Here is a 111,919-nt window from a genome sequence, read left to right as displayed (position 1 = left end):
TGGAAACTGGATAAAGAAAATGTGGTTTATTTATAAAATGGGAGTACTACTCAGCCATAAAGAATGAAAAAACTAGAGTTATTTATAGCTAAATGGATGCATATCAAGGCCACACTCTTAAGTGAAATGAATAGGACACACATGTGTAAATCCCAAATAGTTTCACTAGTGTGAGAAACTGACAGTGTTAACAAGGGTTAAAATGATTAAAACGAATCATTGATAATTTGAAATAGGAAAAAATGTCCAAAGAAGAAGGAGTGAAAGGAGGGGAAGGGGAAAGGAAAAGAGGGAAAGGAAAAACTATGAGAAAGGAAAAAAAATGGAAATGAAATCTATGTAAATAGGGAAGGGTGGAGGGTGTGAAGGGTGCAGAGGTAATGGGGAAAAAATAAGAACCAAGATACATCATGTACAGGTACAAACACCCAGTGATAAATGTAAATGAATTGTATACCTAAAATGTACCAATAAAAGAACATAAAAAAAAACTACTTACTTGCTTAAAGATATGGGTCTTTCTAGAACTCCAAGGATAAAGCCTCCTAAGAGAATCCTTTCTCCCTTAAATGAAAATATGAAGACGTTCTGAGGGTCAATAACTATAGTGATGAATATTTGAATACTATCAATAATTTCTACCTTCCTCCCTCTGACTGTGAGCACGAAAAGCACATTTGGCCATGAGGGATGGTCCAGCCATTCTACATGACAATGAGATGCAGCCTCATAGCCATTGAGAAGTCTCTATTGTTTTACCTCCACTGACATACAAGTCAAACAGCAGGGAAAAGAAAAGTCTCTTCTCCAAAGTTCATCAGAAAAAACTAAGAAATTCCATGGCTGAAGATCTCACAAGACCTGATCATGACTCTGGCCCTTAGCAGCATTCATGGTGAAAAAAAATCACATGGTCAGGTTATGTACAGGCTCATTTTTTAACTTTCTAAGGAATATCATGCCCTGTAGCCAGGCTACATGCACAGAGGTCTCATCTATCATCAGCAATCTCACCACAACAAACACTTTTTCAGCACTGCAGATATCTGAAAGGAAGGCAAGCCACACCCTGCTAAAATCTTATCCTTTGCTCTGCAAGAACACTGGGCTGTGCTCTGGCATCACCACTGGCACAAAGGCTTTCTCTTCACTCTGATACTGGAAGCAATTCGAGTGCAAAACTATCATCCTGAGACTCATTATCATCAACTACTGACCTGCAAAGAATTCTGTGCTTTCTCCTTGGCAGGGTGGCCCATCACAACACCACTGGACCAAAGAATAAGCCCTCCAAGGATGTAGAGAAGATCAACATTCATTTTACTTCACTATACACGAAGGAAATATTCAGCATCAGTGGATTGGCTCAGTTCTTCCTTCATTGCTCTCCTGGGCTCCAGAACCTAAAGCAAAGTCACAGCAACCCCACTACCCCACGACTCCACATCAGGGACCCCAATATCACTTAGTGAAGGCCATGGATATTCCCTGCCTATGCTGCAATGAAGGTCCATGGCTGTCCTTATACAGATCCTGGTGATGTTCAGGGCTCACCATGAGCTGTGGACTCCCTCACTGGAAAAGAAGCACAAGAGATTCTACCCTTTGTGGTCTCCTCCGTGTCTGCCTGTACAACTCCCATGTCATCCTATCATTCAGGTTCCATCACCACCACCACGCTCCTCCCTCCTTCTTGTCAACAAACTAGCCATGCAATGGTAATGGATGCCTTTGAGGAGATACCTCCCAATTCACTCCAATCCCCATCTCAGGGACCCACTCTGTCACAGTGACCTCATGCCCTGCTTACTCCCCTAGTGGGACAAGTATGAAATACACGTCATCTCTCCTGGAAGGGAACCAATAGCATCTGATGCTTCCTCATGACAGCAAGAAGGCACAGAGCACCACACTTGTCAATGAAGAGGGCAGAATCAGAGGTTCACCATCAATAGCCAACCTGTCACAGAAAAAAAGGCTATGATGCTGAGTGTGGCACAAACTCTGAACCACTCAGTAGTCAAGACCTTAGAGGGTGCATGTCTAGGAAACATGTGAATACCTCGTGCACACCCTCTTCACATCCATCTGAATACAGACCATCACTTGGTGCCCAATGAGGTACCGGCATGCTGATTCTCACCTGACACCTGCATGCAGTTCCAGCCATAGTCTGCTCATCTTCCCTTGAAGGAACCTGCAGAAAACATGGAGAAGACAAAGTCAGTGTTGAGTCAATGAACATTTCAATTCCCACAAAAACCACTGACTCACACTGGAAATGTACCTGGCTGCTGGGATAACTGCATGAAAACAATCCTGTCCCCACAGTCAAACCTCTCCTAAGTGGACCCCTGCAGACTCTCCTGTGCTACAGCTCCCCGGGCTGGGACACAGCAAGCACCCAAACCTAGACACCATGTCTTCTTCAGTGCTCACTCTTTTACCATCCATTTCACCTAAGCTGTGCCAAGTATCCCCTCCCAGAGAGTGGCATTGCTGTGGATTCCATCCTTCCTTACTTGAGCAACTTCAAATCAAGCAGTGGGCTACAAATGCCAAGCCACACCTTTGTCACTTACACATGTGGAAGTGGCAGGACCTCATTAGTGGCCTGGGCACAAGCCCACACTTACCTGGATGTCTGTATGCAACCACTTGATTATACTGTGCTGCTCACTGTGACATGACTGTCCCTGTGAAAATGACATCAGAGAATACTGATTTAGTCCATGCAAGTCTCCTTCCACCAGCACATGTGAGTATTGTGGAGGTCACTGTGTTAGACTGTGGCCCCTTTGCTTTAACACCTCAGTCTCAGGGGTGTTTTCTAGAAAAAATATGGTAAGAGAATTCTTTCTCACTTGAAAGGAAACCTGCAGAAGTTCTAAGGCTCAATATTCATAGTGGATGTTAGCAAGAATCCTGGCCTCCCCATCCACCTAGCCAACATGAAAACTACATTATGGGTCAGTTCCCCTACATGAAAATGGGATACTTACCAGCAGCCACTGGGAAGATTTCACCTTCACTGGCACACAGGTGAATCAGTGGGGAAAAGCAAAGTGTGCCCAAGTGCCCTCCCACAATGTACATCAGTAAAGAAGAAGGTGTTGCATGGCTGAGGGTAGCAGCATCTCCCAAGACCTTTTGGCAGGATACCTGGTGATGAAACATGTTAATACCAGGTTCGGCAGAGTCTCCTTTTGACCTGGATACAGACATCTGGCCTAGTGATCAGCTTGTACCCATGGTGGTATTTCCCTGGCCTTCCATAAGTGTACATCAACCAACTTCTTGATCACTCTGTATCTATGAAGGGAAAAGGAACAAGATCATGCCAAAAGGATACAGCATGTTCTGCAAGCATACAATGTGCTCGATTCATTGACAACCACCACTGGTGTGGGAGGCTTCCACTCCACCACATACCAGATTGAAACTGAGGGAAGAATATCATCCCAAGGCTCTGATCCTCATCAAGTGGGTGCCTGCAAGTTACCTGTGTTTCTTTCCCAGCAGTCTGGTACTGAAGCATGTCACTGCATATAGAAAACAAGCAATCCCAGGACACAGGGACCTTGAACAGTACTTTCCCTACCCTATACAAAAAGAAAACTCACACAGACTAGATTTCTGATTTGTTAGTCTTTTATACTTGAATTTATTCACACAAAATATGGTATCGGCTACACTCAGGGCCCCAACATGCTCCACTGAAGCCTAGGAAGATCCATTTCCTGTGCTGTGATGGAGGCCATACTTGCTGCTATCTGAATCCTGGTGAGGTTCCAGGGTCTGGCCTTTCCTGGCTGTGAGGTCTAGAAAACACACCCAAAAGAACCCATCCTGTACTTTATCCTATGCCCTTCTTTTTCTCCATCTGCATAATCTGCACATCATGGGATTACTCAGGTGTCCATCACCACTACAAGGACCCTCATTTATGCACACTGAAAGCCAGAGAAGAGAAAATGGACACTCCTGAGCAGACACTGGACAAACTGTTACAATCTGTATCTCAGGGAACTACTCTAGGATAATTATCTGAATCCTTGCTTTTTCTCTACAATGCCTAGGTTGTTGTTGTTGTTGTTCTTTTTTTTTTGAAGCAAAAAATTTATTAGTACATTTCAGGTAAACATAATGAGAGCATTCATCACAGGGAATTTGTACCTGTTCATGATGTATCTTTCTTCTTTTTTTCCCATTCTCCTCCCCTCCCTCTACCTCTCTCCTTCTCCTTTATTTACAAAAGCTTTGTTTCCATTTTTTCTTCTATTTTCTTTTCTTTCTTTCTTCTTTCCTCTCCCCCTGCCCTCCCTCTTTTGTTCCCCTTTACAATGGCCAGTTTAAAGGCACACTTTTGGCCTGGATTCAGTAGCACCTGATTCTACACCCTGATAGGAATGAGCCCCTTAACCTCACACTTGCCAAATAAAGGAGACTACCTCAGAGTTTCACTATCAACAATGAAAATCACATCTGAAAATAAGGTCTCTGATGTGTGAATGTGGAGTCAGCTCAGAACTCAACAGTCACAGTGACCTACCTGGCATAAGAATCCAGTACATGACAACATCTCATTGGGCTATTACCCTTATGCTAGCCACCTGGATATTGAAGATTGGATGGGTGCCAATGGGCTGTAATTTATACTTTTGTTTTTCCTTGGTTTGTTCAAGGTTTTTTCAACACACTCATTCAAGTGATCACTTCCATTAACTTGAAAGCACCTACAGAAAACTGTCATTTAGCTCTCATCTTGCTCTTCCATGTCACTGACTCTTTCTGCCCCTCACCCAGAAACAGAAAGGCATCCTTCAGCTATGTGTCAATATAGTCCTTAATTCTATGTAAATTGTATTCTCTGGCATGTCCAAATGTGTAATAGAGCCATCTGTAAATTTTTCAATGTTTACTGTTGTGTTATAACACCACCATGTCTACATCCAACCATGATGTGATGGATCCCTGAAATTGTACAGGTTCAATATTCATTTCTGTCTCATACAAAATGCAGTATTGCATTCACTAGATATTTTCATCATGTCTCTCATTTCATCCATTAGTACTTGTAACAAAACCTCAGTAACAAGTGTCAAGGACATCCTCATCACTCATCCCTGTATATGAAGATCTGGTTTCCTGTGATGTGGTGAATGCCCACATTAGCACTTATAGAGAGATCAGTCATGTTCTACTTTACAAACTTATTTTGCTTGCTGTGATGTATTCACCCATCTATGGACTCTTGTCATAGACTTATGATTTGGTATATGTCTCATTTGCACTTATACAACTCCAAATTCCCTATGTCACTTCATCATTTCAGCACTCACTTATGTTATCTAGATACTTGCAGGCTTCCATGGATAAAGCCTTGTAAGAGAGTGTTGTCTGTCTTCAGTGATACATGCAAACCTTCCAAGGACAATATTTCAGAGATGGACTCAGTGAAAATTACATAAATCTCTTCTCCACCAGTAGCAATACAAGCATATTACATCTATTACATTCCAGAAAAGATGCAATGACCTTTGATGTATCCTTGTAATAGTAAGGTGATAATATGTTTTGAAAACATGTATCACCAGAAGTGGGGAATATAATAAAACCTAACACAGTCATAAAATGAATTGCTGAAAATGAGATGTCACTAGTGAGTGACTATTTCATCCCAGACCAATACACTAGCCAAGACCTTAACATCTGAGCACCTAGTTAAGAACTTGCCAGGATTATAGAAGATCAAACAGCCTTCACTGGACTATGACCATTTTATCATTTACCTTGTTACTAGGGTGACTGCAACAACCATCTTTTCTGGATCACTGTGTTCTCTTGAAGGGCATCTGAAAAAAATACAAAGCCAGTTTGGCATAGATGGTGCTGTGTCAGAACATGAGCCCACTCCCTTTTTAATGTCCATTGCTAAAGGACAGCTAAACTCCTCAGGATACTTGGATTCACCAAATAAAAACAGTATTGTCAGAGAGCCCATATTTTGTCATCTCCACACCCTGGAAATTAACCTATGCTTACTGCAGTCCTAGAGTTCCATGATAATTTCAATTAACTAGTTCATAATCACTCCCTCAGCAGTCCTTGCTAAAACACCAATTTTCCCTATGGCATATAAAGGATAAACTCATATTTACTAGAACTGTGAAGGACAAACTTATTCCTTATAGGAGCAGTGACCACTAACTCTAGTAATAGTCAGGACACCCTCATCCCTTTCCTCTATAGATGAAGATCTGGTTTAGGGTACCTCACCACTTACTTCATAACCCTCTATGGACTTTACTCACTCCCATGGGTAGGATAATCACAGTGTCTTCAGAGGAACTTGAAAATCAAATCATGAAAAATGATTTTGGAACCTATGTCGTTCAAGGAAGACATTGACACATTCCCTTGGTCATGGCGTTCAACATGACAAATCATATTCTAATCACAATTACATGGCTAAAGCTGAACACTGAGGTAAAAGCCTAAGAAATACCATCTTGTTTGGAAGAAACACTAGCAAAATTCCCATGATCAATACTAGGGGATAGGAAATATGGTCAATGACCTGCATCCCTATACAATAACCTATCACAATCTCTAAATAAGTCCATAGTACAATCTCATATTTACAAAAAGCATTACTGACAAATCATATTTTGAACTGTGTTCTAAGCAGAGGTTACCACAGGAGTTCAAAAGCATCATTCATGATATAAATACCAAAAAATAAGAAATGCCTCTAATGATTTAAAGTCAACAAACCTGTATACTAGGATAAAACTTAATGGAATACCTGCCAAAAATCCAGGGTAACATTGTGTTAAATATCCCATCCACTTTACCAAGAAATCTGAAGGTTATCTGTTGGCATCTTGGTAGGGACAATTTCTTAATTACCAAGTTAGTCATAACATTTCATAAATTACCATTCTTAAGTTCAATCACTATAATTTAATAACTGTTGGAATCTTAGACAACACTTTGAGATGTGTGTTTAGGATGCATCATCTTTCACCTGAGGGGAGAAAAAAGGACAACTTTAAAATTTTGGTCACCTCCATCATCAGGGAAACCAACTGAAGTACTTAGATCTTTAGAACTTCAAGGTCAGAGATGTTGTTCTTCACACCATTTTCTCTTGGCTGGCTACCTGTAGAAAAAATTATGGTCAATACTGTAATGTGGATCAGTTGAATAACTTACATGGATCCCTGCATATGCCTCCACACCTCCTAGGATTAAATTCAGAGTTTATCAAAACTTTATATAATAAGCTACTTGTTACTAGCAGTGGTAAACAGAATCATTCCTTTACTAAATATGTACAGGAAACATGCTAAAATAAATGTAAGAACCCCACACTTACAATATCCCTCTTGATCATCATGGCCATGAGTTCAACAAACTGCCACTGTTGGTCATCATGAGAATTACCACCGTATCTGCATGGAAATGTAAAAACATGGGTGACAAGTATATGTGTGGTAAGACTTTTCTACTGGGACCCTTCAAATAACTTTCTTTATTGTCACTATTGCAAGATTTCATTTCTACCTGGACTCATCAACTCTACTTGTATTCTTGATTATTTTATGATGAACATCATTGTTCCAAACCTCATTATCTCATGACTGCTAATATTTAACTTGTTAACTACCATGATGCATAAATGCATAATAATAACCTGAGTACATGAAAGTCATTTGAAATTCCCAGGGTAAATTCTCTCTAAATGTAAGATAATGCAATAATATGGTTTCTAGAATATGAAATACTGCATTCCTTTTCTACATACTTACATTTTTTTAATCATATGATAAAAATTGTAGGGAAACAAACATCACTGACCCAGGTATTTGATGATCTAATGGTTGGTCTGGCACGTGCTGTACATGAAAATATTTACTCTAATACAGAAATATCTCCTGATAATGAACTTTTTAAGTTCACTGTTAACCCTTGACAGGAATCAAGACACAACCTACCAGGAACTGTTGAATAGCTTCTATTACATCCATGATCACAGGACTCTACCTGGATTCTTGTGGTTCTCCAAGGTCAAGGATAATGTCAGATAAGACAACATTTCTTCATGGAATATCTGCCTAGTTCCTATGATTACTATAGTTGGGACTATGTGATAAATACTTGGATATGTGCAACCTCCTTACAGAGTTATACATTCTCTCTGAAATACAGAAAAGAAACTGCATGGTTTCAAGTGTTCCTAAGGATGTTATTATTCCTCACCTGAATACTGGCAAAGAAATCATGATGGCAAGTGGTAAAGAAACCATAACCACTTGCCTCATGTGATCTGAAGATCAGGTGGTCTGTACTTTAGCTTTGGTCTACATCAAGCACTTGTTTGCACAACAGCAATGTCTGCCATTAAAGGCTGATGTTAGATTAACTGTGATCTCATGATAGAAATCTGCAAAGGCTTTAGAAAATACATCTTTAAGAATACTCGAGAAGGTAAAACCAGTAAGATTGCCAAGCTGTGCTGTGGTTTGGGCCTACATCAGAACCTACATGAAACCACCTACCTACATGGTGTGCTGACCAACAGTTGAAAGGGTTACTATAAGGTCTTGACAGAAATCTAAAAATCCCAGTGTTTGGTGCACATCTTACTGCATGTCTATACTTGCAAATAAAGAAAAATCCACGTTTACTGTTACAAATTTATTTTTTACCTATAAACATACTATTCTAGTCGGTGTTTCCAAGGAAACAGATTTACCACAGGATATACAAATTTATAGGACTGTCTTACAATATTCTCCCAAAAAGTCAAACCCAGAAAAGTGCAATAGATATTTCCACATAATATTCCACATGAGTCCAGCCAGAGGCCTACAGCCCTCAGCAATGTCTCATGCAAGTTCATATCAAGAATCTGTACCAAAAGGCCCAAGGGCCAGTGGTAGAAGCTCAAAAGTCTATGCTGGCAGGGTGAACAATCTGTGCCAGAACACTGAGGGATCTGCACTGGAACCAGGGAGTGACACTCAAGACAAAGGCAAAGACCAGCAACCCCCCACCCACTGAGGGAGCAACAGCAAGAAAAGCCACTGAGTTCCAGTTCCAACAAAGCTTCTCCTGGGAAATCAGCAGCCAGCATTCCTCCCCTCCTATCCTCCTTTTATGCAGTTCTGGCAACAATCCTTAGGGGGGTCACCCACATGCGGAATCACCCTCAGTTAAGCTGAGCATTCCCACTTAAGCTGGCCATTATTTCATCTGCACACATACCAAAAACAATTTCAGTAGAAGAATTTCAACAGTATCATTAACTACCTTGATGTCTGGAAACAAGATCTTTAATGAGAAATGTAACAGCAGCTCATCTCTGTGCACTTGGAAAGAGCTTGATGGGAGAGCAAAAGACTTGAGAACACAAGTTCCAGTGTCACAGTTCTAATTTCATGGTTTCTCAGTGTTAGTCAAGGGTGTTATCTATCCTTCCTTGTCACTTGCCTGGATACCTGGAAAGCTCCATTAATAAACATGTATGTACACAGTGATGTCTTGACCAGAACCTAAGTAGATCCATGTGATAAATACATTTAAGGACACGGTCTGTTCTATCAAGATACCAACAAATAACCTTGGTCCACTTTCATCATTAGGGAACTGTTAACACTCTTTGGATCCCATCAAAACTTCAGTACCAGCAACATTCTCAGAGTCATCATATTCTCTTCACATAACACCTTCAATGACTAAATGGTCAATACTGTGGAAAAAATAGTATATCTTACCAAGACACATATAGTTATTAGTAGGATTATTACTAAAGTCATTATATTTAAAGTCTAAATGCTAAGGAATAAAAAAACAGCATTATTTCCCAACTGACAATTTTTTTCCTACCTGACACACAAAAAGCATGATAACACAAATATCACCTTGATTGCCTAGGTATCTGAAAATCAAATGGTCCATATATTTTTAAAGCCCACATCATCACTCAAAAACCAGCAAAATCTCCATGAAAAATCACTGAGAAGCCTCACCAGCCCCAACCTCTGACTTTCCCCTCATCTTTATAAAATATGAACACTCTCATGTAGGGAACAGGAGAAGGGAACATTACCAGAACCTCTGCAGTAAGTCCTAGTCACCTGTGAGCCATGGCAGCACACAGCGAATTACAGGAAAAGGTAGACAAATGAGACTGAGAAGAAGCTGAGCTTTGGGTCTGATCAGTGCTGCTCTGGGTGGCAAAGACAAAAACCGTCTAGCTTCCAGCACCTTTTATTCAGTACAGGGGAAACAAATGTAACAAGTGAAAAATAGAGTTCAGTACTTCACATTGGGATAAACAAGGTGTAACAAAAAGCTGGGGGGCAGTGGAAATCTAAGAACAATGAGGAATTATGCAGATGAAGATTTGGTTCCTCCCTGGCATCTCTCACAGGTGTGGTCTTGTCCTGGAGATTGCAGCATCCGGGGGGATCACTGAGGTCTCAGTTGTGACCAGGGGCCAAAATGCAATTATGTCTGGAATGTCCTAGCTGGGCTGTAGGCAGGAGAACTAGGCCTACTCAAATGATTTTTTGCTAGTATTATGTAGCATTACTCCCAACACTCTCAGACAGTTATGATGCCCCTAACAATCCTTTGTCTCCTGTTTACAGGCAGCAAATGCTACAGTCAGTCCTTAGGACCTAATGAGATCTGATTAGTGCATGCCACTGCTACTCAGTGTTACGCGGCCCTGGAATTGACCATTATGGGGATATTTGCACTAAAGAAGTTAATAGATTCCTTTTGGGAGAACCAGTTATTAAGCATTTACCGGAATATGCTGGTGCACAAAGTAATAAATGAACAGGGAGAAGCACTATGAATACTGACAACTCAATCTGTTTCTCATGAACTTCTTGCAACTTTTGTAGATGAAAAAATATGTCAGTTTGCTCCACATATGCATTAAAATACACTATTTTTCTAAACTGTTATATATTTTATGAAAAGAGATGTTAGACACTTTTATTACAAATTTCTTAATATAACATTAATGCTGGTTAGGAACTTATAAATCTCGTCAAAAGTTTATAAATGTGCTTACAAAGATAGGTATTAAATAATTATTATATAATTGTTCAAAAATATTTACATAAGTATATATATATTACTAGACCTAGCATAGAAATCAGATACATAAATTTATAACATAGGTATAAATTTATAAAATCACTGATACAGGTTTGAACACATACACACACACACACACACCCCTTCATCCATTCATCCTAGTGATAGTCTTATTACTAGTGGGTCTCTAGGGCTCAGACTTACTAAAATGTTTCTGATTTAAATCCAAAGAGCTGAAAACTCATAAGTTGGGTTGGAGATGCTTACAAGCCAGAAAAATCATGTTCTAGAATACATTAAGAGTAATAGCAATGCACAGATCGTATGAGAAACCCATTCACCAGCTGAAAAGGCCTCTGAGATTGGACAGAGTGGAAACAAAAAGGCCAGTTCAAATCACAAAGCCAAATCTCACTAAAAGGTCTTTCTTTTGAAGACTGCATTTAACTGACCAGTAACCTAGCAAGTAGTAAATTTTTAGAATGCAGTTTAGCTGAAAAGCTGGTTTTATGAAGGAGTCAGTGGCCACTGGAAGTAATCAATATGCCTGTCCCCATGGGCCATGGCCTAAGTACATATGGATTTCAGACCCCTGCTTCTAGTTGCATACTGGTCATGCCTCCTGATTAGCTCTGACACACAAAGAGCTCTGAAATTATCTTTCCTGTTCTGACTATACAAAAACAGCTGAACAAACTAAAAATCAGCAACTTTAATTAGATCTGTAAGAGCACTGAGGTCACATCACAAACTGCCACAGCAAAAACCAGACAGACATGCAAATATAGAGAATCACAGTTTACCAGGACCAGAGACATATGGAGATAGAAACTGGTAGGAAAAAATAAACAGCAACTGATGAACTTCTGAAAGCTGACTTCAGACTAACTCCAGAGTTAAAATCCACTGTACCCAGTTTTAGGGAGCCTCCTATACTGGTGTGGGTTTGGCCTTCAGAAGACCCACCAGTGGTGAGTAAAATATGAGAGACAATCTTCTCTTCTGTGAACAGTGAAGAACAGAAGTAACCACTTTGAAATAAGCCCAGACAGTTCTACTTTCTCTAGTGAGATTGTGCTCAAGGGAAGCTACTTTGCTACAGCCTTATCTGATGAAGAGGAAGAGCAACTAGACATTGTTAGTCATTCTAGATTTTCTGTCTTGCATAAGAGGAAAAGAAAGTTGAGAAAAGTTGCTGATGGCTACAACTTGGGAACTCAAGTCCATTAAAAAACTGATATATAATTTTAAGGTGGAATGCTTCCCTTCCTCAAAATCTTATCCCTACACTGACAGAGCTCCTATATAAAAACAGTGGGTTACGAATGAGACACCTAAGAGAGACATTCTATTTAAGAAGAGGTTCTTAGGAGACTTGGAGACAGCATGGAAGTGGAAAACAATGGGAAATTAGAGAAAAATGGAATCTTTGGTGCACAGTTATAATAAACCTTAAACAGGAAACACCCAGGTCCTGGCCAGACTAATATCATCTTTATACTGATAGCCTGACTGACTCAGTGCCCAACAACAAAATTTTGGATATACTAAAGGCAGGAAGAACATGCGATCTGAAGAAACAGAATGAGCATCAGTACTGGATTCAGATATAACACAGATTTTGAAATTGTCAGATAAGCTTACAACAACTGTGATTGATATATTAAAGGTTTTATGGTATCCTAAGAATTTATTTGGTCTTTGATCCCATTCCTGGAAAAGAATTTCAAAATCCCTTGGAACTTCCTGAGTTATGGGCATGTTTGTGTTACTGGTGATCTTAATGAAATGACTCACAGTAGATGCCTAATTAGCTTCAGGATCAGGGCTGGTCACTAGAGAGACCAAACTCATGATTAGAAGGCTGGAATCGTGGGCCAGTCTGACCTCCATGAAGGAGAAAGCACTGAAGATTGAACTCAGTCACATGCCCAGTGGTTTACACAGTCATGCCTGTGTGATGACAGCCCATACGAAAACTCTGGACACTGAGTGGAGCATCCCAAATGATGAACACACTGCAGTGCACACACAATGCTACATCCAGATTCCATAGAAATGATACAAGAGCACTGAATCCCGGCCCTTCCAGAACTTTTCTTGTGTGTTTCCTTCATAATAAAACTGTATCTGTAAGAACAGCATTTTTGGGAAGCTGCACTTTTGAGCCTGGCGGTAGAACCACTGAGCTAAATCCCCAGCAGTACAGCATTTTTAATGTGTTCTGTGAATCATTGGAGTGAATTATCAAAATTGGAATGGTTGTTGGGACTTCAAAATTTATAGCTTGTCAGTCAAAAGCATAGGAAATATGGGGACTACACTTGCTGCTGGCATCTAAAGTAAGAGATAGTTTTATGGAGGGCTAAACAATTCAATTGTGAATTACAGGTGGTGCCAGATTCAAACAGCAATGAGTAGAATTGAATCAGAGCAAGAAGCAATGGAAAAAGTAGAAAACATTTAAGAACATATGTGGAACAGAAGAACTACAGTCAGTATGGTACAGAGAAACTTGTATATCATTGTTTATTGTGGCACAAATTCAAAATAGCCAAAATATGGAATCAGGCTAGATGAAAACAGATAAATGGCTGAAGAAAATATGATATGTACAAACAATGGAGTGTTATTCAGCCATAGAGGAAACAAAATTAAGTCATTTGTGGTAAATGGATGGAAATAAAGACCATCACAATAAGTGAAATAAGCCAGACTCAGAAAATAAGTACATGGATTTTTAAAAACTGGACGTGAAAGCAGGAGGGACACTACTTGACCAGAGAAAGGGAATAAAGAAGAGGAAGAAGTAGGTGTGAGGCAGGGTAATAGGGGGCTAGATATGATCAAAATATGTTATAGGCCTGTATGAAAATCCCGCAATGAAAACCAGCCTTTATAAAAACTACTATACCCTAAAATTAATACCTATAAGAAAGAACAGTTCGGTAACATAATCAAAAAGAAATAGAACCTCTAACAAACAATCAAAAGGGAACGGGAGATACAAGAAAACATTGTGGCAGAAATGAAGAATGCCTTGAAGGATGATCAGGTTAGAAAATGACTGGGGAAAAGATCAGTGAGCTGGATGATAAGTCAATCGAAACTCCCTAGGCTGAAAGACAAAGAGAAAACAAAAGAATTTAAAAAAACCCCAGAACATTCAAGAATTGTGGGACAATTACAAAAGGCATAACATGCCCATAATGGGAACTCTAGAAGAAGAGAGGAACATACAAAATAACTGAAGTAATAGTAGCTCAGAATTTTCTAAAATGAAGGACACACACCAAATCTCAGGTTCAAGAACCTTTACAACAATAAGCAAGGTAAATACAGAAAAAATTATAAGTACACGTATCAAATTCAATGGGTAAAAATCAAAAACAAAGAAAATCTTGTAAAAAGCAGGGAGATAAGACCTTACCTACGGAAAGGCAAAGGTAAGAATTACACCAGCGTTCTCAGAAATCATGTAAGCAAGAAGAGAATGCAGGAAAATATGTAAGGTGTTGAAACAAATAACCCATCCGTACAATGCTAAAATTCTTTGTATGCCAAACTTTATTTCTGACATAAAGAAAAATGTCTTTCTCAAATAACAACTGAAGAAATGTAATGCCAACAGATACTCTAGACAAGAAATGTTCCAATAAGTTCTTTAGAGATAGAAATCAAATATGACAAGAAAGAGACCAAGGAAGCAGAAAGAAGGAATTAAGGAAGGTAGAAGGAAGAAAGACAGGAGGGGGGTGGGAGAGGTGGGGAGAGGCGGACAGTAACAAGGGAAGGGAGAAAGAAAGGGCATTGGAGAGGAATAAAGAATGGTAAAATAGAACATTTTATTCTTAATCTATTAGACAACTGCTCAAAGTAATAGTAGCAACACTATATTGGGTGCATATAGTTTATGAATGAGTGGAATCGGTGACAGCAACAGTGGCACGGATGGTGAAACTTTTATAGCTTTCAATGATACAAACAGCCTGCTGCAGCACAAGTGCCATAGGTTTGCCGCCACTGGCATAGGGAGCAGTAACACGGGGGAATTGAGAATGCTCCGCTATAAGGTACCTATGTTAGCAGAGAAGCAGTATACTGTTATTTGAAACGAACAAGTGAGACTTGGTGGTCTTAGATAAGCTGTAAATATATATTGCAAACTCTATGCCAAGCACTAACATTTTTTTTAAATTTTTATTTATTTAATATTTCTTTTTGGTACTGGGGATTGAACTCTGGTCCTTGCACTTGCGCAGCAGGCGGCAAAGCCACTGAGCTAAATCCTTGCCCCACACAAACATTTTTAAAAGGTATAATTGACATGCTAAGTGAAGAGAGAAAATGTATTCATTAAAGAAACAAGGCAAGAAAAATGACAGAAGGACTGTTCTCTAGAATATATAAAGAACTGAAAAGAATCTGACCCCCCAGATTCAAAGACCCAATTCAAACATGGGCACCTGAAGGGAACAGACATTTCTCAAAGAAGTAAAAGCAGCAAACAAATATATGAAAAAATGTTCAACGTCACTCATCATTCAAGAGATGCAGATGAAAACAACACTGAGATTCCACCTCACACCACAAAGAATGGCTGCTATCAAGAAATCATCCAATCACAAACGCTGGCAGGGTTGTGGGGAGAAAGGAACCCTTCTCCACTGCTGGTGGGAGCGTAGACTGGTGCAGCCACTGTGGAAATCAGTATGGAGATACCTCAAAGAACTAGGGCTAGAGGTCCCATTTGACCCAGCTATTCCCCTGCTGGGTATCTTCCCCAAAGAATTAAAAGAATCATACCACAGTGATATATGTGACCCCATGTTCATAGCGGCACAGTTTGTAATAGCTAAAGCTTGGAGGCAGCCCAAGTGGCCATCAACTGGAACCTGGATAAAGAAAATGTGCGGGTTTTTAATAAAAGCCATAAAGAATGAAAAAGAATGAAAAACTAGAGTCATTTATAGCTAAATGGATGTATATCAAGGCCATGCTCTTAAGGGAAACAAATAGGACACACATGTGTAAATACCAAATACTTTGGCTAGTGTGAGAAACTGATAGTGTAAACAAGGGTTAAAGTGATTAAAATGGATAATGGATCATTTGAAATAGGAAAAAAGGTCCAATGACGAAGGGGTGAAGGGAGGGGAACGGGAAAGACAAAGAGGGAAAGGAAAAACTATGAGAAAAGGAAACATAAATGGAAATGATGTCTATGTAAATAGGGAAGGGTGGAGGGGGTGAAGGGCACACAGGTAACGGGGGAATAAAATAAGAACCAAGATACACCATGTACAGGTACAAACACCCAATGATAAATGGAAATGAATCGTATACCTGAAATGTACCAATAAAAGAACTTAATTACATTAACAAAGAAACAAAAGAAAAACGAGGGAAGATTTTTGAAGAAACGGAAAACTGTCATGACTCGAAAACACAAGCACGGTAGAGATTGGCTGAACTATATCAATGATTATTGTTAATCTGAATTACCTAAATATACCAATTTAAACGTAAAGACTGTCGGAGTATACTTTTGAAAAAAATTCAAGTATAGCTTTTCTAGTCTACATAAGCCCATTTGACTCAAGTGAAAGTGGAAGGATAGAGAAGGATGATATACCATGGCAACACAACCCAAGGAAATCTGAACTAGCAATATCAATTTCAGACAAAGCAGACTTCAAGAAAGAATCAGGGATAAAGAATTGTACTAGATAATGATAAATGGAGTCAGCTCTCCAAGAAAGCATAGTAAATCTTAACATATATGCACCTGAACAACTGATTCTCAAAATATGGGGGGGAAAAGACCATTAGAGCTACCAGAAGAAATAGACACATACCTTATTATAGTTGGAAACTTCAACACTCTTCAATCAGTAATTGATAGATGCAGCTGAAAGAAAAAATGGAAGCACACAGTTGAATGAAAGGCCACCATCAATTCATCGGATGTAACTGACATTTCATAAATACTTCATCCAACAAAGCAGAACACATTCTCTTGAAGCTCACAGGCAACATTTACTAAGACAGACCCCATTCTAGGCCACAGGACGGATGTTAACAAATCGTAGTTTGTTCTTGTACTACAATGAAATTAAGCTCGATATCAATAATAGAGACATAGCTAGAAAATTCCCAAAATATTTAGACTGTAACACACTTCCAAATAACATTTATCAGGAGCGTCTCAAGAAACTTTAAAATATTTTAAAGTAAATGATGAGAACACAAATTATCAAGCTATGTTGAAGGCAGCAAAACCAGCGCATAGAGGAAAATTGATAACATTGAAAGCATAGTGTTAGAAAAAAAGAAACAGTAATCTAAGCTTCCACTTCAGGAAGCTACACAAAGGAGAGCAATATAAAATGAATGCAAGGGCCAGGGATTGAGCTCAGTGGTTCCGCCACCTGCCTCACAAGTGCAAGGTCCCAAGGTTCGATCCCCGGTACCCAAATAAAGAAAGAAATAAAATGAATGCAAACAAAAGAAAAAAAAACAATAAAAATTAGTGCATAAATCAATACAACGGAAAAATAAAAAAAAAATTAAATATTGCTAAAAGCAGAATATGGTTCTTTGAAGATGAATGAAATCGATAAATCCTAACCAGGCTCATCAAGACAAAGAGAGAAAGAGGTCAATTACTAATATCACAAACAAGAGAGGACATCAATACTGAGCTCGTTGAAATGAAGAAGATAATTAACAGTATTCTGAACAACTCTATGCTGTCAGAGACCAGAGAAGCGAGGCCTAACTGGCCTCTCTGAGCACAAAGGAGAAAGGCTGCACTCAGGGTGACTCCATATTGCGGGTTCCAGGGCAAAGCTAGCACACCTAAGATTAAGTTGTTTACCAGAGTATGTACCAGTGGATATTGGAAAGCAGATGAGCCTTGTGCTACTTTGATTGCTGGTACCGGTGTTTAGGTGAATAAATGCAAGATGAGCCAGATGCTGGGGCTCCTAAGGGGCCAGAGCCCCCTGGCTGCCCAAAGTTAAACTGAGTCACGTCTCTTTGGCATTCATCCTTGCTTGCCCCCAGGTCAAGAAGAACAAAGTACCAGGTCTAGGTCCCAGTAGAAGGCTTGACTTGGCCAGTGGGGTGGGTCAGCTACACTATGTCACAAATTTCATCATTTAAATGAAATGGACCAAATCCCCGCAAGATACAATCTACAAAACATATAGGAGAAATAAAACGCCAGAAACTAGAAACAACCAAATGATATCAAAAAGTGAGCGGATGAACAAACATTCGTACATTCATACAATGGAACATCATGAAGCAATGAAAAAAGCAGTAACAGTGCTCAGGCATCCAGGCACAGGGAAGCCGGGACCAGCGCGGCCCGGAATTCACTGTCCCTGTCAGCGCAGCCGGGGTCCCAGAGAGGCCTTCGGGACAAGGAAGGAAGTGCCTGTTGCAGGACGCGGAAGGCCCCGGGCCACAGGAAGGCAGAGCGCCAGGGCGGCGAACAGCTCACTTGAGACCCGCCTGTGCCACTGCGGAGCTCAGCTCAGGCGCCCAGCGGAGCCCTCAGGGCAAGGATCCCAGCGGGGCGTCACTGTGGCCCCAGGAACAAACCATCAGGTAACCGGGATAGGGCAGGGTCCTCCTATGCAGAGGAGTCCCCAGTGCTTGATGGAGATGCTCTGCCCTCTGGGGAGCCTAGGTCCCCACCCTCGCTCTGAGCTGTGCCAGCCCAGCATTCTCTCAGTTTTCCTGGAAGCTAAACCTCTTCCAAACAAAAGTTAATCAAGAAATTTAAAGACCTGAATTGAACAAGCAAAACTTCAGGGTGTGATTTCTACGGTCACTAGGGAAGCACCAGAAACCAGATACATCACTCCTAACTGCAAGAGAAAAGGGAAAGTCAGGCATGGTGGTGCTTCCCACCAATCTCAGATCTCGGACACTGAGGCAGGAGCACCTCTGTGAGGTCGAGACCAATCTGGGCTACTGAGAAAAACCTACACACACTCTCTCTCTCTCTCTCTCTCTCTCTCTCTCTTTCTCTCTCTGAAAAAGAAAACAGTGAGGTGAATTACTTCTGAAGAAATAATGAAAAGCTTCAAGCCCACTTAGAGAAAGCAAGAGAGAGAGGAAGAGAGTATAAGGTGGTAGAAATAAGCACGAATATACGAACATATTCTCTTTATGCTGTGCATCCTCATAAAGTACTGGCAGAGCTGGGGCCCCTGGCAACCTCAGGGCCTGATCTCAGTGCAGGGCTTTGCTGCCCTCCAGTGGCCGATGGACATAAAGACCATCACAATAAGTGAAATAAGCCAGACTCAGAAAATAAGTACATGGATTTTTAAAAACTGGACGTGAAAGCAGGAGGGACACTACTTGACCAGAGAAAGGGAATAAAGAAGAGGAAGAAGTAGGTGTGAGGCAGGGTAATAGGGGGCTAGATATGATCAAAATATGTTATAGGCCTGTATGAAAATCCCGCAATGAAAACCAGCCTTTATAAAAACTACTATACCCTAAAATTAATACCTATAAGAAAGAACAGTTCGGTAACATAATCAAAAAGAAATAGAACCTCTAACAAACAATCAAAAGGGAACGGGAGATACAAGAAAACATTGTGGCAGAAATGAAGAATGCCTTGAAGGATGATCAGGTTAGAAAATGACTGGGGAAAAGATCAGTGAGCTGGATGATAAGTCAATCGAAACTCCCTAGGCTGAAAGACAAAGAGAAAACAAAAGAATTTAAAAAAACCCCAGAACATTCAAGAATTGTGGGACAATTACAAAAGGCATAACATGCCCATAATGGGAACTCTAGAAGAAGAGAGGAACATACAAAATAACTGAAGTAATAGTAGCTCAGAATTTTCTAAAATGAAGGACACACACCAAATCTCAGGTTCAAGAACCTTTACAACAATAAGCAAGGTAAATACAGAAAAAATTATAAGTACACGTATCAAATTCAATGGGTAAAAATCAAAAACAAAGAAAATCTTGTAAAAAGCAGGGAGATAAGACCTTACCTACGGAAAGGCAAAGGTAAGAATTACACCAGCGTTCTCAGAAATCATGTAAGCAAGAAGAGAATGCAGGAAAATATGTAAGGTGTTGAAACAAATAACCCATCCGTACAATGCTAAAATTCTTTGTATGCCAAACTTTATTTCTGACATAAAGAAAAATGTCTTTCTCAAATAACAACTGAAGAAATGTAATGCCAACAGATACTCTAGACAAGAAATGTTCCAATAAGTTCTTTAGAGATAGAAATCAAATATGACAAGAAAGAGACCAAGGAAGCAGAAAGAAGGAATTAAGGAAGGTAGAAGGAAGAAAGACAGGAGGGGGGTGGGAGAGGTGGGGAGAGGCGGACAGTAACAAGGGAAGGGAGAAAGAAAGGGCATTGGAGAGGAATAAAGAATGGTAAAATAGAACATTTTATTCTTAATCTATTAGACAACTGCTCAAAGTAATAGTAGCAACACTATATTGGGTGCATATAGTTTATGAATGAGTGGAATCGGTGACAGCAACAGTGGCACGGATGGTGAAACTTTTATAGCTTTCAATGATACAAACAGCCTGCTGCAGCACAAGTGCCATAGGTTTGCCGCCACTGGCATAGGGAGCAGTAACACGGGGGAATTGAGAATGCTCCGCTATAAGGTACCTATGTTAGCAGAGAAGCAGTATACTGTTATTTGAAACGAACAAGTGAGACTTGGTGGTCTTAGATAAGCTGTAAATATATATTGCAAACTCTATGCCAAGCACTAACATTTTTTTTAAATTTTTATTTATTTAATATTTCTTTTTGGTACTGGGGATTGAACTCTGGTCCTTGCACTTGCGCAGCAGGCGGCAAAGCCACTGAGCTAAATCCTTGCCCCACACAAACATTTTTAAAAGGTATAATTGACATGCTAAGTGAAGAGAGAAAATGTATTCATTAAAGAAACAAGGCAAGAAAAATGACAGAAGGACTGTTCTCTAGAATATATAAAGAACTGAAAAGAATCTGACCCCCCAGATTCAAAGACCCAATTCAAACATGGGCACCTGAAGGGAACAGACATTTCTCAAAGAAGTAAAAGCAGCAAACAAATATATGAAAAAATGTTCAACGTCACTCATCATTCAAGAGATGCAGATGAAAACAACACTGAGATTCCACCTCACACCACAAAGAATGGCTGCTATCAAGAAATCATCCAATCACAAACGCTGGCAGGGTTGTGGGGAGAAAGGAACCCTTCTCCACTGCTGGTGGGAGCGTAGACTGGTGCAGCCACTGTGGAAATCAGTATGGAGATACCTCAAAGAACTAGGGCTAGAGGTCCCATTTGACCCAGCTATTCCCCTGCTGGGTATCTTCCCCAAAGAATTAAAAGAATCATACCACAGTGATATATGTGACCCCATGTTCATAGCGGCACAGTTTGTAATAGCTAAAGCTTGGAGGCAGCCCAAGTGGCCATCAACTGGAACCTGGATAAAGAAAATGTGCGGGTTTTTAATAAAAGCCATAAAGAATGAAAAAGAATGAAAAACTAGAGTCATTTATAGCTAAATGGATGTATATCAAGGCCATGCTCTTAAGGGAAACAAATAGGACACACATGTGTAAATACCAAATACTTTGGCTAGTGTGAGAAACTGATAGTGTAAACAAGGGTTAAAGTGATTAAAATGGATAATGGATCATTTGAAATAGGAAAAAAGGTCCAATGACGAAGGGGTGAAGGGAGGGGAACGGGAAAGACAAAGAGGGAAAGGAAAAACTATGAGAAAAGGAAACATAAATGGAAATGATGTCTATGTAAATAGGGAAGGGTGGAGGGGGTGAAGGGCACACAGGTAACGGGGGAATAAAATAAGAACCAAGATACACCATGTACAGGTACAAACACCCAATGATAAATGGAAATGAATCGTATACCTGAAATGTACCAATAAAAGAACTTAATTACATTAACAAAGAAACAAAAGAAAAACGAGGGAAGATTTTTGAAGAAACGGAAAACTGTCATGACTCGAAAACACAAGCACGGTAGAGATTGGCTGAACTATATCAATGATTATTGTTAATCTGAATTACCTAAATATACCAATTTAAACGTAAAGACTGTCGGAGTATACTTTTGAAAAAAATTCAAGTATAGCTTTTCTAGTCTACATAAGCCCATTTGACTCAAGTGAAAGTGGAAGGATAGAGAAGGATGATATACCATGGCAACACAACCCAAGGAAATCTGAACTAGCAATATCAATTTCAGACAAAGCAGACTTCAAGAAAGAATCAGGGATAAAGAATTGTACTAGATAATGATAAATGGAGTCAGCTCTCCAAGAAAGCATAGTAAATCTTAACATATATGCACCTGAACAACTGATTCTCAAAATATGGGGGGGAAAAGACCATTAGAGCTACCAGAAGAAATAGACACATACCTTATTATAGTTGGAAACTTCAACACTCTTCAATCAGTAATTGATAGATGCAGCTGAAAGAAAAAATGGAAGCACACAGTTGAATGAAAGGCCACCATCAATTCATCGGATGTAACTGACATTTCATAAATACTTCATCCAACAAAGCAGAACACATTCTCTTGAAGCTCACAGGCAACATTTACTAAGACAGACCCCATTCTAGGCCACAGGACGGATGTTAACAAATCGTAGTTTGTTCTTGTACTACAATGAAATTAAGCTCGATATCAATAATAGAGACATAGCTAGAAAATTCCCAAAATATTTAGACTGTAACACACTTCCAAATAACATTTATCAGGAGCGTCTCAAGAAACTTTAAAATATTTTAAAGTAAATGATGAGAACACAAATTATCAAGCTATGTTGAAGGCAGCAAAACCAGCGCATAGAGGAAAATTGATAACATTGAAAGCATAGTGTTAGAAAAAAAGAAACAGTAATCTAAGCTTCCACTTCAGGAAGCTACACAAAGGAGAGCAATATAAAATGAATGCAAGGGCCAGGGATTGAGCTCAGTGGTTCCGCCACCTGCCTCACAAGTGCAAGGTCCCAAGGTTCGATCCCCGGTACCCAAATAAAGAAAGAAATAAAATGAATGCAAACAAAAGGAAAAAAAACAATAAAAATTAGTGCATAAATCAATACAACGGAAAAATAAAAAAAAAATTAAATATTGCTAAAAGCAGAATATGGTTCTTTGAAGATGAATGAAATCGATAAATCCTAACCAGGCTCATCAAGACAAAGAGAGAAAGAGGTCAATTACTAATATCACAAACAAGAGAGGACATCAATACTGAGCTCGTTGGAATGAAGAAGATAATTAACAGTATTCTGAACAACTCTATGCTGTCAGAGACCAGAGAAGCGAGGCCTAACTGGCCTCTCTGAGCACAAAGGAGAAAGGCTGCACTCAGGGTGACTCCATATTGCGGGTTCCAGGGCAAAGCTAGCACACCTAAGATTAAGTTGTTTACCAGAGTATGTACCAGTGGATATTGGAAAGCAGATGAACCTTGTGCTACTTTGATTGCTGGTACCGGTGTTTAGGTGAATAAATGCAAGATGAGCCAGATGCTGGGGCTCCTAAGGGGCCAGAGCCCCCTGGCTGCCCAAAGTTAAACTGAGTCACGTCTCTTTGGCATTCATCCTTGCTTGCCCCCAGGTCAAGAAGAACAAAGTACCAGGTCTAGGTCCCAGTAGAAGGCTTGACTTGGCCAGTGGGGTGGGTCAGCTACACTATGTCACAAATTTCATCATTTAAATGAAATGGACCAAATCCCCGCAAGATACAATCTACAAAACATATAGGAGAAATAAAACGCCAGAAACTAGAAACAACCAAATGATATCAAAAAGTGAGCGGATGAACAAACATTCGTACATTCATACAATGGAACATCATGAAGCAATGAAAAAAGCAGTAACAGTGCTCAGGCATCCAGGCACAGGGAAGCCGGGACCAGCGCGGCCCGGAATTCACTGTCCCTGTCAGCGCAGCCGGGGTCCCAGAGAGGCCTTCGGGACAAGGAAGGAAGTGCCTGTTGCAGGACGCGGAAGGCCCCGGGCCACAGGAAGGCAGAGCGCCAGGGCGGCGAACAGCTCACTTGAGACCCGCCTGTGCCACTGCGGAGCTCAGCTCAGGCGCCCAGCGGAGCCCTCAGGGCAAGGATCCCAGCGGGGCGTCACTGTGGCCCCAGGAACAAACCATCAGGTAACCGGGATAGGGCAGGGTCCTCCTATGCAGAGGAGTCCCCAGTGCTTGATGGAGATGCTCTGCCCTCTGGGGAGCCTAGGTCCCCACCCTCGCTCTGAGCTGTGCCAGCCCAGCATTCTCTCAGTTTTCCTGGAAGCTAAACCTCTTCCAAACAAAAGTTAATCAAGAAATTTAAAGACCTGAATTGAACAAGCAAAACTTCAGGGTGTGATTTCTACGGTCACTAGGGAAGCACCAGAAACCAGATACATCACTCCTAACTGCAAGAGAAAAGGGAAAGTCAGGCATGGTGGTGCTTCCCACCAATCTCAGATCTCGGACACTGAGGCAGGAGCACCTCTGTGAGGTCGAGACCAATCTGGGCTACTGAGAAAAACCTACACACTCACTCTCTCTCTCTCTCTCTCTCTCTCTCTCTCTCTCTCTCTCTCTCTCTCTCTTTCTCTCTCTGAAAAAGAAAACAGTGAGGTGAATTACTTCTGAAGAAATAATGAAAAGCTTCAAGCCCACTTAGAGAAAGCAAGAGAGAGAGGAAGAGAGTATAAGGTGGTAGAAATAAGCACGAATATACGAACATATTCTCTTTATGCTGTGCATCCTCATAAAGTACTGGCAGAGCTGGGGCCCCTGGCAACCTCAGGGCCTGATCTCAGTGCAGGGCTTTGCTGCCCTCCAGTGGCCGATGGACATAAAGACCATCACAATAAGTGAAATAAGCCAGACTCAGAAAATAAGTACATGGATTTTTAAAAACTGGACGTGAAAGCAGGAGGGACACTACTTGACCAGAGAAAGGGAATAAAGAAGAGGAAGAAGTAGGTGTGAGGCAGGGTAATAGGGGGCTAGATATGATCAAAATATGTTATAGGCCTGTATGAAAATCCCGCAATGAAAACCAGCCTTTATAAAAACTACTATACCCTAAAATTAATACCTATAAGAAAGAACAGTTCGGTAACATAATCAAAAAGAAATAGAACCTCTAACAAACAATCAAAAGGGAACGGGAGATACAAGAAAACATTGTGGCAGAAATGAAGAATGCCTTGAAGGATGATCAGGTTAGAAAATGACTGGGGAAAAGATCAGTGAGCTGGATGATAAGTCAATCGAAACTCCCTAGGCTGAAAGACAAAGAGAAAACAAAAGAATTTAAAAAAACCCCAGAACATTCAAGAATTGTGGGACAATTACAAAAGGCATAACATGCCCATAATGGGAACTCTAGAAGAAGAGAGGAACATACAAAATAACTGAAGTAATAGTAGCTCAGAATTTTCTAAAATGAAGGACACACACCAAATCTCAGGTTCAAGAACCTTTACAACAATAAGCAAGGTAAATACAGAAAAAATTATAAGTACACGTATCAAATTCAATGGGTAAAAATCAAAAACAAAGAAAATCTTGTAAAAAGCAGGGAGATAAGACCTTACCTACGGAAAGGCAAAGGTAAGAATTACACCAGCGTTCTCAGAAATCATGTAAGCAAGAAGAGAATGCAGGAAAATATGTAAGGTGTTGAAACAAATAACCCATCTGTACAATGCTAAAATTCTTTGTATGCCAAACTTTATTTCTGACATAAAGAAAAATGTCTTTCTCAAATAACAACTGAAGAAATGTAATGCCAACAGATATGCTAGACAAGAAATGTTCCAATAAGTTCTTTAGAGATAGAAATCAAATATGACAAGAAAGAGACCAAGGAAGCAGAAAGGAAAGAAGGAATTAAGGAAGGTAGAAGGAAGAAAGACAGGAGGGGGGTGGGAGAGGTGGGGAGAGGCGGACAGTAACAAGGGAAGGGAGAAAGAAAGGGCATTGGAGAGGAATAAAGAATGGTAAAATAGAACATTTTATTCTTAATCTATTAGACAACTGCTCAAAGTAATAGTAGCAACACTATATTGGGTGCATATAGTTTATGAATGAGTGGAATCGGTGACAGCAACAGTGGCACGGATGGTGAAACTTTTATAGCTTTCAATGATACAAACAGCCTGCTGCAGCACAAGTGCCATAGGTTTGCCGCCACTGGCATAGGGAGCAGTAACACGGGGGAATTGAGAATGCTCCGCTATAAGGTACCTATGTTAGCAGAGAAGCAGTATACTGTTATTTGAAACGAACAAGTGAGACTTGGTGGTCTTAGATAAGCTGTAAATATATATTGCAAACTCTATGCCAAGCACTAACATTTTTTTTAAATTTTTATTTATTTAATATTTCTTTTTGGTACTGGGGATTGAACTCTGGTCCTTGCACTTGCGCAGCAGGCGGCAAAGCCACTGAGCTAAATCCTTGCCCCACACAAACATTTTTAAAAGGTATAATTGACATGCTAAGTGAAGAGAGAAAATGTATTCATTAAAGAAACAAGGCAAGAAAAATGACAGAAGGACTGTTCTCTAGAATATATAAAGAACTGAAAAGAATCTGACCCCCCAGATTCAAAGACCCAATTCAAACATGGGCACCTGAAGGGAACAGACATTTCTCAAAGAAGTAAAAGCAGCAAACAAATATATGAAAAAATGTTCAACGTCACTCATCATTCAAGAGATGCAGATGAAAACAACACTGAGATTCCACCTCACACCACAAAGAATGGCTGCTATCAAGAAATCATCCAATCACAAACGCTGGCAGGGTTGTGGGGAGAAAGGAACCCTTCTCCACTGCTGGTGGGAGCGTAGACTGGTGCAGCCACTGTGGAAATCAGTATGGAGATACCTCAAAGAACTAGGGCTAGAGGTCCCATTTGACCCAGCTATTCCCCTGCTGGGTATCTTCCCCAAAGAATTAAAAGAATCATACCACAGTGATATATGTGACCCCATGTTCATAGCGGCACAGTTTGTAATAGCTAAAGCTTGGAGGCAGCCCAAGTGGCCATCAACTGGAACCTGGATAAAGAAAATGTGCGGGTTTTTAATAAAAGCCATAAAGAATGAAAAAGAATGAAAAACTAGAGTCATTTATAGCTAAATGGATGTATATCAAGGCCATGCTCTTAAGGGAAACAAATAGGACACACATGTGTAAATACCAAATACTTTGGCTAGTGTGAGAAACTGATAGTGTAAACAAGGGTTAAAGTGATTAAAATGGATAATGGATCATTTGAAATAGGAAAAAAGGTCCAATGACGAAGGGGTGAAGGGAGGGGAACGGGAAAGACAAAGAGGGAAAGGAAAAACTATGAGAAAAGGAAACATAAATGGAAATGATGTCTATGTAAATAGGGAAGGGTGGAGGGGGTGAAGGGCACACAGGTAACGGGGGAATAAAATAAGAACCAAGATACACCATGTACAGGTACAAACACCCAATGATAAATGGAAATGAATCGTATACCTGAAATGTACCAATAAAAGAACTTAATTACATTAACAAAGAAACAAAAGAAAAACGAGGGAAGATTTTTGAAGAAACGGAAAACTGTCATGACTTGAAAACACAAGCACGGTAGAGATTGGCTGAACTATATCAATGATTATTGTTAATCTGAATTACCTAAATATACCAATTTAAACGTAAAGACTGTCGGAGTATACTTTTGAAAAAAATTCAAGTATAGCTTTTCTAGTCTACATAAGCCCATTTGACTCAAGTGAAAGTGGAAGGATAGAGAAGGATGATATACCATGGCAACACAACCCAAGGAAATCTGAACTAGCAATATCAATTTCAGACAAAGCAGACTTCAAGAAAGAATCAGGGATAAAGAATTGTACTAGATAATGATAAATGGAGTCAGCTCTCCAAGAAAGCATAGTAAATCTTAACATATATGCACCTGAACAACTGATTCTCAAAATATGGGGGGGAAAAGACCATTAGAGCTACCAGAAGAAATAGACACATACCTTATTATAGTTGGAAACTTCAACACTCTTCAATCAGTAATTGATAGATGCAGCTGAAAGAAAAAATGGAAGCACACAGTTGAATGAAAGGCCACCATCAATTCATCGGATGTAACTGACATTTCATAAATACTTCATCCAACAAAGCAGAACACATTCTCTTGAAGCTCACAGGCAACATTTACTAAGACAGACCCCATTCTAGGCCACAGGACGGATGTTAACAAATCGTAGTTTGTTCTTGTACTACAATGAAATTAAGCTCGATATCAATAATAGAGACATAGCTAGAAAATTCCCAAAATATTTAGACTGTAACACACTTCCAAATAACATTTATCAGGAGCGTCTCAAGAAACTTTAAAATATTTTAAAGTAAATGATGAGAACACAAATTATCAAGCTATGTTGAAGGCAGCAAAACCAGCGCATAGAGGAAAATTGATAACATTGAAAGCATAGTGTTAGAAAAAAAGAAACAGTAATCTAAGCTTCCACTTCAGGAAGCTACACAAAGGAGAGCAATATAAAATGAATGCAAGGGCCAGGGATTGAGCTCAGTGGTTCCGCCACCTGCCTCACAAGTGCAAGGTCCCAAGGTTCGATCCCCGGTACCCAAATAAAGAAAGAAATAAAATGAATGCAAACAAAAGAAAAAAAAACAATAAAAATTAGTGCATAAATCAATACAACGGAAAAATAAAAAAAAAATTAAATATTGCTAAAAGCAGAATATGGTTCTTTGAAGATGAATGAAATCGATAAATCCTAACCAGGCTCATCAAGACAAAGAGAGAAAGAGGTCAATTACTAATATCACAAACAAGAGAGGACATCAATACTGAGCTCGTTGAAATGAAGAAGATAATTAACAGTATTCTGAACAACTCTATGCTGTCAGAGACCAGAGAAGCGAGGCCTAACTGGCCTCTCTGAGCACAAAGGAGAAAGGCTGCACTCAGGGTGACTCCATATTGCGGGTTCCAGGGCAAAGCTAGCACACCTAAGATTAAGTTGTTTACCAGAGTATGTACCAGTGGATATTGGAAAGCAGATGAGCCTTGTGCTACTTTGATTGCTTGCACCGGTGTTTAGGTGAATAAATGCAAGATGAGCCAGATGCTGGGGCTCCTAAGGGGCCAGAGCCCCCTGGCTGCCCAAAGTTAAACTGAGTCACGTCTCTTTGGCATTCATCCTTGCTTGCCCCCAGGTCAAGAAGAACAAAGTACCAGGTCTAGGTCCCAGTAGAAGGCTTGACTTGGCCAGTGGGGTGGGTCAGCTACACTATGTCACAAATTTCATCATTTAAATGAAATGGACCAAATCCCCGCAAGATACAATCTACAAAACATATAGGAGAAATAAAACGCCAGAAACTAGAAACAACCAAATGATATCAAAAAGTGAGCGCATGAACACACTTTAGTTCCTTCATACAATGGAACATCATGAAGCAATGCAAAAAGCAATAACAATTTAAAAAGAGGGGCTGGTGTGTAGTGTACTGGTAGCCTGCTTGCCTAGCATGTCCAAGGCCTTGGGTTCAATCTCCAGTACTGAATATCAGCAACAAAACAAAAGGAAATATACATGCAAAGAAGCCAGTTGTGGTGGCACATGCTGTTAACTTCAGGTACTTAGAATGATGCGGCAAGAACATCACATGTTCGAGGCCAGCTTGGGTAACTTGGTGAGATCAGATCTCAAAATAAAATTGAAAAGGGTTAAAAATGAAGTTCAGTGCTTCTTGTATTCAACTTCCTGTAAGGGGAGAAGATGCATGGAGAAGCCTTCCATACATATTCCTAAGTGAAAGTATTTGGCCTAAAACTCCTCCCTACTGTATTACTCCAACTGTATGACATCTTGAAATGGCAAAACTACAGGCACTTGGGCTAGGGAGTGAGCTTAGAGCTCAGTGGTAGAGCACTGCCTACCATGCTAGAGGACCCGTGTTCAATTCCTTGCAGTGCGAGGACATATACATATAGATGTAGATGTAGATATAGATACAGGTATACAATAAAAAGCATCAGGTGTCACCAGATTATTAGGTTATTAGGATTTGGGGCGAATGTGAGGGGAAGTGTAAATATATGAAGAACAGGGAAGTTTCAGTGTAAAGAAATTATTCCATACAATACTATTAGGATGGATATATAACATTATGCATTTGTCAAAATTCATAGAATTACACAACACAGAGTGAACCTTAACGTAAACTATAGTCTTTACTTAATAAAACATATAAAAGGGTTGGTTCCTTAACTGTATCAAATGTACCACACTAATGCAAGATGTGAATATTAAGGGAAACTGTGGAGAAGAAAATCTATGGGAACCCTGTATGATTGACTCAACTTTTCTGTAAAACTAAATTCTAAAAACCAGTCTATTAATTTAACAAAAATAGCTATCACTTTTAGATACCTTCTAAACCTACCTGCAGTAGGTAGATTTTCCTTCTTCAGTCTTCCTTATCACCCTGAGGACACAGGAAGGGAACACTACATGTTCCCTTTCATTCACGGATTTTAGTTTTGTTGTTTTTGTTTTCTCCTCTCCTGGAATGACAGGTAAGCTTCGTTAGTTTTCTGTAGTCATTATTGGCAACCACTATCTCTTCCTGTTCCCAGCCTGAACATAGTCTTGGCTAATTACTTCCATAATCTTTAATTAGTTGTTGTTTGGCACAATGAATGTCACTATTTCCTAAGCCTGAACTGTTTCCAACTCATTCCACAGTAGAGTTATAACTGTCTCAAGTGTCTGCTTGGATCTTGATCATTTTTTAGGGCAAACAATCAATATTTGTTCTTATAGAAGTACTATTTTGTCCCTAACCTACTTCTTTCAAAATGAAATGTTTATGGATATTTTCCTTCTTGCACATTTCTTCACACTGGAAACTCTCAAAACTCTTGAAAATATGGATGCTTCTCCCAGTTTTATGGTATAGAGCACAGGTTAGCCAACTTTTCTTGTAAAGGGCCTGATCATAAGTACTTCTGGTTTTGCCAACTTCTATCTCAAATGACTCACTGTGTCTTTCTATTGTGAAAGCCATCCATAGAAGTTTACACAAAGGAGTCAAATTGAGCCTCAATAGCCCTAAACAGTAAGCTGCTCTAAACGTGCTGCCTCTGAACTTCTTTCTCTCCCTGTCTCACTTTACCTACCAGTGTTTTGTGGGTCACTTCCTATGTAAACTGCCCAGGGATCTGGTATCTCAGGGTCCGTAACCCAAACTTTAAGGTAACTGCAATAGAAAGATGAAACATGCATTAACATGGTGAATAGATTTGAAACTAAGATTGATGGTGAAAGAAATTGTGAACACAAAATGAGAAGACAGATGTAAGAGTACTGAGAAAAGATAAAGCACTCCACACATATAAGGTGAGAACATTTATACTATGGTTGTCATTAGAGTCTGAACCAGAAAATTGCTGTATAAAACATTGCCAATTCAAAGCTACTCTCAATTAGGAAGGCAAGCAGTCATATGAACAATATAAAACAGATGATTGAAAAATAACAGCATCAAAGTACTATAGAAAATTTAAGCTGCATGTTTCATAGCTTTTTATAGATTTTTCTGTCAAATAAAGTTTGTAGAATAACAATGTCTCTATATAAGTTAGCCGGATAAAAAAAGGTAACATTTGCAATAGTGTTTTTGACCTATTTTGAAAGTGAGAAAAACGTTATAGAAAGAGTTGACTTTTCTTTTAAACATAACCTATCCTAATTTCCTTCCTCTTTTCCCAAACACAGTGAAACTCATTAAATTGGTGTCTATTCATGTTCATGGTTTTATGATTTTCACCCCACATCCATGGCCCTATAAGCAATACACACTGTAAGTTTTGTGATTTTAAAATTTACATAAATATGGTCACGCTGTTCAAATCATTCTGTAACTTGCTGTGATCACACAACATTACCACTGAGACCCACCCATGCTGATATATGTTTATTGAGTATACACACGTCTTTGGAGAGATCCTGCCTCTTCTATTGGATAAGTTATTTTGTGTGTCCTTTAATAAAATACATCAGGGATTCACAAGTGGAGCAATTTTGGCCAGGGCAGTGTCTGGAGCCATTTGGGGGATGTGACACTGCCATCTAATGGGTAGAGGCCAGCAAAGCTGCTAAGCTTCCCACGGTGCACAGGACTGCTCCCACATCGAAGACACATCTGGTCCAAAATGTTAACAGTGCCGAGAAAAATCCGTGGTATAAATAGAAACCATCTATTCTACATTCCTGAAGGACTCCTGAAAATGGGGAAGTAACCCAAATAGACCATTCAAGCTGAGATAGTACCCATTCTGCCTGGTGGATCATCAGAACTGTGTCTTCCATGCACTAGAGAATGTTTGCTTCTTACACATGGATTTTCAACTGTTTTATGGATAACGATTATTGCTTATTGTGGGGGTTGTGTTTATGGGCATGTGTACTGTGTGTGTGTGTATGTGTATTATGCTAGGAGAGAATACCCACAAGTTGGATCCTTTGTATTCTTCATATTAATAGGAAAATATAATTAGAATTAAACTAGATTTAAGGTAGCAAAGAGTAACCATATTTTAGGATCTCATACATGGTGTTAAAAGATAATTTTTAAATGATAAAATCATGATTCTCCAATACAAAATAAACATTTGTTAAAGATTTTACTCTTCTCATGAATTTGAAAAATGTTAAGGTATTAACCAGTTTAAAAGAGAATCCAAGGAATAGACACAAGGGCCAGGGATTTAGCTCAGTGGTTTTGCTGCCTGCTGTGCAACGCAAGGACTCAAGTTCGATCCCTGGTACCAAAAAAAAGAAAACAACAAAGAATAGACACAAATACCGTGGACTCTTGACCTACAAACTCAATCGGTTTCCAAGGACTGGTTGTAACTCAAGTTGGTTGTAAGTCAATACAGCCGAGATCTGAATTTTTCCCTGGGTACACACGATAGATAACAAAAGGCAGACTTAGGTCCATTAACCTAATTAACCCAAGTTGTTCGTATGTCAGGCCAGTCGTATCTTGAGGGTCCAATGTATAGGGGAAGAACAGTGAAATGAATGTGCAAATTGAGACAAGATTGGCTTTTCCATCATAGGAGAGAGAGACTGAGCTTCTCTCCTCTGCCAGACAGGAAATAATTTGGTGTTTATAAACAACAAATGCTTTGCATTTCTATTATCAATCATTTACAAAGTTGTAAAGCAGCTCCCAAAGAACAAGATAACCCAGTAGGGAGTAGGACTTCTTTTCCTGTAAAGGCATAAATTTAAGAATGTATAGCCCAAACTTCAGAATATATACAACCTACTATTGTGATTATCTTGTGTAAGCTGTGAAGCAAATACAGGATTTCCACTACCCCCAAGAGAATGGATGTTTCTTTTGTCAGTCATCATGGGAAGAACACATTCCAGGGCAGTAAAACAATGCCAGGCCCAGGTTGAGACAGTTTGGAGAACTTCCTTCTCTAAGGTGGGAAAAATTGGACCTCAGTCCCAAAGTAGGGAGGTACCCAGAGTTGCCTGTCTCTTGCCTCCCTGATCTGCCTCCCTACCATAGGATGGATGTGGGAATGAGGCAGGGTTTCATAGTTTCAGTTTGGATGCGTCAGTTCTAAACCTATCTAATTCTCCTGGTTGTTGTAAATTATTCTGTTTTAAGTTTCTTTTCCTTTATTTTCAAGATAAAATGGATTATTTTAGCACATTTTAGATATGAGGAATTTGGAGAAGGAATGACCTTGCTTGGAGACCATAATAGGATGACTCATCAGTGGTCATCAGGGGAAGACAGTGATATCCAGCAGCATTACTGTCCAGAAGAAAGACAAAAAGGCAGGGGTCAAAAGTGACTGGGCCTGAATATTCATTAGGCACTAACCTGGGGACATCAGAAACAGGGAAATAATTTGAGGAAGGACAGTTTTCTGCAGTTTTGCTGATTTGAGCTTACACCACGGAAGCTGGGCTTGAGTCTGAAGTATGACTTTTGCTGTCAAAGATTATTAAAGTCTGAGACTCGTGTTACTGGTTGTGGGAACATTTTATAAACAAGAAAGATTGAAAATGCAATGATAAAGGTGATAGGATAAAAGGGTGCTTTTCTTCAGTTGTAAAATTCAGTTCCTCATTTGGTCTAGAAATGGTGAACAAACTCATATGTAATAGGTAACAAGACAATCAACAGCAAGAAAAAAATCAAGATCATGATGATCCAGTCTTCCAGAGGATTTAATCACCTGCCATTGGAATTACTATGCTTAAGACACCTTCTGCAGAATTCTTTGCATAAGCCTATTAAAGACAGTTCATGAAATGTGCTTCTCATTTTGTGCCACCTATTCAGATATAGGTTTGGCTTTACACTCATAGGTCCAAGACCACAGAAATTCACTCTCTTATTTTATTTAGTAAGAATTAGTATGCTAAGCCTAAATTTTACACTTCTCAGCCTAAATGTCAAGGACAACTGTAGGTACATGATTAGCCCCCAGATGGAATTTGCATCAGAAAGGCAGCATGTCTCATAGAAAGGTCTGGAACCTTGGTCTTAAATTGCACCCTGACACCTACTAATTGAAAAATCTTGAATAATTTGAATCTCAATGGATTTTTATTTAATCTTATTAAAATGAATGGTTTAACCAGATGATTCTTTTTTATTTATTTATTTTTTTTTATTTTGGTACTGGAGATCAAACTTGGGACCTTGTGTTTGCAAGGCAGGCAGTGGAACCACTGAGCTAAATCCCTGGTCCCTAACCAGATGATTCTTATTGGTTCATCTAGCTAAAATTTCTTTGATTTTACAAAGCAGTTGTCCAGAATTCTTCCAGTTTTGCATGTGGCAGAGGAACAGATGTAACATATGGAAAGGTAAGAGCCAAGAACTCTGACTTTTTCTCCACAAAGTTACCGACTAAACATCAAAGTGTTTGTATCTGATTTTTTAAATGACTTCAATTTTTGTCTTTTGTTCTCTTTACATCCATAGCTTTTTCACATACAGAGTAAACTAGTTAAATTAAGTCAAATAATAATAAGGAAATAATTGACATCTATTAAAACTATTAAAAATCAGGAAAATACATATGCTGGAAAAGCTATAGGAAAACAGCACACACCCATGCTGATGTTACTGGCAAAACATTTTGAGGTGACATTTTGAATATACTTATCAAGTATCATAAACTTGTTTGACTTAGTAAACCCCCTAGTCCAAATTTATATTTAGGATTGCTCTATGTCTCCAATTCTAAGTTTCAACTTTAAAATTTAATATCAATTCAATAATGTTTAAAAAGGAAAAACCAAATATACTAAAATATTACTTGATACACAATAAAAGAATATGTATACCTTGGAATAAAAGAAGTATGAAAATATTAAAGGAGAAAAATCCATATACAAAAATATACTCAAAGCAGACTTAGCTTTTGTTTCTTTGCTTTTGTTGTTGTTGTTTCTTGGTACTGGTGATCGAACTCGGGTCCTTGTGCTTGCACAGCAGGTGGTGAAACCACTGAGCTAAATACCCGGCCCTCTTTGCTTTGTATTTTGAGATAGGATCTTGTGATGTAATCTAAAATGGCCTTATACTTACTATGTCGCTCAGACTGGCGCTGCACTCTCCAAAATCCTCCTGTCTCAGCCTCTTGATTCTAGGATTATACCCACCCCTCTGTGTGGCATAGAGCAGAGTTATTTATAATTTCAAAAAATAGCACTGGCATCTAGTAATAAGAAAATGAATAAATGAAACATGTAATATACAAATACAGTGGATGTAACACAGCTCTTAAAAATTCTACAAAAAAGTGAAAAAGGAGGCATAGTTCCAAATTATTGTTACAAAATCTGTAAAATGTATAAGTGCATAAAATATAGTTTTATCAACTTAGCAATATGTTCATATGGATAAAAATATTAAAAGATTTCAAACAAATGAGAAATTATGTCACTGAGATACTAGAATTGCATATACGTGTGTATTTTTAAATGTCTTTCATATAGTTAAAATGTTTCAATCACAAGTTCTTAGAAACATTCATGTTTGTATTATACATATTTAAAGTGTACAACATGATGTTTTCACCTATAGTCCACCAAAAAAATATATACATACTTCAGAAAAAAACATATAAATATTTTAATACACAATTTATTGAGACATCATGAGATTAATGTAAGTTACCTTTGGCCTCTACCATTACAAGAGGTGCTCAAAGTGGTGCCTGTGCACTTCCAGACATTTATTAGTATGGCAAACTGCTGGGTTTTAATGTTTGTAATGCTTTTAAAACATTTAAAATAGTCGTTTTGGACTTACATCCTAATTTCAATGTTATCCTCACCATCAGGACTTCTACCATGCACCGCTACTTCAAAAATTTTTATTAATCTTTCAGATATTTGTAGTGCATCTATGAGTTAATTTTATCAGAGGGAGGGAGTTTCTTATCTCTTGTATAATTAATTGAGGCTTTCATACATGACTTGATAATTATTGGTTTCCCCTTAAAAATATTACACACTATTACACACACATGCACAGTGAGAGTCTTGTGAGTTCTCTTACCCTGTGACACTCAACCAAAGCTTTATATAATTTTTCCTTTTGAATTTTTTTATTCTTTCCGAGAAACTTTGACATTTTTTAACCATTGATTTTTTTTTTTTTTTTTGGTACCAAGAATTGAACTCAGGACCTTGTGCTTGCCAGGCAGGTGTGGCACCGTTGCACTAACCCCTGGCCCCTACCTTCCAAATTTAAAACATTGGTTGCTTATACCCTGGTCCTGGATAGATTTGTCAGTTTTACTTTGGCTAGGGCTAAGTCTTTTCAAACTGACCATTTAATGTTTTCCCTCAACTTTAAAAAACTTCCATTTGTTCTGGAATCTTTTAAACATGCCAATAACCCATACACTGGATGTCTACTCTGTGGCTCTACCTGCTTTTTCTAAGCCTGCTATTACATAGTCTTGGGGAAAACCTCCCCCGCTCTGAGTCTGAACCATCCCAGTACAGCCAGCCCCTCATGTCTGCGGAAAGCTGCCCCACCTGGAGAGCGGTTCGCCATGGCAGCCGTCCTCTTCCCTCCCTTCCAACCTACAGCCAAACCAAATGAACGAACAGAAACGTGAGGAGGCAAAGCCTGCAAAGCTTGTTCAGTACAGAGGGGTCTGGAGGACTGGGCCTCAATCACATTTTTTACATACGTCAGTTTTAGAAACCTCTCACAAGACTGAGACTCCACCGCCACAGTCAGGCACCACAGCTGCTCTGGAAGGTACTGCTAACGGTCGCCAAGTGCGCGTCAGTTGGGAAGTTCCTGGATGTTCTTACGACACCTGTGACGCCCGGATGTTCTTATGACGCATGCCCATTGTGGTGCAGGTACCTACGAGTGCGCATGTGCAGGAAGTAGTACTGAAGGAGGCGCAAAATATGCCTTGACATCAATGCGTAGAGTCCTACAAGTTCAACTAGGCTGTAAGAGAACCTCAATACTGGGGATTTTTTATGGCAGTTTATCTGCCTGATCCAAGACCCCACCCAGGACCACACACTGCAATTTGCTATCGTGTCATTTTTCATTTTTCTTTATTAAGTTTTATTAGCACATTATTGCAGTACATAATGATTAAATTCCTCGTGGGGAGTTGGTACATGTACATAACACATCTTAATTCTTTTTCCATTCCTTTCCCTTCATCCTTTTTCTCCTCCATTCATCTCTTGGTCCCCTTCCCTTTTGCAAAAATCTATCTCTCTGATTTTTATTTTATTTTCCTCTTTATTTATATTTTGGGTTTCTTATACAAGAGAAACCATGTCATATTTAAGCTTGTGTGTCTGATTTATTTCACTTAACATTATGGTCTCAAGGTGCATCTATTTTCCTACAAATTTCATGCCAAGTTTCCTTCAAGATAATCCTTCTATATGACATAGTAATAATACTCCACTTGTGTAAAGACCATATTTTCTATATCCATTCATGCCTTGATGGACATAAAGGCTACTTAGATTTTTGTCTTATGAGTTGTGCTGCCATAATCAGTTTTTCAGTTTGTCTTTAATGACATTCACATTTTGAGGTTGTTTTGTAGTATTTGGGATCCAACCCAGAGCTTCATTAATGCTAGGCCAGTGTTCTACCACTGAGCTAAATCCCCAGGTCTGGCATTGACTTTTTTTAAGAAGACAGGGTGGTTGTTTTGTATAATGTGTCCATCTATTCCGTGTTATCTCCTGATATCTCAAAATCAGGTTATGAATTGGTGATAGAAGTTCATACGTGATAAGGTTTGCATCCCTGTGGCTGTGTTGTCTCAGAAGGCATGTCATAGGATTTGGTGTTGACTAATCATTCGATTGAGGTGGTGTCTTCCAGCTTTCTCCACTATAAAGATACCTTTTCCCTCATTGCAGTTAAGGGCCTTTTTTTTTTTTTTTTTTTGGTTCCTGTTCCCCATGGAATCTCTGTAGGGTCTTTTATTACAGCATGTCAAATATAAATCTCTTTAACTTTACACCTGCCTTGCTCTTATGAAATTCCCTCTACCAGTTGGCAGTCTTACTATGAACCCAGAACCTCCAGCTAGAAACCTCAGGGGTCTTTAATTACTCCTTGTCCTTATGTAGCCAAGAGGTCCTAGAGATTCTCAGAAACATCTCCCAAATCAGACACCTCTTCTACTTTAATAATTCAACAGTCTAAGGGACTGTATTTGGTGAGGATTTAGGCAACATATTCTCTAAGGAAGAGGATGGGATATATACATTTATGCCCAGGGACAGTTGGAACCCTGTAAAAGACACTTTCATCATGCATAGTTGTAGGAACATCCCAGCTTCTTTTGGGAAAATACCTCCACCTTCAACCCAAGACCTCCAATCTGTACTTTCAGGAGTGGATTCTTTCGGATTTAACCAAATAAGAACAGTCATTTCCATGGTTATACAGGTTGGTTATGAATAAATCATTTACAAAAGGCCAATCAGAACAAATGTGAAGAATGTTATTTGAAATGATGGAAATGCATATCTTCTCATCTGGGGAAATCATCTGAGAGCTGCTACGGCCCAAGGGAAGCCTGGAATAGATAAGAGAAGGTATGCCTAAGAACCAAGAAGTGGAGCCAGGTCTGAGGAAGAAGAACAAGACAGTGAATGCTGGAAGTTTTTTAATCCTTCCTGAAGTCAGATGTCAGAATTGAACAAACAAACCAGCTTTTTGTTACTTAAGGCTTTCAAATTTATTTCTTACTTTTAGCCTGAAATATGGTTAAGTGATATGGGTCACAAATTCGGCCATAAGAGAAGAATAAATTATGGGAGACACTATTTTAAAAATCACTTTAAAATTTATTCCAGTTGAAAAGGATGCATATGCTGCTGTTGGGATGGGAGAGCCCAATGCCTGTTGTGCCTATGAGGAAGAAAAGGAGCAAGGTAAAGTGGACTTACTAAGGCTGAAGAACCTCTGCTAGGATACTTGCTATGGCTGAAGAGAAAGGCTGAGGCAACAGATGGACATGGGTATGAATGGCCAAAGAATTTTGCCATGGAGACAACCAGGCCCTGAGCAGACAGCAAGCAATATTGTCAGTGTCTTGAGATCAGCAAAGCAGCAGAGGTCTTGGGGCAGGACTGCAGCTCACAGACTAAGACAGCCCTACACACAAGTGAGGTTACAATGGACCGCACTTGCTAGCTGTGGAAGAAATCCCACGAGGACAGGACATGACTGGGTGCTGTGTGGTGGCTGAGCAGCAGGGGAGTCAGGCCCTCCCAGAGACCGATCAAGCCTTTCTAGAGCTCGTGGAAGGATCAGGACTCCACGGGTCTTGCCAGGTCAGGAGCTCTATTGTGGCTGAGGTGGGCCCACACCCTCAGGCTGAGGTAGGCACAGGTCTGGCTGGGAAGCTGCCAGGGCCTTGTTGAGAGTGTCGGACACAGGCAGACCCACTCCTGAACCCACACACCATACTGTTTTTGACCACACACCTGGGGCAGGGGCCTAGACCCGTCCAGGACTCACTGGGGGCTGCCCCACCGCATCTCCAGAACCTCCCCAAGAGCCAAGGTTGGACCTGCCCCCGAGAGCTGTCACTCACGTGCCATGCAGGTGTCAAGGGCAGGACCTCGAGGGGAGTGACCTGGTCACCAAGACACGACACTGGATACACACAAGTTAACTGAGGAGAGGTTTATCTCGGCTCACACTTGGTAGAGGTTTCAGTCCCTAGTCAGCAGCTCAAAGGCAGCGCAGCATGGCAGAGGGGCCTGGCAGACAGAAAGCAGAGTCCAGGGAGCAGAGGCAGTGAGATGAAGGCTTCCAGGCCCTGAACCAGGTGATTTCTCTCAGCCCAGATCCCACCTCCTGACAACCCAGGTGTACCACACCCATGAGGCAATCACCTCCCAGAGGCAGCTTGTGAGTGCGTGAGGCTCTGTGGACAGGTAGCTCTAAACTGTCCCCAAGGGAGAGGGATGGGAGGGCGACCTTGGGGGCAGGAGGAGGGGCGCGCATCCCTGCAGGTCAGCTTCCCAAGCTGGAGCTCTCTCCTCCTGGGACCAGAGCAGGCGGGGCATGCAGGGACACTGAGCAGCCACCGGAGGGCAGCAGAGCCCTGTGCTGAGATCACGAGCTGAGGGTGCCAGGGGTCCCAGCTCTGCCAGTATTGTATGAGAATGCGTAGCATAAAGAGAATATGTTCGTATATTCGTGCTTATTTCTACCACCTTATTCTCTCTTCCTCTCTCTCTTGCGTCCTCTAAGTAGGCTTGAAGCTTTTCGTTATTTCTTCAGAAGTAATTCACCTCACTGTTTCTTTTTCAGAGAGAGAGAGAGAGAAAGAGAGTGTGTAGGTCTTGCTCAGTGTCCGAGATCTGAGATTGCTGGGAAGCACCACCATGCCTGACTTTTCCTTTTCTCTTGCAGTAAGGAGTGATGTATCTGGTTTCTGGTTTTTCCCTAGTGACCGTAGAAATCACACCCTGAACTTTTGCTTGTTAAATTTAGGTCTTTAAATTTCTTGATTAACTTTTGTTTGGAAGAGGTTTAGCTTCCAGGAAAAGTGAGAGAATGGCGGGCTGGCACAGCTCAGAGTGAGGGCGGGGACCTAGGCTCCCCAGAGGGCAGAGCATCTCCAACAAGCACTCCTTACTCCTCTGCATAGGAGGACCCTGCCCTTTCCCGGTTATCTGATGGTTTGTTCCTGGGGCCACAGTGACGCCCCCCTGGGATCCTTGCCCTGAGGGCTCCGCTGGGTTCCTCAGCTGAGCTCCGCATTGGCACAGGCGGGTCTCAAGTGAGCTGTTCACCCCCCTGGTGCTCTGCCTTCCTGTGGCCCGGGGCCTTCCACGTCCTGTGACAGGCGCTTCCTTCCTTGTCCCTAAGGCCTCTCAGGGACCTGAGCTGACAGGGAGAGTGAATTCTGGGCGTGCTGGTCCCGGCTTCCTCCCTTCCTGTTCGCCCATGCTCTGAGCCGCTCTTCTGGCTTCCACACGGTCCTCTGCGTGACAGTGTCCCCACTGTCCTGGTCTGGGAGGAGGCCTGTAGAGGGGGCCTCCTCTGCTGGGCTTCTGCACCCCGGAAGCTCCTCACTCCCCTGGGTGCTGAAGGGCAGAGCACGCAGCGAGCCCGCACGGCCAGCAGGGGGCGCCCGAGCCCGCGTGGTGACCGTGGTCCCTGAGGTGCTGGGTCCGAGGCTGTGCCGGTGGTTCCAGCCAGCCTGGCCCGGCCCCAGGAAGCACAGGGTCCCGCCTGCAGAGGAGACCCTTTCCGCCTCGCGGCCACGCGAGTGTGAACACTGGCAAGCCCAGAGCTGGGGCTAGTTTAGTGCATGGTGATAGGTATGGGCCTAGTTTGAATCTTTGGCAGGTTGAAATCCAGTTGTTCCAGCACCATTTATTAAATAGGCTATCTTTCAGGGAGGAGGATTTTAGTGAAACTCAAAGAAGCTTAGATCACATGACAGCACCCACCATACCACATGACCTATGAGTCGAGGTCAGAGTCCCCATGACAAGGAGGCACTAGGAATCATGGAACATCTTAGAAAAGAGCCTACAGTCCCAAGAGCTGACGGAGGAAAAGAGGCAGATTGTAGATGTCCAGAGGAAATTGCCAGCACCCTCTTACCACTTAGCTTGGCCACCCGGATCCAGTGCTCCACCACCCTGGCCCTGTCTCCAGCCCTCGTGCTGGGACCCCCAAAGCAGGAGGTGATCGTGCAGTTGGCCACGTGATTAAAATGTGTGATAGTGGCCCGAACGGTGGGCGTCAGAGGTTCTTTGCCCTTTTTGTTTCTCCGGGTCCAGATGGAGCCCAGGCAGACCCAGGGCACCACATTCTTGAACAGCTCCTGTGGAGGAAGACAGCATCCCATGGGCAGAACCCACCCCAGACAGTCGATGGCTTCAGCCATCCACAGGCAGGTGGCCATGGCCTGAGCTGGAGATCAGGAAGCTGCAGATATGGACAGAGACTACTGCAAATAGCTGGTTTTCCTCCACTGCCCACTAGTGATGTCCAACTTATGACCTAGGACCTAGCACTGATGTGAAAATCAGTGGCATTGTCCCCGTGCCCATCCTCCCAAACCTCCAGCACGAGCCTACATCTGAGTCCCGCTCATTCTGAGGTATTGTCTTCTTTCCAACCTCACCTGCCCTCTGCTCCTTTGCCCAGGTCAGTGGCACATTTCCTGGGACAGCTAGGACTGGGGGCTCTGTGTGGGTGTCTGCTGTAGAACCCATGAATCTCAAATGCCTACAAAGTGATAAGGCTGGCCAGGTCTCCTGGGATGATGGCAAGGTGACACATGCTCCTGCCTGCACCTCAGTGCACACCCTCCTCGGCCAGTTGGTCTGACTCCCCGCCCTGTTTCCCAATTGTTCAATCTCAGTTGACATCACAGTCACTGTGTGAAGCGGGCATGTGAGTGCCCTGTCTCTACTGTCAACCTCCACCCAAGGACAGGAGTGGCTTGGGGCTGAGAGACAAGTATAGGGGATGCAGTTGGTAGAGGAAGGAACTTTGATCTGGTAAACTGGGAATGTCAGGCCTGAGGAGATCAGTGCGAGAAGGATGGGTGTCCCCCGCCCCACCCCACCCCACAGAGCTCAGCTGCTCACCACACCCATCAAGGCAGCAGCTTGGGAGAGAAGGCTAAGAGCACCTTCTGCAAGGACCTGTCCTCGTCAGTGGCAGCAGAGAGGCAGGAGTGCTGTGGAGCTGGCTTCTGCTTCTCTCCTGTCTCCAGAGGAGGCTCTTTCTCTGGTGCTGGCTCTGGCTGCAGAGCAGGCCCATGGTGTTCTGGACATGGAGCCAGAGCTAGGAGGAGGAAAGCTCAGCAGTGTTAGTCACTTGCCAGTTCCCTGTGGAGCATAGAAAAGACATCCTGGCCATTTGGGGGATTCCAATGCCCAACCAAAAGCCATGAAAGCCTTCCCGACTGCTGTGGCCCTCACCATCTGTTTCGGCCTTGTGGGGCTCTAGATATTCCACCTGAGCAAGGGGAAGGCACAAGGAAGGCTCCATGTCTGCTCCAGGTAAGTTCACTTGCAAGCCGGCCCTTCTGATCTTGATTTGGGGACTGTCCAGTGGATGGTGCCATTTGGACCAGGTTTCCAAAATGGGAGAGGTGGCACTGGGGAGAGACAAGTGAGCAGCAGAGTCAGAGGCCCGGGCTTTTCTTCCACCCTGCCTCTCTGAGACAGCATCGTGTCTTGTGTGGTCCTCTGTCCCTCGGTGTAGAGGAAAGCTGACCCCACCCCAAGCCCTCTGTGACTGTCCTAGCCTTGGCTGATTTTGTCCCACTAGGCTAATGCTAACACGGGTTTCCACTTCACACTGATGATCCTTTCTGAGCAAGGCAGGCACAAAACTCCATGCACCTGAGTGCTCGGGGCTGGGCTCCAAGCAAAGTAGTCCAAAACAATCCATACCCTAGCAGGCTGAAATGTTTGCTGTACCTCCAGCCATGAAGTGGGGGCTGCGGGGGTGGGGGGGCGGCAGGACAGAGCTCTGACACCTCACAGCCTGCCCCTGTCCAAGCAGGCCCCTTACATACCCTGAGCGTGAGGGGAAGCACTGCCCATGAGAAGTCACAGCTGGCGCTGACGCCCAGGATGGGCACTGGGCTGCCTCTCTCACATGTGGGTTCCTCCTGAACATTAGCTGGACATGTCTGCAGCTGGAGCCGAGCCAAGGTTGGAAAAGGCTCGGATTGTGGTCCTTTCTGTGGCTAGACCTTCGGAAAGCAGGAAAATGGCAACAGCTCATCCTCCCCTCTTCTCTGTCTCCCTCCAAGGGGTCAGGACAGGAGACAGATTCAGAAGGGCACCCAGTTTCGTTGGGTTCTAATACCAAGGAAGTGAGGTCGCATCCTCAAAGTTTCACTACAGTTAGGGTGAGGAAGTGGCTTAGGACCAAGGGGCAAGGTGCAGTTTGGGTTGCAGTTTTTGTTGGGATTTGGTTGAGGTTTAGGAATACATTTAGGGTTCTATTATGGCTGAGGGTGGGAGATTCAGTGTTAGAAAGTAGGCCTGCAGTTTACATTGTTGTTTATTTTTATTGTGCAGTTCACAATCATTTGAGGAGTGGCTACATGTACATAACAGAGCTTGAAGGGCCAGGGATTTAGCTCAGTGGCACCATGCCTGCCTCACCAGCACAAGGTCCTGAGTTCAATCCCTGGTACCAAAGGAAAGAAAAACCAAAAATACCAAAACAACAACAACTCATCGTACAGCTTATATATATTATGAGTTTTAGATTTATATACAATTAAGATGGCCACCCAGTTCTTCCATTTTCTGTTATTAATGTCATCCATTAGTCTAGTACATCCTGTACAAGGAGTGAGCAAATATTGATGTATAATTACTAAAATCCACCTTCACCACTTGCTCTCCACAACAATCTGCAGTCCCGTCCGGGCTGCCACATTGCATTTCATTGTTGCATCCCTCAGACGCCCCTTGACTGATGTTTTCACAATTTTTCCTTTTTTCATTTTGTATGAGCTGACAGTTTTGAGGATGACTGAGCTGATATCTTATAGAATGTCCCTAAATTTAAGTTTTCCTGATGTTTCCTTCCTGATTAGATGAGGGTTACATGTTTGGGTGTGTGGCTTTCTGCAGGTGTTCCATGTTTCTGACTGAACCCTCATCCTGGGTTCTCCAGTGCACCTTTGGCTTAACTCTCACAGCTGCATGCACTGCCCTCTCAGGGACACCCGACCTGGCCTGCCAGGCCTTCTTTTGAAATTTGGGTGGAAGCCTTCCTGACTCAACTCTTGGGTTCTGCATACCTGTGAAAACAGCACCCTGTAGATGACACAAAGTTCTACCACTGGCTCCAAGCAGTCCTTAGGCCTTTGTGCATCATGGCTGCAGAAGCATCCATGGGCCTGGATGGCTGAGCACTGTGAACTGAATGAATCCCAGGGAACCCACCAAGGTGGCCCTTCTCAAGCAGGGTGCCCTGGGGCTCTCCTCTCAAAACAAAGTCTTTCCCTTTTGCAACTGTGAGCCTTGGAAAGGTTGGGCCTTGTGGGTTCCTTATATGTCTTCAAGGCATCTTTTCCATTGTCCTATTGTAAAGTACTTGGATTCTTTTTAATGCTACTCTTTAATCCACCAGGCTGTCCATTGCTCCATCTTTACATGCCTTTCTTTTGGGGGGAAACTGAAAAGTTTTAAAATGGGCTTTTGCTCCTCATTTTCAGCACAAACCTGGCTCAAAGTAGCAAGCAGCATCCATGCTACAGTCTGATATTTAGGCTACCTTGATATTTTCTCCATCAGACAAATGATTCTTCCACCCTTAGTATCAGTCTCACACAAATCTCAGGACATGAACACAATACAGTCATATTTTCTGCTGGAGCACAACACACATGGCCTGATTCCAACTGCCACTGGCATCCTTCTTCTCAACTGAAACCTCCTAAGTCCGGCCTTTCTCATCTGCAATCTATCTGCACTCTGGTCTTCTGTGCTCGGACCAGAATCTTTCATCAAGCTCAGGTTAGACCATTCTAGGGCTGCTTCTCCAGCTGGCATCTCCAAACCTTTCCAAACTGCTGTGGACCACTTCCACAGGCCTCTGAACCACCTGGTGAGGTACAGTCACTGTGGTGACCAGACTTCTTGTACCAACATCTGTATCACCCACTTTCTTGTCCCTGAACACAATACTCAGCACTACACATTAAGGGAAGAGAGGTTTGTTTCAGCTCACATTTCAGTTCATAGTTAGCTAGTTCCAGGATGGCAGGATGGCATGTCAGAGGTGCACATTGATAGAAATGCTGCTTGCCTGGTGGAGGCCAGGAGGCATGTGGTAAAGTGTGGGCCAGGGAGCAAGATACACCCTCCCAGGTCACAACTGCACTGACCCACCTCTTCCAACCAGGCCCACATCCTGACACCAAGCCTGGCGTAGCACCCCCATCACCCAGTCACCCTCTGGAAGCCCTCACCTCTGGGTGCAAGGGGCTTCAGGGTGACATCCAGATAGAATCCACAACCTGTAGTTTCCATAAAAGGATGCAATTTCTGATAAGTGATCTAGAAGTGTTATAAGAAATCTATGAAATATTTAGAGCATAAAACCTTACAATTTATTGAAGACAATTTTCTTTTCAGTAATGCACCTCATGATGGACAGAATGGGAGTTACTACTGATGATGAGTCTTTATTTTAATGTTTTGCTCCAATACTCTGTTTTGTTTACAATATTAGTTTGGTCCTTGAAGTATTTATAACTGTGGTGTGAGTGCACAGATGGGTTTCTGAACTGTGTTTCTTTCCTCATTTCTCTTTTGGTCACTTGTACCTGCATCAGCAGTAGATACAAATTTCACAGAAGCATTGAATAGTGATAATCAAGAATAGTGTGGCTATCAGGGCTATTTCAGCTTAGGTGATCTTAGACTGAATCAGGTGTGGATGTCAAGGATGTGTATAAGTGACATGTGTTTCACACCTAAATGTTTGAATTAGAAATGCAACAAAGAATGGAAGCTGGGACTGTATTGGGTGAGGATTTAGGCAACGTAATGTCTGAGAAAGAGGATGGGATGTGTACGTTTATGCCCAGGGACAGTTGGAACCCTGTACCAGACACTTTGTGTCACAGTTGTAGGAACATCGCAGCTTATTTTGGGAGAACATCTCCACCTTCAACCCAAGACCTGCACTGTGTACATTTGGGAGGGGATTTTGTTTGGATTAAACCCAATCAGGATAGTCATTTAGGGTCAGCCTGGGATGCAGCACCTCAGGGACCACGGTCCCCATGCGGGCTCGGGCGCCCTCTGCTGGCCACACAGGCTCGCTGTGTGCTCTCCCCATGAACACCCAGGGGAGCGCAGAGGTTCATGGGTGCAGAAGCCCAGCAGAGGCGGCCCCCCTACAGGCCTCCTCCCAGACCAGGATAGCGGGGACACTGCCACGCAGAGGACCGCATGGAGGCCAGGAGAGCAGCTCAGAGCGCGGGCGACAAGGAAGGGAGGAAGAGAGGATCAATTTCCAACAAAGCTACCAACAGCTGCCATGTGCTAGATACCATGATGTTCTACAGCAGGATGTCGAGCAAGTTCAGTACATGATGTGATGTTCGCACACATGACCGTGCTAAACATGTGAGCATATGCACACTCTTAGAATTTGAGGATATTGATCTATCATTATCCTTTAGCTAGCAGGAACCTGAACTAAGTTTAACTAAGTTTTTAAAACTCAAGCTGAACCTTGCAGGGTTTTCCACTTTTATCCTTGAAACAATATTTTCTCCCAGACTACATATAGATTTGCATTTTAGAAAAATCAGTACCCGGAATTTTCCTGGAGCATGGTGAACCTTTGGGTTATACCTACATGTGCTTATCTGTGTGTAGAGCTTCCTTCATATTTTGACTCGTCTTTTTCTCTTCTCAGGAGCATTGCTATATTCCTAAGCCCAGTTCTATATTTCCAGTTTTCTGTGTCTTCCTCATCCCCATCACATTCTCATGACTGTTCTGTTTCTTTACACTGTACATATTTCCTAATCTTGATTTCCAAACATGTGCCCTTTATGGACTCCAATATGAATTTCTACTCTGCCTTTACTGTTTTGGTGTTATTTATCCTTATATACATTTAAACATATCCTATCTTTATGCTCATTAATATAAGTCAATTTTGGTTATAAGAAATCCACTTCATGACAACTTTCTTTTAATACCTGTACTTTGGCTAATGAGGCAGATCTTCAGATTTTTGTTTGCTTCTTGATGTATCATTTAAACTTGATAGCGCTCACCCTTTTTAGATATACAGTCTTGTGAATTTTGACACATGTATGCAGCCCTTAAACACCATCACAATACATATATTACACATTTCAATTAGTCCTTACTAGATCCTGACCCTTTACTCTTAGCTCTAGTGACCACGTATCTGATTTGTCTTTATCATTTTATAGTTTCTTCCAGAATACAATATAAGATGCTACTTTTGAGTCTGAGTTTCTCATAGAGCACAATGCCATCAAGAGTTATAATTTTGTTGCATATGTCAATAGTTTGCTTCTTTTCTGCAGGGATGTTCAGAGTGAAAAACATCAATGAAGAGTACAAAGGAAACCAGCAGATAGCAAAGACGGGTGGGTAATGCTCAAGTTTCATGAGATGTATTTCAAGGGAGCTTGGTTTCTGATGGAGAACAGAGAAGAAAGGGGTTTAATGACACAAAATTAGCAGCCAAGGGATTGTGGAGAAAGCACTACTCTTACATTAGGATTCCACAGAACAGGAAGTGAAGAAAACACTGCTGGAGACAGCCCCCAATTCAGAGCAGTATGAAAGGGCTTGAAAGGAGGGTCAGCACTGCATGGTTAACATATTTACAGCAGGATCATAATTTAGAAGTCTTGCAGCCAGGGGGCTTAAACCATCGATGGCACATGTATGACTGTCCCATCAGGTGGGTTTTTTATTAATTTCACTGGTAAAAATATCAATGAAAGTGATTAGATCTGTTTGTATCACCAGTGGTACAAGCTGCCTAATGGGACAGTCGTGCATGTACCACTGGTGGTTCAAGCTGACGGTAACATGCTAAACTCCAAGGTTAACAGCTGGCAGTCCTGGAGGACTCCTAGAGGAGTTTGCTTCTTTTTGTCTTTAGTAGTATTCTTTTTGTGAATATATCACAATTTGCTCATCTATTCATCACCTGGTGGACATTTTGGGTCTTTCTAGTTTTTAGGGATTTTGACTAAAGCAATTACAAACATTCAGGTACACATTCATGTATTTATTTCTCCTAGGTAAAAAGAACTAGGTAGCATTTCTAGGTTGTGTCACAAGTGCAGATTTGATTTTATAAGAAGCTACCAAACTGTTTTAAAGTGGCTGGATCATTTTGCTTTCACAGCTTCAATATTCCTGCTGCTCTGCACGCTTGTCAGTGCTTGGTACTTTCAGTTTATTTATTATTACTATTATTATTATTATTTCTTTTTCATTTGGGTTTTTGAGGCAGGGCTTCCCTTTGTAGTTTAGGCTGGGCCTGAACTATGTAGCCCAGGCTGGCCTCGAAATCCCAGCGATCCTCCTGCCTCAGCCTACCGAGTGCTGGGATTACAGATGTGCACCACCACGCCCAGCTTCAGTTTATTTTTAATTATTATCCATTCTAATGTGTGTTGCAGTGGTTTTATTTTGCAGTGCTAGGATTGAGCTAGGGGCTTTATGCATGGTAGCTTTCAATGTGGTTTTAACTTACATTTACCAAAGGACTCCTGATGCATGGAGGTTGGTACCATGCATCTTTCCATGTGCTTCATGTGCTTGCTTGCTGTTCATCTTTTTATTTATTTATTTATTTTTGTGGTACTTGGGATCGAATTCAGGACCTTGCAATTGCAAAGCAGGCATGGTGCCAGGGAGCTAAATCCCCAGCCCTGTTCATCTCTTTTTTATGAGGTATCTTTTCAAATACTTTTAGTATAGATTTATTGAGCTGTCTTATTAAATTTTGAACATTTTTTATGTAAATTAACATATCAGAAAAATATTTGCAAATATTTTCTCTTGATCTAAGGATTGTCTTTTCATTTCTTAGTACTGGCTTTCTCCAAAGTATAAATTACAAACTTTGATGATGGTATATTCATGATAAATTGCTTTTTTATTTTTAAATGTATTACTTTCTATTTATTAAGTCTTTATTAAGTCATTTTCTTTTTTTATTATACATCATGCTTTTAATACAAACTTTTAAAAATCTGGAACAATATGAACTTTACAGATTTGATCAATCTTTTTGTTTTGTTTTTAAACCAAATCTCTAAACACACCAATGTTCCATTCCGAAATATTGCACAACATTCTGAATACAAAATGCTTGATTGTATTCCTCCTTCATTAAAGAAAAAAAGGTTATTACCCTGCTCCCCTGGCCCCTCTCCACACTTGCCTCAATGTCCCCTTCCTGTTCCTAGGGAAAAAACTAGAGAATCTAGAGTCACCGCATTGAGGAAAAGACACCATTCTGGACTGACAGTGTACAATCTTTACAAGACTATTCACCTTCAACTTGTTCCTGGGAAAGAGGGATAGACAGGATTGGGAAAGGGGAGAAAAGGGTTTTAGTCTCCTTTTTTTATTTTAAAGTTTGTTGTTTCCTGAAAATATACTGGTTTCTTTCCTCTTTTTAAGAAAAAATCTTGAAAATAAAAAAATTACATTTCTTACATTAGAAATATACATATATTATATATGCCTCTTACATTTTACAAATGTGGCAAATTATTCAATACAAACAGACACCAAAAATGTAAAAAATTTAAAAAAGTTTTCCTATGAAACCAGGTAAATTAGTGCAGGTTTTTGTTTTCTTAAAAAAATAAAATTGAAGCAAAAAATGCCTAGATTTGAGACGAGACTGAGCTGGGCCCAAACCCCAGGCTGGAGTCATGCTCCTGAACACACATTTTTCTTCAGATTTCCAAAGACACCATGGGGCTGGGTCTCCCTGTCCCTGGTGTGCTGGGAAGCACTGGGGAGCAAGGCAGCCTGCGTGTGGGTGGTTCCTGTGTGCATGATGCAGCTGGAAGGGGGCATGGCAGATCCAACCTTTCCCAGAGAAAGAGGTCTGCCTGGGCTGTCACCTGTGCAGGAGCTGAGGAGGAGGGCGAGGGAGGCCCAGGCTGGGCGGACTGGTGCAGGGGACAGATGGCGCTGGGCTGAGAAGCCCAGGCCTTGCCCTGCCAGGGGAGGTGGCACCGGTGCCCATTAAGTCTTTTTCTTAAACTCCACTTTATCAGCTATCAATATAGCCAATACACCATTTCAAAGTACGGCATTTATGATATATTTTTTCTCTTTGGGGGCTTCTCTTTCTACATTTCTATTTCTATTTTTTTCTATTTCCCTTTGCACTCAAAGTTCATCTCTTTTAAAAAGAATTGGACTTTGCACTGCTCTATTATCCAGTCTGATAATCTCCTTAACTGAATGCTACATCTTTTAAATTCAGTCAAATTACCCATATGGTTAGTTTTCAGTTTACCATTTTCTTATGTGTTGTTTCTTTGTCACATTTGTTCTTTTTCTCCTTTTCCTCCATTTCTCCCTTATGCTGAACTGCTATTACATCACTTTGGGTATAAGAACTTTATCTTTTCGAATTTTTGTGTTATTGATGTCATCAATTTTCCTTCCATGTGTATTTTAATAAAAACTTCTGTTATTATTTTTACTTTAAGCTACAGACAAATATATATATATATATATATATATATATTTTTTTTTTTTTTTGTACCGGAGATCAAACTCGGGACCTTGCCCTTGCAAGGCAGGCAGTGGAATCATCAGGCTAAATCCCCAGCTCAGACAAATATATTCTGTAATAGGGAAGTTAGTAGTAGACTCCTGCACCCCAGGAAAGTCATCCTCCCTACAAGCTGCCTTCCACACCAGGACAACACATTTATTTTCAAAACTCACTTATTGATTGCAAAGTGCCAACACTGCAATTAAACCTGAGTACTGAGGTGTTAGTTTAGAGAAAATCAACACTTATGTGATCCTCAGCTGCCAGGGTGACTTGGCTCATGTGGCAAAGGAGAGGGTTCAGGGAGCCCACGGGAATGTGCACCACAGGTTCGCCACACATGGTCTGGAGGAACTCGTACAACTCACGATGCTGAAGGGAGTGGCATGGCCTGCTTGCTAATGTGGCGTAAGAGTATTCAAGCTACATTTCACCTCAACAGAAAATTTAAATATATATCCATACACATATGGCCCAGCATTCTCTAGCTATGTTCACTCACGGTCCCCTCCACCATAAGACTTCCACTGGAGCCTAGAGACCTCACTACAGAGCATCAGAGCATCATTCTGCAACTCAGGCCAAACTTGCTCAATGTTTGAGAAGTAGCTTGTGCCTTTTACAAGAGCCCAAACCCCTGTTTAGGATCAGTATCTGAGATTGCCACTGAGCCATTTCTGGAAATATGTATCTCCCTCACCCTACTCACTTACCCTCCAGTATGGGGCACACTGTCCATCAGGGAAAGGCCCAAGGCTTGAACAGTTAGCTCATCTGGCACTGTTATTCCCTCATGAAGATGCCAGTTGAACATAAGTGCCAGGTCTGTTTCTGGATGGTGGCTCAGTACACTTCTCAAAGCTTCTCCTACTGATGTGTTCTAAGCCATATTCACTTGCAAGGTTTTTGGCAACTATAAAACATTAAACATTAAACTTGTTTAATTTCACATATTCATCGGTAAACCTTACTTTCAGGTTCTGGTTAATGACATCAACAACAAACTATTCTCCATATTCTTCAAACAAATTTTACAGATAAAATTGCCCCATTTTACTGAATTAACAATTGTCAAAGATCAGTTCTTATTACTACTTCAGGTTTCTTGCTGGTGGATCTGGTAATGAGCCCACTGTGTGTGTGTGTGTGTGTGTGTGTGTGTGTGTGTGTGTGTGTATGTCTGTGTCTGTGTGTCTGTGTCTGTGTTTGTTTTACAACCAAACCGATGTTTAAGTGCCTTTCCTGATTCATGTGGCAGCAAAATTCTTCACAGCACTGTGCTAATACCATGTGTACTCTCAAATATGTGTGCCATGTATTTGGCACTATGTGAAAAATAACACTGAAATAACCTGTTTCAGTGGTTACCACTCCCAACTGTCTGTTTAGATTCCACACTGCACCCTATACAGTTAATCCTTTAGGAAATAATTTTTTCATACCTAATATGATAACAGTGACTTATAGCTCACAGGCAACTTTTCTTCGGTGACTTTGATATTTTCAGCAATGAAATGAGAAATCAGGTTGTTGTGTCTATATTTACTCCTTTGCTCCAGATATCAATATTCTAAAGTTGTGGGGAAATATCATCATCTCTTGACATGAAAATGACTTTGTTATGTTAAGAAGTTTAAATTGTCAGATTTTACATCTGAAGAGCTGGACTTTGTCTTTCCCCTTCAGTCTCTATGCAGTCGTGGAAGTCTATTATTTTTCTTTGAAATATGTCCTGTATCTCTTCTTTTCATTTTCTTCTTATTGTGACCAACTACTGTTCATGTTGTGCTCATGACATCTTGAAATACAACAACCAATTTTTGCAACAATTGTCTTAACAACAACAAAAACTACAGCTCAAGTTACACAAAATGCAAACATTACAGGAGTAAAGTACACCAATTGCCTTTTCAACAATGATTAAGATTACTGATTTGCACTTTAAAATTCTTCTTCAGTTACTGAGGATTGAACCCAGGACCTTGCTCATGCTAGTCAAGTGCTCAACCACTGAGCAACACTCCATCTGTTCTTCAATTTTATTTATTTATTTTTGGTACCAGGGATTGAGTTTGGGACCCTGCACTTTAGAGGCAGGTGGCAGCACCACTGAGCAGAATCCCAGGCTCTTTAAAATTTATTTTTAAGACAAGGTCTCACTAAGTTGCCCAGGATGGTCCCAAACTTGCAGTTCTCCTGCTTCAGCCTCTTGAGCCACTGGGACTACGAGTGTCTGCCACCACCCATGGCTGGTTTGTACTTTTTCAACTATGGTCATGCACCATTTAACAATGGGATATGTTCTTAGAAATCCATTGATCAGTACTGCTGTCTAGGATGTCCATGATACAACTAGATAATATGATCATCAAGAACCACCACTGTGTTCATGGCTGGCATTGACAGAAGTGTCACTCAGTGTATGACTATTACTGTAGGAGTGTACTTTTATAAAAGATTTAACACATTTTAAACTGATATACTCATTTAAGATATTGTTCAAGGTAAATTTTACAGTATCTTTTTAGGATATTTTACTATAATTATAAATGATAATAGTTTGTCATTTTTTTCCTCTATTATATTAGTACGGTTTTGATATCACAGTAGTAAATTTTAAATGGATCATATATCCTATATTTTTGATTATATGAAATAAAATAAATTGGGAAGATTACTATCTTTTCTCTTCCTCATGAAAAAGCTTTTAAAAACACATAAATGTGTTCCTTGACTTTTAATTCTCTGACTGAAAGTTTGATGTACTTTTTCTCTAAGCCCATTTGATCCTGGGCTGTTCAGAAGCAGGTCATATTTCTGACTGCCTTCCTGATGTGGCCTGGCTCAAGAATGTCCTTGGGCCCCATGTTACAGGCTTGGCCCCACCCCGTGGTGGTCCTGTTCAAGCTGCATTATTGAGGCAGCCTAGGGGAGGTTCTACTTCAAGGCAGTTGGGGCAGAAGGAGGTTGTGAGTGTCTCTCTGTCTCTCTCTGTCTGTCTGTCTGTCTCTCTCTCTCTCTCTCTCTTTCACCAGCCATGAGGGGAGCAGCTTTGCTCTGCCATGCACTGCTCATCACAATGTGCTGCCTCACCAACCACAGACTGACACCCCCAAACTGTGAGTCCAAATAGACCTTTCCTCTCATAAGTTCATATCTCAGGTGTTTGTTATGGCAATGAAAGGAAGACGGATACACTTCTTTTTGATGGTTATTGGTCTACTTAGGTTTTCTGTCTCTTTCTGAGTCAGCTTTGATAGCTGGTTTCTGGAGGAGGTACCACTGGGATTCAGAGAGCCCTTGTATGCTGGAGGAAATCAGAAATGTGCTCACCTGTAGTTTTCCCAACTCTTGCAGGCCCCACAATTGTAATCCTCACAGGCATAGTAGATTTAGCATGGGGTTGGTGGATATATTTTATGAGATTCTTCATGAATTTTTCCTTAGTTTTCTTACTAGATAAAAAATAAATATACTGATGGTAGATCACAGGATAAATTGGACTCTGCATTTCCAAGTGGCTGAAATGTTTCTCCCTCACTTAGGTCCAACACAATAGAATTTATAAGTTATTTTAATGTATACATAGAGCAATTCCTCAAGTACACTGAAAATCTGTAAAATAATAAAACAAATCGCAATTAAAAAGAAATATAAGTATAAAGACATATTAATATTAGATAATTGAAAATTATTTCATAGCAATACACAATCAAAATAACATTTTCCAAAGGGCTTTCAGTTTATGACAGTTAATGTCTTTTCTATGTACTGGATATTTATGTCGAGGAGTGGTAGGTTGTGGCATTTTTTTCCCAGACCAATTTATCCTCACAAACAGACCCATTCCAAACTGTCTCCTCTGCCCTGCAATTCAGACGTTGAAGCCCTAATCCCCAAGGTGACTATATTTGGAGATAGGGCCTTTAAGGAGGTAATTAAGGCTACATGAGGCCATATGGACAGAGCTCTAATCCAACAAGGCTGTGTCCCTTGCAGAAGAAGAGACCCCAGGGACAGGCCTAGAAAACTCTCCATGTGAGGGCACTGTGAGAAGGTGGCCATTTCAAGCCAAAGACAGAAGTCTCATGGAAACCACCCCACCAACACCAGATCTTGGACTTCCAGCCTCCAGAACCAAGAGAAAATAAATTTCTGTTGTTTAAGCTTTCCTGCCTCGGGCACTTTGTTAAGGTAACCAGAGTAGACTGCTTCAAGTGGGTTCTTGGGATATCTTTTGGAGAATCCTGGCAGGCCAAAAGTTTTACTGGTGATTTCCCATTCTCATAAACATTAGCAGTGGTCACGAGAGGGGAAAATGCCCAAAGAGGGCCATTAAGGTGTGGGGATAGAAAAGAGAGGAAAGAGTATGGAGAGGAAAGAGTGGTCCCAGGTTTCACCTTGGCAGTGGTGAGGGACCACCAGTTCAGTTTCAATATGTTCAGTCTGAATATCCATGTTCAGTTTGAATGTCTTTTTACAGCATCAGATGGCCAAGCATCAGCCATCCCTAGACTCAACAGAGTAGGCATAGAATACTGTGGCTAATATCGGTTCTCCTTGACATCTGTCTCCTTGACAGTTGCCACTGGGGAGTCATTTGTCAATATCATTGCTCTTAAGCTGGAGGGAAGTTCATGGCCAGGCATGCATGCTAGGGATAAGAAGAAACTCAAGGGTGGGGTGGGATATCTGCTTCATCTTATATTCTTGGTAATAAAAGAAAAGCTAAATTCCACTTGAAATTTCCAAGTATTTTTTAGCTAGTTAAGAATACTACACAATTCTTAAAATGTTTTGAATTATTTAGTCTTCTTCCTAGATGTACCTGTATTTTATTAAAGCAATATTCAAAGAGTATGGTTTTCAGATACATTTGATGAAATTACCTTTACAGAGTCCCAGTAGCCAAATGAGCTTGTATACTTGTAGGTAAAGGCAAGCATTTTCTGGGCAAGGTTTGCTGACACTGCATCACATGTCTCAATCAAACTCGCGCAATTGTCCACCAGTTTCATACTCAATGTATATTGTACCATGTGGATTTTCTGAGCCCCATGAACAGAAATTATTGGCATCAAAAACTTCTTAAATTCTTACTAATGAGAAAAATCATAGAACCTAATATATCTGGTGGGAAAAAAGTCATTCGTGTACAGCACATAGACACTTCTGGTGACCACTTCAGTGTAACAAACAGGTCTTTTTCAGCCACCAAGTGGCTGAGTGCTGGCAGCTAACCCTCCTCTGACCCTGTGAGGGCTTGCAGTTGCTCTTGATTTATGGAATTGTTTTCATAATTAAGTGGTACTGACAAAGGAAATACAGCCCTAAAATATGCGTTTCTTTTGAAATGTAATCTTGAAATAAGGCATTAGCCAGTTTGCCTTGGTTTCATGCTCAAATGTTACATTTTGAATTATGAAAAATGAAGGAAAAGTCATAACCTGTATCATTTGTAAATTATTCGGATCTGTTTCAAATGTTTCTCCCAGTTCACTTCTCAGGTGTTCAACTGCATCAATTTCCTGCTCATCTTCCTCACTCACCTCTTCCTCATCTTTTGTAAACACAATGCCATCATTGTCCTCATCAGGCTCTTCCTCATCATCTTCTCTAACACCAACCTAAGAAAGAAAATATTCCCTTTCACTACACACTCAGCATATGTGCCAAATGACACTGGTAACACATCAGCAGGACCATTTTGTAACAACTTGGTATTGGTTGGTATCCTGTACAAACAGTCATCTGGTAACAGTAAAATTTTAGATATCTGACATTCAAGACTCTGACACCACAGCAACCCCATTTGTAAATAAATAGATGAGTATTAAATGCTATTAAATGTGTAAAGTTGTCAGAACACTACTTATTTTTGATGGTCTTCAGAAACAATACATAATGCAGCTCAAAGAGCATAGAAAACGTATTAACAATATTAACTGGGATGAGATCAGTTCCTTTATCTGTAAAATAGGAGCAATAAAAGTGAGGTTGCTTACAAGGCTTAGGGGAACATTAAATGACTTAACATAGATAGATAATTTTCTTTATTCATTCATTCATTGATAGGCATTTAGGCTGTTTTAAATGACTTTATAAATGGGAAGCAAAATCCAGTTATGGTGGCGCACGCCTGTAATTCCAGCCCTTGGAAGACTGAGGGAGGAGGACTGCAAGTTCAAGCCCAGCCCCTACAACTTCATGACTTAGTGACTATGAGACTCTGTCTCAAAATAAAAATAAAAATGGTCTGGGTATATAGCTCAGTGGCAGTGTGTTCCTGGATTCAGTCCACACTACCTGAAAACACACACAGACACACACACACAGAAAGCTCCCAGAAAAGTCTGTGGCACATGATGCACTATTATACTCATTTGTTATAAAGCACTGTACTGATAATGCCACTGCCCTGACCTTTTAGGAGACTATAGCCTGCCTGAGAAACAGGATTATTTCATGAATGATTCTTAAAGATCATGGCAAGAATTTGGTACTAAGTTGTGTATATAGACATAGAGTTTAAATGCTATTGTTCCTTTTGCACACACAAAAAGACGTTTATTATGTGTCTCCTCTGCCCTGCCTCCACATTATTTTCCCTGCAGTAGTCCTTGTCTCAATTGGAGCTTGCCCGGCCCAGAACCATCCTCCTGGGTGTTGGGATTGACTCATCTCCTCTGCACTTTGCGGGGAGGGTGGTACAGCAGCTAGATATCCTCTTCCTGCACACTGGGTGCAGCTGACCTCTGCACTGGGGGTGGACATGGTATGTCAGCCTGGAAGCCTCCACCTGGGTGCTAGGAGAAGCTCAACTCCTCTGCACTGGTGGTGGCCAATGTACTTCAGCCCAGAAGCCTCCTCCTGGACAGTGAGAATGGCTCACCTCCTCTGCACTGGGGGTAGCCATGGTATGGTGGCCCTGTAGCCTCCTCCTGGGCACTGGGAGTGGCTCTCCTCCTCTGTGCTGGGGGCGTAGTGGTATAGCAGACTGGAAGCCTCCTCCTGCGCTATGGCAGCAGCTCACCTCCTCTGTGCTGGGTGTGGCAGTCATACAGAGGCCTGGAAGCCTTCTCCTGAGTGCTGGGAGTGGCTCACTCCTTTGGGCTGGAGTGGGCAGTGGTATAGCGGCCTCCTCTTGGGTGGTAGGAGTGGCTCACCTCCCTTGTGCTAGGGGTGGTGGTGGAACAGCAGCCTGGATGCCTCCTCCTGGGCCTGTCTTTCAAATGAATACCTGGCACTTGTCACACCACCACCCTGCTTGGCTGATCACACTCAGTCACACCAGACATTCTCCTATGTGTGTCTGCTGTCTGTGAATGCAACAGGGTGAAAACACATCTTCACCCCATCGGCACATGCTAGACTGAGCAAGGCTCTGCTATGGCCCCAGAAGGGGTCTCTCTCTCTCTCTCTTTCTCTCTCTCTCTTCCTCCCTTCCTTTCTTTAGAAACACATTTATTTTCTGGAATGGCTTTAGGTTCATAGCAACTTTGAGCAGAAGGTAGAGAGTGTAGCCAGTGACCTGACAGATGACAGATGAAAGCACACGCACGCACACATATGGCCAGAGTGTTCCAGAAATTGCTGTCACCCCAGCCACCTCAGTATTGTCCTGCCTCTGGGGCCTAGCTGCATTTCTACTCTGCCCCAATCCTGTTTGTTTGTCTCTGAGGATGGGAACCAGTGTTTCCCCATTTGGGAAGGCTGACTGAAAATGGTTGGATCAAAGATGGGCACCAGCATGACCACCAGACAACCAACCCCTCCCTCCCTCCCTCAGAATCCCCTATCTGCTGGACACCACAAGGCTCATCCCTCAGTGCCATGACAGTTGACAGTTGCCATGACAATGACCAGAAGGAACTGGAAGAAGAGAGGCTCCGCCAAGATTCCCAGAAAACTTCCACCCAATTTTCAGAAAACACATGACTACTTCTCCCCTCCTTAAGCCCAGCAATGCCACCGCTGCCACCCCCAACCCTATCCCAATGCATGCATGCCACGCACACATGCACACACACACACACACACACACATACACACACACACACATGCACACACCCTTTTCTCCTGCTTCAATCACTTCCCAGCAAGGCCCTATTTCCCTCCCTCTTCCCCACTTCCCTCCTGGGCCAAAAAGTACGTCTGTCTGAAAATGTGAACGCCCTCCCACTTCTCCTATTTTAGGCCAAAACAGAATTTTCTCCTCGTTCACTGGTTCCACAACTGCACAAGGGGGCAGAAAGACCTAGCATGGGGGTCAGAAATCCATAGCATGAAATCAGACTAACTAAACAGACTGGTCTTCACATTCCCCATCCAGAGTTCACAAGAGGGCTCACTCCCCCATCCATCCCTGTCTCTCACCAACCAATGCTGCCTGAGCCTCCTGGGATTTCAGTTCTGGCCTTCCCAGAAGGACAGACAGTGCGAATTTCATGTCACCCACAAGTTCAAGCCCAGTGTGGGCAACTCAGTGACTCAGTGAGGCCCTGCAGAGAGAGAGAGAGAGAGAGAAGAAGAGAAAGCTGGGGAATGTTGCTCCATGTGGTGGAAGCCTTGGATTCAATCCCCAACTGCCCCAGATACATACAGACAGAAAGATAGGTAGACAGAGGGACAGACAAACAATAAAACAAAAAAGGCAGTGCCAGAAAAGGCCCTTGCTCCTGCTCCTCTACTTCATTTCACATTCATCTCATCTCACCTCTGTGAGGTGGCACCAGAGGACAACACTCTACATTTGGTCCCAACCACCCAGAACAAAGGTCCCTCCTAGGTGCTCAGAGTCCCAGTTAGGATAACAGCAAGGGGAACACCCGAGGACCTCCGCCACTGGGGGCCTGGGCTGCCTCCATGTCTGTCTCCCCCTCCACTGCCCTGCCCCCCTCATGACCAACAGAGGGGCTGCAGTTCCCTCCCGGGTGGTGCAGTCGGTTGGGTCGGCCAGCTCCTCCCTGGCACCTCTCTCAAAGCAGCTTGAAAAGCCTCTCTGTGGGATTTTTCCACCCACCCTTATGAAGATCTCCCAGAGCATGGCCCAGGAGGAGAAGATACAGGACACATGAAGGCATAGGTGACTCTGTCACACACACACACATACACACACACACAAAACCTGGTGCCCTTTCCCTCAGCAGTCCCTCATCTGCAGAAAAACAGATGCCACCTGGCCCTGGACTAGGTTGGGGCACCACGGGGCCCTAGTGGGACAGGCCAAGGCTTCCCCGCCAAACTGCAGTGAGGGAGAAGGCACAGAAACTTCCACTCAAGAGGGGGGCACCTCCACCACTTCCACTCACACTACATTGGGGTACTGTGCAAGTCAAGACGAGTGGGTGGGACTGGGGATTTAGCTCAGTGGTTGCACCACCTGCTGCACAAGTGCAAGGACCTGAGTTCAATCCAAGGTAACAAAAAAAAAAAAAAAGATGAGAGGGTGAACACTTGGACAAATGGGGGCCTCAGCCAGGCAGGGTGGCACATGCCTGTCATCCTGCCGCTCACTCAGGATCCTCTGGTAGGAGGATCAAAATGAATTAAAGGCCAGTCTAATGCTAACCCTAACCCCTAACCCCTAAACCATAACTCTGACCCCTAAACCCTAACCCTAACCCAAACCCTAACCCCAACCCCTAACACTACCCTAACCCTATCCCCAAACCCAACCCCCAACCCAACCCTAAGCCCTAAGGCCTAACCCTAAACCCTAGCCACAACCTCAACCCCAACCCTAACCCCAACCCTAACTCTAAACCTAACCCTTAAACCTAAACCTAAACCCTAAATCTCACCCCTAACCCTAACCCCTTACCCTAACCCCAACTCTAACCCCTAACACCTAATGCTAACCCTTAACCCTAACTGTACACTAACCCTAACTCCAACCCCAGTGCTAAGACCTAAGGCCTAACTCTAACCCCTAGCCCCAAGCCCAACCCTAACCACTAGACCAATCCTAACCCCTAACACTACCCTAACCCCTAACACCTAAACCTAACCCCAAGCCCAACCCTAACCCTTAAACCCAAACCCTTGACCCAAACCCTAACCCCAAGCCCAACACCTACCTCTGCCACTGCCCCAACCCTAAACCTAACCCTAACCCTAATGGTAAACCCTAACCCTACTGCTCTAACCCTAACCTTAAGCCCTAAACCCTAACCCTAACCCTCTAATCCTAACCCTCTAACCCTATGTCTATCCCTAGTGCTAACCCCAACCCTGACCCAGACCCCAACCCTAACCCCCTAATCCTAACCCTCTAGCCCTAAACCCTAACCCTAACCATAATCCAACCCTAACCCTATCTGTAACCCTAACCCCAACCCCAACCCTAAACCCTAACCCTAACCCTAACTTATAGCTTTACCCTAACCCTACTGTAACCCACACCCAAATCCTTAAATGTAACCCAAACCCTCATTAGAGTACAGCCAACCACCAACCCACACAAATTAAATACAAACTGATATAGGAACTGCAATGCCAATGTAGAACCCTAAACTTGAACAGAAATCCAACACTAAAGTGTGAACACCAACTGTAATGCCACACACACACACACACACACACATTAACCAAGCACATATCCTAAAGCAAACACATATCCGAATATATCCCAGAACATTAGCACTGTATCTGAATCAAACACAAACCCAAATTCAAACACAAACCTGAACACAAACCCAGAATTGAACCCTAATGCAAGCCTGAACAGGATTCTCCACACATACTGGAACATGAACACTGTTCCTCACACTACCAAAACACAATCACAAACACCAAACCCAGTATGATGTAATTCACAAAAGTAAGTATCAATTATCCTGATATATCAATTATATATAAATATCAATTGTGTATCTATTATATATCAATTATATAAAATTGATAAATTTTGTATTACCAGTATTCCTCATTTATTGACCAGTTTCTGTTCCTGCAACTACGTCATTAAATTAATTGGTCAATAGTTTAGGAATTGTATATAGTATGTACATTACAATATTCAGAACAAAGAAATGGTGAAAGGAAATTCCAACTTGATGACTTTGCTTTTATTTGCATAACTCTTACATACAGTACTGTAATATATAGCAGAATATAAAACTACACCACTGTACTATACAGTACAACAAATATTACAGTACTGTACAAAGATGTACTGTACCCCCCAAAACACTGAGGCTCCATAAACAAGTTGCACAGAACTGTACAAAGAAAAGGATGGGTTGTAAGTCCCAGTGGCAGGTCATAAATCCAGTATGCCTCAGTCATAAGTCCAAACAGTCATTAAGTCAGTCATTAAATGAGGAATATCTGTATGTACCAATTACATATATATATTATGTTTTTACTATATATCAATTATATTTATTTTATAAATTATATTTAATATATCTATGTCAATTATTATATACATTATTTATGTGTATCAGTATAGCAATCATTTTGATAACCCTAAGAAAAGTTAAATTTGTACTCTGTGACTGACCTGTTTTCACATTAATAAAACAAGCCAAACACTGGGTTATCTCTCTAAAAACAAATATTGCAAAATAAATTGGTATTCAAAATACAGAAATAATTCTCATTGTCAACAACTAACAATTCAACAAAGAATGGAAAATTTCTGAACTAGACAATATCAGACCATACAAAACAAAATCACGACAAATAATTCAAGGCCCAAAATCAATATTGTTCCTGTGAACAAAGCATGATCCCACTGAATAAAGAAATCAGTAAACAATCCCATTAATGACAGCTTCAAAAAAAATCAAATACCTGAGAATGAACATAACAAAGAAAGTAAACATACCCTATAACAAAAACTGTAGTATTTAAAATAACAGAGAGAGATTGAAGACTCTAGAAAATCAACACTCCTTGCTCCTGAATAGGCACAGCCAATCAATATTGTCAAAATGTCCATATTCCCACAAATGATAGATGTTTTTAATGCAATTCTCATCAAACTACTTTCAGTGTTCTTTACAAAACTATAAAGCACATTTCTACAATTCATAAGAAATCAGAAAAGATCAAGAATAGTCAAAGAATCCCTGAGCATAGGAGCAAAGCAGGATGAATCATTATTCGAGATTTAAAGTTGTGTTGCAAACTTACAGTAATAAATATATCATGATATTGGTACAAAAACACACATGTTGATTGCAATAGAATTCAGAATGAAGAAACAAACCCAGACACCTTTAACCACTTGATTTTGGACAGAGACAAAGAACATACAATGGAGAAAGACAGCCTCCTCAAAATTTGTGCTGGAAAACCTCATGATCCTAGTACAGAAAATAAAATCCAGACCCATTTCTCACACATTCTCTATAAAAACCAATTCAAAATGGACAAGAGAACTAGATGTTAAACCAGAAACACTGAATCTGATGGAAAATAAAACAGATAAAGCTCTTGAAGACATGGAGGAGAGCAAGGACTTTCTGAATAACTCAATTCCACAAGAAATAATATCAATAATCAACAAATGAGATTATTTCAACTTAAAGATTTTTTTCAACAAAGGAAACAACAAATAGAAGAGAGAACCTCCAGAGTGGGAAAATCTTTGTCAGCTATTCCTTGGATAGAGGAATAACATTTAAAATATATTTTAAAAACTCAAAAACAGACACTCCAAAATAAAAGACCAAATTTTAAAAATGAGAACTCATTTATGGTCACAAAATGCAGAAAAAAGTATGTTTGATATCTTTGTCCATTAGAGAAATTCAAATCAAATCCCACTTAAGTTTGAGCTTATTCCAGTAAGCGTGCTTCAGGAACTCAAAAAATAATGCAGATGGGATTGAGGAGGAAAAGGGAACCATTCTGCAAAGTTTATTGCAATAAGAAATAGTACAATCACTCTAGAGATTCCTCCAAATAACTAAAGTAAGAGATCTATTTGACTCAGATATAACTCTTCTGGGTATCTTCACAAAATATTTAACAACATCTTACAGAGTTACATGCATTCCCTGTTTATAGCAACACAATTCATAATACCTAAATTTTGGAAACAACCTACATATCCATCAACAGATAAATACATAAAGAAAATATGGTATACATGCAAAATGGAGTTCTACTCACAATACAGAGAGATAAATTTCACTGAGGAGTCTGAGGCAGGAAGATTACTGTGAGATCGAGGTTAGCCTGGTCTTCACAGCCAGTTCAAGGCAAGCATGAACTATAGTGAGATCCTGTCTCAAAAAAGAGATAAATTTGATTCATTTGTGGAAAAATGGATGCATCCTGAGACTATAACGCTAAGTGAAATAAACCAGACACAAAGGGTTAAATATTGAATAGTTTCCTTTATAGGAAAAACTAAACCTAACTTAAAGAGCTACATAAAAGAAAGGTGAAATGAAAAGGGGATGTAGATTTTGAGGAGAAGAGAAGGGGACCTGGGATTGGAAAGAGGGGAAGATTGGGAGGGAAAGGGAAAGTGAAAATGATTAAGGTGCAATACGTACATGTGCCAATTCCCCAGGATAACTGCAACTATTATGAATCGTAAGTGTACACCAATGAAAGCAACAACAAAGAAGATGTTGGCCCAGACTACAGTGTAGGATTAACTCTGCCTATCTCTCAATGAAAATGTGATCTGCATTTATTCTCCCATCTTTTTTACCTCTACCCTTATGCAACTCCTCAGCAGTCCAAACACCTGACCTCCTCGGGCTCTATCATGGGGCCCAGACCCACAAGGCTGGAAGGTTTTGCATAACACAATGGCAACAACACACAAAACTTCAACAGCCCAGAGGATGAGTTGACCACGATTACACAGCAATCCGTGTCTCACAAAGGAAGAAACATCTTCTCAAACTGTACCCTTGGCCACTAGCAATTATGGTACTTACCCCTATTCAAGAAAACTCATTTACTCTGTGATCAGAGTGGCTTCCCTCTCCTCGGTCAGTGCTGTCTTCCCTCAAAAGAAGCCCCAAAGTGTCACATTCCTGTCTGAGTGCCAGAAATACAGGGCTGGGTCTCTTTTCTATTCCTCTCCAACCATAGGATCCTGTCCAGTTACTTGCCTTCTATTACCCTCTGTGTCACTCTCCTGTTTTCCCTGTCTTGGTTTCTGCTCCTCACCTCCTCCTCCCTCCCCATCTGTGGGTACACAGGGATGAAATAAAGAAGCACCTGCCCAGAAGAGCTCACTTCCCAGTAGGGTGACAGGGGAAAAGCATACTAGAAAACAAAGGCAGTGGGATGGGATTTGGAAGTCATGGACACAAGGGCTCAAGTCACTTCCCTGGGGGCAGAGGAGTCTCCTAAAATGGGGACAGGAAGGAACGTGCAGGTGGAGAGGGCTCAGGAGGAGCCTGTGGTCTGCAGAACTTGGGGCTGCCCTGAGCTGTGAAAGGGCAAAAAAGGAAGAGTGGGAATCCCGCAGCCAGTGAAAACTGAGGGCTGCCCTGACAAACCCCAGAGCAAAAAGGTCCAGGATGTGAGGCCGGGGATGATTTTAACAAGAATCAACAAATCAGCAAGGAAGTAGGAGCTGTGAAAAGGTCATGTACCCCACAGGTATAAGAGTTCAAGCAGAGGTGACTCTGGGCCGGGGAGAATAGCGTGCACTCACCTAGTGGACTTTGGGCCAGAAAATACATGTCTAGGTCAGGGGGAAATGTGGTGGAGGGACAAGGTCTAAGTGGTGTCAGTGGGCATTTTTCTCCCTACGCTGATGACCTCCTTCCAGCTGAATAAAAATGTGATGTGTTCACATGCAGCAGCTGGTCAAGCAAGGGGCTTCTTATGGCTTCTATCTAGATCTCCCCCCAAAGCCTCATGAGGTCACAGTGGGCTTTATGGAGGTGGCTGGCTCTGTTGTGTATGATGCTGGGGTCAAGGGTATGATACTGGGATTAAGGGTACATGATTACTAAACTAGTCCACTTTGGTTTAGCATAGTTCTGGGTGTGGATAATGGGAAGGCCCACCCTGCACCACCCAAAAGGCAGGTACCTGAGAAGGGATAAAGGGAGAAGCTGCCACCTCTGCCTTGGAGCTGTTTCTCTTCTGTGATGCCCCTCTGCCCTGCCTCCCTGCCTTGGAGCCAACCGACCATAGACTGAAATGTCTCCAAGCTATGAGCTGAAATACACCCTCCCTCTTTTAACTTCAGGCATCGGGTATTCTGTCTCAGCAAAGCAAAAAGTAACTAACACAGGCTGTTGATGATCTGTAGCATGCGGAATGGCAAGGAGTGCTGTGAGCAGGTCCAGCTGTTACAAACTTAGGGATGAGAGAATTCAACAGCTAGATGTGACTTTTCCTCTCTTAACTGAATGACCATGGTCCTGTGGGCCATCATCTCAGTGAACGTTGACACTGAGAAGTGATGACTCAGACAAATACCAGAGTCAGAATGTGAAACAAATACCCTACCCCTTCCACATGAAAACACAAACATGCTTAACACCTCAGCCATTAAGCAAAGGCAAACTACAACCACAGTGAGGTTCTCCTTCACTCCTACTACAGTACCTATCATCAATATAATTTAAGGTAACAAGTGCTGGTAAGGATGCAGAGAAACTGGAAACCTTACACATGGTGCAGCCTCTGGGTGAAATACTTAGCCATTTCCTCAAAAAGTAGACTATAGACTTACTATACTACTCAACCTTTACATTCCTAAATAGATACAGAAAAGAACAGAAAATATGTATTCAAACAAAAATGAATATGATCTCTGTCAAGGTCATGGCAATGGAAAACATTCCCACAACAAGTTTCAGAAAAAACAGGATCCAAATGGAAAAAAGAATTCTTCTACATGAGACAAGTGGTGAAATTGAAGTTGGACAATGAACTGGACATTCATGTCAAAACCCTTTAATGTCCTGACATGGGGGCTCTATGGTGGTTGCCTAGGAGTGTCTCTACTTTGGATAAAATACACTGCCATTTTTCATGCAGACTTGCAAATTAGGAAAAGTAATAACCACTGGAGAAGGTGAGTGGATAAATCATGGGGTACTCATAACATGATTGCCGATGTCCTATAAGTTTGAAATTATTGGGAAATAAAATATTTTTTCTACGATCATTATTATTCCAAAAAGAAACATCAAACATCACTATAGCAGCTAAGTGTACTAGTGAGATTTCTCACTGTGAAGAAACAACTCCTGACACCCAGAACCTAAAGAAGGGGAGGTTCAATTTGTCTCGTATTTGTGGAGGATTCAGTCCATGGTTGGCTGGACCCAAGGAAGCAACATCATGGAGAAAGTGTGTGACAGAGAAAAGCTGCTTGCTTCATGGTAACAAAGAAGCAGAGCATGGGAACAGTGCCAAAGATGGTGGGCTGAGGGCGGACATAAAGACATCAAAGTCATCATGACCCACAGAGACACACAAAGAAATGTGCTCCACCAATCCCCTAGGCATATCTCAAAGCCAATCAAGGTGCCACTTGATCCTTAACTGTCACACAAACCCTACCAAAATGCAGTCTGCCTAGAGCTGAAAAACCACTGTCCTTCTGTATGGAAATTAGAATGAGGAGGACAATGATAATAATATGAAACACCAATGTATGTATATTTTGTTAAATTTAAATGCCAGTCTCTTAGTTACTTTTCTCATTGTTGAGACAAAATACCCAACACCCAAAGTTAAAAAAAGAAAGGTTTATTTCAGCTCAGAGTTTGTAGAAGTTTCAGTCCATAGTCGGGTGGTTACAAGGCAGGGTACCATGTCAGAGGGCATCGCAGAAGAAAACAGTTCAAAGCACAGCAAGAAGGGAGCAAGCCTGGCTTCCCTTTCTCTTTTATCCCTTCCAGACTACCCACCTTTTGGGTGGTGCTACCCACACCAGTGGGGCTTCTGTCTTCAGTAAATCCATTCAGCCACACCCATGCTAATTCCAATCAGTGGAATAATTTAGTATCACACACCCTTAACCCCAGTATCACACCCTAGATCTGGCCAGCTCTGAAAAGCCTCACCTATGAGTGTGAGGCTTTGAGGAAACATTGAGATACAAGCTGTAACAGCTGCTATCTGGAAATTATATATTCAAAGTCCATTGTGTGGATATTACACTAGAAATGCCACTCTCTGAATATTATCATAACATTATGAAGTGGTCATACTGTGGATATTACAATTAGAGACCACTCTATGGATAGTATATCAGTATCTGAGGGCAATGTCTGAGTATTATTGTACATAAGTACTGGAGGGCATTGCATGGATACTGTTAGTATCAGAGACCACAGAAGATATATTAGTACTATTGGTTTGTGTATAGATATAAAATTAGTATTATAGGCCACACTGTAGACATTAAATGACCACTAAAGACCACAGTGTGGATATTACATTAAGATGGAAACTGGATAAAGATGTGGTTTTTTTTATAAAATGGAGTACTACTCAGCCATAATGAGAAACTAGAGACATTTATGGCTAAATGGATGCATACTGAGGCGATACTCTTAAGTGAAATAAATAGGACACACATGTATAAATACCGAATAGTTTCTCTAGTGTGAGAAAGTGAAAGTGTAAATAAGGATTAAAATGAATAATTGATAATGTGAAATAGGAAGAAAAGGTCCAAAGGGGTAGGGGAAGTGGGAGGGGTACGGGAAAAGAAAGAAGGAAAAGGAAAAATTATGAGAAAAGGAAAAAATGGAAATGATGTCTATGTAAATAGGGAAGGGTGGACAGGAAATGGGGAAAAAATAAGAACCAAGATACATCGAGTACAGGTACAAGCACCCAATGATAAATGTAAATGTACTGTATACCTAAAATGTACCAATAAAAGAATTTAAGGGAAAAAAAATTAAATGTTTCCTTTAAAAACATACCCAGAGGGGTCAGGGATTTAGCTCAGTGGTTCCACTGCCTGCCTCACAAGCACAAGGTCCCGAGTTTGATCTCCAGTACCAAAAAAAAAAAACCCAGAATACATAACCTCTGTACGAAGAAAAATATAAAAATTCTGTATGACTATCTTTGATTACACTACATAATTTAGAATCAAAAGTCACTGGTTGAAAGTTTTTCTACTTACTCATTCCCTTGACAGCACTGATTTGTGAGCTAATATTCATATTTAGTGGGGCTGCATTTATGGAACAAAATCGTTTTTTCTTTTTCTTTTTTTTTTTTTTTGGTACCAGGGATCGAACTCAGGTCCTTGCACTTTAGAGACAGGTGGTGGAACCACTGAGCTAAATCCCTGCCCAATCTCACCTCTGACCTAATTGGAGAAGTGTGGGAATTCCAGACAGGGCATGTACACACTTTAGATGTACATGCTTTTACCTGACGTTAAGTGAGTACAAAGGCAAGTAAAAGATGAAATCATTCTCAATTCAGGTATGTCCAGTGCCTCAAAAGTTATTTGACAAACTGTACTTATTGACAATCTAAAAAAGATGAAACGGGTCAGGGATTTAGCTCAGTGGTTTCACCAACTGTGTGCAAGCGCAAGGACCCGAGTTCGATCCCTGGTACCAAAAAAAAAAATTAAAAAATTAAAAAGATGAGACATTCAAAGATGCTCTAACAATCTTAGGCCTGTAACAACTGAACAGCAAGAAGGCCATTTAACTGCACTGTGACAGTCATCACTCACTGGCATTGAAAGTTAGACACAAATCCTGTGGTTACTGGTAAACAAGAAGCTTAAACCAAGAGTGGTGGCACACTCCTGTAATCTCAGCATTCAGGAGGCTGAGGCAGGAAAATCACTGTGAATTCAAAGCCAGCAGGGACTACATAGTGAGTTCAAGGCCAGCCAGAATTACAGAATGAGATTCTGTCTCAAAAACAAAACAAAACAAAACAAAAACAATTTAATTGAAGTAGTGTCACTAAATTAAAAAACTGAAAATACATTTTTTTTTAAGCGTAGGAAAGGTTTATTGGGGAATAGGAATGGAGAATAGGAGTAGCTCCCGAGAGACAGGAGGGGTCCCGAGCGGGCTGCCCCTGAAAATACATTTTAACCGTAATTTACACTGAGGGAAATATGGTTCTGAGGTATTCTATGTAAACAGAGATTATAAATAAAAGAATTTGCAAATGAGTATGCTAAAGAAATTCCTAGAAATATAATTTAGATGATGATATACCACCTGCATTTTGCTAACAATATTTCCCTAAAAATTAGACACTACTTCAAAAATTATATAACTCTCTAGAATTATATTTCATGTTAAAATACTACTGACTTTCAGGGGAAATAATTATATTGGCTGATTGTGACATATGCCAGTTGTGAAAATTCAGACAAACGAGTTGACAAATTCCCAAAATAACTAATTGAAGTTTTTTGTCAAAACAGAGGAATGTAAAGAAATAATCTGAATCTGCAATTCATGAATTAAAAGTTTTCTCCCAGGCAGGGTAGGCGGTGAAAGTGAAGTAGGCCTAAGAAATATATTATCTTATAAAAATTCTACTGATTTCCTCACAGAGCTAACCTAATTGTAAGCAATAAACCTAATAATATGGCAACCAATAATACAAACTCCAACATAAATACTTCTTTACAATCTTGAGGTTAATATAAAACTAGCCTGAACCTAAAAAACACCTAACAACAGTGCTAACCCTGCAGCTCATGCTAACCTAATCCTGGCTCCTGGTTGTGGGCTGCCCTTTCCCTCCAGCCTCCCTGTCTGTGCTGGCCCCAACCACACATGCAGAGCCCTCCTTACCTGCTGCACCGCACACTCCTGCTGCTCAGCACGAGGGACGCTTAGGGCAGGCTTGGCGGGAAGGTGAGGCCTGCTCACCCCTCGACCTGCCCACGGGAGGATGCCGCGGTCATGGGAGGTGCACCAACACCATTATAATCTTTTCATCATAAAGGGTTTATATTTTAGAGCTAGCTGGACCACAGTGACTTCATATTTCAGGGTTTCACTGGCTACATTTACTTTTTTTTTTTTACAAACTACTATGGTTTCAACATCCACATCACAACTCAAATTGAAATTTAATTTCCTTTATGAAATATTATATACTTGGTAGTGTTGTAGTCTTTTAAGTGACGGTTAGGTCATGAGTGGAGTAATTCAGCCATAGATTAATGGCTTACTGAGTCATCTGTACAGTGGAACTCTCAGAAAAGCCAGTTGGCCCATTTTCTGTATGCACCTCTGCCTTGGGACTGTGCAGAGTAGCCCCACCAGGAAGATGGTGGTTCCCTCACCAAGTGGGAGCCCTCGACCTTGGACCTCCAGAACCCCAGGCTGAATAAACCTTTATTCATTACAAATTACCCAGTCTGAGGTACACAGCTATGGTAACAGAAAACAGCTTACTCATTGAGCATATGGACTTCTTTACCTCCAGAAAATAATTAAATCTGTAGACTTTTGTGGGTGGGAATCACATTAAAATTATAATTTTATAGCATGATAGAATAATTCTATTCTTTCATATGTAAGAACATTTAATGTCATCTCATTTGAATATGTTTGTATATGTTAGAAGTGAAGAAGTATCCTTACAAGAATTTTATTTTATTTTATTTTGGTAGCAGGGATTGAACTCGGGACCTTGCGCTTGTGAGGCAGGTGGCAGCTTACAAGGATTTTAAACGCCAGCTCTACATAAATTGTGGAAATAAAGTCACTCAGTGTCAAAACCCTGAGGACGATGATCAAGAATGCTATATTTTCCTTTTTATTGCTAAATATTAGTCCACTGTGAGGGTATAACATTATTTTGTTTATCCATTCAGTAGCTGATTCTTTTTAAGTGCTGGGGATCCAATCCAGGACTTCATGCATCAGGGAAGTAGTCCACTCCCCCTGTGAGCTACACTACCAGTCCTTGTTGGCTGGTATTAACAGCACTGCTATGAACATTCACATACAAGTTTCTGTGTGGACATGTACTTATTTTTATTGAGTATATATACCTTGGAGTGGAAATGCTGGATTTCAGAGTAAGCATAAAATATTTTGAGGAACTGCCAGGCTGTTTTCCAAAATGGTGGTAAAATAATTACAAATTATTTCTAATTTCTCCAAACCCTCACCAAAATTTGTTATTCCTTTTTTTTTTTAAGACAGGGTCTTACTATATAGTTCAGGCTGGCCTTGAACTCACTCTGTAGCCCAGGTTGGCCTCTAACTTGCAGCGATACTCCTGCCTCAGTCTCTTTGAGTACTACGATTACAGGAATATGGCATCTTGCTCAACTTGCCTTTTTTTCAAACCAAAATAATCAGGATTTGCAGGTGTAGTTTAGCAGGAGAGCACTTTCCTGGCATGCTTGAGGCCCTGGGTTGGATCCCTAGCACCATGGGGCCACAGAAGAGAGAATAACTGCATTTCTGGATACCTGTAGCCCCAGCTACTCAGGAGACTGAGCCAGGAGGATCACTTGAGCCCAAGAGTTCAAGGCCAGCCTGGGCAACATAGCAAGATCCTGTCTTTAAAAAAGTCATACTGGTAGATTTACAGTGGTATTAAGTTTTGACTTGCATTTCCTTAATCGATAATGATGTTGAACACCTTCACCACTGCCTCCCTGCCATCTGCATATCTTCTTTGGTGAAATGTTTCCTCAAATCTTTTTGGACAGCTGGCCAAAGGCCAAAATGAGAGTTTCTATGAAGCATCTGCAGGAAGCCTGCCATATGCTGAGGACTTCAAAGTGAATTTTAATTTTGTACTTTTTGTGTTGATCCAAAAGAATGAAGTTTCCCTGTGAACTCTTAGGTTTGGCGTTACAGCCAATGCTGTCCTGACTCAGTGGAACAGAGTAAGGACATTCTGAGGGTGAAGGAAGAGATCAATGTGCACAAAGGGTCCACCATGATTAACTCCCACTGGAAGTTTCTGATGAAGCGTGACTTCTACATTTAGGCATGAGATATACTCAATCACTTCTCCAAGGCTGCAAGTTGCCAAGTGAACTCAGAGGAAATGTGGATCCCAAGGCCCGTGCCTCTTCCAAAGCAGACCCATTGCCCAGCACAGGCAGTGAGCTGGAGGGGGGACAAGCACCAGGCATGTGCTCCCCGCTGGGGGAACACAGCTCAGCCAGGCTGCATGGACAGCACCAAGAGGCTGGAGCTTCTGTGCCGAAGAACAAAGTCCTGCTGCTCACTAGTAGCACAACCAGGGTGAGGAGTGTATGCTCCCCAGGCTTTGGCATCTTCTACAAAGTGAGGAAACAAACAGTCCCCTTCATAGGGCAGTTGTGAACCTGGCATGGTTCCCAGCCTACAAGAATGCCAACAGCTGTCTCTTTGTGTCTGGGATACTGCCCCACACCTCACAAAGGCCACTAGCTTTTCTCTGCCATTAGCTCTGACCCATCCCAAAATGCAGTGTCTTAGCCAAGCCAGGTGGTGGTCTGTAATCCCAGTACTCTGCGAGGCTGATGCAGGAGGATCACAAGTTTGAGCCCTGCCTGTGCACCTTGTGACCCTGTCTCAAAATTAAAAATTTTAAAAGGGGCCCAGGGATTTAGCTCAGTGGCACCACGCCTGCCTCACAACCACAAGAGCCTGAGTTCAATCCCCGGTACCAAAAAAAAAGTTTTAAAGGATTGGGATGTAGCTTAATGTGAAAGCCCTGGCTTGAGTTCTCAGTACCCTGCAAAAAAACACAAACATAAACATAGTATATTGAGCCTGACCCTGGGGACAGAGTTGGAGCAGAATCCTTATGAGTCTCGGAGCCTGACCCTGTACTTTCTCTTATCCATACCTGTTGCCCTTGGACAGTACAGAAAGGACCTGGTAAGGGTCTTGAGTATTCTAGAACAGTGACTGATAACAAAGCATAAGAAAAGCAGAAAACTTTATTAAAGCAGCTACACTCAGCACTAGATAACACTTTCTAAATGATACATCCATGAAACAAGGATCAAACACAGGCATAGCATGCCACACACTTCTAATTAGAAAAATTCTTTTTTTTTCTTTTATTTGGTACCAGGGATCAAACTCAGGACCTTGCGCTTGCAAGGCAGGCACAGTGCCACTGAGCTAAATCCCTGGCCCTGATTACAACGATTCTCACTTCTCCAAATTTAGAGAATCCTTTTTATGTTATTTCTCTCACCTCCTTGACTCCAGCTGAAGGACCAGACCTTTGGACTAAGCTGGGAGCTGACACAGGTACCAGCCCCTCTCTCCACCAACAGACGGAAGTGTACACGGTGTCTAGCTTCCAGTGTCAAAATCCCTTCAGAGCATCTTCTCACATGGGATATGAGAAGAAACCAGAGCTGCTTGGTGTGAAGAAATTCGAGTTTTTATCACCAGGACCTGAAAAGCCTGGACGTGCCCCCTGCCTGCACAGCTGGGAGCTCTGCCAACCGTTGTGGGTCACTGGGAGGAGGGCAGAGGGTACCTTAGTCCTTCTTGCCTCCTGGGACTGGGATCCGGGTAAGGAGCTTCCCTGGGCTGGAGGGGGCCAGTGTAGACACCATGGGAGATTCCAGCTTCACTCTGTCCAGGAGGGTCTTCTTAAGGGCAGCTGGGGAGATCTTTTCTTGATCAGCCATGAACTGCAGCTCCCTGCAAAGTCCCAGACAAACTCAAAAAAGGAAATAAGCCTTGCAGCCAGAGCTTTGAGTATTTCCCATCCATGTAGCCCCAGACCTTTGACTTCACCAAATATTAGAATCTCAAACCAAACGCTCCCTTGAGCTTTGTAGAAATACTATTTAACTAAGTCTTATCTCATTTGATCTGAGCTCAAGTGGTATCCGATCATGAGGAGGAGGAGAGTGAATTAGAGTTCTGAGTCAGACACTTGAAGCTGAATCCTGCCTCCAGCACCTGTCAGCTGTTTGACCTTGAACTTCCCCATCTATATATCAAAGTTAATAACAGCTATCAGAAGTATAGTAAGAATTTCGTAAGGCATGCAAACCTCTTAACTAAACAAAGTTTAATAAGTGATGCTTCCCATTTACTCCAGAGGTTGCAATTTTTTGAATTTGAAAAATCAGATCTTGGTGATGACCTTGACCAGTAGGATATAAATACCATTAACTCCAAATGGTTGGCATTCCAAAGCCAGAACACTGGGCAAAAAAGTCAACAGAGCACAGACTAGCACTGCTAACAGGACCTGAGGCAGCAGGAAAAAAAAGAAACACAAGATGGTGCCCAGCCCAGGGACACTGAAATAACCCACCGTGTTCGGATACAGGAGGCCTCAACTGCATTGATGAGCAGAGAACGGAAGCCCCCACTCTCTAGGAAGTGCAGGGCATGAATGGTGGCCCCTCCAGGGGAGCAGACGTTATCCTTGAGCTGGCCTGGATGGTCCTCCGAATCCAACAGCATCTTGGCAGCTCCCTATGGCACAAAGGAGCATTAGAGGAGAAAGCTACCAGTGTACCTTGCGACAAGCTATCCCACACCCCCTACTACTGGCCAGTTCCAACCAGCTTCCCAACCATCCGTCCCCAGCTCAATGACACAGGAGAACCTCCATCAGACACCCTGGTCCCATGAATGCAGGAAAAAGACACTGACCAGCAAGGCCTGGGCCCCCAGTCGGACTGCGAGGCGCCGAGGCACGCCCATCTTCACCCCACCATCAGCCAACGCGTCCAGGGCCATGAATGCCTAGGAAGACACTCATTGAGCTTGAGGAACAAGCACTCATGGCTCTCCCCATGGTCTGCTTTTGCAATGACTGGAACTAGCTCCAAGGGTCCGCTTCTGCCTCCAGCCAGCCACACCCTAAAGGAAGGCACTGCCCCCAGCCCAAGCCTGCCTGCCAGCCCATCTCGCTGTGTGCCTAGGTCTCCCAAGGCAAGTGAGTGAAAGGACTCACATAGGCAGGCCCGCTGCCACTGAGCCCTGTGATGGCGTCGATTAGGTCTTCTTCCACCTCCGTGCAGAAGCCCACGCTGCTCATCAGCTGCTCCAGGAGCTGCCCATCCTCCACAAGGGCATGGGTGCCAGTGGCATACACAGTGGCACCCTCCCGCACCACCACAGGTGTATTTGTCATGCAGCGAATCACTTTGGGGGCCGGCTGGAATGCCATTAGCTTCTGGAGCAAGACAAAAGACCAAGTGAGTGGCCAAGGCACAGCTCCTACCCTTCAGCTGCCACTCACAGGCCACCCTCCTCACACAAAGGGCAATGAGCACCTTCTCCACAGAGCTGATGGTGACACCGGCTGCACAGGAGACTACAATGTGCCTGGGCTGCACATCCACCCCGATCTCATCCAGGATGAAGGGAATAATGTGTGGCTTCACAGCCAGGAACAGGACATCGCTGTGCCGCACAGTTTCCTTGTTGCTGCGGGTCAGGTTTACGCCCATCTTCTACAGAGGAGACAGACAGCCTAACAGTGCTGGGCAGCTACCAAGCCCACTCTGGCAGCTGCAGCCACAGTTCCTTGCCACGTGCCCTCGGGTCCCCCACCCTACCCCAGTCTTCTAATCCTGCTACTGGGTAAGGAAGTGCAGGTACCGGGCATGCCAAGTTTCTCCACAGTAGTCAGGAAGGGGCTGCCCCCTCCCTCATCCTCACCAATCTGACACACAAGGCACCCCTCGGTCGGTCGGATGAGAAAGCACCATGGTGGACAGGGTATGAGCAAAAGGAAAGGGGGAATGCTGGCACCCTGGGGCTGGAGACTGGGTTGGGTCTCATTCTAATCCCAGCCACTCAACTTGACAAACTACACGGCCTCTCTGTGGACCCCGAGCAGAGGAGCAAGGCCCTCCACTGCTAGGACATCAGCCCATGCATCCCAGGCACAGCCAGGCCTGTCACTTGCCTCCTTAGCCACCTCTCCCAGACTTTGGAAGATTTGGAATAAGCTTTTGGAGACAGGAACAACAAATTTGCCAGGTTCTTTCCCAGCATACTCATTCGTCAGGACACCAGCAAAATGGGCACCGTAAATGAGGAAATAGCCTCTGCCTGGCTGAGTACTTCAAGAACGCACAACGAACTGACGAAGAAGAATGAGTCTTTATTAGACGCCTACTATGTGTCAGATGCTTTCCATGTATCATCACCTCCGTTAATTCTCCAACTACCCCAGTGTCTGGATTTGACCCAAGTCGGCCTGCCTAGGGCCTCCCACCTCACTCAGCTGCCCCATGGAAGGCAGAAGGATTGTGATGGCCCTGAGGGGATGCTGGCGCCGAGAGAAGGCCAGCCGGCGGACCCGGGGCCAGCCAGACTCGGTCTCGGGTCATTCTCTTCCTAGCCTCTTCCACCCTCTTCACACCGCTCCGCCTCACCTACCCTGAGCGCCGACACGGTGGGCAGGTCCATTTCCGGCGAGCTGGCTATTATCTTGTGAGCAGACAGGATGCCTGAAGAATAAAAAGGGCTTTTGAACTGCGGACGACAGCCCACCGCGTAGTCACGATTTCACTGGGAAAGCAGGATCAACTGCTCCACCAGGGCCAGCCTCCGACACTCAAGCAATCGGTTACACGGGCATCACGAGCCTCCCCTCCCCGCAGGACACGAAGTCCCCTCTCAGTCTCTCCTGCGTGCACTCACGCTGCTGGGTGCAGCCCAGGCCGGGGGCCCCCACGCGCTCACCCGCGGCCGTGAAGCCCCGGGCCAGCGCACAGGCCAGCTGGCCCGCGCCGATGAAGCCCACGCTCATGCTCACGGAGCCTGGGGCGCACTGGCTGGGAGACTCTGCTAGAGGAAGGGCGAGGCGAAGGAGCGTCACCGCCCGCCGAAAGAGTCGCAGCCGAAGACACCCAGGCCGCGCCAAGCCAATTTAGGCCTGGGGCCGGCCCTGGGCGGGGCTGCACAGCCCCTCCCCCTACAAAAGGGGCGGGCGGCCGCGCCAACGCAAGCCACGTGGTCAGGACAGAGGCCAATCCGCAGCCGGGAGATCGGGGAGGACCAATCCGCGGCCTGGAGCTCGGGGAGGACCAATCCGCGGCCAGGCCAAGGCCGTGCGCCCGGCTCCTCCGCTGACGCGGGGGCGGAGGGGCGGAGGGAACAGATCTGGACCCGTGGGGGGTCGCTCTTCTTCCTTGTGAAGGCGCGCAGTCCCCGCCGAGGCCGGTCAAGGTCTAATTCGTGGTTCAGTCACTGTCAGCCGCGCCTCGGAGCCAAGAGGGCTTCTCCAGGCCGCTGATTTGAGATGAATGCGCCCCACCTGCGGGAGCTCGGACCCGTGGGCTGAGACCAAAGCCGGGCCCCGGGTCCACAGGCCTCGGCTCACGCCCGCGCTCTGCTTCCCACCGGAGGCGGTCTGTGGGCTTGAACTGGCGCGGGCCACGCGCGACCGTCACAGCCAGATAGCAGGGGACCTGCCCTCCACCCGGGAATGGGGGCTGGAAGGACCCACGAGTCTCCAGCCCCGCGGCCGCTGGTTTTTGAAAAGCTCCAGAGCTTGTGTCATCAGTAGTAAATACAAGCATGAGGGCTTCAAGGAACAAGCGACAGAGTATCTAAAACGTTATCACTGAGCCCGGGATTTAGCTCAGTGGTTCCGCCTCCTGCCTCGCAAGCTCAAGGACCCGAGTTCGATCCCTGGTACCAAAAAAAAAAAAAGAAAAGAAAATGATTACGTACATATTAATTTCAGCAGCACAGCTCGGAGTGCAGCTCAGTGTAGGTCCTGGTTTCCAGCTGGAACATAAATAAAAATATAAATAATGGGGGGGGGTCGCACACCTGTAATCCCAGCACTCCGGATGCTGAAATATGAGGATCACTGTGAGTTCGAAACCAGCCTAGGCTACATAGTGAGTTCAAGGCCAGCCTGGGCCGCATAGTGACACTCTGTCTCAAAAAAAAAAAAAGAATGTCGCAATCACCCACAAACTGCTGGGCATGGTGGCACCCAGCAGTAGGGAGGCTGAGGCAGGAAGATGGCAAATTTCAGGCCTAGATAGGCTACATAGCCAGACTCTGTCTCACAAAACGAAAGAGTCACCCACAATCATACTTTCTAAGAAGAGTTTCTTCCACACATTTTGGTGTTTTTTGTTTTATTTATATTTTTATTTATTTTCTGTGACAGAGCCTCACTATCTGTAGTTCAGCCTGGTTTTGAACTCACTGTGTAGCTCAGGCTGCCCTCGAACTTGTGAACCTCCTGCGTCAGCCTCCTGAGAGTGCTAGGATTAGAGGTGTGCACCACCACACCTGGCTATGTTTTGTTTTGCTTTTTTGAGGGGTTTTTGTTTTTATTTTTTCAGTACTGGGGATTGAACCCAGGTCCTTTACACTGAGCTACATCCCGAGCCTATTTTGTTTTTTAATTTTGAGACATGGTTTCTACGTCACCAGATTGCCCAGGCTGTGCTTGAATTTGGGATCCTGCTTCCTCAGCCTCCCAGAATGCTGGAATTACAGATATGCATCACCACGCCAACCTTGTTTCTTTACACTATTATTTTCTATACATACACGTTTTTCTCATTTTCTCACCACCGGAAATAAAAAATCCACATGTTGTTTTGATATGTCTACTGTAGATGTAAGCATTTCCCGATATCAACAAACATTTATTGAAATTAAGATTTTTTTTTTTTTTTTTTTTTTTGCGGTACCAGGGATCAAACTCAGGACCTTGTGCTTGTGAGGCAAGCAGGGCACCACTGAGCTAAATCCCTGGCCTTGAAAGTAAGATTTTAATGATTATCATTTCATTATGTGGATGTGCCCCTATTAACTTAAGTGTTTTCAGAGATTAAAATTAGGCTAATTAGTTGAGCCAGGTTCTGGGTATACAGCTGTGACTCAAACAGAACAGTTCCTGTCCTCACATAGCAATTTTTTTTCTTGGTACCAGTAATCGAACTCAGGACCTTGCGCTTGCAAGGCGGGCGGCAGCACCACTGAGCTAAATCCCCCACCCCCTCACATAACAATTTTTTTTTTTTTTTGGTACCAGGGATCAAACTCGGGTCCTTGTGCTTGGGAGACAGGCAGTGAAACCACTGAGCTAAATCCCCGGCCCCCCAATTTTTAAAGTTAGTATTCATAGAACTATGATGAGACCATTGCGTGACTCCTCGATTATTTCCTTAATGTGAGTCTCTAAAGGTTTTCTAGGGTTCAATGGTTTAGGACATTTTTTGTTGTTTAGTTCATTGGTGATGCAAGGGATCAATCCCCAGAGCCTTGCACATGCTAGGCAAGTGTTTTGTCATTGAGCTACGTTCCTGGCCTCTTGGGCTTGATTAATGTGTATTAATTATGCATATTATGAGGTTCAGAGTGATATTCCCTTACATGCATATACTAATGAAATCCAGCCTCCCTTTATCCATCCTCCTCCACTTCCCAGCTGCTGGTGATCTCTTCTACATTCAAATTGGCTGCTTATTTTTTTAACTTGTATATAAGAGAAAACATGTGACACTTGTCTTTCTGTGTCTGTCTTATTTCACTTAGCACAATGTCCTCCAATGTCCCCCATTTTGGCGCCAATGACAGGATTTCAGTCAGCTTTGCGGGAAAGTGATATCGCATCGTGTGTATGTACCACATTGCCTACTGGTCTATCTTTTCATGCTTGGATGGACACCCAGGCTGATTCTGCATCTTAGCTATTTGGTTGGAGCTTTAAAAGCCCTTGTGGAAGCCCTGCAACCAGCCATAGGCTCTGAAACCAGAAACCTGACCGCTCCAGTTAGCCTTGGAAAGCAAAAGGAAAGGGGAACTCACTAGAGGGAGCACCCACAGGAGGTCAGATCTGCAGGGTGGGGCTAGAACGGCATACTGCTGAGCCCGTCCCTCTGTCCTTCCTCTGCGGGCCTCCTTCACTTGTAGTGCCTCTTTCTTGTAGAAGTGTTTTGTGTGGGGACAATGGGCCCACACTTCTTCACCACCCACTTCCTAATGGTACAAGTTCCCGGAAGAGAGGCTCAAAACTACTCCTAGTCCACCAGAGGCCCCACCGGCCCTGTACCAGAGGTAAATGTGTGTCCTACCCCGAACACACCCACCCTTAGCTAGATGGCTTGGTGTCTCCTGCCTGAGCTTCCAGGACCAGAGGTGAAACAAGGACTACAAGAGCCTGGGGAAGGAGCCTGTGTTGGTGACTCTAGCGCTGGTTTCCTCCCCAACAATATAAGACCAGGCAGCATAAGGAAAGGGCCAGCGATGGCAGCCACTGTCCAAAGCTTGAGCATGGGAGGTGCTGGCCAGAGGCCGGTTATGGGACTCAGCGGCTCAGTGGCAGAGTCTGAGAGCAGTAAAGCCAGCAAAAGGCCCTGGGTTCCATCCCCTGAACTGAAAAAAAAAAAAGATGAGTTTTGGTGGTACCCTGATATCTATTCTTTTCATCTGCAAAGTTTAAGGTTCACATGCACCCAATTTTTCTCCGTTCTTTTTGTGTGTGTGTGTGTGTGTGGGGTGCTGGGGACCGGATCCAGGCCTTCCTTGGCTGTCAGGCAGACCCTCTATCACTGAGCTGCGCTCCCAGCCAATGCACACTTATTATCCATTCTAATGGTAGATAATTCCATCTTATTCTCTTCACATTTCTTTTCTTTCTTTTCTTCCTTCCTTCCTTCCTTCCTTCCTTCCTTTCTTTTGTACCAGGGGTCCAACTCCAGACCTTGCGCTTTTGAGGCAGGTGGCAGAACCACTGAGCTAAATCCCCGGCCCTTGCATTTCATTTCTCTACATTTCATTTACATTTTTTCTCTTTTCTTCAGCTCTATGTCTACCAAGATAATTACACCTGATGCCTATGAAGGTCCTTCAGGGTGAACTGATAGATCAGAGGAGGTGCACAAGGGTCACCGTCCCTATGTAGCCACTTGGAAGACAGGAGGCCCGAGCCTCACGTTACCAGCCTCCCACAGATGTATTCTTTCCACCTCTGGCACCTGCCCACTTCAGTGCCAGTATCTACTGCTGCCAGGATTGCCTGTCTCACCCAGCTACCCCGTCCTCCCACTGAGCAGTCAAGTGGTTTCAGCCCTGCCTGCCCTGCCCTCTTCTCTGCCCTCAGCCCTGGACTGTCCCGCTCCAGCTGTCAGAGTACAGCACTTACACTCTGGCTTTACTGGTTCACATCCTCCTCACTCTGAGGCCCTCGGGGCCTCTGCTGTCCTGCTTATCTAAATAGCAGGCCTGTCTTTTCTAAGAATGGAGATGACTCAGGCCTGAGCACCTCCACTAGACAAGCGGCAAGTGCCTTGGCCCCATGCTCCCTGATGTAGAAAGCACTTCAGGAGGGATATTTTGCATTTATTTTTATTATCACACAAATAATCCTTGTTTGTTATAGGAAAATAGATCAAATGGGAAGGAGAATTGTCTCTTTTTTTTTTCTTTTGTGGTGCTCTACCCCTGAGCCACACTCCAGGCCACTGATACTGTCTCTAATCTTACATCACCTAAGGAAAACCGATATGATGCTTTTGGAGAAGAACTCTCCACACTTCTTTTTTTTTTTTTTTATGGTGAAAATAATGTGTACTTAGAATTAGCTGGATGGACTCAGTTTAGATGATCCCAATTTTGTTGGCAGCATCTGAGGCATCGTCATCAGGAACCAGTCGGACATTCGCCTTCTTCCCTCCGTCAGGCCTGATCAGAGTTCTGACCTTGGCCACATCAGTGTCACAGAGCTTCTCCACAGCTTGTTTGCTCTGGTGCTTGTTGGCCTTGACGTCCACAATGAACATGCGTGTGCTGCTGTCCTCCATCTTCTTCATGGCTGACTGTGGTCAGGGGACTTGATGATGGCATAGTGGTCACTCTTGCTTCTCCTGGGGTGCTTTTCCGAGGGTATTTCAGCTGCCATCAGAGCCGCAGTGTCTTGGGACAGCAGAAGGTGGGTGCCGTGTGGATTTTCTTCTTTTTGTGGCTGTGGATGCCTTTCAGCACTGCTTTCTTGGCTTTCAAAGCTTTTGCTTTGGCTTCAGCTTTGGGAGGGGCAGGAGCTTCCTTCTTCGCCTTCTGCGCAATCTTGGTAAAAAGCTCCACCCTTCTTACTCCTACACAGTAAAACATACCTTTTTTTTTTTTTTTTTGGTACCAGGGATTGAACTCAGGTCCTTGCACTTGCAAGGCAGGTGGCGGAACCACTGAGCTAAATCCCCGGTCTATATCTTAAACTTGATTCTAATTTTTTGTTAGAAAAATGCAGAAAAATAAAATTCAAGTTTGTTAGACAACATTGCTCCAGACATAGATCAAACAGATCAAAATAAACAACTGCATAGACAAAAGAAAAAATAAACCTTTACCTTTGGACTTTTAACTATTCAAACCAAACTAGCTACTTATATAAAACTAAGTAAATACCCAAAAAATCCATACAAACCAACTACTTATAGTACAATTAAGTAAATACACAGTAAAAGTCACTGAAATGCTTGGAAAAAGATTATGCTGTGTCTGGTTTGGGGGGTTTGTTGTTGTTTGGTTTTTTTGGTACCAGTGGTCAAACCCAAAGAAAAGCTATGTCCCCAGTCCTTTATTATTATTATCATTATTATTTTATTTTGATACAGGGTCTCTGTAAATTGTCCAGGCTCTAACTAGGGCTTGAACTAGCGACCCCCCCGCCATAGCTTCCCAAAGTGCTGAAATTACATGATGTGCCACAGTGCCCAGCCTTGACCTCTGCTTTCCACCTGAACTCTCCTACCTCAGCCAGAGAAAGTTCTCTGCTTTGAGGACTCATGCGATTAGGCACACCCACATAATCCACAGAACTCTATTAATATTTGTAGCCTGTATTACATTTGCAAAGTCCTCTTGCCATATTCACAGGTTCTAAGGACCAGAGCTCGGAAGTCTTTAGAAAGCATTCTATCTACCACACAACGTCTTCCTATACTACTAAAAACAATTTTATGTTTTGAAATGAAGCTCTCATCTCCTGGATTTCTAAAGCCACACTCAGCCTGATATGATCAGGCCCATCCCTGCCACTGATTGCATGTGACTGCTTGGGAGACCATAAACTGTCCAGAGCCACAGGCACATCACTAAATAGCTGGCAGGATTCTTCAGGCAATACCCATACCATTCTTACAGACTAAGCAGCCATATGCCAAATCCTTTTCCCCACCCCTCAGAACTGCCCCTCCCACCCGTACCAGGGCTCAAACTCAGGACCCTGAGCTTTCCAGGCAAGCCCAGCACCACTGAGCAACATCCCCAGCCCTCAAAAATATCCTTGCTTTCCTCAAATCCTAGCTGTCCTCACACAACTTTTTTGCTCAATGTTTTCATTCCACTATTCAGTTGGTATTAATTATCCTGTGGGTAAGAAACAGAGTCCATGAACTTGAATTACAATTTTCTCCAGTCAGGCATAAGGAAACCCCAATAGGTAGGAAAGGCAAATGCAGGGGAATTGTCAGATGTGACAGCTTCCAAATAACATGTCTGTGCATGTGTGAGTGTGTGCATGTGTGTGTGTTGCTAAGGATGGAACCTAGGGCCTTGCACATGCTAGGCGAGCGCTATACCTCTGAGTTATACCCCCAGCCCAATGCCTATCATCAGCTGAGCTCATTCACTAAGGACTGGGGTTGGAAGGAGTTTATAACCCATCATATGGGGTGCCTCATCCTCAATTTCCTCATCTGAAAACAGAAATATTGACCTTTAGAGATAGTTCCAAGAATTAAGTGATGTAACATATGGGACATATATGAGGTGAACTTTCCTGCCTCAGACGCTCTGGTTTCTGTCCACACGTCCACAATTGTACAGCTTAAAATATGTCTAAAGAGGAGGCTATGTGGGTGATTGTTCACAGTTCTGGTTTTGGAATCAGATTTCCATCCTAAAATAAGTTTAATTATACTCATTGCCCCTAGAAGTTGAAGGTCCCTGTTCACCCTCTTTCTCTCCCCATTATTGCTCCTTTCTCTCCTATGTAACGAGCACCAGAAATTAAGTACAGAAACAGTAAAATAGCACTTTTATTTTGCTTCTTCAGATTATCTACATTTACTTGTTTTTGCTAAATACAGAAAACAGCAGGTAAGCACCCATGGTTTCTGGTGATAGGTTCTCTAAAATGGTGGGGGCAACCCAAATATGCACAGGCAGTTTAGTCTCTGGAGTAGTGGGTGATGCTAGAGACTATCAGATCCCTGGGTCAGTGGCAGGAAACCTCTGCACTTGCCTGAGGTCCCAGCTTGTGTCCCTGTCTAATCCAGAAAACAGGTGGCCTGTTTCTGTCTATTGTCCCAGCCTGAAACCCTGCATCCTCCTTCCACACACCCTCCCAGGGACTGAGAACCTAGGTATGTTTACAGGAAATCTAAGGATGTATTTAGGGAATGAGGGGGTTCCTTTTCAAATATCCATCCTATCTAGGAAAAAAATTAAAAATTGTTTTAATTCATGTAATAGGGTAAATGTGCTCTGTTTCCTTGGTTCTCAGCAGAATTTTGTTCCAGTTGAGAATTTTCCAGAGAACAATTTTCTGAGCTGAAAATTTGTCCATTGCTCAGCCAGATCCTCTGCTAAGTAGCCAAGATTTCTTCCTACAGCTCACCCTCTGAGCTGCATGATGGGAAGTGTTAAGTGCTTAGGATGAGTGCATGGCAATAAGGACAGGAAATGGAAGAACACAGGGCCAAGGTAATACAGGGCACTAAATTGGGACAAGGGTAATTGCTAAGTGAAAAATTCAAACCTACATTAAAGCTGGGCATGGTGGCACACATCTGTAATCCCAGCACTCAGAAGGCTGAGGCAGGTGGATTTCAGGTTTAAGGCAGCCTGGGCCATATAACGAGATTCTGTCTCAAAACAAACAAACCAAGACCCACAATAAGACCTGATTCTCTGTGCTGGTCTGGTCAGAGGCTCAGTTGGCTGTGTCGGGCACCTACGGCTCAAGCACCCTTGGCACAGGTGCCCCATCCCAGGCGCAGCTGCACCTCTGCACCCTCATGTTGGGCAGGCTGACCACCTGGGACCGGGTCCTGCCTCCTTCCTTGATGCTGACGATCATGGGCAGCGCAGCTGTCTCTGAGGCAATGCACTGCCGTGGGCCCACAAACGGCCAGGTGAAGGTCAGGTGCTCCGGGGGCTGCAGGCAGCTGCCCACACACTCGTAGGCTAGAAAGCCCGGGGGCTCCAGGACCCAGTTCTCAGCCCACTTCATCCCCTGGAGGTCCAGGTAGGTCTCCTGGCGGCAGCAGCGGGTGCTCTCGGCCACCCCTGCCTCGGGGTCACAATTGCCTTGAGCTCTGTAGGGCAAAGAAGATGCAGTCAGGTCGGCTGGGAGGGCTGAAGTCAGGAAGGCCCAGGTTCCAGCGTGGGGGCATCTGGGAAGACTACCCATGTCTTCTTATGTTAAAGAGCTGGATATTGGGTCCCAGAGGACAAACGACTAAATCCATCTAGAATATAAAGTCAGCGACTGTTGATGAAAGGCCGCTAACACTCCAGACACTGAACTAGCTACTTCACACGACAGACCCTGGAGAGGCACCAACATCCTCTCTCCTACACCTGCAGATGCCTAATGACCTGAAGCTGAGAAGGCAACACTGGCATGGAGCGCATGCTCTCTGGCTTCTAAGGCCTGGTTTTAGCCACCACACAGCCATCTGGAGTATCGGAAATCCACAGGGATGGACTCCAGGCCCCCATGCCACAACCTGCAGGTGCTCAATCCTTTGTGTAAAATGGTGCAGTGTTCACATATAACCTGCAGATATCATCCTACAGACTTCATTTTTTTTCAGTACCGGGGATTGACCCCAAAGCCTTCACCCTAAGCCAGTGATGGAGAACTTTTCAGAGCTATCAAAGATACAAACAGCCTGCTGTAGCTCTCCTGCCACAGGTCTCCCACCATCGAACCACGCTATATCCTCAGGACTTTTTTATTTTGAATTTTGAAACAACGTCTCTCTGTGTCACTAAATTGCCCAGGGTGGGCTTGAACTTGTGACCCTCCTGCCTCAGCCTCCTGAGCAGCCATGCTTACAGACATGCATTGCCATGTCTCCTCCCACATACTTTAAATCATCTCCTAGTTAGTTATAATGCCTACAACAATGTAAATGCTATGAAAATAGTTGCTACAGTATTGTTTCAGGAAGAATAATGAGAAAAAATATGGCTACAGGTTCAGTAAGATGAGATTTTTATAAATATTTTTGAACTTTGGTTAGTTGAATCCACACATGAGGAACCCATGGATATCCTACAGCCCTTTTTTATGCCCCCAGTAGCTAACTTGTCCCATGAAAAAAAGAATTCAAGGGGCCGGGGATTTAGCTCAGTGGTTCTGGCACCTGCAGCACAAGCGCAAGGTCCCAAGTTCGATCCCCGGAACCAAAACAAATTCAGCCTCAGTTATAGCTTAAGCTAGTATTTTCAAAGACTTAATCATGAAGGGTAAAGTGAAAATAGACAATTACAATAGAAAATAGATAAACACAATGCAAGGACGATATGAACATGCGAGAAGATACTTTCCCTAAAATGTTTACGCCCCGGGTGGTCCGCCTCGCCCGCGCCCTCAGGCCCACCCACCCGTAGTCCCGCAGGTCCAGCGTGTGCAGCTCCAGCTGGGGCTCTCCCTGCGCCTGCGCGCCCTGCGCCGCGAAGCGGACCAGCCTGTGGGCGCCGGCGGCCGCCGAGCCCAGCAGCTCCTTCTGCACCGACACTTGCAGCAGCAGAGGCTGCCGGGGCCGGCGCAGCTGCTGCCAGAAGTTCACGGCCTCGGTCACGTCGAAGGCCAGCCAGCCGCTCCCCTGGACGGACACGAGCCTGCGGCAGAGGGCAGGTGAGCGGGCCCCGCCCTCCCCGGGCCCCGCGCCCCGCGCCCCGCGCCCCGCCCGTCGAGGTCCCACCTGGAGTCGATGAGGGACGTGCGATTGGAGCCGTCGTCGCGGACGCGCAGCCACTCGATGGTGACGCGGACCCGGGCGCCGCGCGCGGACAGCCGCTCGAGCCGGCGCAGCGCGGCCTTGGGCGCCGGCTCCCGGAAGAGCCGCAGCACCGCCTGCACTAGCTCGCTGCGGGGCGGTAGCCGCTGCTCCAGGCCAAACACCAGCAGGTGCGTGGAGGCCTCGGACGCCAGGAACCTGCCGGCCACCTCTGCGGACACGAGCAGTGTCAGCCGTGCTGCTCGGGCACCAGAGCAGCTGAAGGTGGCAGCCTTCAGCCGCCCGCCAGAGACCGGTCCTCGTCCTGAGCCTCCGGCATGGACTTCACCTAAGCCTTCCCCTGGGAGGACACCCGGGGTCCAGTTCCAGGCTCTGCCCCGCAGGAGGAGGCGGTTCTGGACCGTGGGCCAGGCGTATCCCGACACCCCCTCCATCCAGCTCAAGCCTAGGCAGGACGGCAGCCCCAGGAGGGAAGAGGCGCCCCGGCTGCTGAGCAGCTCAGCTGTCACTGCCAAGGGTCACTCACCCGTGCGCACGGGACTGGGACACGGGGACATAATGGTTCACTCTACCAGGGGAGCAAACGGTTGAAAGGATGTTAAATCGACTGCTCCAAGTCAGGGTAGAAGCAGACCCCAGGAAGTCCTGCCTGCACCCCAGCTGTCTGCCGGACGTGTCCCTCTGTGCCACCCACAGGCGGAAAGTAACTCCACCCCTCTCCCCTCCTCCAGGACCTAGTTTTCCCTTCCCCAGTGGGTCCAGCCCCGCACCTCCTCTTGGCGCTAAGCATCCTCGCAGGCCATGGTCCTTCCTCACAGCCCCTTAGATGGTGGCCTCACAAAGCAAAGGCCCCTTGTCACCACCACAGTGGGCAAACCCATCTTTCTCTCAGGGGCCAGGATCAGGAGCTCACCTCGAAAGTTCTGGCTGAACCTCTTCCCGCGGGAGCGGTCCCCGTGGCTACGCTGCAGGAGAGCCACGTACTCGGCCCTCACGTGAGCAGGGATGGACAGCCCTTGCACTTCGGCCTTGTCCAGGACGGGAGCCTGGCGGAGCCCCAGCTGCTGAAGCAGGTTGCCCAGGACTTGATCCTCTGTCAGGGCTGCCCCAGGGCTGGCCAGGGGCAGCACCCAGAGTACCCAGCAGAGCCACAAAAGCTGCATGGCGCTGCCCACCAGCCGCTGTGGGTGAGAGGAGGTGGTTCCAGGAGAGTCTTGAGCCCACTGGGTCTGCTGAGGGGCAGGGCTGGGTCAGCTTTATAGCTGGCCCTGGGGAGGGAGGGAGGGAGGGAGCGCGGGAGGTCACACCCTCAGCCTCCTAGGAGCTCAGCAGCCAGACAAGCCCAGAGCTCTGGGGAGGGGGCTGTCTAGAAGGCATACAAAGAGCTGTCTGGATACCACGCAAGCCTAGGGTTTCTGTTGTGCTGCCTTGAAGGCACAAGAGTATTTTTAGGGCTTGTTGAATTTCCCCGGCTCTACCCTGGGCTTGTTCATGAAAAGGGGAGGCTATTCTGTGAAAAAGAGACCAGCTGTTTAAATCTCTGTAAATCTCTTTCTGGAGGCCAGTCTGAGTCTAGGTTTATTCATCAAGAAGCAAGGAGGAAGCTGGGTCTGGTGTCACACGCCTGTAATCTCACCCCTCTAGGAGGCTGAGAAAGGACAATTGAAAGTTTGAGCCCAGATGGGCCTAAAAAAAATCAAGGGCTGGGGATGTAGATCAGTGAGACGGCCCTGGGCTCTGACTCCGGTACTGCAATTAATCAATAATCAATCAACAAATGGAAGGAAGGAGGAGCTGAGTGTGGTGGCACATGGCTGTAACCTCACCACTCTGGAGGCTGCAGTAGGAGGATGGAGTTTGATGCCAACCTGGAATACATAGTGAGATCCTATCTCAAAAAACAAACAAACAAGGGCTGGGGATTTAGCTCAGTGGTGCCGACGCCTGCCTCGAAAGCACAAGGACCCGACTGAGTTCAATCCCGATACCAAAAAAAAAGAAAACCCAAATTAAATATAAATAAATAATAATAACAAAAAGCCAGCTGTAGTGGTGCACACCTGTAATGCTAGCGCTCTGAGGCTGAAGCAGAAGGGTGGCTGCAAGTTTGAGGCCAGCTGGGGCTCCATAGTAAGTTCAAGGCCAGTCTGAACCCTGACTAAAAAGATAAAAGAAGACAAGGAGAGAAAATATTCTGCATTCCTGCTGGCTCTGGCCACATTCACAGATTTCCTTAGGGTTGGGAGGGTCTCCCTGTGCCCCTCAGTCTTTGCATCCACCTCCTCTTTCCCCTGAGGGACCCTCCGATTCTGTGACAGTTCCTCCCTTCCTCCCTGACAGAGTACGTTAGGTGCTGTCCGGACAGAAATCTGGCAGCTGGACACTTTTTGGCAATCCCAGGAAAAGCAATTCCTGTGGGTGTTTTGGCAATTAGATGACCACAGAGTAAGCCCCCTGCAGACAGCAGGTTCTTTCTGGGGAGGAGTCTACCCAGTGAGCTGGTTCTCACCAGCAGTGAGGCTCGAGCCGTAGCCATTCTCAGACACAGGAAGACAGAAACCGGAAAGTGGAGGCCACCGCTGCCCAGGGGCATGTTGTGTCCAGAGAGGTGAGTTCTACTATGCTGCTTGTAAGACCTGCTCTCAACTTGTTCAACCTTTCATGCTCGGGCTTCCTCATCTGAAGCAGGAGACGGTAATGACGGTCCACCTCACAGGCTGGGTATGAAGATTAGGTAAATGAATATATGCAGGGTGTTTAGGTCCACGCCTGGCTCCTCATAAATATCCTAGAAGGGTTCACTGTTGCTAGTATCTGCTTGAAATTCACATTCTCAGAGTTGTGCCTTTTATAAAAATATCAATCACAAAATACCTAATGTCACACTTTTGTGTTAGTTTTGTGGTGCTGAGGAACAAACCCAGGGCCTCTCCCATGCCAGGCAAGTGCTTTCCCATTGAGCTGCACCCCAGCCCAGCAAATATGAGTTGAATCCATCCCTGTTCTGAGCTCAGAATGCAGATCCACACAGCCCTCAGGAGGCAGGAGTCCTCTGCTTCTGGCACTTCTCTCAGTGCAGTCAGAACCATGGGGTGAAGTGACTTGCTGCCCTCACCAGGTGGAGGGCTGGGATGTGGACACAGGCATGGGCCTCTGTCTCTGGAGGCCCCTTCCTGCTCAGGGTATCTGAAGGTGACAGGAGACCCTTCCTGAAACCCTATCCTTGACCCCTGTGTTCTGCCACATGGGGTTGAGCAGTGATGGTGGAGGCTGACGAGGACTGCACACTGAGCACCCAGGGCCCTGGTGAGACGGGATCAGCCCCTCCCCTTCCCAGGTGGTTGGATACCCTGGTCTCTCAGTGCTGCTGTATTACTCAGTCCTCATATCACATCCGAAGCTCTAGGAAGCTCTCCAGGATGAAAAACCTCTGGACGAGGAGGGCCTAGAACATCACACACGGATCGCCACCATGCATACACACATATACAGTGGCACCTCGGTTTGTGAACTTAATTCTTTCCATGATTTTGGTCACAAATCAAATTGGTTGTGAACCAAATCAGATTTCCCCATAAGGTTCAATGTCACCGGATGCAGTTTGTGAACAGAAGCAAAATTTGCCAAATGCTTCTGTTCTCGAACTGCATTGTTCACAAACAGAAGCGCTGAGGAACTAAAGTACCACTAAAGTACAAGGGGTGATCAAAAATGCAGTGAATGTTTACACTTCTAAAAACCTCATGGTGAATGACACGTTACCAAGAACAATGGGCTAAGTGTGTTCAGAGCAGGGGACAGGACAGTGATAACTTGGTCTGTCGAGTGGCTCCAAGGTTGAATTTTCCACTACTTGAACAGCAAGGTTCAGAACAAATCTGCTCGGTGTTCATCACTTTGCTCTATAGTCCAAACAAAAGTGATTGAGAAAACCTGTAGGAGCTGAGAGTAACTTACATGTCAAATGTCGCCCATAGACACAAAGGGGCAATAATGCTTCAGTATAAGTACCGCTCTCACCCATACAACATACAGTGCTTGTGTTAGTGCGTTAAAAATTCATCATTGTGGTATTTTTTTTGCGCTTTATTTGTGTAAGATATCACAACCTTGGCTCCAAAGAAAGTTAGTGATATCAACAGTAAAGCTAATAAGAAAACTGTGAGAACCACGATAGTTATTAATTACGAAATTTGTTAAAGTCCTGCAAAAGTGAGTTTATAAGTGTAATTTTTGGGCCTCAGAACCAATTATTTGGTTTTCAATTATTTTCTTTTATTGTAATAAAATTTTCAATTTAGATATCCACTGTGCTTATATGTGTACATACACATCTGTGAGGGGTTTTAATAGGGAGTAAGGGTGGACTTAGAAGAGGAGGAGAAATAAGAATAGCCATGACCGGACTGGAGGTGTGACCCACTGGTAGAGCACCTCCCTAGCTTATTTGAGGCTCTGAATTCAATCCTAGTGCAGCTAAATAAATAATAATCATAACAGCTAATAGGACTTGTGGATCGTGCTCTGAAGGCTTTATATTTCTCTGTTACATGTATCAATTTGAGGAAGTTGTCATATTGTTGCCACTTTATTTATTTATTTTTGGTACCAGGGATCTAACTCGGGTCCTTGCGCTTGCGCAGCAGGCAGTGAAACCACTGAGCTAAATCCCCAGACCCCTGGAGCTCAATTCTTTTTTTTTTTTGGCAGGGGGGTGGTGTGGTACCAGGGATCAAACTCGGGACCTTGAGCTTGCCAGGCAGGCACCAGAACCCCTGAGGTAGACTCCCAGCCCTGGAGCTCAATTCTTATGGTTTGAACATCTCCTAAAATACAAGGTCCCCAACACCAAACAGGTCTCCTACTCTCTCAGTGACAAGCATAGCCTTCTGCAAAATAAACAAACAAAAAAACCCCAACTCCCCCCAAAACCGAAAAAACAAACAAAACAAAACAAAAACACTATTGCCTTTCTTTGCAAGTGATTAGCAGGGAAAGGATTTGTTTGATGCAGAACATTTGGGCCTTAAGTCATACCAAAAGGTGCAGAAGTGTCACATTTACGGGAAACAAAGACCCATAGCCCTCAGTTCCTGAAAGCTCTTCGGTGCTGCTGCTCCACACATACCAGCCACCCTCACTGTTGGTGGACAGGAAGCCCTGTGCCTTATCGCTGGTGGGGGTGGGGGGTGCCAAGGATATAACACCCAGGTTGTCCTCGAAAGCCATGACCCTCCCCGAGCCCCCACCAGGAGCTCTAGGGCCTGGAAGCTCACAGTGAGACCGAAGAGCCTGCAGTGGTTCTGCAGGGACCTGCTGTCCCTGGGCCAAGGAAGGCCACATAGTCTCTCACCAGGAGACACCTCAGGGCTCAAGAGCTCTGAGAGTCCCTGAGTGGTCAGGATCCCCTTCTACACCTAAGGTAAGTGAGCAGCTAAGTGGGAAGCTCATTTTCCAGAGAAGACAGAAGGGGCAGGACCCTTCACACCTGGATTCCCCGCCTCCCTCAGGGGTCTTGCTAGCCCCTCAGGACGGCCCTGGTAGGACAGAACCAAATCTATAACTGAATCTCCTGTGGGAGCTGGAGCCACACAGTCAGTAAATACCCAGAGCTGCTCTAGGGCCCTAGGAAAGGCATCTGGCGCCTAGTGCTGCAGGAGGTTCTGGGCTGTCTGTGGTTACTCCAGAAACTGAGGCCCCAGTCTGGGGGAACCACCCTTAAGCAGTAGGGGAGCCTGGGAACATCTAGCATCACTAGGGCTGGTCCAGCCAGCATCCCACCCTCCTGCTTTCCCTGCTAGACTGTGGAATGAAAGTTTAGAGCTGAAACCAAACACCATGTCATTCTCCTGTCCCTAGGTTTGACAGCCAAGAAAACTGAGGCTCAAAGAGATGACAAGGTCCCTAAACTCACACAGTTCATGATGGGTACCCACAGAGAGTCAGGTCTTCCTGTTCCCAGGCCAGAGTTCCTGCCGCACCATCCAACTATTTCTAGTCCCCACCCTCCCTGTCCTGGCCAATGGGGTTGGGGTTCTTATGCATTACCCCCAGGCAGACCAGGGCCTCAGTCCACAGGCTCAGGTCTGAGTGGGGGCGGGGCAGTGTGAGAAGCAGACAGACCAAGAGTGAAAATCCTCCAGACTCCCCAGGCTTCCTCAGGACTCGGGCCAGGTCACGGATGTGGATTCTAGGCAGCCTGAAGGGTTCTGCTGGAGAAAGAAAGTAATTGGGCAATTAGCTACCAGCCAGAAGAAGGATGCGAATGTGGATTGGGAGATTTCTACAATGGACAGATTAGTCTTCCGAAGGGAAGGCAGCCGCCCTTTGTCATGCAGAGGAAGCAGCCTGGTCTTCCCTCAGGCTGTGGATCTGACGGCCCGTCTGGCTGTGGGGCCACATCGGACTTCAAATAAAGAAACCTTGTGAAATAGCCTCTTCTGTGCTGAAGGGAAAGACAATGTTTGAAGAGCAGGGAACACTACTTATGAAGCTGTCTAAATCAGACCCCTTTTTCCCAAAGCTGCCTGAAGGGGAAGTTGTCCAGACCACACATGAATCTGAATTGTTCGAGGTTCTACAATTTTGTGAAAGCCAAGCACAGTGTCACAAGCCTGGATCTCAACCCTCAGGAGGCTGAGGCAGGAGGGTCCTTAGGAGTTTGGGGCCAGCCTGGGCTACACAGGGAGACCCTGTCTCAAAAAATCATCACTGAAATAAATCAGACATACAAGTTTGAATATCGCATTATTTCTATTACCTAAATAAGGAGCAAAATAGAGGATAGATACTGGGAAGTAGGAAGAACTTGCTCAAATGGGAAGGGGAACAGAGTGGGGAAGGGGAGGGAAGCAGGGAAAAGGGTTTGTTTTTTTTTAAAAAAAAAGAATTGAAGGGGAAAAATGGAAACTGCTTTTGTAAACTGAGAGGGGAAGAAGGGTTGAAGGGAGGGGAGGGGAAAAAAAGAATTAAGATATATTATGTACAGGTACAAATTCCCCAAGAAGAATGTGACTATTACGTATGGCTAACATGTATTAATAAAAAATAAAAAAACAAATATAAAATAAAATCTTGTGAAGTCTTTTTCTTCAGAGATATTATGTTGTGAATGGTCTAAGAGTAATTCTATGAATGCTATAGGAAAATGCAAATACTCTGCACTACAACTTGCATAACCATTAGAACAGAGGTGTCCGGGACCAGGTCTCCCTCAACCCGATGGTCTGTAGGAAACACACACTGCTCAGCTTGCCCTGTCCTCACGGGATCACCTTCCAAGACATGGAGCAGTGCTCCCTGCCTTTGCGTTGCTCCACCTGCCATTCTACTCAGCTTGGCTTTCACACCGAGCTCTCAGGATGGCTCCCAATCTCCCCCTCCCTGCTGACCCGAACGCCTTTCCCACACCCCCACTGCTCTGTCCTCCCACCTGCACCCGGCCTGGTGGGGTTGCAGCAGAGAGCCCTCACCTGGAGTCAGCCTCAGGCCTCCTGAATGGACTTGCTAAGGGCCGTTTCAGGAATCAGGGTGTTTGACATTTTGTGCATGTTTAGGTTGGAGAAGCAAGGCAGGGTGAGAAGGGGGGCGCCCAGTAGCCGACCCATGAGGTAAGGCCAAGGGTGCTGGAGAATTCATGTGAAGACGCTCCACTGCACAGTTTGAAAGGTGGACCTTCACATGACGCCTCCCTAGTCTGACTGCCTGTGGTGACAGGAAGGAAAATGGCCAGGAAAAAAATGTTTCCTGTTTTTTTCTTTCTTTCTAGGCTTTCTCTGGAAATTTGAGAGTAAGGAGCAGATGTGATGGTGAAGAACACCTGTAATCCCAGCATCAGAAGACTGAGGCAGGAGGATCGTCGTGAGTTTGAGGCCAGCCTAACTTACACAGTCAGGCTCTGTCTCAAAAATCAAAAAAAGTAAGAACAGGTGAATAGCAAGAGAACACAATCGCGTTCTATGCAAATTAAATACATTTAAAACCAAAGTTAATCATCTATAGAGAGAGATTTATTGAATAATTATCTTCATATTACTCTAAATTTGTTTCTTTTCCACCCTGCTGCTGCCCCAAACCCTTTCTGTGTCTTTCCTCACAGCTCCAGTACTTCAGGAAATGTTCCTGTCCAAGAACCTTGCCGTAGGAGGCAGGAGCCCACGTGCCGATCCTGACCCTTCCTCCCTGCCTGTACAGCACTTCCTCCTTCCCCTGCTCACCTCCCACTGTCATAACTTCCTGATCACAGACAGAAGTTCCTGCTGCTCAGCCTGCCAGGGAGCTCTCGCCCAGCTTTCTGGCCTGGCATCAGCCCCCTCCACTGGTCCTTCTGGCCCCTACAGCAAGGGCCCTAAATGATCATTTGTCTATTCTTCTGTCTCTTATTTACCATTGACACATCTCACTTGGCAAGCCTCGACATAAACTAATATTGTTGTTGTTGCTGTTGTTATTTTGCACAGCTAGGGATCAAACCCAGGGCCTTACACAGGCTGGGCAAGTGCTCTACCAATGTTCTACATTCCCAGCTATCAGCATAAATATTCTTCCTTCATGAAAATTCCTTCCTAATATTCTGAGCATGCCATCTCTCCTCAGAACAGTTGGGTGACAGCCTCCCCATAGAGGGACAGGCACTCTTGTGCAATCCTGTAATCATTCCAAGTATAGTGCCTGGCAAATAATCGCCCAGACAGTCTTTGCTGAAAGAAGGAGAAGATGCAAAAGAAGGAGAAGGGGAAGGAAAGGAAGAGAAAGAGGAAGGAAAAAAAAGATGAGGAGGAGGAGAGAAAGGTAAGTCACTTTGCTATTTTTGCTAAGAAATTTGAAAATGGATGTAACTGGAGATCATCATGTTGAGTGAAACAAAAAAGACTGAGAAAGACAAGTAATGCATGTTCTCCCTAATACATGGAATCTAAAAAAGATGACATGAAAACAAGAAGGGAGGCAAGTATTAGACAAGAGAAAGAGAAGAGGGGGAAGGGTATAATGGGGAAATAGATGTAAGCAAAACATACCCATTGAAACCCAATATTCTATAAAATTAATAGGCACTAATGATAAAGAGGGAGGGAAGGACAGGGTTATTGTCCAGGCAGAGGTGCCTGGGGAAGGTATACTGAGGCTTTAAGATCTTGCTAAAGTTCTTTCTTGCAAGCTGTGATTGAAATATATGATGAATGTTTAAATTAAAAAGATTATTTATTAGAAAGATAAATAAACAGGAAGTAGGAAGATACTTTTCAAATAGATGGGGGAACAAGAGATGAAGGAGAAGGGAAAGGATGGAAACAGAGCTTTTCCAAATGGGAAAGGAACCAAGGGTTGGAACAAGCAGCGAGGGATGGCAGGGGTAGGGGGCAAAAAAAAATTAAGATGTGTTACTTTCATGTACAAACTCCCCACAAAAAATGCAATCACTATGTACTTAAAGCAAGCACTAATAAAATTAAAAATATTTATTACAGTAACAGCCATTGCCATTCATCCCCCTCAAAACACACCCCCTTGATTCAGACACACTGATCCCACCGCTCTCGCCTCTGTCTGGAGCAGCTCTGAAGTCCGGGTCTTCACAAGCTGATAAATACAGTGAGTGCCACTGCCGAGGGCCACTCAGCCACAAGGCAGGCAGGTGAACACATCGCGGTGGGTTCTTGCCACTGATTTACCAGACCTGGCTCCTTGGTTCTTCCCCAAGGTCAAAATAACCATGAAAGGGAAACATTTTTAGTAGATTCAGGTCACTGAGGCAGCCACGACAGCACAACTAAAAGACACAAAAAACAACTTTCAAGATTGCTTCAGAAAGTGGCAAGACCAAAGCGATAAGGGCATTCAAAGCAAGGGGGAGTACAGTGGACCCTTGAGTGATGTCCGGCCGGACCCATGAACAACTTGGGTTGTGACCAGAATTTTAGTTTTAACTTACAATCAAAGTCTTATGACCCAAATGCCAGCCACTTGTGCTTCCAGATGGTCTCAGATATGGATTTAACCCTCAAAGAGTTCTGGAAGGAATATGACAACATCCTTGCCTGTGTGGGGTTAACTGAGAAATCCTGGGCCAGTGTCTCTCTGAGGACACCGAGATCTGCCTGTGTTCAGGAGAGACTGAAGGCTGTGGACAGGAGCCTGAGCCTTCAACTGACCACCTTGAGTTACAACTGCCCTCGGGAACAAACTGAGTTCGTAAGTAAGGCTCCACTGCCTTGTGAGGAGGGGTAATGGCAATGTGTCTTTTACTGTAATACATTTTTTAAACATTTCATTCACTGTGTTTTTTATCACACTTTGTAGAATGACTGTTACGGTACATTATGTTCATTCTGTGAAAATTCACTGTGCTGTGCATTTATCAGTTGTGCTCTTTTCTTTGTTATGGTTCAATAAAAGATTTATATTTTCAGGAAAAAAATGAAAAACCTATGTGGAGGTACCATTTCACACCTAGCACCATGGCTGTAAGAAGGACAATGACAGGATGTTGGTAAGAGGTGGAGAAACTGGAGCTCACACTCACTGCCTGTGGGAATGTAAGTGGCGCTCTGCTTTAAAAAGTGTTTGGCAGTTTCTCAGAATGTTCGCAACCCAATTGCTAAGAATAAACCTGGCAGAAATGAAAGAAGTCTCATCCCCACATTACAGAGAATGATCGTATCACTACCACAGCAGTAAGGACCTGGGAACGGCCAGGCATGGTGGTGCATATGTGTAATCCTAGCATTCTGGCAGGCCAAAGCAGGAGGACTATAAGCTCAAGTCCCACCTGGGCAATTTAGCAAGACTGTCTCAAAATAGAAAATTATAAAATGTTGGAGATGTAGCTCAGTGCAAAGGCCCTGGATTCAATCCCCAGCACCACAAGAAAGGAAGAGGGAGGGAGGGAGAGGGAGGGAGGGGGAGGGAGGGAGAAGGGGAGAAACCGAGACCGAGAGCAGCCCAAATTCCAATTGAAGAATTCGTCAGGTGTGGTTAGCCATAAAAGAGAATATTAATGTATAATAAGATGCTTCTGATAGTAAATGTTATATATTAATACACATAATAGAATACTAATACATAGCATATATAAAAGGAATAAAACATTGAAAACATTATGGTGAGAGAAGTAGTCACAAGTGATCACATGCTGTATTAATTCCACTGTACTAAACATCCGGGATAGCTAAACCCACAGTGACAGAAAGTACACTAGTGTCTGCCTGGGACCAAGGGGTGAGTGAGCATGGCCAGCAGGGGCTGATGAGAATGTTCTAAAGTGTACTGATGACTGCACGGCTCTGTGAACAGAGTAAAAGCTATTTGCTGGTATATATCAAATACATGAATTCTATAGTTATGAATTACATCTCAGTGAATTATTGTATGAAGAAAATTTTGGAAACTAGCACCAACGTATAAATTTGCTTTGTTTTTGTGGTGCTGGGGATGAGAGCTTGGGCCTTATGGATGCTAAGCATGTCTCTATCACTGAGCTACACTCGGCCTAACATAACTTTAGGTTGAAAAAAGCCACCTATACTTGGCAAAGGGACAGTGAATGGTGCCTCTCCTGTGCAGACATCTAGCTCCAGCTCAGCTTCTCTACCACACGGGCACTTCCAGGGCAGCATAACTGTGCAGAAGGCCAGAAGTGCGGTGACGCCTTGTTCCCACCTGGCCACATGCTGGGAAAAGTCTCCATTCCCTCCCGGGTCCAGCTCTCCTGAACTCGTGTGATGCCACTGGCCTCTGTCAGGATCACTGTGTTCCAGATGGAAGTGATTTTAATTTTTTACCATTTTAATTGACACAGTAAATGTGCACATTTATGAGGTACAGTGTGATGTTTCGATATACATACACGTTGCTAATGACGAAAGCAGGGCATTTAGCTTATCTGTCAAACATCCACTGTTTTTCTGTGAGAAGAACAAATGGTGCTGGGAAAACAGGTTACACATGACCAAGATGGGAGCATAAAATCAAAATGGATCAAAGACCTGGATATTGAGACAAAAACACTGAATTGGCTGGAAGGTAAAATAGGTAAACTGTCGGAAACAGGCATAAATAAAGACTTTTTTGAACAGAACTCCAATTGCACAAGAAATAACATCAAGAATCAACAAATGGGACATCAAATTAAATGAACATCAGTGAACATCAGATTAAAAACCTGCACAGCAAAGGAAACAACCATAGAATGAAGAGACAAACTACACAATGGGAAAAATATTTTTGCCAGATATTCCTCAGAGGACTAATATCTAGAATATATAAAACTAAAAAAACTACACCCCTCAAAATAAAAGACCCAATCAAAAAATGGGCAAGTGAAGTGAAGAGACACTTCACAAAGGAAGAACAAATGTCCAGTAAATACATGAAGAAGTGCCCAACATCGCTGGGAAATATAAATTAAAAGAACCCTGAAATTCCATCTCACTCCAGAAAGAATGGCCCTCATTAAGAAATCAATAATAACAAGTACTGGCGAGAATGCAGAGAAAAGGGGCACTTCCACATTGCTGGTGGAAATCTAAACTGGTACAAACACTATGGAAATCAGTGTGCAGATTCCTCAAACTAACTAAAGCTAGAAATCAACTTGACTTAGCTATTCTTCTTCTAGGTATCTTTCCTGAAAGAGTTAAAGACATCATAGTTCAGTGATATATGCATACTCATGTTCATAGCAGCACAACTCATAATAGCTAAATCTTGGAAGCAGCCTGTATGTCCATCAACAGATGAATAAAGAAAATATGGTATTTATATCCAATGCAATACTGCTCTGCCATAAAGAAGGATAAATCTGAGTCATTGGTAGGAAAATGGTTGCACCTTGAGACCATAATGTCAAGTGAAATAAATCAGACACCCAAGCTTAAGTGTCACATGGTTTCTTTATAAGAGAAACCCAAAGCATAAATAAAAAACAAAATAAAAGATGGATAATAGGAATCAGGGAGGTAAACCTTTTACAAATAGGAAAGAGATCTAGAGATGGGGGGAGGGAAGGGGAAGTACAGTAAAAGAAGTCAAGATGTGTTATGTACATGAATCAGTTCCCTACAATGAATGTAATCACCATGTACTGCAAACATGTACTCATAAAAAATTTTTTTTGGCCCATTTTTTTTTGGTACCGGGGATCAAACTCGGGTCCTTGAGCTTGCGAGGCAAGCGGAGGAACCACTGAACTAAATCCCTGGCCCCATAAAAAATTTTTTTAAGGGGATTTAGCTCCATGGTTCTGCTGCCTGCCTTGCAAGCACAAGGGTCTGAGTTCGATCCCTGCTACCAAAAAAAAATTTTTTTTTAAAAAGAATAATCAAAATGGTCTCCTCTACCTATTTGGGAATATACAACTATATATATATTATGAATATATAGTTAGGTTGTAAATATATGAGTCATATGTTAATATAAACTTTACAGTATGTAATACATATATGTTAATACAAAATTTATATTTCAAAAAGTTAGTTATACTATGTAAATATTATGATAGCTATAATAAGCTTAGCATGGTGGCACAGGCCTGCAATCCCAGCACTTTGCGAGGCTGAAGAGCCCAACCTGAGCATCTTAAGGACTTAGCAAGACCCTGTCTCAAAATTTAAAAAAAAATTAGGGCCGGGGATTTAGCTCAGTGGTTCCGGTCCCTGCCTCGCAAGCACAAGGACCCGAGTTCGATCCCCAGTACCCCCCAAAAAACAAATTCAAAATGGCTGGAGATGTAGCTCAGTGCAACAACCCTGGGTTCAATCCCCAGTACTTCAAAACACAACAAAAGAAATGAGTGGTAATATGTGATCCCTACAATATACATAGCCATTAATATATAACAGTATAGTGTATGTAGCTATCATGTGTAAACATTGTGTGTTTCATATTGTAAACCTATTATTGCTGATTACATAGAAATACTGGCATAATATACAGTTATGTCTAATTCTACATTAATATTAGAAAGCATATGAATATATTGCCATATTGTGTTATACATAACATTACACGCATATACCCATCCATGCATATGCTAGTGACTAAGGGTGCATTTTCCACTGAGCCACACTCCCACTTCTTAGGCTACAGTGCCGTTAACCGCAGTCACCCTTCTGTGCATTGCCCCACCAGAACGCACTCCTCCTGTCCAGCTTTGACTTTGTGCCCTTTACCCAATCCCAATGTATCAGCCCCTCTTGTTACCCTCACTGGCCTCCAGCAACAACTACTTTCTCTACTTTATCAGATCAGCTCGCTCACATTCCATACACGCGTGACATCATGTGGTATTTGGAGATGGAAAATTCCAAAGGCAGTCAGAGGTAGTAGTGTACTCCTGTAATCCCAGCACTTGGGAGGCTGAGGCAGGAAGATCATCATGAATTTGAGGCCAGCCGGAGCTACATATTGAGTTCAAGGCCAGCCTAGACTATATAGGGAGATTCTGTCAAAAACCACAAACAAACAAACAAAATTTTCAGGCTTGGGTGGGATCCTGTTTTCTAAGCTGTGGGCACTGAGTTGATCAGTGCAGAGGGAGTGTCCTTGCCATCGCTGGGCCAAGCATTAGCAGGGCCTGCGATGTTGTTAATAAGGCATTAGCCGCTTCCCCAGTCTCCAGAGTAGGCTGATAAGGAGAGGAGGGAGGATCTGCACATTCTGCCAGGTAATGGAAAAGTGGGCTGAGCAAACAGAATACATAATCATGAATATGGAGGCATCTGGGAATCCCTGGGATAAGCCCTATCCCGCCAGGATAGATCCTCTTTCCAGAAACTTGTTATCAATAGCTCAGCTAAAGCTATCACAAAGGAAATGAGCTTTTGCCATCCACTCCGGTGAGAAGCCACTGGCATGTGCTACCCCCTCCTGCTCCTCATTAGGGGATGTGACACTCCAGCCACCAGGCAACCCAACACCTCCTGGAAACACTTTTTGCTTCCTCTGCCAGGGAACTCTAAGCTGTCCCTCAAGCATTTGCCTCCCTCTTGGTTTTGGAGCTATGGGAGGTTCCCGGTGAGAACTGAGTTTTCTAAGGAAGTATGTGTGCACACAGGTGTATGGGTTCAGACACACCTACGGACAAAACTAAAGAGCACAGAAGTTTATGAGGAAAAGCAGTGATTTCATATTCCACATTTCCCCACTCAGCACAGGTCACATGATGCCTTACCTCCAAAACCATGAGGTCTCTTTTCTTAGATTTTTAAACAGAGAATATCTGTTGCTCTCTGCTTTGAAAACAAGAATTATTTTCTTCCTCACTCTGCATTTCATCCTCTTCCCAAGATTTTACTTATTGGTTTGTTTTGCGATGTTGGGGTCAAACCCAGGGGCTGGGCACAGAGCTACATCCCCAGCCCTTTTGTACATTTACTTTTAAAAATTCTGAGATAGGTTTACCAAAAAAAAAGAAAAGAAAAAAAAATCTGAGATAGATTTGTGCTAAGTCCCTAAGTTGTCCAGGCTGGGCTCAAACTTGCAATCCTCCTGTTTCAGCCTTCCAGAGTACTAGGATTATAGATATATACCACAACTATAAGTTAAATGAAATAAATCAGACACAGAAGGGGTAAATATCCCATTGTTTCTCCTACATGAGAAACACAAAATACAAAATTGATAAAGCAAAATAAAAGACACTAGGAAACAGGGAAGTAGACTCTTTGGAGATGAAGAAAGGGATATGGGGAATGGTAGAGGGGGGAAGGGCCCAAAGTAATCAAGATACTACATAGATACCTCCCCAAACAAATATAATTATTATGTATCACTCACATATATTAATAAAACTTTTAAAGTAAAAAAAAAGACTTAGTGGCTTAAACACTAAGCATCTATTGCCTCAGTTTTTGTAGGTCAAGAATTCATGAGCAGGCAGGATGCAGTGGTACAGATCTGTAATCCCAGCACTTGGGAGCTGAGGCAGGAGGATGATGAGCTCAAGGCTAATCTGGATGACCTAGAAAGACCTCATGTCAAAAACAAAAAACAAAGAATCCAGGAGCAGTTTAGCTGATGGCTCTGGCTCCAAGCCTCCCTGAGGTTGCTGCTGCGATCTCAGTCAAGGCTGCAGTCAACTGAAGGCTTCTGTGAGGTGGAAGACCCCTTCCAGAATCCATTCACGTGGACACGGGTGCGGGCTTCACTCTTCTTGGGGAAAGAGACCTCTCAATACAGCTTCCGAACGAAGCTACACATCCACTTTTATTCAAGGGAGATCAGAGCTAGAAACAAAAGCCTGGAAATTGTCCAAATAGATTTCACAAAAGCAAATGTTTGAGAGGCTGATCTGCTTTTAAATACAATTTTGATATTTTGCTCACTGTGGATTAACACTAATTCTGACTTTTGAAAATATTAAATTAAGAAATGGAGGGGATTTAGCTCAGTGGTTCCAGCACCTGCCTCACAAGCGCAAGGACCCAAGTTCAATCCCCGGTACCAAAAGCAAAAAAAAAAGAGATGGACATGGTGAGGAGCACCTGTAGTCCCAGAATCGGAGACCAGAAGCTCCGGACCAGCCTCAGGAACACAGGGAAACCAAGTCGCAGAAAATTTAAAGCTAGCCGGGAGCAGGCTTACACCTGTAATCCCAGTTACCCAGAAGGCTGAGGCAAGAGGATCAAAAGTTCAAAGCCAGTCTGTACAACTGAGGGAGATCTTGCTTCAAAATAAAATTTTTAAAAGGGCTAGGGATATAACTCAGTTGGCAGATCGCTTGCCTAGTATGTGTGAAGCCCTGGGTTTAATCCCTAGTACTACCAAAATAATAATAATAAATTAAATTAAATATTAAAACATTATCTTGATGACTGAGCCTTTTGGTGCCTTTAAATTCTGCTTCTGGGCTGAGAGTGTGGCTTGGTGGCAGAGCACCTGCCTAGTATGTGGGAGGCCCAAAGTTCACCCCCAGCCCTGTACACACATGCACACACAAAATGGCATCTGAGGTGAGTCCCTCACTGGCCCCCCTCTGTCCTCAGGGAGAGCAGAGGGCCCAAATGGACCAGTGACAACGCCAGGAAAGGGAAAGGCAAGGTTGAGAGGGCAGAGTTCTCAAAAGGAGGTACCATCTCCTGTGCGAGATGGAAGCTCCCTTTCTTCCTCTAACTTGGCTACGTCACAGTAGTTGTCATCAAAGGCTGGGAGAGATGTAGGGCTTGCTAAATCCAGCCTCAGCCTGTATAAGACTATTCCAGGCAGATGTCAGCAGCCTTTGCACCTGGGCCTCCCGGCTCCTAGAGGCTAAAGTCCTGCCAAAAAGACAGAGCCAGAGGCTGGAGATTTAGCTCAGTGGCACTGCACCTGCCTTGCAATGGGAAGGTCCTGACTTCAATCCCCAGTACGAAAAAAACACCCCAAAAAACAAAAAGGCAGAGCCTCCACTGTCAGTGAAAGCCTTTTCAAGGACAAAAGGAAGTCAGTCACCCACAGATCCCTAGATGAGTGTGCCCTGTCCTCAGAAGGGTCAAAGCTGGGAACAGACGAGGTACCCTGTGGCTCTTTAATCCCAGCCCAACGGCTCCGTGCTCGTGGTTTGTGTACCTAGGGCTCCTTGCCATCACATACATCCTGTTTCTACAGCCTCAGAAGATGGCAGCCTCAGAGAAGGGAAACCAAGGCCAAACACAAATTAAGCTGCTCAAGGTTGTACAGCCAGAGATGTCTGGCTCTGCTGGAACCTGAATCCAGGCCCCTGAGGCTATACGCTCAGGACCTCAATCTCCTAGGTAAACAGGCTCCAAATCCTAGCAGGTGGGCTATTGCTGAGCAGCCAGCTAATCCCACCTTCAGTACACACATCCAATCAGCATTCACTGTGCACCTGTCCATCACCAGCTGCCTTAGCCAGGGAAACAAAGACCAGGCCTCACCCTAAGAAGCCTGGTGTTTGGTAAACAGAATGTGGGTGATAAGTGTGGCTGGGCCTGAGTAATGCTAGTGCTAATGTAGATTCTCATCTGCTCCCCAGTCAGTGCTCCCTTCCTTGGGATTTAGGGCCCTCCCAAATACAGCCCCACTGTCAGCTGGGGGCTAGGGTTGAGGATGGCCTGGCAGTGAGTCCCAGGTACAATCCCTCCAGGCCTGGTTCTACTCTTCCTTGTTGGCTAGAGGGTTGTGCCACAGCCTGGACTCCAAAGCCAGGGTCATCCTTGCGACCTCAGGACACTGGCTAGACTGTCTGTGATCAGGCTTTACGCCAGGCCAGTCCGTAAATCTGTGCTCAGGCCATTAAAGTAATGACAGGCCTAGAAGAAGTGCTAGGAGAGTCAGGGAACGTGAGCCTGAGACTCGGGGCAGGGATACAGCTGCTGTACCCAACAGAGACTCCCCTTCCCAGGCCTCCAGTTTGCCCCTGCTCTTGAGTGGGTCCAGCACCTGCTCCCAGGCAGTCAGGTCCGAATCAGGTTCACAAGATCCCGAGCCACACTGGCCAGGCCAGAGCCCAGCTGCACCTCAAGAGTCAGTGACCTTGTGCTGCTCTCTGTGCCTCAGTTTCTACACTAGAAAAGGAAGAGGATAACAGAGCCTTCTTTGGGGGATGTTTCAATCAGCCAGTACTTGTATTTTTGCAGTGCTGGGATGGAACCCAAGTTCTGATACATGCTAAGCAAGCACTCTGCCACTGAGCTAACACCCAGCCATATTATACTGAGTTTCAGAAGGAAGTGCTACTTGGCTGGATTAAGCTATTTCTATACACCAACATTTAAAAAGCTGTCTTTTAAGCATCCCAATGAAGGTGCACTCATAAGAAAGATCTCACATATTAAAGTTGTCAAGTGCAGTCCAAAGGTAGAAGACTGCTATTGGTAAGAATTGTTAGGTCTCTCGGGGTCTCCCCATCCCTGCCTGGTGGGGGAAGGTCTTAAGACAAGAAGGGGGCATTGGGCCTTTGGTATACACCTGTAATCCCAGCATTCAGGAGGTTAAGCAGGAAGATTTCAAGTTCAAATTCAGTCTGGGCTGCATAGTGAGACCCTGTCTCAAACAAAACAAAATAAAATAAAAGTCCCCACAATGAATATAATCATTATGCACTGCAAACATACACTAATAAAAATTTAAAAACAACAACAAAAGAATGGCTGGGGAAGTAGCTTAGTGCAAGGCTCTGCGTTCAATCCCCAGTACAGATCGGGGAGAGGATCCAGACCCAGACATCCCCACTGGCCTCTGCCCAGCTCCAGGCATGGCCTCCTGTTCATGCAGATGCAGGTATGCGGCTGGATTCTCATGGACTCCAAGCTAGGACTGGCAGCTGCCAGGGGCTGCTGCAGTGCTGGGAAGCACCGCGCTAACGGTGTGTCTTCAGCTTGGTCAGCACAGCAGTCCTCTCTCCAAAGCCCTGTGGGACACAGGGTCTTCTCAGGTGAAGAAACTGAGGCCACAGAAGTTGCATAACCTTCCCAGGGTTACCAGTGTTTCTGGGGACCCCAACTTCCTAGACACCTACTTTTTAAGTTGAGATGATTTTAAAAGTAGCCACTATTTCTGATTTTCCAAGGCAGAGGCTGGGATTTTGTCCTTTCCTTCCCCAGTGTGACTTCTCTCCCAGCCCACCTTCTGCAGTCTCATTCACTCAAGTTACTGCTCAGTCTTTAAAGAGAAAGACACTGTATACCCTCGTATGACCACACTTCCAGACTGGGATCTGGGCAGAGGCCTCTTCTGCCTGCCGGGTCAAGGAGCAGTGTGTGCCAAGGAGTCACGACCAAGGGGAAGCACACGCATCAGCATCGACATTTCCACTAGGGTCATGCAAGACCAGTCTGAAATAAGTGTGCCAGAGCTATATACAACACAGCCGTAACACAGGGCTATATATAACACACTGTGCGCACAGTGGTACGCACGCCTGTAATCCCCACTACTCACAAGGCTGAGGAAGGAGGATACAGCACTGGACGAATGCACTAAATGCATACTCAAATTCCTTCAGCAGAAAGACCAGTCAATGATTAGGGGACTTGTCTATAAGAGAGAGAAGTACTGGACTGGGGATTTAGCTCAGTGGTTCTGCCGCCTACCTCGCAAGCACAAGGTCCTGAGTTCGATCCATGGTACCAAAAAAAAAAAAAAAAAAAAAGACAGAAGTACTAATTTTGTAGGCTATTGAGCAAGCCTACAAATGATTTGTTCATGACAGGTAGACTGAAAACTGAAATAAAATCTGAGAATTCAAGAGTCAAAAGGAACCCAGCCCAATCAAATTACAGCCAGCTACACCTAAACAACTCCCTGTCACATATTCTATATGTGGGTAGTGGGTCTCGGGAGGGGCCACATGGGGCTCTCAGGGACCCAGTTACTGCCACTCCCTGTCCCATTTCACTACCCCTCATCTCCCTCCTGAGAATCTCCCAGCCAACCCTGCTCAGCTTCTATTTGCTAGTACACTGCACCCTCTACTGGTCACAGAAAGTCTTTCTTCTTTGAAGAAAGGAATGTCCTTTTTGATAGCTGGTGAGCAATTCATCTACACAATCCCTTTCTGTAAAATTGCTATGCATACTCACCCTTCAATTGGTCTTAGGTTTCATTTCAGTAAAATAGTTCCATTTTCCTCAACAAGATTCAAGGTACCTGTATTTACAAGGAAAGGTTTTGAAGCACAAGTATACAAAACAAGTATAGGAGAAAGGCTGTATGATCCTTTAAAGGACACTGAACAGTTTTGGGATTCTCTTTGTTTTATAAAATACATCAAGTAGTACAGTACTACATTCATTCAACAATATTTGTGTAGCACCTTCCATATACCTGGCACTAACAGATAAAACTCTCTGCCCTAAGGAGCTTATTCTCTATGTAGGGAGAGGGATATTTAAGTAATAAAATAAATAGCTGGCAATAAGTAGTATGAAAAATAGGTAGAAAAGAAGAATCAGGATGTCTGCTATTGCTGTTTGAAGTCAGGATGAGGGGTGAGGGAGCCATTCTTGTGGACAGACACCTGGTAGGGAAGGTCCCAGGAGAAAGGAACAGTGCTGAACTATGGCACTGCAGTGTCTTAAGTTTGTTCAATGAACAGCCAGAAGGGCCCTGTGACTAAGGTGGGGCAGAGTAAACGAGGCTGATGGGGGAAGAGGGTGAAAACTGCAAGGAGCTTGCAGGCCCCTGTAAGCATGTGGGTTGCATTCCGAGGGGACAGGAACTAAATGGGGGCCTCCAACAGGGGCAATGACATGATCCTGGGTGTATACTCTCAAATGTTTCACTGAAACACACAATTAGCCAGGTCAGGAACAAGGGGACTGCAGAGTAAATTCTATGAGCCTTCTCTTTCTTTTGGCTGAGACTGGAACCTGGAAAAGGTAACACGCAGAAACGAGCAGAACTTCAACTGAGATGTGGTGTACCTCCCCAGATTAACCGCCACTCCTATGCTAAAGCACAAATCGTACCACCTGCTGCGCAAGAGCAAGGACCCGAGTTCAATCCCCAGTACCAAAAAAAAAAAAAAAGAGGCATGAATCAGACCATATGATCTGCTTAATAAAACCTGAAGTTTCCCACATTTAGGTCCAGTGCAGTATCCAGGATCACACTTCTATTTCCATTGAGCATTTGTCCTTTTTAAGGGTTTTGGAGTTCCCCTACCCAAGTGCTGGGCTTGAACCCAGAGCCTTCCCTTTCTAATGTTTGGAGACAGAGCCTACATGTGAACTTGAGATCTTCCAGCCTCAGCCTCCGAAGCAGCTGGGATTATAGGCATAGACCACCACACTTGGTTCTGTTATTTACATGATTAATTCCTACCTTTTCACTTTGACACTTTAGTCTTTTTTTGGCATTGGGGATTTCAATCAAGAGCCTTGCACATGCCAAGTATACACCTTACCATCAAGCTGCATATACCCCGGCAAGATGTTCTAGTCTCAAATACCCTAATTCATCAATGGCAAACTTCAGCTATGCCTTGCAGCTCCACACATAAAGGTACACAGAGACCTCATGCAGTTTGCCAAGTGAAGTCACCCTGCCCTTAGTCAGCAAAGCCAAGGCCAGGCCTCACAGAACACAGGTCTTGTACTTGTCTTTTGGCACAAAGGCCAACCTGGCCTGTCTTGAGTCCTACAAGGGAGACACTTCTGTGATACTAACTGTTCACAAAGCTTTCATTTCTGGATCTCCCACTGGATCACAGCTGCCCCAATGCCCCTCGGCCTGCAGCTTTGATCTGGCTCTGTGCACGGTTTGTTCAGCTGTGCTCACCACTGTGCCTTCCACTGTGTTCCAAGTAGCAGGGTCCACAGTCGCACCAGGTGCTTGAGCACTTGAAATACAGCTAGCCCAACTGAGAAGTAGTGGAAGTGTAAAACACCCACCAGTGTCCCAAGACATAGCATACACAAAAAAACTAATTTCTTACACTGATTACATGTTGAAATATTCTGAAGAGCTGGGCATGGTGCCACATACCTGTAATTCTAGCACTCTGGGAGGATGACACAGGAGGATCTTGAGTTGCAGTCCAACTTAGCAAAATCCTGCTTCAAAATAAAGGCCCTATGTTGAATCCCTAGTATCAAAGAGACAGACATAGATGGATAGACAGACAGACAGACGAAGATAGATAGATGAGATTTTGAATATATCAAGTTAAACTATATTGCTATAATTAATTTCACTTGCTTCTGTATTTTTTTTGTACTGGGAATCGAACTCAGGACCTTGTGCTTGCAAGGCAGGTGCGGTTCCACTGAGCTAAATCCCCAGCCCTGCCTATGCATTTTTTAATGTGACAAGAAAATTTAAAATTACTTAATGTTTCTACTGGACAACTACGTTCCACAGTATCCCAACAGTTTTCATTTAATGAACAACTATAATGTGCCAAGCACCTTGTTAGATGCCTTATACACTAGTATTTATTCAACCTTAACAACTCTAAAAGTAGATATGACCCACGTAATCATGTAAGAGCAAGACTAGGGAGCTGATGCTCAGGAAAGCCACAGAGCTTACCTGGGAGTGGTG

At 43.6% G+C, this 111,919-nt stretch overlaps 2 protein-coding genes and 3 long non-coding RNA genes across 21 annotated transcripts; 1 reads left to right on the top strand and 4 right to left on the bottom strand.

Annotated features, from left to right (window-relative positions):
- Window positions 1-1,303: 1,303 nt before the first annotated feature.
- Window positions 1,304-8,827, bottom strand: LOC147823219 (uncharacterized). 5 transcript variants are annotated; one of them, XR_015444313.1, is made up of 6 exons: window positions 8,565-8,827; window positions 7,071-7,457; window positions 5,793-5,855; window positions 3,003-3,162; window positions 2,637-2,696; window positions 1,304-2,197 (listed from the first exon to the last, which is right to left on the bottom strand). It is a non-coding gene; the product is annotated as an uncharacterized LOC147823219 (long non-coding RNA). The 5 variants fall into 5 exon arrangements; XR_015444312.1 differs by having other exon boundaries at window positions 2,637-3,162; XR_015444311.1 differs by having other exon boundaries at window positions 1,304-2,696.
- Window positions 8,828-15,350: 6,523 nt separating this feature from the next.
- Window positions 15,351-43,237, bottom strand: LOC147823218 (uncharacterized). Its single transcript, XR_015444307.1, has 7 exons — window positions 37,466-43,237; window positions 37,308-37,355; window positions 35,848-35,925; window positions 30,658-30,778; window positions 28,215-28,267; window positions 22,584-22,636; window positions 15,351-17,032 (listed from the first exon to the last, which is right to left on the bottom strand). It is a non-coding gene; the product is annotated as an uncharacterized LOC147823218 (long non-coding RNA).
- Window positions 43,229-50,894, top strand: LOC147823217 (uncharacterized). Its single transcript, XR_015444308.1, has 3 exons — window positions 43,229-43,811; window positions 48,857-48,919; window positions 50,762-50,894. It is a non-coding gene; the product is annotated as an uncharacterized LOC147823217 (long non-coding RNA).
- On the bottom strand, window positions 49,758-78,917 carry Pycr2 (pyrroline-5-carboxylate reductase 2). Of its 13 annotated transcripts, none has more exons than XR_015444299.1 (12): window positions 78,636-78,897; window positions 78,372-78,442; window positions 77,258-77,437; window positions 76,936-77,157; window positions 76,632-76,724; window positions 76,288-76,451; window positions 75,496-75,662; window positions 66,731-71,920; window positions 65,221-65,333; window positions 57,543-57,722; window positions 55,429-55,550; window positions 49,758-53,008 (listed from the first exon to the last, which is right to left on the bottom strand). XR_015444299.1 is itself a non-coding variant. In XM_021242251.2 (7 exons), exons 1-7 carry the CDS (start codon window positions 78,742-78,744, stop codon window positions 75,497-75,499), a joined length of 963 nt encoding a protein of 320 aa, XP_021097910.1. In that variant the 5' UTR covers window positions 78,745-78,917; the 3' UTR covers window positions 74,924-75,496. The 13 variants fall into 13 exon arrangements, 4 of the variants coding, with proteins under 4 accessions (XP_021097910.1, XP_087050166.1, XP_087050167.1 ...); XR_015444298.1 differs by having other exon boundaries at window positions 55,429-55,710; window positions 57,645-57,722; XR_015444300.1 differs by having other exon boundaries at window positions 57,645-57,722.
- A 7,833-nt stretch (window positions 78,918-86,750) lies between these two features.
- Window positions 86,751-90,182, bottom strand: LOC101698055 (left-right determination factor 2). The gene is made up of 4 exons (XM_004861980.3): window positions 89,850-90,182; window positions 88,901-89,147; window positions 88,581-88,817; window positions 86,751-87,283 (listed from the first exon to the last, which is right to left on the bottom strand). The coding sequence occupies exons 1-4, from the start codon at window positions 90,097-90,099 to the stop codon at window positions 86,920-86,922; spliced, it is 1,098 nt and encodes a 365-aa protein (XP_004862037.1). The 5' UTR covers window positions 90,100-90,182; the 3' UTR covers window positions 86,751-86,919.
- Between the last annotated feature and the right edge of the window lie 21,737 nt (window positions 90,183-111,919).

Source organism: Heterocephalus glaber, unplaced genomic scaffold, assembly GCF_053883595.1.
Source record: "Heterocephalus glaber isolate CG9 unplaced genomic scaffold, H.glaber_assembly_v1.0 deba00001600, whole genome shotgun sequence".
Classification (NCBI taxonomy): Eukaryota; Metazoa; Chordata; class Mammalia; order Rodentia; family Bathyergidae; genus Heterocephalus; species Heterocephalus glaber.
The sequence above is the reverse complement of the archived record's forward strand: the minus strand, read 5'-3'. Positions and strand labels throughout refer to the sequence as shown.

Coding starts and splice junctions, on each gene's coding strand:
- Pycr2 (XM_087194040.1), bottom strand. CDS start 78,744: ATGAGCGTGGGCTTCATCGGCGCGGGCCAGCTGGCCTGTGCGCTGGCC. Junction 78,443..78,635: donor CCTGGGCTGCACCCAGCAGC/GTGAGTGCACGC, acceptor TTTATTCTTCAG/GCATCCTGTCTGCTCACAAG. Junction 77,158..77,257: donor CCATCAGCTCTGTGGAGAAG/GTGCTCATTGCC, acceptor GTCTTGCTCCAG/AAGCTAATGGCATTCCAGCC.
- LOC101698055 (XM_004861980.3), bottom strand. CDS start 90,099: ATGCAGCTTTTGTGGCTCTGCTGGGTACTCTGGGTGCTGCCCCTGGCC. Junction 89,148..89,849: donor GTTCAGCCAGAACTTTCGAG/GTGAGCTCCTGA, acceptor TCGTGTCCGCAG/AGGTGGCCGGCAGGTTCCTG. Junction 87,284..88,580: donor CTGGACCTGCGGGACTACGG/GTGGGTGGGCCT, acceptor TTTGCCCTACAG/AGCTCAAGGCAATTGTGACC.